The following is a 144,179-nucleotide window of genomic DNA, read 5'->3' on the forward strand; positions in this document are numbered from 1 at the left end:
ATTATTAACATTTTCATCAAAATAGACATTTTTTGAAGCAACTTGGTTCTAGGCATGATGTAGACTGTGTGTATGATATTTAAGTTAATTTGGACCGGAAAATGTGATAGATAAACCAGAAATTGGTTTGAATGACTTCTTTGCATTTTTTGGTAATTTTTCAAGTTATCACTAATCAATTTGGCTCATACTTGAAATGTAGCATGTAATAAGTATGTACAAGTGATAGGTGACGTGAGAGTATCATTTTCAAGCCAAAATAATACAAAAGTAAATAATCGCAATTATTTACAGCAGTCAACTTTTTCTTACAAAACTTGAAAATTTTGACCTAATCATATTCTATACACCTAAAACAAGTCCTAAATTGAATTTGGTAAAGTTTTGTGTTGCCGGCATCACTTCGTGCTTTATCGACTATTGAATTCACTGGTTTTTGTGATTACATGGTCTGTAGTGTTGATTAGTCACTTTTGGGGCTATGGACGTGTCCGCTACATAGTCTTGAAGCAACTCATCCAATTTTGGCATATTTGGAGTCAGTTTGACCTTGTATGTCAAATTTGACGCTTTGTAGCTCTCGAGCTATTTTCTGCTTTCCAAGGGCTTGTCTTGATTGAATTTATAAAACCAACCATATACATTGTATATATACCCCGTATACAAGCTGTCTATGGAGTTAGAATCCAATTCTAGCATCTGCCAAAAACCTAGCTTTTCTATATGGGATCCCCCTCGACCCCTGTCGAATGGTCAACTGTTGATATAGAAGTACTCTATCATATAGGGGCATGCTACAGTTCGTTGTCTGATTTGGTTGAGCTGACAGGCCGCTATGGTCACTTTTTGGTCGTAGGTCTTCGTGCACTACTCGGATTCTAGGTTTTTTTCCCAAGGGTTTAAACTAGCTACCGGCCATACAAAATGGATCATTGATAAGTATAGAACTTACCCCTCATGTCTCGTGTAATACGGTGCTGAAAACAAGCAACTGTGGACTCCAAAAAATGCGCGCAAAGAAGGTCGAAAGGCACTCTCTCCAAAGGCGACAATTAGAAATGAGGTGATTTTAGCCTACCTTGGGTATCTATACTCGGACTTCCCGAACCATTTTTCCCAAAATTTCCCTGTTAGTCCTACTAGGCCGTGAAATCTATGTTAGACTCAAAAATTTCTTCAATCGGATTCCTATAGCTCATTCTGCAAGAATTTTGCAAAAAGTAGGTCTGGTCGCATAATTTAGGCTTCCCGCTTCCATCTGCCGATTTGATTGAAATTTTTTGTACCTATATGCCTTGTCTTTTTGATTTTCAGTGTGTCTTCAATTTTTCCATCTCAGCTCCTTTGCTCTTTATTATTAATTTCTGACGTGTTTACTGAAAAAATCAAAGAAAATACAAAATATACTAAAAAAGCAAAGTAAAAATCTAATAATTAAGAAAATCCATTGAAAAACACAGTTTTAATGTCTTTTGTTGGATTTTTCTATTTTTAAGTCCCAATATCATGAAAAATATTGAAAAATAACCAAAAAGGACTATCTTTTATGATTTTTTTGATAATATATACACTATTTACACTCATCGAGAAGATATTATCAATTAAATTTTCCCTGTTGATGATTTATAAGGGCATTATTAGGTAATTTTGCAAAAAATTACATGTTAACATCAAACTTTTTCCTCCCTCTTCAAACATTGCCCTTAATTACTTAGTGCTCTTCCAGCCCTCCTAGATGGCGCTCTCCGGGACGACTGTGTGCATGGGGTGAACAATCATGTCTATGCATAGCCTTGGTTCGCTCTACCATGCTTTGAAGCTCGATGCAATTAAAACCATTATGCTATGCAAGAGTTGGGTCTTGAGTAATTAACTCAAGGGTGTCTGACGTCGAGGTTTTCTGATGCTTTCTTCCAAAGAGCAAATCTTGTAGCTTGTGTGCTCTTTGCTTGATTGTTCCCTCAGGATGCTTTGGCATTTTGATTTCCTGAGCGATTGTTATCAATAATGACTGTTGTCAAACTTTTACCCACCATTGATATTTTGGTTTGCTTTGAGCAGAATGGTGCAATGGAGTCTTTTGAGACTTAACTCTCCATTGCTTGGTCGGTTTTACAGATTGCAAAGAAGTTAAATGCTCCTTCTTCTGTCAAATCCATTTCGTGTTAGGCTCTTTGTTCGAAGATTCTTTTCTTTGTGTTTGGAATCTTGGAATCGTCTTTGGCATTGTTGGTGATGCTTTGGGAACCCAAATTTGAATCGGTTTATCCTTAAGCTGTGCTTTCGGTACCCAAATTTTCTTGACTCCTTGCATGCTACTTGTAGCATTTGTTTGTTGATAGGATGGAGAAGATTGTTTGCTTTGTGGTTTGCTCCGTTGGTAACCTCATTTCCATTCCTCCTTGCTTGGTGCAATTGGAAGAATGAGTTGTCCACCTTTAGGTGATAGCTTGAGCTGATTGGTATCCCAATCTGGTATTGCCTTGTAAGTCCGCATCCATGGGATTCCAAGAATCATTGTCTCATTCATGTGTTCATCTGGTAAGCATACAAACTGATGAGGACATGAACATCCATGTACTATCACATTCAAGTTGACCACTCTCAATGTTGGTATTGGGTTCTTGTTGCATCCCTTGATAATCGATATTCCTACAGTCAATGACCGACTTGTTGCTTTCTTGTATGTGGAATAACTGATCACATTTACTGGAGCTTCTGTATCGACCAATGCATTCATGCTATGATTGTTGAGCTGTACTTTGATGCGAAGGTCCATTCCATCTAACCATTCATCATTTGTTGACACGGCATCTTTCTGCAATTCCCATTGTCAATTATCTATTTCCAGAGTGTTGATGGGAATAGGTATTTGGTGATTCTTGGGAGAAGCTTTCTTTTGAGTACCCAAAGCCGAGCTTCTTCTTTTGAGTACCCAAAGCCGAGCTTCTTCTTAGGCTTCATCAATAACCTGCTGTCGTTTTATCTTTCTTTGTTTAGCTGCATGCATCCTTTCTAGCAGCTCATTGGTTAGTGGCAAAAAGTACTTTTTTAAACAACATCCACTAATCCAATTAGCCATTGGTTCACCATCTACGGTGGACAACTTAACAGCTCCACTTGGAGATACATCTTCAATGAAAAACAGTCCGTTTTCCTTTTTCCTAAACTTGAAAATTTGTTGCTTAAGGGAATAGACTAAAACTAAGTCCCCTTTTTTGAAGATTTTTGTAATTAGATGGGAATCAAAAAATTGTTTTTGTTTCCACTTTTGTGCATACATGTGAGCTACAGCAGTTAGCCTTTGCTCATCTAACTTTTCCAAATCTTCTAGTCTATCTGGCAATTCATGTCCAGTCCACTCAAGATCTTTAGCTACCTTGAGTGTCGGCAATAGAAATTCTATTGGCAATATGGCATCAAGACCATAAACATGTTAAAGGTTGTAGCATTTAAAGTTGTTTTGAATGAAACTCGATAAGCCCATAGAGCAGCATGGAGATTCATTTCCCAGTCTGTTCTTCTCGAACTAACCACTTTAGTCAACACAGAGCTAAGAATTTTATTTGTATGCTCAGCGTGCGCATTTGCTTGTGGGTGATAGGGAGCTGATTTATTATGAATGACCATAAATTCATTAAGCAGATAATCAATTATCTCATTGAGGAAATGAGTTCCCCTATTACTGACAATTCTATTGGCATCATATCTTGTGAACACATACTCATACAAGAATGCGGCAATGGTTCTAGCATCATTCTTTTGAGTTGCTTTACCCTCGGTCAACTTGGTTAGATAGTCCGTAGCTACAATGATGTATTGAGCTTGAGTTCTATAAGCAGGTGGCTGTATTGGCCCAACAAAATCTATACCCCATTTTGCAAAAGCTCTAGCCCCCATCATTGGTCTTAAGGGCATGCTATCCACACAGGTTGGCAGTTTTGCTCGTTGACACACATCACACCTTCGAACATATTCTTTGGCATCCGCAAAAAGTGTTGGTCACCATATGCCAGCCATTAAAATTGCTCTTGCGGTGGTCTCACTAGAAAAGTGACCTCCAGCTAATCCAACATGTGCTTGTTTTATTATAGGAATGTATTTGTTTTCATTTGCACAGAGATACAAGTGTTGATCCTTACCTCTCCCATACAATTGGTTTCCAATAAAAGCATAATCTCATGCTTCAGTTTCAATTTCTCTTTGGCAGCGTTTACTCATATCCTCAGGAAATTTTCGGCTCGATAAGTAAGTGACTAAATAGTTACTCCACCTGGGAATGGGTGACATTTGGAACAATGTTACATGAGGTATGGGTGTTTGTTTTTGACATTAAGGACAATCTTTCACAAAAGAATGAATATCTCTTCTCATAGCTGGCCAAAATACTCGAAGTCTCAAGATCCGTTGCATAGTTTTGTCTTCTGCAAAGTAAAGCCCTACGTAATATGTGCTTGACTTAGATATTGGGTTTTCTCTTCATGATTAATGCATAAGATAAATATTTCATCTCAATTTCGTTTGTATAACCTTCCATCTAGTAAGTAATACATAGCCGATTGCTCAATTAATCCAGTTGTAATAGGAAGTGGTATTTGTGAATCTACTTGAGCTATGGTCATCAATGATACCATGTTTCCGACCATCGAGGTATCATTTCTATGGAGAACAGATATGCATCTGGTAGATCATCATCTACACCCTTAGGTGGTTCTCCTGAAACTATTCTTGACAAATGATCTGCTCTTTGATGAGTAGTGTCCTTTTTTACAACCACAGTGAAATCGAATTCTAGAAGAATGATGAACCATCTCACTATTCTTCCTGTATTGCATGGCTTATTGACCAAGTACAATAAGGCTTGGTGGTCCACAAAGAACACAAATTTGTTTGCTAATAGGTAATGTCTATACTTTTTTATGGCATAGATCATTCCTAGTCCTTCCCTTTCGGTGGTGTTATAATTCTTTTCTGCCATGTTCAATTGTCGGCTAGCATAAGAAATAGGAAAATCTATTTTTCCACCTCTTGGTTGAGCTAGTATACATCCAATGGAAAAATTGGAAGCATCTACATGTATGTGGAATATCTTATTCCAATCTGGTGCTTTTAATATTGGAGCTGAGATGAGAGATTGCTTAAGCTTCATAAAGGATTGTTCACACTCATCAGTCCATTCAAAGTGTATGATCAAACTATACATGGGTTTTGCAATTACAACGTACATGTAAATGAATCGTTTGTAATATCACAATGTCCGATGAAGGCTTGAACCCCCTTGACTGTTGTCGGTCTAAGCAAATCGGCAATAGCATGAATTATATCCATATCAGTAGCTATGCCATTTTTAGACACTATATGTCCAAGATTTTTTTCTTGTCTACCCATGAATGTGCACTTTTCAGGATTTAGGCAAATCTTATAAAGTCTACATTTTTCGAACACTTTTTTAAGGTGTTCAAAATGATCAACCCAGATTGATGAATATACGCATAGATCATCCATATATACCTTCAAGAAAGTCCTCAGATATTCTTTAAAAGCATGGCTCATCAATCTTTGAAAGGTGGCAGGAGCATTAGTTAACCCAAAAGGCATAACCCGATAGGCAAAAATACCCCATTCTATTGCAAAGGTAGTTTTATGCTGGTCCTTGGGGTCAACCAAAAGTTGATTGTATCCCGAAAATCCATCTAAAAGGCTGTAAGCTTCTTTACCTGCAACTCATTCTAAAACATGCTCAGTGATTGGAAGAGGAAAGTTGTCTCTAATGGTAGTTGCATTCACTTTCTTAAGGTTGACACACACCTGTAGTTTTCCATTTTTCTTAGGTACTACCACAATTGGAGAAACCCAATGTGTGTGTTCAATTTCATCAATGAATTCGGCTTTCTTTGGTTTTTCAATCTCTTCTTTGATCTTCCTGGCAAATGTCTCGTTATACGTGTATGTTCTTTGTCTACTTGGTTTAGCATCATCTCTCATGGGTATAGTTGACAGATTTCTGGATCAACACCCTTGAGATCCTTATATGACCAAGCCAGATATCTCGGTATTCTCTCAGTAAGCTTAACAAAAGCTCTTCTTCTTCTTCAGTCAAGTCATTTGCAATGTATGCAGGTCTAGGATTTTCTCTTGGTTCCGCCAAATCTATCTTTTTTGCATTTTCAGGTCCTTCATACGACTCGACTTGTTTTCGTAGTTCCCTGACAGGTTGTTCAACTATGATTTTTCGGTCCTGGAGAGTATATTTCTTGTAATGGGATAGAACGCTCATTACATCTTTACCATCCTCTTATGTGGTTTCTACTTTTCGTGTAAATTTCTTGTAATGGGATGGAACGCTCATTACATCTTTACCATCCGCTTCTGTGGTTTCTATTTCTGTCGTATATATCTCCTTTAGAGATTTTTTCAACTCTATCTTCTTTTTCCGTTCAACTCGTGTCATGATCGAGTTCTTATCCTATTTTTTTGGTTTTGCTTGAGTTTCCTTTCTCGTTTTCTCAGTGTTTTCGTCATTTCAGGTCTTTCGTTTAAAGGATATCTACCATTGATTTTGTCCTTGACACAATCATGTACATCTATCTGCATCAAGAACTATGTTTTACTAGAGACTGATGGCATAAGTCTAGCTTTCACATTTCTGGTGTCTCTTTTTTGTCTATACCATTTCTATCTTCTCGATTTCTGGTTTGGAAATTCAAAAAACTTTTCCTCCCCTCCTTTCATGAGTAGCTTAGCTCTCACATGTTCTTTTTTCGACCCCGAATCATCTGAGGTAGCTGAATGTTCTTGTAACTCATCTGCTGCATCATAGTAGAGGTTTGAAAAGACTTGTTGAGCTTTTCATCAAGTCCTTGGATTTCATAATTTCGTCTTCAATGTGAAGGGTTGAGATCATTTGGATAAGAATTATGTCATAACCATCCTCATTGCAAAATGAGTGGGCATAGACGTATTTACACATACATCCATTGTCACTAAGATTTGAGTCCACTCAAATGGCTCAAAAAAATGCTCTGGAAAGGGTTCAGGTATATAGGCTTCACCTGTGCAATCCATTTCTAAGATGCATTCTTCACGTTTTAATCTCCCATGAGGCCCACACATCCAAATAGAAGTGTCTTTGTTCAACCAAGATGGAAGCTTAGTTTCAGCCAAAGAGATTGAATCAAATTCTTAGATGGGTGTTTTCATGACATCTCTATAAGTGTGATCTTTTAGATTAACCCTTGTTATTGATCCCACTTGCTTCAAGTACAGATCATTATTTCCCCAATCCTGGATGAGTTGTACTTGTCACATATAAGGTCTTCCCCATATGATTTCGTAATTGAGTTTCTTTTCAAAGTCTACTATGGCAAAAGTGTGTTGATATTCAATCCCACACGAATTAGCTATCACTTTTTCAAGCAGTCCTAAAGGTCTTTCGATATGTCCATCAACCAATTGCAATTTCATTCAAGTTTGTCTAATGACTGGTTGTCCCCAAGATTCCCATACTGCTTTCGTGGCTATGGCTATTGCCATGGTTTCTATGTCATTATATTTCACTTGAAGGGTGGTGTTTCCTTCTTCCCCTTTGTAGTATTCTCCGACTTTGTTCATTGGAACAGATCTAATCTCTTTGTTATCCATTTCATGTTTTAAATTTTTCAATGTTTTTACGATTAGCCCTGTTATTCCCACCTTCTCTAGAGTTTTCTGTAGATCATTCCATAAATATGGCATGATTTTTAGCAATTCTCCTAAAGTAAGAGTGCATTGGATGGGTGTATACCTCGTGTATACATAATTGAATAGAGGTTGTCTACTTCAAGGGTCTATTCATCTCTTTTTACTTGAGTGGTTTTACACACTATGGATTCATCTTCGTTATCTCCCAAGTAAAAGGGTAATGTTTTCAAGGTCAATGGTTTAGACATTCCTGAAGCTTTAGATCCGCAATCCCCATACAAGGATTGTACATCCATATGTCCATATCAGAAGGTAGGTTGTCGAACCAAACTTCCTCTATAGGAGCTGACTTCAGAGTTAAGCTTCCATCATTAATCTCTCTAACCTTTTCCCATAAGTGTCTTGGCCAGTCTTCTTCTACGAATGGAATTCCGTCCAAGGCATCTTCGCTGTCCGTCACTATAAGTTCTCGCTCTTTTGTTTCCAGGTGGGCTTCTACCACCACTTCGGATTTTTTCTTATTGGTTTCTACCACGAGCTCCTCAGGTTTTGCCATACTTTCGAGCTCGAGTTTTTGTTTTTCCAGCATCTCTTTCGTAATTCTTACCAAATTTTGATAAGCTTCAAGCTTAGTTGCTTCCATGTCTGGAGAATGATAGTTTTTCCATTTGTTTTCCATGTTTCCGTCTGCTTTAAGTTCTGCTTGGTAAGCTTCCAAGGTTGCATTAATAGGCTCAAAAATTTTGTCAACCAAAATTGATCCTCCAGATTTCACGGTGGTTTCTTTGATTTCACTTCCAATTTCTTTCAGATTTTCTTGGAATAGCTTCTTTGCTTTCTCCTTGATTTCATTCTGTTGTTTCTGTTTTCTCATCTCATACCTTTTGTTTCTGCATCTTTTGGTCTTTTGAGAGGAAAGTTTTGTATTCTCCGAGTCATCAATAGAGTTATGTTTCTTTTTCTTAGCCTGGGCTCTGGTGATTACCGTGATTGGAACAATCGATTCACTCTCAGATGATCTACTAGGTATCACTTGAACTACGTTCACTATTATTTTACCCTTGTTTAAAGGATTTTTAGGACAATCCTCTGGGAAGTGTCCTCCCTTTTTGCAACATTGTATGCAATAAGCTTCAACAGGCTTGACGTTTTTGTCAGGTTCTGGGCATTCATTTTTCCAATGATCATCTGCATCACAGTTATGACAGTTTCCAGTTCTTGGCTTAATCATGGGTCTTACCATTGGAGGCCTAACACCTTGATTGGCCACATAACAGATTGGTGCAAGCTCTGGTGGAGCATAATGTCACAGGTTCTTCCATTGGTGGTGGATGTGAATTATACCAATCTCCTTCTACCATTATTGTAGATGGACTAGGCTTAGCATAGGATATAACAGGCACTAATGCTTGTTCATCTATGACTCCCTCTGGATGCATGTACTTTACAGGCACTACATTATGTCCATGATATGGAGGTTGTTGATCCAACACAGGGTGAGGTCTTTCCATACCCATCGGTGGCCTTTGAGCTTGGGCCATATTAGGATGATATCTGTACATGGGTTGTCCTTGTAGCCTCATAGGCGCGTATTGAATATTCCCCTCATACTTTGGTCGATAATAGTACTCATTGGTCTCATGGTTGGTCCATTTACCCTCGATTGCACACCATTTATGCGGCCTAATTGGTTGTCTCTGTTGAGGCATTCCTTGTCATGGTCCCCTCATAGGTGATTTTTGCATGTTATTCATCATGTCATTTATCCTTTTGAGCATGTCTTCTATGGCTGAAAGCGGTGCTGCAGTAGCCGTTCCTACTTGTGCTATTTTGGTGGATGTTGTTTTCTCGCTTTGGTTATCCTTAGGGACATCTTCTTCATTGAAAATATCACAATTATCTCCTAATTCAATAGGATCTGACACACACTCTTCTAGGGTTGTATGCTTCTTGCAGTACAGTATAGCATGAAGTTCTTTGTTTAGCAGTCCCTCTAGAAACAATGATACTAGTCGTTCTTCTGCCGGTATCTCTAGCTCTGGTCGTCTTGCAATGTATTGCTGCATTCGAGTTGCACAATCCCTAACAGACTCTTCTTGTTTCTGTTTAAAGTTGTAGATTTGAGCTACTGTGTTGTGTTTGATTCCCATTTTGGAACAAGTAGCTACAAATCCTTGAGCTAAAGTATTCAAGTCTACAATTGACCTTGGTGGAATGTTTTGGAACCATGTCAATGCTTTTCCTTCTAATGTCATTCCAAACCCCTCGAATTGAGTATGGAAATCAAATATGCCTTCTGCTCTTAGCACTTACTTAAAGCTTGCTAAATGGTCATATGGATCCCCTGATCCACTGTATTTTCTGACCCATTTTTAAAAGTCAGCTAGTCTGACACGTCTATTTGGTTCAACTCCCGGTCGTCTATTTGGTCATGTTCCGAGTTCTTCAAACCAGTGTGTTGGAAATAGTGACTCATGTAGCCCTAAACTGGCCTTAGTGTCACCCGATTTTCTTCATGATAAGGTGGTTTCTGGTTTCTTAACATTACTCTCAAAAGATCTCTCACGGTGTTCATCTCTTGAAATAGTTTCTGGTCCTTGGCCTAATATCCAATCCCTTATAGAGTACCCTTGGTATTTGGTTTGTTCCACCTCCTCAGGAGTCATCATAGCAAAGTTATTATTATAACAATCCCCAAACAGGTAGGTTGGTAGATCTGTTGATCCCTTGTCCTTGATTTTGAAGATATAGATAATCTTCATGGGTATTAGTTGTCTTGATTCGGCATGCAAAGTCCATAGAAGATCTTTGACGTTTCTATCCTCCCAACAATAGACTCTGATCCTAGGATTATCCGTACTAAGATGTTTCAAAGGCTTCAAATCAAATTGATCGTATCCCTCGAATTCTAAAGTTGGTGGTCCTTCTTTTGCTTCCATATCTGAAATTATGGTATTCACTTCTAACCCCCATTTGTCTATCACGTTAGGATTTTCAACTTGTAAAGACTGAGTTCCGTTTCTATCCATGTACATTTTTCCTTGTTTGTTTGCCATGATCTCCTCTTCAAACTCAATACCATGGTCATCGATGCGAATAGCATACTCTTCGTTAGGATCCAGGTAAACCTGAGCTCCATAGCGATTAGTCTTATAAAAGGAGAGTATATGCTTATAGCTTTCGGTTTCTGAGTGAGTCGAATAGGAAGACATTTCAGATGTTGAATCCGAAAAAGTATCTGAGATTTCTTCACGGATAGTGTGCAAGGGATTGCCTTGATTCACACTTTCTTCGGTGGATACTCTATTGGAGGTTTCTCCAAATATGCCTTGGTTTCCCAATACACGACCAGACCTAAGGTTCGTAAAGACTTATGAAGCTTTAGATAGAGTACTTATCATCGGATTGACTTGTTGTCAATTTCTTCTACCTGACTTAATTGCAACTTTCGTCAAGCTGTCAATTCCTTGTCTCCAACCTGATTCTTGTCTCAATTTTGATTAAATTAACTATTCTTTCACAAAGACTGCACACTTCTTGCTAACTATTGTGACTAGTTTATGTGTATAAACTAAAGTCGAGCTAAGTGAGTCAACAGTTGAGACTTTCAGATATCACTTGTGCAAAAAGCCAAAGGACTAATCTACAATATGGAAAGTGAGTGAACATATACCAATTTGGATCCAATTGAACCCAAAATGTCCCGGTGGCCTTGTATTATGTTGGTCTAACACTGTGTAAAAACTGGTGTCTCTGTGTAGCAGTAGTAAATAATCACGATTATTTACTTTTGTTAGTTTTTTACACTTTTTGGTTTGTTTTGCCAATTATATAACTTGTTAAGGTCTCTGGACAAGTTTCACTAAGTTTGGACAAAATTGGTTCAAGATTATCAATTGTTTCGTGTCCGTAAACTCAATTTTCAAGAATCTGGCTTGAGTCTCACTTTTGTGATCCAAATTTCACCAAAATCGGTTTGTGTGGTCTACTTGATATGCTTGACCTTGTGGTATACTCAAATATGCAAGATGATCAATTTTGGAGCAGCTGTAAATAATCATGATTATTTACTTTAGCTATTTTTTTGTAATTTTTTGTCCCATTCTTAACACAAATCTGTTAAGTATCTCTACTTAAAGTCCCTAGCCAAGTTTCATCAAATTTGGTTCAAATGGTCATCAGTTTTGTGTCTGCAAACTAACTTTGCAAATTTGACCACAATCTTCAATCCAATGATCCAAATCTTACCAAATTTGGTTTGTGTGCATATTATGACATGGTTAAGCTAGTGGTATGCTGACTTGGCCAAAAAAGTTGAAAAATGGGATAGATATAGATAATCGCGATTATTTACAATTGATAAATTTTTGCATCTTTTTGGTCAAGTGAGCATGTACACATGTCTATCACATCAATATAAGCCTATGAATCAAGTTTCACTAAGTTTGAGCAAAATTTTCCCAAATTACACTCAAGTTCTCGAAAGTCAGCACAGACTTTAGTTTTTACCCAGTTTTTGGTCAATTTGGTGATCCAAATCTTAAGTGCCTTTACAAAAGTTGTTTGTTCACATGCATAGAGTCTCTGGTATCAACCTTTGGTCAGTTTTGAGCTGAAATCGTAATTATTTACTTTAGGCCTAAAATGAACACTTTTTTGCACTTTTTCAATGGATAGTCTTTTCATGAGCTATTTTAAGCCTATGAATCAAATCAAAACTTAATTTGGCCCAAAATGTCAAAAAACAGTAAATAATTTGAGTTTTTGCAAACTCTTGAAATTTTTACCTCAATGTGTCCTTGAACTTACTCACTGGTCAATACAACTTTTAAAGCATACTCTCTAGTCGCTTTGAGTGGTTGGCAGTCTTTTCATGCTATTTCTCCTCGTAACCTGAAATTTTGCAACTTCACATAACAACTCACAATTGATTTTTCGGAGAGAGCAATATTCTGAAACCCACTTCGAATTCTACTTACCCTACTCCTAGGTTCTACTGCAATGGGGTTATGGAAAGTATCCACAAACACTCGTTTTCTTTTTTTTTATGGTTTTCTAAGCCTTGATCTTAAGACTTATCCCGTCCGTCAATCATTCTCAAAATCCTACTCTTATTCTTAAATCCTACAATCCTAAAGGCACTCAGCAAGCACGACTACTTCCAAGCTATCTCTACACAGCAAAAGACAACGATCTTAAGCTATGCGGTTCTAAAACGGAAGTTTTTACTCTAGGAGATGCTAGAAAAAGCTAAAGGATAACTTCACAAGACGCTCATATTTTTTCCTAGTTTAGGTCTCTTCAATCCCCGACAACGGCGCCAAATGTGGGACGGGTGTCTAACCTCACTCCTATCTTATTGCAGTTGTAGCGAGAACCACAATTAAATTGTCAATCCATGGGACGAAACTGACTCGATTGGTGCATAGAGGCTACAAGAGGTTGTCAATCTCTTGGGCAAAAAAAAAACAAATCGCATCTAACTCAGGCTACACTCAAGTGACTGAAATCACTAAAAGTCAATCTCTCATCGACAAACAAATCACATCCGTTACAGCATCAAATGACATCCAAACGTAACTAAACTTTTAGGACATGTTTATAATACCTAAGCACACATGCTTATGGTCTCAAATCCCACTTTAGGTCAAGTGAAAAAATCGCGATTATTAATAGCAGAATTTTTTACCTATCCGTTTTCGATACAGAATGCATCTAAGTGCTTAACAATGATGTCCCAATACCCCGCCTATGCTTAGTTTTTTATTTTGAAGTGTAAATTCCTACTTATGATGAAATTAGGCCGCAGGTTGATGAAGCCAACAACTACGAATTACTGTGAAATGCTTAAGTCAATGCGTAGAGCTCTTACCTGCGGTTGCAATGTAACAACCGGAGAGAGAGTAGAAAGCGTAAGAAGGAAAGAAGTGAGCGTCGTTAGCTCACACTGTGTATTTCATTATCCAAAACTTGAAATTAATTTACAAAAATTGGTTTTTATACCTTAGCTAAGGTTTTTGGTGGTCAAAACTAATAATGTGGGAGCTCTAACTAAAGATAGGTAAAGATACGTTGATACAATTTGGAAGCTTGTAGCCCCAGCTCATCAATTACAAAGTCTATCCAAAAAATAGGAGTTACAATATTCCCGATTCATCAAAATAATAATTGCTTTTACAATGAGAGCTCCGAAAATGGTATCCGAGTTAGCTTACTGCTAACACAGCCCCAAATCTTTCATCTTGAAAGTAGCATTCAAACCAGCCTTAAATTCAACAATATGTGTCTCATTGGACCAATAATCAACAAATCATTTACATATAGAACAACGATGAGAAATACATCACCCTAACGCTTTACATAAAAAGTTGCTTTCTATTGGACTATTTTACGAAAGCCTCATTTAACCAAATGAGTGTTAGCTTTCTCACATCAAGCATGTTTCAACCCATACAAAGCTTTCATACATTTACACACTTTATCTTCTTGTCCAATTATAACAAAACTGCGAGGCTGCGTTACATAAACTTCCTCAAATATATCACCATTCAAGGAAGCAAAAACAATGTCTGATTGATGTACATCCCATCCAAAATGAGCTGTCAATGCACATAGACCTCATCAAACCATATCTAGACCAAACCCTATAGGAGAAAAAGTTGCCACAATATGGCTCCAATTCAACCCAAGCTTTTGTTCGTTTAAGTTGTACGTGGGCGGGAAGGATCAAGCGAGTGAACCCAACTTAGCTTAGCATTTATAGTATCTTAAATAGTCAAAAATCACCCTAAAGTTGAACATGTAGCCCATACATCAGCCCCCTACTTCATGTCTAAATCATACATTCTTTTCATCGTAGGGGAGTGAAGCCACCCAGATAAGAACCAGAGTTCTTGCACTTTTTATGTTAACGTAGTCAAACCCTGGACATAAGGTATTCTAGTCAAAGCCATGAATCCACAAACCAAGCCTTGAACTAAAGTTACCAGAGGAGAACGCAAATATTTTTAAGTATGTTTAGTGTGTAAATGATGCCTACCATAACAATTTCTCACCTTAACATTGAATTTTCAGCCTCAAAAGGTTTTCTAAACCATGTGACAATAAAACATCCAATAGCCCTGGAATGCAAATAATGAACCTGAGATGTAGATGTCGAGTAATGTTCCACGACGGCCATTTTGTCTTTCCCTTTTGCCATGGTGAAGCCTTATCAGAAGTTGCCTCATCTCTCAAAAACAAGAAACTCTCAGTCTCTCACATGCGGTCATCTAGCATACTATAGAGGGCACAAAATTGAGTGAGCTAGGCTCACCTTATAAATTAAACATGGCATGGAGCCATGGAGGTAATTATAACATCCTTTGCCTCCTTTTCCAAATCGGTGCATAACTGCCCGCAAAGCCAGTGGCATTGCCCAAGTGGAGGGTGGCGTTAAATACAGCTTGCTAAGAATCCCTTCTGAGCATACCCTTTTGGGCCTACTACCTCAATATAAAATCATGTTCATTAGTGTCAACCTTAGTGCAAGGAAATCTTTAGATAATAATGTTTTATAAATGGTATGAAGCATATCTTTTTGTTTAAACCCATTAGTACAAAATTTATTAATAAGGATATTGTGTTCCTCCTATGCCACAAATAGATCAGGAGAGGATTATAAGATAAGGCGTACCACACCTAAACATGTATTTAATGTGTTTTTAATGGTTTGTTACTCTTGCGTTTAACAAACTTTGCCGCAGTTATCATGTTTCCAGAAGTAGCAGATAGTTGCTTTACCCTCATATGGTGTAATTAATCGAATATCTAAAGTGAGATAATTAGTTGTGGTTGTTATTAGAGTTCCATCAATTTTGACTTGCTCTAGAAAGGTGGGTGTTAATGTAATTAGTGTAATCTGTCAAAATCATAAGGGAAATGATATCTACAAGCCAACATTAGAAGGTGAGTGAGGATAAGGGACACCCTTCTATCCCAGAAATTGGTAGGCACAACTTGTCCATAATTTCACATCCTAGTAAAAAAAACACCTGTAGATATCTAGTTATATTCCACCTTTTGCACAAAGAAGTATAAGATTCAGTTATCCAGAGTGAAATCAATTTCTAAAACCACACTTATCCTGCAACAACTCAACTATAAGGATACGATGCCAATAAAGTGCTCCATACCACAGATCACCAAGGCATTTTTCTTCGCTAGCAAAGAACTCGGACCCATTATGGATATAGGAGATAAACAGATCCCTCTAGAATTTGTTTCAACGCATTTACCTAAAACAGTAATTAGAGAAACATCCCTAGCAACACACACAACCTAATCAGTTTGGAGCATCAATTTAGACCATCAAGTAATTAGTATAGGGTTATCCACCATCATCCCAAGTAAGAATCATCTTGGAGATGATTTGTACAAGCCAATATATTAAAGAATGTAAGGAGAAAGGCAACCCCTCTACTCCATAATTTGATGTCCATAACCAACTGCAAAATTTCACTTCTTTGTTGTTCCTATCAGAGATCAAATGAAAGCCAAGGGAAAAGCATTTCATTGGAGAAGACTATTGGAGCAGTTCTTTAAGAGGAAAGGCCAATTTCTTAGATATATTTCACCATATGCGAGAAGTATAAGGTCCACCTAACCATCAAAGAGTGAAATTAGTTTCAAAAAACCATTCTTATCGTGCAATAATCCAGTCAGAATGGCCATACCCAAATAGATGTACAAAACCATGCCAAGTTCCACTAGGATTTACTATTTCAAAATATTGACATAAGAGAGTCAATAGAGTGACATCCCCAACAACAAACAGGTTATATGTTACCTTGCCATCAAAATCATCTAGGAGATGATATCCATAAGCCAAAATCAAAAGGTGAGTGAGGAGAAGGGGAACACCTCAGTCAAGGAAATAGTTGTGGGCACAACCTATCCCAGAATTTCACATTTTGGTAGGAAAACCATCTTAAATATATAGTTACATTCCATCCTTTGCTCAAGTATAAGATCAATCAATCCAGCTAAGAGCGAAATCACTTTCTAACAACTTATCCGGAATGGGTATATATTGCAACTGGGAGAGAGAGAGAGAGAGAGAGAGAGAGAGAGAGAGAGGAAGAAGAAGAGAGTTTTAACGTCGTAGGAAACTATCCCACGAGAGAGAGAGAGAGAGAGAGAGAGAGAGAGGAACAAGAAGAGAGTTTAACGTCGTAGGTGTCAGGTAAAGGCGGTGTGCCTCACCGTGCTTTGCCCGTGTCCGGCTGCCCACATTTATCTCCTTATTCTTTATACATACAAAGAATAAGGAGCTCTCACTCACATTCTCACATGGTACTCATACAGTGAGATTTGGGAGCTCCACCCACATCCTGTGTCGTTCTCTCTCTCTCCGCACACGCACCGCATCCGCGCACTCACAATTGGTATCAGAGCTATGGTGACCGCGGAGAGCACAACGGCTTTGAGAGCTTCGAGATGATAGCTCGCTCGCTCTCGGCGGTGGAAAGATTAAGAAAGCTTGGAAGCTTTGTGAGAATGCAATGGGAGCTTGTGAGCTCAGTTGAGAGTGATGTATGCTCTTGTGGAAGCTCAGAAAGGAGTGTGGAAGATTGTGTGTAAGTGAAGGTGCTGCCCTAAAAACTGTGTGCACAGCAGCACTGTTTTCAGATTCGTTTTTCTCCTTGTAAAATGCAGATCTGAGAATTCTGTCACTGTAGCCCATCCGTTTCGACGTGGTCTACAACTTTGCAGAAGAAATGTTTTGCAAATTCCTCACCGTTTTGCTAATATTCAGCTCAGACTGAGTGTATACAGAAATTCCAGATTTTCTGTTGTCGTATTGTGTGCGAGTTTGATGCACTTTTGGAAGCACGGGCTTGAAGTTGAGTGCATAAATTCTGAGCTGAAGATGCAATTGCAGCTTGTGTTAAGCTTGTGGTTTGAGGATTTTTTGGTAGACTTGGGCAACGAAGTACGGAGGCGTTTACACACCACCAAAGCGGTCTCTTGAGAGACATAGTTTTTTGGAGCACACAGGTGGAGCTTCTTTCAGTGATTTTTCACAGGATACTTTGGCAGTGATTTTGTGCTTGGATTCATGGTCTTTGTGAATGGATTTGCATATGGTTATGGTGCCTAGTTGATGCCCATTATATATGCATTTTGACGAGCACTTTCAAGTGCCGGTGAGCTCTCTTGAGAGCATTGTTTTCGCATTGATCAAGTTTCCAGATTGCAACTCTTTTGGCGCTTGCTTATACGCGGTCACTCCGTTGATGTACGTTGAGTGCGGATTGCCATTGTATGTGAAAATGTGGAGCCATTTTGTCATTTCTACTCATTGGCATTGAGTAGTGTTATGTTTATGGTAGAGATTGTACTTGAGTTTTTGCTCAATTTTCAGGGGAAACTCTGCCGGATTTTTCCCAGATCTTCGCCATAGTTTGTGATTGAGTGTTTGCTCTCACTTTGACAAGTTTTGTCAGTTTGGACACAGTTTTTTGTTTTTGTATCCACTCTCGCAAGAGTGAGGAGTTGTGTATCCTTGTTTTCTTGAGACAGTGGTTTGCTCTCGGGTGGGAGAGTTTTGTGATCTCGAGCATTGTTTGCCATAGTTTTGGCATGGAGACGCTTCAGGTTAGAGGCGGTTCTCGTTCACGATCGCGATTGACATGTTGGCACTGCGGCCATGAGGGGCATATTGGCACCGTTGCTTCAGGCGTATGAGGCAGCGAAAGAGGCAGATGCATGGTGCTACTATGAGGACACATACTAGAGAGTATGCATGTGACGGGCATGTCACTTTTGAGTCTAGCTTGCCTTCAGACTACTTTGTGTCTTGGGATAGCACATTGTCTATGCGTTTTCTACTAGACGAGCATGCAGTTTTTTACGTGACGCCACGTCGTGATTTGTTTTTCTCTTTCTCTAGTGGGAGACTTGGTTTTGTGTAGTTTGTTGATGGTTCAACATATGACATAGAGGGTACTGGAGATGTATGCATGTCTTTACCTAGTGGTGCATTGCTTACGCTACGAGATGTACATTATGTACCAGGACTCAGTCAGAGTCTCATTTCAGTGCGTCAGTTACAGAGTAGTGGACATCGTGTACTGCTTGGAGAGCGGTCATTTCAGCTGCATAGGGGATCATTGGTGATAGCCAGAGGTGCTAGGAGTGGTCTGGTATACCCTTTGCATATTTCTGACACACGAGGCGGTGTAGTCTCTGTGTATTTGCAGCCATGTTTAGAGTGAGAGACGAGGCGTGTCTCTTTTGCAGATGTGCTGCATGGAGAGCAGGTTGTGCATTTGTCTTGTGATGATGTTCACGCAGACAGCGGTATCTCTGAGGATGCACAGCTTTGTCAGTCATCAGTTGTGACATCGATTGAGCCAGAGATCGATGCATTGTTCTATGATGCATCTGATACATTTGAGGACGACGGTGTCCTTCAGACAACTATGTATGATTGCAGTGGTACTGATTTTTCGGTTTTGCAGTCATTCTCAACGGACATGCCTTTGCCAAAGGATGTTGGCATTGAGGTTGCTGACAGGGATAGGTTGCCACACATAGTGCATGTTTCGTCGGCTTTCGGGTCTCTCATGTCTGACCTTTTGGTTTTGAGACCTGATCTTGCTTATGCGGTTGGTGCATTTGCAGTGGGAGTTGTCTGTCGTGCGATGATTGACACTGGCAATGTGCATTGTGGAGCCATGCAAGTCGTCACTCGATACCTGCATCAGGAGTGTCATTGTAGCTCTAGTCCTAGTGGTATGCATGTTGCATCTACACTAGATCGGTTACAGAGTGAGCCAGTGGGCATAGGTTGAGAGTCGTCTTCTCTCACCTCTTGTATATACTAGTTGTAGGCTAGTCTTCTCGCCACTTATCGGCACACAGCCTTTAGTGGGAGAATGTTAGGTAAAGGCGGTGTGCCTCACCGTGCTTTGCCTGTGTCCGTCGACCAGTGTCCGGCTGCCCACATTATCTCCTTATTCTTTATACATACAAAGAATAAGGAGCTCTCACTCACATTCTCACATGGTACTCATACAGTGATATTTGGGAGCTCCACCCACATCCTGTGTCGTTCTCTCTCTCTCCTTCTCTCTCCTTCTCACTCTCCGCACACGCACCGCATCCGCGCACTCACAGTAGGAAACTATCCGGAGAGAGAGAGAGAGAGAGAGAGAGAGAGAGAGAGAGAGAGAGAGAGAGAGAGAGAGAGAGAGAGAGAGAGTGAGAGTAAACTTTAGTTTGAAGCTCCTCTTTTATACATTATTTTGTCACCTTTGATCTATGGTAGCATCCTTCCTCAACGCTTAGCCTTATGCAACATATTTCTTGTTAATGAGAAGGGAAAGGTCATTCTCGGAACTTTTATTGTAATTTGGGTGACCACATGACTATTCACTGGGGTTCAAATTATAGGTCATAGATGGGCTTTCCTGACCAATAAGGACAGGTTCAAACTGCACCTGCGCCCAAGCAGTCTCGCACCTTTTCCACCACCGTTTAAAGCTGAGTTGCGCCCGAGCTTAGTGAGCGGAGTGGGGGAGAAACTGGTACAGAGGTCGCGCCCAAATAAACTCCCGCGGGAGAGAAAGTCGTGGAGAGAATGTAGCAGATTACGAGCAATTCATTGGAGGAAATGCATCTGCAAATAAGGAGAGCCCATTCTTTCCAAGAAGATAGCTTAATACCTACCTTTTCAAAGGTAGCAGCACCATAGCAGGGCTTCTACATTCAAGGAAGGCTTCCAGTTTTTACCATAAATAGGCTTCTTCTTCTTCCCAGTTCCCCCCACTACTCTCTGGCGAGACTCGGCTCTTAGTTCAAATCAAAAACAAGTCCGCTTAAAGTAACTAGTCTTGCTTGGTGGACCTTTGTTGAACATAATCTGATAGATTTTAGAGCACTGCTAGTTACTTGGTTAGTTGGTTGTGATTGTTCTCGCTTCAAGTTTTATTGTGGAAAACGAACATATGAGTAGAACCAATTGATAGGCACCAATAATATCTCAGCTTGGGACTTGATGAGCTTTGGGAAGAAGCAAGTTGTGTCCCATAGCGCTCTCTATACAAAAAAGGGCTACTAAAAAGGGTAATTGAATCAAGCAAAAGGGTTACAACTTAACCTACAACCTACTTTGGTAGTTTTTTGCAGATATCATTCAGCCTAATAATATCGAACATTTAGTCTCTAAACCATGGATCCCTCTTTGAGACACCCATCTTATTTTCAATCAAGCGTAGTCAATTTTTCTTTCTTTTTCATGGAACATGAGAGAGAGAGAGAGAGAGAGAGAGAGAGAGAGAGAGAGAGAGAGAGAGAGAGAGAGTTAACATGTGGCTAAACTAAACTTAAGGAAGCTTTGGCAAACTCAAAAAATACAAAAAGCATCAACACACTATTAAAATTAAACTATAATACCGACCTAATAATCGTGTACGGCTGTCATCCAGTTGTGCTAGCCAGAGGACCATGTTTGAGTGAAGCTACATAAAAGCAATGTGAATAGTTAAACATTTCGTCTTGCAGTCAGGCACAAAGTGAAAATGCTAATTATATAGTGCACATCATGCAGAAGTGCCATACAAAAGTATGGTGGAGAGTTGGCACTGTGGTCTCTCCAGAAATTATAAGAAACAGAAGCCGTGCCCTGCCCCGTAGCGTTTATGTGTTGCGCCAAGCAAACGCATAGGCTTAGAAAATTGGATGCAAGTAACGGACCTTGCAGTGTTATTGAGTTGGAGTCGTGGTTGTGGAGTGAACACGTCCATTGTTGTGAATATATGTCCTGTTTGTCACACACAAAACACACGTTGATACAAATACAAAAGATCCAAGGGATAGATTAAACTTAAAGAGAGGCACGGATAACTTTATGTTCTACGTTATAGACGGTGTAGGGTTGTACTGGTGTAAGTCGTGGTTGAACTGCTGTATTGTGACCCCCCTCTTAGTCCTCACCGCCCGTGCAGATAGAGCTGGCGTACAGACTGGGCACAGTACCCATATAGCTTGAGGTGTTACCGTAGCCAACACTGCAGTCTTGCTTTTAGGAGGAAGAAGTTAAGAACAATGTGTAGCTTCGTTGTTGCCACAGCCATGGTTGGCATATCCTTCAATCAATGTGCTGCAGTAGAAGATGACATTTCGGATGCTCCTCACGCATGTGAAGGTCTTCCACAAGGCCACAATATGCCTTCAAGGTGCAAGCATAGGTGATTGCATTTAGAGAAAGGCCTTGCCTAATGTATTACCTCACTTCAGCTTTCCTCAGAACCACCCTAGCTTGTGTTGCAGTTCACCCCCTACAACTGCTCGCTTTTTCCTTCCAAATCTCGACAGGCGCTCGTCAGCCTGTGGTTTCATGACTCACTCTCCTACGGCTTCATGACCCACTCTTGGTTCCCTTTCTATATCATGCGGCCTTGCTTTTAAATGCTACTTGCGCTATCTCTGTCTAAACCTACCTTCCCTGCTACGCTACGTTATTTTCCTTGCTCGTCATTTTTTTCCTCCATTAACAACTCGTCTTTAAAAATCCGCGCTCCCCCACAACTGCAAAATCCCGCCAGTGCTGCTCCCTCCCTCAAAATCGGCTTGCACGATCCTATCAATCATCTTTACTCAGAATCTCAATAGCCGCCAACTTGCTCAAGTTCTTTGTAACAACGCTGCTCGTTGTTTGTTTTCCTCCCTATGCAGCTCGCTGTCCTCTTGCCGTTGTTTTTTTCTCTCTGTAAGAACTGCCAGATTTTTTTTTCAATTGTTGTGCACGAAAATGCAGGTGACGACTTTTTTGCAATTTGCTCGCCTCTTGCAGTTGCCGCTCGTTGGTCCTCTGCTAGATTCACCAACAATGTCTCTTTTCTGTAGCTGCTCGTTGACTTCCTCTTCTTTGGAGACAGCTCTCCCATCCCATCAAAAAAACAAATAGCCGTCCCTTTCTGTAGCTGCTTGCTCACTTTTAGCTGCAACTCGATCTCCGGGTATAAAGCTGCTCTAATTAGCCAATCACGTTGTTGTTTATGCGCCACTTGGTCGCTTGTGGGCTCAAAGAGTCCAAAAAGGACCTTTGGCTCACCAAGTAAATATCTATTACCAAATGAACGTCAAATGAGGTTGAGCTTCGTGGCTAAAGGCTGTGTCTGCTTTTTGCGTGGGGTTTCATGCTCGAGCTCTCCCCGTGATCCACGCTGAAAAGGTGATCAACATGCTGTGTGTCCGGGGTCTGAGGCTGCCTATCTCATGGTAATCGAACTATCTTTTGTTCCTCCAACCACCATCCGCCATGGAGGACGTGCATGCAGAGCTGAACTGCTTCGCCCGGCAGTCTGGACACTGAATATCTCTGAAAAGGTGATCAACATGCTGTGTTCCGGTCTGAGGCTGCCTATCTCATGGTAATCGGAACTATCTTTTGTTCCTCCAACCACCATCCGCCATGGAGGACGTCATGCAGAGCTGAACTGCTTCGCCCGCAGTCTGGACACTGAATATCTCTGATTCCTCTACTTTAGTTTCTTGTAGTTTGACTTCAGGCTTTTTAGTAATATAAAAGGTGTACCTACTACCAAGCTCTCTTTTGTGTCTTTTGTGTGTGTGTGTGTGTGTGTAGCTGTTAAATAATAAAACATAATTGAATTTTTACATTCAAAAGACAGTTGGCAATGGAACAAAGAATAAATACGTACAAAAAAAACTCAGTATTAGAATCATTTAAGTACAATGTTTGTAGGAAGAGATCTCCTTTCAGTATGCAGAAAGTAAAAGAACTTCTCAAGTCATCAGTGAGTGTTTCATCCAAACTAGGGTAGCTTGCCAAAGTAAAAAAATCTTCCAAGATAAGATAGAGTCCTTACCTGCATCCATTCAAACAAGACAACAATCCAGTTAGCCCTGGATGTGTTTTACAGGTATCAATGGACCATACCAATTGTTATCTATGTCTATCTTACAAAACTTTTTTACCTTTAACAAGCTAGGTCCACAGTAAAACCTTTTTTTAATAAGTTAATTATCACTTCTACTCTAAGTGACAGATTTCTTCTTCTAATCTAGGTGGTATATTCCCCTAAGAAAACAAACTTCATGAGTTATTTATCTGTCATATTAGTGATGTTCTATCAGTAAACAAGTAAAGATATTTCCTTCTAAGTATAGAACCGATGTTGTTTTAATGTTACAAATGGAGTCCAATGCAATCTATTCTTATAAGTTACAAACTTATAGCTAGCCAAGCGGTAGAGGCCTAGCTTGTCCAAAAAAAACAAGGACAAACTGTGAATACGAATGCTGTAAAGCATTGTTGCAAACAATCCAAAACATAACGATCAGGTCCTTCATAGAATGTAACAGATCATATTCCTTCCCATATAAGCAACATAAACTAGTACATGGGTCCGAAAACAGTGGTACAACAGTTTAACACTCCCTCCATACGGAAGGTTTTTCCAAGTAACAAAAGCGGTAGACAACATGCCATCCATTAGTACCAGCCCGACTGAATCAGTAGTAGGAATCCATCCTTATCCGAGGTACAACCTTTTCAGACCTCTTGCTCCATTTCTTTCCATATAAATGTTAAGCCAATACTGCCATATACTTACCTTCAAAAAAGTGAACAGAGAACCATTTCATCAACCATTAGCAACCCCAAAACGGTGGGTTAAACCCAGCTTTATTGCCAAGTGTAAAAGATATCCCTTTACTCAGAATGTGAGTACGCACAGTATTACAAAGTACCCAGCGCCTCAGATGCTATAAAGGCCAAAACTAACCCCATTTTATTAAAAAAAAATAGTTATGCCGAGACTAGGTAATGTCTGTAAACGGTAATACCTCGCAGCGGCTTTGAAAAATCCCAAGTTACATGATCATATACTAGTTTTACAGCCATGCGGCGCACAGTTTCCTTTCAAAAAGCAGTAGGAAAAAAAACCCTTTCTTTCAATGAAATCAAGCAGTAGATGCCAATCATTTTTAACCCACAATTTCTATATTGAGTATAATGATACAACAGATTAAAACACCAGATGTACACAATGTGAAATCCGACAGTCCTCGACATCTATAAAAGCCCATTATGAACGTATGCAGAATACGGCCAAGGTAAAACATTCTTCACTATGCTAAAACATATACTGTTAACTTCACAATGTTAGAAGAAAGCTTGCAGTACAAAATTCCAATATAACCAGTAGCAAAGCAAGCTCGGGTAGAAAAAAACCTGAGACACCGGAGTGGTGAGCTCCATAGCTTTCTTTTGTGAAGCAGGCAGTAAGACCTCTCAAAAAAACACAACAGAACTACACTGGCTAAGTGAGGGGCAGAGATGCGCCCTCACCTTTTTAAATAGCAGAAGGAGGATGGTCTGCACGTCCTCTGAGTTGGAATAATGAGTGATGCGGGCCACACTACCTTGTGAGTGTGTGGGTGCACAAAATGGCACGCAGATACCCATGAATGGGGAGATCCAAAGCCAGGGAGGAGAGGTCGCCTTCACGGCGTAATGAGGAAAGAAACCATTGATCACGCTCGGCTCTCCAGGGGGTTTTTGAATATCATATTTTATTTAAGGGCTAGGCCCCATGGTCTTAACAGGTAATGGCACATTTTGAGTATTTATCACTAAAGTGACCCACTAAGATCCGAACTAGATCCGAGGGGGGGGGGGGGGGGGGGGGGGGGGTGGAGGTGGTTTGTTTTATATAACCATAAGAGTATAACAGAGTGTGTGTTTGTTTTATATAACCATAAGAGTATAACAGTGTGTGTGTGTGTGTGTGTGTGTGTGTGTGTGTGTATGTGATCCTTTCTTCAAGTTTTTGGACTTCTTCAAAGCAAGAACTTGCGGATGCCATGGTTTTGCATTATCGCCAGGTGTTGCATGCTCCTTCTCAGGCATCTTCGGTTGCTTGTCATGCGCGTCAATTGATGCTTTCCTTTGTTGCTCCGATCATATCCCCGCAAGATGCATGTGGCCTTGAGGACCCCTTCACTGCTTTAGAATTGCATAGTGCGTTGCTTGCTTTGGGTTGTTGGCGCCCTCCTGGCTGGGATGAGCTTACTGTGAAATTTTTCCTCTTCTTCTGGGAGGCTCTTGAGCATCCACTGCTTTTCATGATAAATGCGGCGTGGGAGAAACAGGATTTGCCTCTATCTTGGAAAGAAGGTTTACTTAAACTGTTGCTTAAGCAAGCGCTCTACGAGCGATTTTCTCATTTGATGCCGGTGGTTTATAAGATACTGGTTGAGATGCTGGTGCACCGCATTAAAGACCATCTTTTTGCAGGACTCCATCAAGCTCAATATGGTTTCATTCCACGTCGCCAGATTATGAATAATCTGGCTAATGTTATGATTGGCATGGAGTATGCTAAGTACACTCAACAGGATGTGCTGGTTATGCAAGTTGACATTGAAAAGACCTTTGACACTGTGCAGTGGGATTTCATTGCCACCACGATGAGATGCCTAGGGTTTGGTCCTAAATTCACCAATGTGGTTTACTTTCTGTATACATGTAGCACGTCTTCAGGGATCTTGGAAGGTGAATTAACTGAATCTTGGCCTCTTGGTTGTTTGGTTAGGCAGGGTTGTCCCCTTAGTGCTCTGTTGTATGCTATTGCTACTCACCCACTGTTGACTTATTTTGATCACTTGACCTCTACTGAGTGTCTTCATGGTCTGCGGTTACCTTCGGGCCATACACTCGTTGGTCAGGCTTACGCTGGTGATTCATTGTTTATGCCCCGTAATCAACAGGCGGATGTCAAAGTGGTTATGGAAGCCTTGGAACTTTTTGGCAATGCAGCTGGGCTTAGAGTCAACTTTTGTAAATCAAAGCTTTTGCCTCTATTCGTGTGATTGGCATAGTTTGTTATGGCCAGGGGAGATTGTGTCATCAAATGTGATCACTAGGCATTTGGGTTATCCTATTGGATGGAATGTTACTCACTCTCATAAAGTCAATTGGGTCATGCAACGTTTGAATATCAAATTGCATTACTGGAAGTTATCTACTTGGCTCTTGCATGTTCGTTTGCGAATTGTTCATAGTATTTTGTTGGCATATGTTCAGTTCTTTTTGCCAGTGATGCATTGGCCTTGCCATTGTCTTGATTCTCTTATGTTGGACATTATGTCCCATTCATGGCGGACTCATGCTCTGAAAAAAGGCTTACGCTTGATGTCGATGGAGAGGCTTTGCACTCCAAAACGTCTTGGTGGATTTAATATCTTGGATTTGCGCCGGCATGTTCTTGCGAGGAAAGCTATGTTGTTGCCTACTCTTGTGCAACGAATTCAGCTTTGGACTCTGATGTTTGCATTCCTCGGTCAGCATGTTGTTACTTCTGCTTTTGCCATTGGCAACCCTCTATCTGGGAGGTGGTTTTTGGCAAGATGGAAGGGTACATTCTTGGATGTCCTCTTGCTTCCACTTTAGTATCTGCCTGGAAAGAGGTTACGATGCATTTATCGTGGAATCCTCAATAGAAAGGTGATTCGATTCGTTTGGAAAGTCTCCATTGGAGCCAAGCATTCTCTCTTACTTTGATCGACCGCTCATCTCGTCAGGCTTACTTTCTCTCTGGACGTGGCATTCGTGTGGTTGAGGATGTGGTAGATGAGGTAGGATACACTTTTGAGTTTCCCTTTGTTGCTCGTTGTTTTGGATTGGGCATGCATTACCATCAATTTTGGAGAGAGCTTCAAAGTATGCTGCTCGACTTTTGCCTGTTTCATCTTTGGCTGATGGTGACCGTATGTTTCATTGGGCCCTTCGGGAAACGCCTTTCGAGATATTTCTGCAGGTCGAATTTACGCTCTACTTCTACCTCAACCATGGCTTGATGGTCATTGTAATGCCCTTTGGCACATGCACAAATCTGACCTCTGGTGGAGGAGGCGCCTATCTACCCTGGAAAAGCCACTTGCCTTTGAAAGAACACCTGTTCCTTTGGCGTTCTTTGCTTGGAGTGCCTCTAGTCAAGCACTTTTCTTCGGGCGCGTCATATTTGTCCTTCTTCTTGCGTTCGTTGCTCGACTGCAGAAGAGGACATTTCTCACTCGCTATGGGATTGCTACGTTACTAGAGACTTCCTTCGTCGTGTGTTGGCCTGTATGCAACTCCGTTTTCCTGGGGTTGTCTTTCACAAAAGGTTCAAGGCATTCGGCATTTTTTCATCGTCACTGCAACATTTTGCGATCTTCTTTATGTGGGTCAGATGCTGGGCTTACTGGACTTTGTGGAGTCAACGTAATGCTTACATGTTCCATCGTACTCATGCAGATCCATTTCCTCGCTTCAAGCTTTCTCTTAGGCAATCGTTACGGTTTGCTTTGGAAGTTGGTGATATCACCTCAGACATGCATCAACTTTCCTATGAATGTTTTTAGCTACTCTATACAGCTGAGTAGTTATGTGCTCTTCCCCTTGTATATGACTCTTTCAGTGGGTTTTCCTCGCTTTGAGGTTTCCCACTAGTAAATTAATCAAATCGATTTACAAAAAAAAGTGTGTGTGTGTGTGTGTGTGTGTGTGTGTGTGTGTGTGTGAGAGAGAGAGAGAGAGAGAGAGAGAGAGATGAAATGATATATTAACGCCTGCAGAAGGCCGAAGTGACCTATGAGACCAAAAAGTTACAAGTGGTGAACCTAGTACAATGTCTGGAACAATGGGGACAAAAATATTACGCCTTCAAAAGGCCAAAATGACCTATGAGACCTGTGTGTGTGTGTGAGTGAGAGAGAGAGAGAGAGAGAGAGAGCGCACAATGACAACATACACACACATGAAAAAAAGCATGTGAGGATGAACCTTACTGTGGCAAAAACACATCTTAGCGTTTGCTTAACAACAATTGGTGCAACGAAACTCACTTCCTAACAATGTAAATCGGTGTCTTCAAATGCAACCCCATAAAATTTGTACTTTCCTTGCTCTGCTTGCGGAAGTGAAATGCAACCTGGAGCACGCTGCAACAAATGCACAAGTGGCGCTGCTAATGCAACGTTGCACACACTCTCCCCAGAAAAGTGACTATCCTGATCCAATGTTGTCCTTCTCCTCTCTCTTTACAGAATTCATGAACTCTTTGCAGTAGTTTTCCACTTTCTTTTGCAGCAACACTTCCTTAACTCGAGCTCGTGCTTGTCGATAGAACTCATCAAGCCGAACTAGCTCATTGTAGCTAGAATCGGCCACCTTCTTATCCCAGTCTCTCAAAGCGTCCCATGTGTCGCTGCCATCACCAGGTTCAAAAGGTCCATACACAGCTGCATGGAGCGCCGCATAATGTTTCTTTGTAACTGACAGCTCTGTTGTAAGAGCACAAATCTCCTTTTGAGCTAAGGCAAGCATTTGATCCACAGGTGCCATCTCATAACTTTCCGGGGAAGTTACGTTTAAAGGACTATCGAAGCCACGAAGTCCAACATCTCCGTCAACGGCATCTGTATTTGCAGTATTGCAGGGTGGCCAGACAACTTGGGAAGGAGTCAACCTATCAGTGCTCTGGCCAGTGCCCAAAACACCACTTTCTCCACGACCCCATGCCCATAGAATACAATTATTACTATGCAGAGCAGCAAAAACTGTGTGAGCTGCTCCACATGCCAATCCCATGCCATATGAGGCAGCAAAAGCATCATTCCCCACTACCTTTACCGGGAGCAAGTAGTCCCCTCCACCCAATCCTGGAGGTCCTAAGCCTGGACACAACCCTAAGCCATTCTCCATTCCCCAAATCCATACTCCACCTGCCTCACACACAGCACCCATATGAAACAACCCACAAGAGATTGCCACAATTCGAGTATTGTTTGGTAAACCTTCAACAATTTGTGGTAAAGGTAGATTCTCTGTATCACCATGCCCTAGCTGACCGTTCTCGCCCATCCCACAGGTCCAACACATGCTCATTCTTTTCAAGGGGGCATCTTCTTCTATTGTCTCATTGTGTGTGACAACAGCACTGTGATAAGCTCCACAAGAAACCTCACTCAAACTTCCAGCATTTGGCTCAGCAAGTACTTGCACAAGCTGAGGAAGTACTCTGTTTTCTCGGTCGCCTAAACCAAGCTGTCCATATCTGTTGTTGCCCCATGCATAGCAAAAATGTTTTCCTGCTGAACGATTCTCAACTAGAGCAAGAACATGTTCATTACCACAAGCGACCTTTGATACAATCAATCCTTGCAGACCTGCTACAGGTTGAGGCACAGAGAAATCAGAAAGTGAGAATGAGAGCTCACTGCCTTCATTTGTGAGAGATGGACAGTGGCCCCACATCCAGAGAGCCCCATCTCGATCAACAGCACAAGACATCATACCACCTGCCTCCACGAAACTCACCTGTGATTCAACTTTCCCATCAGAGATACCTTATGCAAGATATTAAGCTGAAAGGTCTGTCCTGTTGAAACCATACAAACCACAAAATAGCAACAATATCAAATCATCCTTTCACTGTCAAATAAAGGTATCATATTATAGGTATGGGGTCTTCTTCAAACCTGGGCTTTGCTGTAACCTGTTGATGCAGATTTGGGGATAGGAGATACAACTTGTTACTACACTCTACCGAAATGTATATGTAAAATTAGCTATATAAGCACTCACCTTGGAGACCTTGGACATCTCAATACTCTTCTTTGTAGCAGCATGTTCATCTTCTGTTTCAGGAGGAATAAAGGGATCGCCGGACAGCTCCAAGCTACTAATGGGATGTGGCACTGTTTCATTGCAGCCCTCACGACCCAACTGGCCATCCATATTTTTCTTAAGGAATGGCAAAAGGCCAATTACTAAAGAAATAACATGATTAACTATGAACAGAATTTGGACTGACATCACACACGGCCCAATATAGAACCAGCGTATGCTGGATACAATTATTATATCCCCAAGACCAGACTGCTCCATCATCTGTGAATAGAAAACCAAAAAGAAAATGAAAACACCACAAAAACAAATTTCATGTAGCAGTGTTAGCCTTCAGAAGTTATAAGAACCAAAAGATGCTTTGTCCCAAATGGCTTGCACAAACGGTGCTGCAATACTTGCTTTTAGGGTTGACTGTTGTGTTTGCCATGTCGCACATAGAAAACTTCAAACTGGAAGAAAGCCTCGTTTGACACTTAACAGAGTATTCAAGCAAGCAAACCTACTGAATATGTTTAATGTACTGCACGTTCTGTGAGCTTCTTGAGAACTCTGCAGACGACAACTACACATCCTCAAAGTGTAAACGGAGGATGCAAGATAGTTGGTCGTTGGCAGTTGCAAGGAGCCCAATGTTTCATGCTCACACAAAGCACAACACGGTGCATGATCGTTGTGTAAGGGACACACTCAGCAGGAAAGATCAACTCACACAGGACAACCTTGCTCATCACAAGGCTTTGCCTCATGAGAAGTCCAAGCCTTTTGCAAATCTTTCAGCTTCCTCCCCTTTGTGGATTGATAATGAACCAAAGTTCATGTGCCAGCTCTTGTTCACCGCTTCACTCCCAAGGGCGATGTGGGCTAGTGATGGGTGAACGCACTTAGGACCGCCAGGGCACTGGGAGGTTTTGTTTTCCCCGTGCATACAGTCAAGTGGCAGCGGAAAGATGAATCACATCGTGAACAGGGCAGCATCCAGTGATGAAAACTCCCTCACTGGACTCAAAACAACTTCACATCTGGACAGCCCTCTACAGCAGAAGCTCTCCTGTCTTCGCATTGGGTCCCATCCTGCAAACAACAAACAACCTGAGAGAGAGAAATGAAATGATATGTTATATTAACGTCTTCAAAAGGCCAAAATGACCTATGAGACCAATCTGTTACAAAACGGTAAATCTAATACCATGTCTGGGTACAAAAGAACTAGAACAAAGATACTACTACTAGAATCCATCCTCATCTGCACTTTGGATGTCGAGAGAGTATGGCTCGAATCCTCTGCTGTAGTCATCGTCGATGCTGTGTAGCCCCTCTCCTCAATCGTGGCCATCTGGATCTTCGTAGCTCTAGTGCTCGATCGATGAGAGTGCCGGTAGTGGTCGAATGAGTGTGAGCCAAGCTCTGCAGTGATGGCTGCTCCTCTGGCTGTCCCATATCTAGTGAAAAGAAATCTGTAATTTGTCTCTGGGACTCTCTCTCTCTCTATCTCTCCCCAGTAAAGTGTCTCTATATCTATGTAACTCAAGTAGATACAGCCCAAGACATCTTAGATCCTCATAACTCATGACCCTAGAGAAAGGACCGAAACCCTCTCTGAATAAGGAGTGGAAACGGCCCCGTATCTCATAGTACACTGTGCAATGACATGTGTAATGTAGCTCTGTCTCTGGCTCTAGCTGGCATAAGCGGCATATCCTGGTGTCTGCTAATATCCCTCTGAATCTACCAGTCTCAATCTCTAGCTGATGTGAGGATGTGCGTATCTGACCAATGGCACACCGCAAACCATGAGACATATGTGTGTCCATGTAGCTGGGTCGAATCACAAACCCATCTCCTGTGAGGTGGAGAAGATGCTCTCTATAGAAAGCCGTCTTCGTGCCCAACTCTTGTGGCGGCTCTATCCATGTCCTCCTAGTATCCAGCTGGATCAGGCCTTGACGAATGAGTCTAGTAATCTCCACCCGTGTAAGAGACATCGAGGGTGCTCGAATGATAGTGTGGGGTACAAAGGCCTTGGCTCTGATCAATCAAGAGATCATAGATACCAAGGGCCTCTCCATACGTCTCCAACCATCCTGGCCTACAGAAGGTCCCCATATCTGCACCCCATACAACATAGCTGAGGCTACTAAAGTATCAAAGAGCCATAACTTTGTCCGAGGTTCCTAGAACTGAACCTGCGAACACATCCTCTCCAAGCCTCCCAAGGCCGCAAAAGCTCTAGTCAGTCTAGTCTCTGCTGCTCTCCCCAAAGAAAACCTCGGCCCAATGAAGACAACCACAAGGTAAGTGTATGCATCTGTTTACTCTACAATCTCCTGACCATATGTGAAAGTCGGTGCTGATCTCCTGATCCACTGTGGTGTGGTGTTAAACACCATAACTTTGGTTTTACCAAGGTTTACAGACAATCCACTATCCTCTGCAAAACTCTGCAATGCATCCAACTATCGCTCCATACCCTCTGGTGAGTCAGAGATCAACACAATATCTCAGCATATAACAAGAATGGGATCCACGTCCCTGCCAGCTGGGCACCTCTATCACCCTCTCTGTCAATGTAATCAGACACCTCATCAACATACATACCAAATAGAGTAGGAGACAATGGGCAACCCTCTTTCACCCCAGTTGGTGGAGTGAACTAAATCAAATATCCCCTCCGGAGTGTGTACATGTCCCATCCCTAATCTGTATAGAGCCATAATCGCCCAAATCAACACTATGGGCACCCCCATCTCTTGCAGTCTACGCATCAATTGAGCTCTCGGTACCATGTCAAATACTTTGCGGAAATCCACAAAGCTACAATAAATCCATCTCCCATGTGACCTACCCTCCTCAATGATGGCTCTGAGTGTCAGAATATGATCAAGAGTGGAGAAACCCCTCTTCAAACCGGCTTGGCCCTTTGCTCGTACACCCTCACCCTCTGCCCAATTACTCAATTGCTGCTCAAGAATGGATGCATACAACCGTGCCAATGTGTGCCGAACCATAATAGTGCGGTAATTCCAAAGCTCTGTAGGATCACTTGCTTTGAAGATAGGCACAATAGTAGACAACCTCCAAGTCTCAGGTAACCCCTCACACATGGCACAATTGAACAACATTGCAAGAACCTTTACCAGCATATCTCTAGCATGTATAAAGTGCTCTGCTACTAGACCATCATGATCATATGCCCTGCTGGTCCTCATCCTGTTCAATGGCTCTCTTTACCATCTCAATGGTAAAGAAGGTGCTGGTAGGTGGGCATGGCTCTGTAAAATCTGGAAGGGGGTCCTCTCCAGGAACCGTATATAATGATGAGGCATACTGGTCCCACACATCAAGAGAAGTAATCACTGGGGGAGGAGAGTGCTCATGAAAGAATCGCCATGTCTCTCCTGAGTCTCTACTCAAGAACAGCTGATACAAGTCTCGCTCCATCAGGGCTAAGTAAGCTCGTTCCTTCCGTCGCACAAGGCGCCGGGAAGCAATCCGAGAATGTCTGTGAGTGATGACTCCTAAAAGAAGATCCCTCTGAAGCTAGGCTCTCATCTCTCTGAACTCCTTATTATACTAACTATTCTGGGGCATGCTCCCAGAATGTCGCCTCCCACCCGGCTGAGTGTGTGGGTATGCCTCTGATGTTGCACCATGCAATGTCTCAGTCAGTAAAGTGGTACAGTCCTCCACTGAGAGGCCAAGACCAGCTATGCATACACGGCTATAGGCCTCCTCTGTATAAAGCGAGTCTAGGTCTCCTCTGTATAAACCGAGTCAGTCTCTGGTGTAAATGTCTAACGGGTATGTAACCTGCCTCTTGATGTCTGGGTTGTACTATACTGAAATGAAACAGACAATGTCAAAAGAGCATGATCCACTGCTACGCCCACTGGTCTAGCTCCCACTTTGAAATCTTGAATACAAGGAATAAAGCTCGGCTGTGCCATAACATAGTCCAGTGTACAACTGGTTGCTCCAGGAAATCGCTATAAGCCATTAAGTATGGCTAACCCATGTGTAGTCGTCATCTCCGTGAGGTATCTCCCATACTCCGTCTGCTCTCTGTCATGTGAGCATCTGTCAAGCCCCAACTCACAACCATCCAACTCTCTAAGCATCTCATCTGAAGTGTCATAGAAGACTGTCTCAGAGTTGCCCGTTCGAGCATTGAAGTGCCCTACGAGGATGATATCACCATCCCTAGAAAACTCCCATATATCATCATCTAGTATAGAGAAAGGCGATTGTCCTCTGGATGCAACATATACTGATGTACTAGGGTGGAAGTAACATATGGCAAAGAATAGAAATCGGCCTGTGTCAGCTCTCAGCCTCACCCACACGTATCTAGCATGATACCACCATCCCTAGAAAACTCCCATATATCATCATCTAGTATAGAGAAAGGCGATTGTCCTCTGGATGCAACATATACTGACGTACTAGGGTGGAAGTAACATATGGCAATGAATAGAAATCGGCTTGTGTCGGCTCTCAGCCTCACCTACATGTATCTAGCATGATCATCTCTCTGTACAATATGTAGTAGTGGCTGTCTTCTAGGGATGATATCACCATCCCTAGAAAACTCCCATATATCATCATCTAGTACAGAGAAAGGCAATTGTCCTCTAGATGCAACATATACTGACGTACTAGGGTGGAAGTAACATATGGCAATGAATAGAAATCGGCCTATGTCAGCTCTCAGCCTCACCCACATGTATCTAGAATGATCATCTCTCTGTACAATATGTAGTAGTGGCTGTAACTCCTCCCTAAATAGCACTGCTACTCCTCCTGAACCTCTACTTCCATGCTCAAATCTCACGACTGTCCTTTGGGCTATCTCCCATCTGTATCCTACCACATGTGGCATAAGCTATCCAGGGGCCTGATGAGTCTCTGAGAAGAAAACAATGTCCCTGTCTCTGAAACTGTCCTCAAAGGCACCAACGTCCAACCTCATAGATCCATTACAATTCCAAGTAGCCATCTTCAGTGTGGTCCCATAGGTCTCACACCGTCATGTAGTGCGCCGCTCTACAATCACCACCCGACCATCTCTGTAAAAGGCCATCTTTCCCTTCTCCCTTGCCGCCATAATCTCTGGCATTACCTCTCTCATATGCGCAAGCTGTGAGAGAGTGAGATCATCACCGAGGAAAATACCTGTCTTCTTGAGAGTAGGCCTCTTTCTCAAGAATTCCTTCTTCTCTTCCAAGGAGGGAAAGCGTACTACGAGAGCTCTCCCTTTTGAAGATTCGCCCACGCCATCACTCTTCTTGCCCACTCTCCATGCCATGACTTCTTCTCCGCACCTTCCTTGATAACCCGTATTTCTTCTCTCATGGTATTCGATTCTTCCATCATGGATGGCTGAATTTCGCCTTCTTCAACCCGCCCACTTTTTGCTTGTAGATTTCAGATGATGGAATCTTGGATGACCACTTTCTCCTCGAGCGAAGCGATCCTCCTATACATGCCATCTCTTTCTTCGCTCCATCTTTGAAGAATAGTATTCCTCTCCTTCCTCCACTCTTCCACTCCGTTTCTCTATTCTCTCAATTCCTTCTCTATTGCCGACATCCTCTTCCGTGTCCGCATGGAAGAGGTTGTGGGCGGCCGGCGAGGGATACGTCTTCCTATACGTGGGGGAAGCCGTTGGCACTTCGCCGATGCTTTCAGAGAGAGAGAGAGAGAGAGAGAGAGAGAGAGAGAGAGAGAGAGAGAGAGAGAGTCTAAAACAGCAAAAAAATACAAGAAACCCTAAAAAACAACAAGAAACGCTTGTGAAACCTTAAAAACCAGCAAAATACAGATTTGAAACCCTAAAATACAGCAAAAAATAGTGGTGACACCCTAAAAGAACAGCAAGAAATGGTGACAAAATCCTATAAAACAGCAAAAAACAGTGACGAAACCCTAAAAAATAGTAAAAAAACAATTTGGAAACCCTTAAAACAACAAAAAAACAATGATGAAGCCCTAAAAACAGTCAAAAAGCAATTTCGGAACCCTAAAAACAACAAAGAAGAAGTAACGAAACCCGAGAGAGAGAGAGAGAGAGAGACTTTTATTAACATCTTCTATAGACTGAAGTTAGTCCAAGGGACAAAATCATGTGCATGTGTGTACCAGGTATCCAAAAAAAAGGAAAGAAGTGTTAAAAATAAACGTGCTACAAAATAAAAAAGACTAAAATAGAGTGTGAGAGGTGACGTATCCATGTGTATAGGTGACAAGGGGATGGAGCTCTAACTCTAATGTGTGTGAACCATATGCTCAAGAAGTACAACTATGATATGCAAAAGACTAGCTAGTGCCATCCGATTCCAAGCTGGGGGTGCAGGATGTCATGCACGGTCGGTAGGGATTGAAGAGTCCCCACTCCCTGTAGAATACAAGTATGGTCTGAAGAAAGCCCGCTCCATCTCCCCCTGTTTGATCTGTTTATGCTCCACTCTGACCCCTCTTGAGTTTTCTTTTTTTCTTTTTTCTTTTTTTTTTCCTTTTTTTTTTGGGAAGGTGGGGGGCCGGGGGGGTATATGTGATGGAGTCGCTCTCTGAAAGAAATTTGCAAAATGTCACTGTCCTCCTCCACTAGAGAGAGAGAGAGAGAGAGAGAGAGAGAGAGAGAGAGAGAGAGAAACGAAATAAAATGAAATGCTATATTAACGAGAGAGTGAAATGAAATAAAATGAAATGCTATATTAACTTCTTCAGAAGGCCAAAATGACACAATTACAACATGGTGGAATCTAGTACAATGTCTGGGTACAAAAGATAAAAAGTGGGGTGCTGAAAAAAATATCAAAAATCCCTACCTACTAGATGGGAGGGGGGGGGGGGGCACTCATACAATATCTGATACAAAGGCTGAGACAAAAGAGATACGAGGGCAGATACAACAGTGAGCATGATATACAATCCTCGTCAGGAGCACAGGAAGTCCATCATCGGTTGTTGGTGGATCTCATCAATCTCCTCCATGGCCAATAGTCTGACCGGGCGTCGTGCATATTGGGCCAGGGTGACCCGAATCCGCTGATCTAGTCTCCGCCGATGCTGTGTAGTCCTCCTTAGCCGTGGACGCCTGATCTCCCGAGCGCAGTGATTTTTCTTCTCATTGCACCACTCCTCTGAAGACTTGAAGTGTAGGTCGACCCTCTTGGATCACTATCATCCTGCATGTGAAATCCAACTCAAAAGTGGAGCGCTAGGCTCGTGAGAGTGGACCAAGCTTCAGCACCCCAAGTGTATTGTCGGGTTGTGGAGAGGGTTGGCATCAGCTGGAGAACTCGAAACCAAACCTGTCGTGCCATGGGGTAGTCCCACGAACAATGACACTGACTCTCCAAAGGATGGCCACAGACTGCACATGCTGCTGAGAAGCCATTGTGTACCAACCTACTCCCAACGGTTGTAGCCTTGTGCGCTACAAGCCATTGAAACATAGTAACTCTCCTCGGCTCCCTGTTGTCCCACAACCGCTGTCACGGGGACGTGACAACTGTTAACTATGTCACGAGGACGTGGCAACTGCTAACTTTAGTTGTTGGTTTCTTTCCAAGGGGTTTTGTTTTATTTTTGAGACCCTCTTCTTGAAGTAGCAAACGGTCGGACATTGCATGGCCAATGTGAACGGTAGTTTCACCCGCAGATGGGTAGTGGTCGGCACTGGAGTTTGTATGGTAAGAGGATGTCTAGGCTCAGAGCAAGATCATATAGGTCCCCCCGTCGCACTTAGCAAGTTGGTGGATACTAGGAAGTGAACTCAATAAAGGCCTGAAGTCAAGGTGTGACTACCAACAGAAAGTATCCGATAGTTGGGCCACATTGCACTTTTGGATGCGGTCCCAATGAGGATAGATGGTCAGATGACCAATGGGAGCCCAACGGAATCATTTCCTAAAATTTAGGGAACTGCTATTTTGGGCCGTGAAATGTGTTCGCGTCATTACCTCCGGTATGACTAGGGGAACACTTTACAATTCTGCCGCGAAGTCAACTAGGCAACCAGTCGGGAGATTTTTAAGCGGCGAACCCGAAACGGTAAAATGATTGTAAATGCGCCAAGTGGCAGAGCTATGGAGTGCTTCCTTTCCCCCTTATGTACAGTGCGGTGCCAGGAGTGATGCCCTGCACGCTACGCACTGCTCTCTCTCCCCCCTACGAGCAGTACGTTATGCCCCACTAGTGGGCTTTTCATTTGACCAATGTACAGTTATGTGGGTTCATGCGCGATTGCCGAGGCAAGAGCCTCTTGCACAGGTACTGACTTAGCTAGCGGCTAATCCCCCACAGGTACAGGTGAATTCGGAGAGGTTTCATGTCAAAAATCTCGTCCGATTCAAAGGGCAAGTTGCCTTACAGGTGCGGGAGCTCGAGGTCTTGCTACAGATGCGACCGGCACGCGAAACCGAGCTCAAAACAGGGAATTACAGCCTGCTGTGTATTTTTGCACGTTTAGGGTTTCGGCCGTAAACGGACCCTAATACCCCCAGGAGGTTCGGGAACGCGAGGGGACCGCTATACAGGTGAACTGGCGCATTTTCGGGGCAGAAAACAGAGAATTCAGCATGCTGCAGATTCTCGCCAGGTTTTGCAAAGTGTCCGTATGCGTCGGGAAAGTCACCTATTGCGTGGGGATACTGACTGTGAAGCATCCTAGTACAGTTATGCTGCCGAAATCGGGCCAGAACAGGTGTTTCTTAGCCTAGATTGTGCGGGGCAGCTTGTAGGAGATCACAGGTCTTATTCCCTCTGTTAAAGAATAAAGAAATACCGAAAGGGGCGCCAATTTTGGGGCCTACAGGTTGTCGGCGTCTGCTCGGAGCATTCTAGCTTCCGAGCCGTGTGTGTACTTAGGTGTTAATCCCCGTTACAGGTTACCTTTGCAAAGTGCTCTGTGTGTGTTTAAAGTAAAGAATTTCGGGTGAAAGCCAACACCTACCACCCCACGGGCCGGTTTCATGGTTCCATTGCCGGGATATCAATCACTTTTTCCTCAAAGAGTGAGCCTCGGTGTACCTCCTGTCAATGTGAATGTCCCTCCAGTAGTACAGGGCTTTATGACTGGGCAACTTGAGGATGATGCGTTCAAGACTCAGTTAGTTGCCGCGGTGAATGTCTATTAGCGCCGAGAAGTCAGCCGTACATGCCAGGAACAGTGTTCGGAGGTATGCAAGGCATCATGCCAAACCCCATGTATGGTAGTATCGGCATGCAGCAAGGTTTTCACTGCAACCAGGGCTAGTTTGGGGTGCCACAGGGTCATTTTGGCATGGCTGGTTTTTCTGGACAGCAGCCAGATATCGCACCTCAGACGCAAAATTTGAATGGCCAAGATGTGCCGATCATGCCTACTACAATGCCCATGTTGCATACCATCCCTTATGACAACTTGGGGGCACTAGAGAAGCCGAAGGCTTACAAAGAAGGTGGTGCAGCTGTAAAGTTCAGTACCTTCAGTGGTTTCGAGGATAAGACAAAGGCTCTTACCTTCCTCTAGCAGTTTGATACAGCTTATGCGGGAGGGAATTTTACAGAGGCCTCGAAGGTCAGGAAAGCTGCCACTTTCTTGAAGGACAATGCGCTTACATGGTGGACGACATTGTTAATGCAAGGACAGGCACCCGCCACTTGGGTTTACTTCAAGCAAATGTTTGCATCTACTTGGCTATCAAATGAATTTGAAGCCGACGTCATGACAGATTGGCACCAGCTTACTTCAGCTTCGTGCAAGAGCTTGCTGGAGTACAATAGGAGGTTTTGTAAAGCATTACTCTCAGTGACCTCCTACAGATATGTGCCATTGACAGAGCCGATAGAGAAGTACTGTTGTGGGTTGCCTAAAGGGCTTCGTGATTACTGTACAAAGAACAAAGTGGCTACCCTCACTCAGCTTATGGAAGTTGCGAACACTGGTCTTGCCTTGTTGAAAGGAGAGGACAGTGGATTTCCGAGCAACGACAAAGGAGGGCAGCAAAAGAAAAATTCAGCGAAGAAGCCCTTTGTGAAAGCGGCTCCTGATGCGTCACAGGGGTCAGAAAAGGCCACCAAAGACGAGGATTCAACCGGGACTTCTGGAGCGCACGCAAAGAAACAGAAAAGGAAGCCTTTTGTGCGCAAGTCGCTCGAGGAAAAGAAGGTCCTAATGGCTGAGAACAAATGCTTTATATGCGAGCAGCCTGGTCACTTTTCTATCAATTGTCCACAAAGGAAAAGACCAGCTGACTCAGAGGATAAAGAAGACCAGAAAGGCAAGAAGCGTAAACCCACGGCAGGTTTAGTGCCAGACATGGTGGGTGACAGGCCTAGCACAGATGCCAGTGAGTTATGCAGAGCATGAGGTAAAGTTAGGGATCAGACGGCACTCATCTTCTTTGATACAGGTGCCAAAGCCAACTTTATCTCACCAGAGTTAGCTATGAAGCTGGGCATCAGAGCTGAAGAGATGGGGTACACAACAGAGGCAGGGTTGGCATGTCCTGGCCAGTCAGAGTGTGTTACTCCCATCATTGGAAAGCTGCGTCTGCATATTCAGTCATATGTGGACATAGAAGAGTTCTATATCATGCCGCTAGAAGGTTCTGACGCCTTGTTGGGGATCCCGTGGATATTCCAGTGCATCGAGTCTCGGATGCCTACAACAAAAAGATCATTGTACAGCATAGGAGCAAAACTCACATCTTGGATGTAAAGCTTAAAGGAGAGTCAGTCCCTATTGTATCTGCTTCTGCTACCACTTCTGTAATAAAGAATCATCTTTCTGTGTACTTGATTTTTCCACGTGATATCTCAGATAGTAATTAGTCAAATTTATTTGTGTTAGATAAAGAAAGGTCGGCATTTTTGCAAAAGTTTAGTGACTGTTTTTCTGATTCATTACCGTCGCAATTGCTGCCAGAGAGACCTGAGGACCATCGGATAGATTTGGTGCCAAGGTGTAGCCCACCAAAATAGACCTCAGTGCTCCTAGTGCAGAAGAAGGATGGCTCATGGCGCATGTGTATTGATTACCGTGCGTTGAATAAGAATACCATCAAGAATAGGTTCTCTATTCCTAGAATTGATGATATTCTCGATCGTTTAGAGGGTGCTGCAATTTTTAGCAGGATAGACCTTAAGAGTGGGTACCATCAGATTCGTATAAGGCCAGAGGATGTGCACAAGACTGTGTTTAGAACGACATTTGGTCTTTATGAGTTTCTAGTGATGCCGTTTGGGCTAACAAATGCTCCTGCCACGTTCAACAGAATGATGGACCGGATTTTCCGCTCGCATCAACAGTTTGTTGGGACGTTCTTTGATGACATGATAGTGTATTAGAAGAATGAAGAGGAGCATAGGCATCACTTGACCATTGTGTTCAAAGAGCTGCGCAGTCACAGGTTACTTGTCAATCCTAAGAAAAGTGAATTCTTCCTCGAAGAGATCCACTTTCTGGGCCAAATAGTCTCAAAGGATGGTGTTAGAATGGATCCCGCAAAGGTCGAAGCTATCAAGACATGGCCAGACTTGAAGACTGTGCACGATGTCAGAAGCTTCTTGGGATTGTGTTCCTACTATAGAAGGTTTATCAGAAATTTTCCAGAGATAGCATCGCCTCTTCACGCTTTGCAAAAGCAAGAGGTCACTTTCAGATGGACTCAAAAAGAGATTTCAGCTTTTAGTCTCTTAAAGAAAAAGTTGACTTCAGATCCAGTTATTGTTTTGCCAGATCTCAGGAAGTCATTTGTGGTCCATTGTGATGCGTGTGGCAGTAGCATCGGAGCAGTGCTAATGCAAGATGGACGGGTAGTAGCTTATGAAAGCCGAATTTTGCAAGGGCCAGAGAGGACTATGCAAGTCTATGAAAAAGAGCTCTTGGCCGTGATTCATGCGCTTTCTAGCTGGAAGCACTACCTCTTAGGTGCTGATTTTGTTGTCCAAACAGATCATCAGACCTTGCGATACTTCTTGACACAGTCAAAGTTATCCGAAAAGCATATGCGATGGGCAAACATTCTTTCCATGTTCCACTTCCAGATTATGCATGTGGAAGGCAAGAAGAATGTTGTGGCTGATGCGTTATCAAGAAAGCCACAAATTTCAGCTGTCTCAATTCCTTATCATCATGAGTTAGATGACATGAAGGAACAGTATACTGCTGATGAAGATTTTGCAAAGGATCTTTGAACAGTTACAAGAGGGGCAACATCACGAGCACTACCTCTTCAGAGATGGTTTTATGATGATGCATGGCAGACTTTGTGTCACTAGGCCACTGCGACATAAGGTCATGGAAGAGATCCATGTCCCACCGTATGCAGGGCATCGTGGCATTGATGGAGCAGTTAAAGCGGTAGAGACATTCTTCTATTGGCCTACCTTGAGGAGAGATGTGGATGCCTTTGTGCGAGCATGCATAGTTTGCCAAAAGGTCAAGGTTGACAGGCAAAAGACACCAGGGTTTTTACAACCACTGCCGATTCCGGATAAGCCATGGGAAAGCATTGCTATGAACTTTATCTTTGATCTTCCAAGAACGCCAACAGGGAATGATGGTATATGGACCATTATCTGCAGGTTCAGCAAGCAGGCCCATTTTATCCCTGTCAAGAAGAAGATAAAATCTGACTAGATGGCACGCTTGTTCATGTACAATGTGTTTAAGTACCATGGTATGCCACAATCGATTATCAGTGATCGTGATCCTCGCATGACCAGTTTGTTCTGGAGAGGATTGTTTGAGAACATGGGCACTACGCTCAAGTTCTCGTCTTCGTTTCATCCACAAACTGATGGACAGTCAGAAGAGGTTAATTCTATTGTTTTAGATCTACTGAAATGCTATGTGTCAGATAATAAGGGCAAGTGGGAACAGTATTTGCCTATGCTTGAGTATGCGTACAATAATACGGTGCATTAGTCTACTGGCAAAGCACCTTTTGAGATTGTTGAAGGCGGCAAAAAGGTTCCTCCCATTATGCATACAAAGGACAAGATCTTTGAGGCAAATTGATATGTTGAGAACATGGATGAGATGTATAAGAAAATTAAAGTTGCCTTGGAGAAGACTCGAGCAAAGCAGAAAAAGGCTGCTGATCGTCACCATCGTGAATTGCTGTTATCACCTGGTGATTGGGTTCTGTTAAGATTCGAAAAGGCAAGGTTAAAGAAGATGAAGGGCAAGGAACGGCTGTTTCAGCATGCGTTACTATGGGCCTTTTCAAGTGCTTGACAAGATCAGCGATGTGGCTTACACGCTGAAATTGCCTGATGCATGGAAGATTCAAAATGCGTTTCACGGGAGTCTTCTAAGACCCTTCATGGGTGATGTGCCAGAAGATATGCTAGATGAGGATCAGCCAGAAGTTGAGGAACTTGATGAGATCGTGGTACCTGAGCAAGTTTTGGCACATAAGGACAGAAAAGTTGAAGGACAAGTTGCAAGACGCTATTTGGTGAAGTTCAAGAACTATCCGCCTATGGATGCAAAGTGGATGGAAGAGCATGAACTGTCAGAGTCACCAAATGTATTGCAGCTTTACCTTGAAGCCTTTGGGTTACAGCCTACTTATGCCCCAACCCAACGTGTGCAAAGGAGGGGTAATGATAGAGCTAGTACACCAAATGTACATATGAATTCAGTGTAATAGATGGAAATGACAAAAGTATGAAGGCCTCATTAATTCATTTGTATCTATGTGTTATGACCTTTCTTGTGGATACATGCGATGATAAAAGAGTGTTGATAGCACAAGATCATCAGTGGCGTGTATTTATGGTATGCAATCGAGGACGTTTGGGATTTCAAGAGGGGGGTATGTCACGGGGACGTGGCAACTGTTAACTATGTCACGAGGACGTGGCAACTGCTAACTTTAGTTGTTGGTTTCATTCCAAGGGGTTTTGTTTTATTTTTGAGACCCTCTTCTTGAAGTAGCAAACAGTCGGACATTGCATGGCCAATGTGAACGGTAGTTTCACTCGCAGATGGGTAGTGGTCGGCACTGGAATTCGTATGGTAAGAGGACATCTAGGCTCAGAGCAAGATCATATAGGTCCCCCCGTCGCACTTAGCAAGTTGGTGGATACTAGGAAGTGAACTCAATAAAGACCTAAAGTCAAGGTGTGACTACCAACAGAAAGTATCCAATAGTTGGGCCACATTGCACTTTTGGATACGGTCCCAATGAGGATAGATGGTCAGATGACAGTGGGAGCCCAACGGAATCATTTCCTAAAATTTAGGGAACTGCTATTTTGGGCCGTGAAATGTGTTCGTGTCATTACCTCCGGTATGACTAGGGGAACACTTTACAACTCTGCCGCGAAGTCAACTGGGCAACCAATCGGGAGATTTTTGAGTGGCGAACCCGAAACGGGAAAATGCTTGTAAATGCACCAAGTGGCAAATTCTTATGCACTTGCCTCTTCCAGAAAAATGGGCGCAGAAATTTAAGCTGGGAGGAGCTCCATTATGCATTTTGCCCACAGGTTAAGAGCTATGGAGTGCTTCCTTTCCCCCTTTATGTACAGTGCGGTGCCAGGAGTGATGCCCTGCACGCTACGCACTGCTCTCTCTCTCCCCTACGAGCAGTATGTTATGCCCCACTACTGGGCTTTTCATTTGACCAATGTACAGTTATGTGGGTTCATGCGCGATTGCCGAGGCAAGAGCCTCTTGCACAGGTACTGACTTAGCTAGCGGCTAATCCCCCACAGGTACAGGTGAATTAGGAGAGGTTTCATGTCAAAAATCTCGTCCGATTCAAAGGGCAAGTTGCCCTACAGGTGCGGGAGCTCGAGGTCTTGCTACAGATGCGACCGGCACGCGAAACCGAGCTCAAAACAGGGAATTACAGCCTGCTGTGTATTTTTGCACGTTTAGGGTTTCGGCCGTAAACGGACCCTAATACCCCTAGGAGGTTCGGGAACGCGAGGGGACCGCTGTACAGGTGAACTGGCGCATTTTCGGGGCAGAAAACAGAGAATTCAGCATGCTGCAGATTCTTGCCAGGTTTTGCGAAGTGTCCGTATGCGTCGGGAAAGTCACCTATTGCGTGGGGATACTGACTGTGAAGCATCCTAGTACAGTTATGCTGCCGAAATCGGGCCAGAACAGGTGTTTCTTAGCCTAGATTGTGCGGGGCAGCTTGTAGGAGATCACAGGTCTTATTCCCTCTGTTAAAGAATAAAGAAATACCGAAAGGGGCGCCAATTTTGGGGCCTACAGGTTGTCGGCGTCTGCTCGGAGCATTCTAGCTTCCGAGCCGTGTGTGTACTTAGGTGTTAATCCCCGTTACAGGTTACCTTTGCAAAGTGCTCTGTGTGTGTTTAAAGTAAAGAATTTCGGGTGAAAGCCAACGCCTACTACCGCCCCACGGGCCGGTTTCAACCGCTCCCAAAAATGTGACAAGAAGTCGGCTGTGAGACCCTCCTCCTGCCAGTGAAGTGTTGCAGCTGGGTGAGCCTCTCTCTATGCTGTCAGTATGTGTCGCCCCAAGCGAGCTATGTACTGGAAAAAAGGAGGGTGATCGGTTGAAGAGAAAGGATCCCGCCAGAACCACTCTCCCCGGTTCCATTGCACTCGTACCAGAGGGCAGCTCTCCAAACCCCAAAGCCACCAGTGTCTTGACTCAAGATTTGTTAGGTCACAATCGATGACACAGGTCCTCCCACAGACGCCCACTACTCTAATCCTCTGAAAACAACACTCTGCAACCTGTGGTGCCTCTAATGAGACTCTGTGAAGCCAACCCTCTCCATGAATCTCGAAAAACATATAGGGCATTGTCTCCAAGAAAGCCCTAACGGCAATGAGGATCTCCAGGCGCATGAAGGCCCCTATTCATCTAGGAGCTGCTGCCTCAAGGGGGGTATGCCACTCAGCTAGTATAACCTCTGTGATATCCTGACACATCCTCTACACCCCCCTCATGCCTCGTAGCTAGATGCTCTGAACCTCCTCCGGAAGGTCTAAAAACTGTAGCGAGTCACCAAAAGTGCGGGTTGGATCCTCTACCATGGGACCCCAAGAGACATAGGCTTTTACCAACCAAATGACATGTGTGTACTAACCATGGGGTTCCAAATAAGAGGCACTCTGTAGCTGCTCCCAAGACCTAAGCAAAGTCGCAGCAAAGCGGTTCTCTCAACTCCTGCTCAGGCCGACTCGGCGAATCTCTATAAAAATCCATCCGATCGACAGGCTCCAAGGGCCGCCCGTATGAGGGACTCGAGTACGAATCTGATGTAGCAACAACTCCTTCCATGACTCCTCCCCTAGAAGAAGTCCTCTGACCACAAGCTTCCCAAGAAGGGCTCTACTCTGTCGTGTTGGGTCGATGGTCCCTAGCCCTCCATGAGAACATGGTAAAGTGATGAACTACCATGACACTTTGGCCCAAGCTGACTTGGTGTCGTGCCTTGACCACAAAAAAAATCATGATCAACCTCTCCAGTTGGCTGATACAGGAGCTTGAAAAGATCCAACAAGACGTGATATACCACATAGTAGCCAAAAGCACCTGGTTGGCCACTACCACTCTACCAGCCAAAGATAGCCATCCAGAACTCCAATGAAGCAGCTTCCTCCTAATGGATAGGAGGAGTGGACTCATGGAGCAATCTGCTGCTCTGGAGACAAATCCAAGCCAATCTGGCAGCCTAGATAACATACAGAAGTCCCTTGGGGAATCCGCTTGAAGCCCTCTCCCAGCGACCAGTCAGACGTAGGACACTGCCAAACCAGAAAGCCACAGTCTTTCTCCAGTTGATTAGTGCCCCTAATGCACAATAAAACACCTCAAGAGTCTGCTCACACCTGTGCAGATTGGCCTCATGGCCCTCCAAGTACATGCCTAAGTCGTAGCAAACTCAGTGTCAAGCAACTCGTCTTCCCTAATAGGGAGCTCTAAACCACACAAACCAACCTCCTGTGAAGTCAGAAATCTACTTATCGCCTCAACATAGAAGAGAAAAAGAAGAAGGTAAAAGGGCAACCCTGTCTAACAGAATGAGCGAGCATGAAACATTCCCCTCTTACCCTTGCCAAGAGCACCTGGTTGTGCGCACATCTGTAAAGAGTTGACACTCCTCTCATCCAAGCATCTAAAAAGCCCATCCTGCGTAGAGTGCCCTCCAAGAAATCCCATTCAACTCTATTGTAAGCCTTCTCAAAATCAAAGAGTATCGCACGATCCTCTCCTCAGAGACGTGCGAGGTCCGACGCCTCCCAAAAGGTAAAGATGTTGTCAAGGATACTGCACTCCTTGACAAAACCCGTCTGAGTCTCATATATAATGCTCTCAAGTAGCAGCTGAATTCTCAAACTCAGAGCCTTTGCTAAGATTTTGTAGGCTGAGTTGAGAATAGTGATGGGTCGCCTTGTCCAAGGAGCCTCCCTCCTTGGGAATAAGGTAAATCGGACCCTCACTCAAGCTGTCAGGCATCTCACCAGTGTGCAAGATGTGCGGTACTACATAGATCTGAACCAAGCATCTCTGAGTACTCCAAGAAAATGCTAGGAGCCAAACTATCCTCCCTTGGGCAGCTACCTCAGGGAAGTGCCTTGAGGGCCTCATGGAGCTCCTCTAGCTTGAGAGGCATCTCTAGTCTCTGCGCATCTCCTCAGTAACTAGGCAAGGCATCTATGCCCAAACCTGCTCTCTGCATGCACCCTAGCACTCTGACTGTGGCTCAAATGAAAGCAACTCACGGTAAAAGTCAGTAGCAATTGAACGCATATCCTCAGGCTCTGAAGCAACTGACCCATCAAGTCTCCTCAACTGGCTAACACTGGTGCGCGCATGGCAAGGCCCCACAGTCTGAAAGAACTCATTAGTAACTGTCGCCCACCTGGGTCCAATGAGATGCTTGTCGATGAAAGGCAAACTCATGGCGCCGCTCTTGAATGGTGGTCAGCTCCGATCGAGCCTGCTGCATCTACTCCTCTAACCAAGGACTGTCAGGGTGGCACTTTGTCACAAATCAGCCCTAAAAGTGAGGAGCATAACACAAATCAACCCTAAAAAGTAAGCCAAGGGATTGGACAAATGAAAAGCCAAAGATCGGACAAATGCTCACTGTGAAGCTTATATCCTCAAGATTTGGAATCAACTCGAATTGAAGAAGAGAGATTCACTTATCCAATACAATCGAAGATATTGGGAGGCATACTATTCAGTGGCATGTTTTAGACAAGTTCCGCTTGCAAAACAAATTGAAAAGTATTGTTGTGGATTTCTTGCAGAGCTTAATCATTACTGCTTGAAGCATAAAAGTCGAAGCATTCGAGAGAGGCGAAACGCAACAGATGGTTTTGTTATTCTAAAAGACAGGATGACTTTCTCTAATGAAGAAAGTTCTAGGAAGTTTAACAAGAACTTCTCTAAGGGGAACTACAAACGGAAATTTAACCAAACTAACTTGACTTTCAAAGTACAGAGAAAGCAATGGAGCATAGAGAAAAGGTGCTTTAAATGTGGTGCTCAAGGACATATGGCAGCAAATTGCCCTGACAAAACTGATAACAAAACAGTTTGCAGAGGTTGCTTCCCCTTTGCATATCTTGACACAAAAAAAGAGTCCCTTTCTCGTGGGGACCCACAGAGGTGACTGCTTTTTAGACATTGAAAGAGAAATTGACTACGGGACCAGTTTTGACTTTGTCGGACTTGCAGAAGTCATTTGAAGTATATTGTGATGCTTGTGGTCGTTGTCTGGGTGCAGTCTTAATGCAAGAAGGCCATGTCATTGCCTACAAGAGCCGATTGTTCTCAAGGTCAGAATTGACGGCACAGATTTATGAGAAAGAGCTTTTGGCGGTTATCCATGCTCTTACTAAGTGGTGGCACTACCTACTCGGAGCGGATTTTATTGTCTTTACACACCATCAGAGTTTACGCTACTTCTTGTCACAGAAGCAGCTATCAGAAAAGCAGATGCGGTGGGCGAACATCTTGTCACAATTTCATTTCTAGATTGTCCATGTTCAGGGACATAAGAATTTGGTGGCAGATGCTTTGTCTCGGAAGCCGTTGGTTCTAGCTATTTCCGCGATTCACCACAGGAGCTTTAAGGATATGGTCGATCAGTATGCCACAGATACGGATTTTGCAGACGTTTTCACACGGATATGGGATGGGGAGACAGTAGCGGGATATTCCATTCGGCATGGCTACTTGAGGAAGACCATGTTGTGCGTTACACAACCATTGAGGGAAAAGGTTATAACGGAATGCCATTGTCCGCCTTTTACGGGTCACCGCGGCATTGCTACCACCATGAAAGGGGTAGAGAGATACTTCTTTTGGCCGAGACTCAAGAAGGATGTGGACGAGTTTGTGCGCAGGTGCTTGGTATGCCAGAAGGTCAAGTTTGACAGGCATAAAGCACAGGGATTGTTACAGCGTTTGCCAATACCAACCCGCCCCTGGGAAAGTACTGCAATGGATTTCATTTTTGATCTCCCGAGAACACAGAGTAGTCACGATGGTATTTGGACTATTATTCACAGATTTAGCAAGCAGACTCATTTCATTCCAGTGAAGAATACAGTCAAGCCGGATCACTTAGCGAGACTGCTTGTGGCCCAGATCTTTAGATTACATGGCATGTCCGAGACGATTGTCTCCGACAGGGACCCAGATTCACGAGTTTGTTTTGGAAGGCAATTTGGGAGAACATTGGCACGCGGTCGCAATTCTTGTCATCTTTCCACCCGCAGACTGACGGGCAATCTGAGATTGCTAATTCAGTGGCACTCGATTTATTGAAGTCTTACATCTCGGACTAAAAGACTCAATGGGAAAGTACTTACCGTTGGTGTAATTTACCTACAACAACATGATACTCTTCGACGGGGAAGGCGCCATTTGAGATTATTGAAGGTGCTACGAAGGTTCCACCCTTCCTAAGCACAAAAAATAAGAATTTTGAAGCCAATGAGTATACGCGCAACTTAGACACGGCTTTTGCCAAGGTCCACGAGGCTTTGCAGAAATCTCAAGAAAGACAGAAAAAGGCAGCAGATCGCCATCGTCGCGATTTGAAATTGAAGGAGGATGATTGGGTGCTCTTACGTTTTGAGAAGGTACGCCTGAGAAAGAAGAAGGGAAAGGAGAGGCTTTTTCCAAAGCTTAGTATGCGATACTACGGACCTTTCCAAATCTCCGAAAAGATCAATGATGTCTCCTCCGACTGAAACTGCCTGACACTTGGAGGATTCACAATGCATTTCATGTGAGTCTTTTAAAACCTTTTAAAGGTGATGTGCCTGTAGATAGGGAGCCCGATGAGCAACCCGAAGAGGAGGAAAATGAGATCCTTATTTCTAAACAGATTTTGGCACATAAGGACAGAAAGACTAAGGGTAAAGTACGAAGGCGGTTCTTGGTTAAATTCAAGTGGATGGAGGAGGAGGACCTAGCAGATACTCCTCAGATTGTGAACCTTTACCTTGAAGCTTTTGGTTTAGCATAGTCTACTCCACAAATGGAACCCCGAATTCAACTTGGCCGGAGTTCTGATGCAGTGGGTTGCACAAGAGGGGAGTTACTCCACTCCTTTGTCAACAGATGATTTTTAGAATACTAGAGTCACTGATGTCTCTTTGAGCTTCAGGGATACTGAGAGCTGACAGTATTCTGCTGTATCACTTTATGAAATGGAATTCCGGAATATGAAGCTGATTTGTTCTTAACTTGTTTTTAAGTGCAGGAACTGATAGACGAAATGACTGCAACATTTTAGTTTAAATGACCTTGAATAGACATGGTTGCAATAGGGGTTAAGTCAATCAGGCATCGATGAGGTCCTGAGTGGATCTAGATGCGATTGCTAACTGCATTGCCGATAAATCATAGTCTAAGATCCGAATGAATGTTGAATGTGATTTGTCATGTGACGTCCTGTGATGTCAAGTGATGTCCTGTGAAGTCATGTGATGTGACTGTCGATTGGTACATGTGCTAGATGTCTGTTCCTAGTGCGTCGGTACTAACAGTCAAGTGTCTGCTAAGATAGTTTATGGCTTCTGTCTGTTTTGCAGGCGTAATTGAGGGCGATTACAATGCTTTCAAGAGGGGGGTATGTCACAAACGGTGACGTAGCTGCGCATCACACACTCTCTGTCCGCCCGAGGAAATTGCTGACATGCTGAAATGCTGACGTGGCTGGCTATACGGACGCCCACATTTTGCGGAAGCTGGGAATAAAGCGAGCGGCAGTTTTTGGACAGCTTTTGGACATTGCTTTTTCCTACGCAAATGATGGGGGAGAGAGAGAGAGAGAGAGAGAGAGAGAGAGAGAGAGAGAGAGAGAGAGAGAGAGAGAGAGAGAGAGAGAGAGAGAGAGAGAGAGAGAGAGAGAGAGAGAAGCTTTTACTTTATTTTGGGGCTCAAGAGAGCTTGAGAGAGAGAACTCCTTTTTGCTTTATTTTAAAAGCTTTTGGGACAGCTTTTGAAGCTTTTGGGGGCTCTCCTTTTAGCATCCCTTTGTAATCTTTAAATATGCAAGCAAGGCATCATAACTCAGAGCATCTGAACGCAGAGTCTGAGTGTGAGCACCTGCCCGCACTCTTGTACTTTGAACACAAATTAATACAAAAAGAAATACCGAAAGGGACGCCAGTCTTTGGGGCCAATATCTCTAGGCACAGAACTCCCCCGGGCCAGTGTCGAATCAATTGTGAACTGTGAACTGTTTAAAGTGATTATTTGTGGTGTCGTGGTAGATTCTTGACTTGGAGTGTCCAAGTCGGTTACAGTAGCTCGAGCGTTGGTCAAACCAAAAGGAAAGACCAAAAATTCATAGTGACCATAACGCGTATGGAAACCCGTTTTAGGAACAGCTTCCAGTTTGATTCGTATCTGATGATAGCTTGATCGCAGGTCTATCTTCGTAAAATACAATGCTCCATAAGTCAATCTATCAGACCATCCATACGCGGGAGCGGATACTTATTCTTGACAGTGAGCTTATTCAACCCCTTGTAATCCACGCAAAAGAGCATCCTCTTCGGTTTTACTAAACCGATATGGTTGCTTCGAAAAAGGCTGACTGCCAACCACCAACTCAATGGCATGATCTACTCCTCTTGAAGGCGGCAAGCCAGGAGATAGATCATCAAGGAAAACATCCTTGAAATCAGTCATAAATTCTTGGATAAGGTTGGATTCGCCGGAATCCCAAAAAGAACATGAGCATTTTTACAAAATTCACTTACTGAAGTGTACCCAATACGAATGAATCAAACCATGTTGATGGTATACACTGATAAAAGCCACCATCAAAGGACTCTGTATCCTTAAAACATTTCCAGAGCAGTAACGATTGGTATTGCAAAACCATTATTTATAGATTTTTTAGTACAAAGCGAAACGATAACCCATTTCACAAAACAAGACAATGATATACATAGTATATATACAACGTATCTTGTTTATCATAAAACCATGAAATTCCTAAAATATCATCTTCTCTATCCAGACGCATGATGTGGAAATCCAGGTTCTCTTTGTAATGAGCTAGCTCGAGCGTATCCTCGCCACGAGCCATCTTTATGCGATACTCTGGTCACTGTCTCGCCTTTACAGACGCAGTTTCTCCACCAATTTTGCATCCACAAAATTGTGTGAGCTTCCATTATCAAGGAGTATGGACACATCGTTACCATTCATCTCCCCGAGAAAACGGAAAAAATCATGCCTATCAAACACTTTGGTGCTAAAAATACAATTAGAGCATGAACTATGTGCTAAGTGATTGGTTTCAACTTGAATAACATCAGAGTTACCTGAGATCTCGTGAATCTGAACCGAAGAGCGTCACTGCGGTTTCTTTGACTTCTTCTACTCTTTAACTTGGTGGCCCGTCTTGCCACATCCGAAGCAAGCTCTCTTTTTCACTACATCAACAATGACCGCATTTCTTGCTTTCTTTTTCTCTTGAGAAGGTCTCGACGACGATTTGGACCTTTGTTGGAATCGAAGTCGCTTCATTGAAGTGCCTCACCGGATTGGTGATGTGACCTTCTTTTCTTCTCATAATTTGCCCCATTTATCAAATGGAACATCCTGGCCTTTGCCACACCATCCTCGACGTCAGTCGGGGCTTTATCTTTGATCAAGGTCCAACAATAGTCATCATGCAAACTTTAACATGGACAAGCAACATATGCCAACAAAAAAGAACAGACTAAACAACTTTAAGAACTTCAAATAACAATTGAAATGAAAGAGATGCATGATACATGAGACGGGGAGTGGTGGAACTCCGAGAGGGCAATGGCCCCATATGCTGACGCCCCTTTTAGTACTTCTTCATATTGCTTGAACTCAATACAGCGCACGTACTCCATTCTCTGCACCTCCACGCGGAGCGTGCCAAAGAATGAGCCCTTGGCTCATACTTAAAGGCCCTTGGCGTCTCAAAAGCAGTTTACATGAAAAGCTATATGCTCAAAAGCATCTGGTCTAAAGAGTCCCAAAAGCTGTCAGCGCGTTTCGCGGAAATCTGAACTGCCACATCAGCAGCCCGTCAACACGAATTATGGACGTCCGTAAAGTGCCACGCCAACATGCCAACGAGAATTGCGGGGCGTCCGTGCAACTGCCATGTCATCATATTTTTACGCTAGTCTTTTTGTGGGTTTTGCTTCTAGTTCCTTGGGCCCCCATCAGACGAGGTCCCATAAGTTAGTCAGAACTTCTCTTTAAAAATAGGCCACTCGACAAAACTAAGTCGGTGAAAACTTCTTCTACTACTTCTTCTTCTTCTTCTGCTTTTAGGGTTTAGGTCCCTCAGGGATCTACAGCTTGGCTCCGTTCTTCAGTGGCTTGACATGTCAGCGGTTTGTGACATCCCCCCTTCTTGAAAAAAGAAATCGTCCACGATTACAGCATATCTGCAAAACAACTGAAGTTAGCTCAAAAATTTCCGTTCCTTCTGCAAGGTTTCTCTGTGTGTTAAAGTTTAAAGTAAAGTTTCGGGTGAAAGCCAAAGTCTACCGCTGTACGCGCCAGTTTCAGCAATGATTCCCCCTTGGGATAAAACAAGCCAAGATGCAAAGTGCCACTCAAGCAATGAAAAATCCTCTTGACAGTATGCCAATTCTTAGACTGGCTATGCATAAATTTGTTGACCTGTGAGACTGCAAACTGAATATCTCGCCTCGTGTTGCAGACATAAATAAGGCAGCCAACAATAGTTTGCTAAAGAGTGACATCGGCAAGATCACCAACATCATGAAGACTCAATTTCAAACCCGTTTCCATGGGAGTGGCAATAGGTTAGCAATCCTCAAGTCCAAACTTACATAGCAATGTCTCCATGTAACTTGTTTGACACAAGGCAATACCACCATCACACTGCATAAACTGAATGTCCAAGTAATAATGCAGCAGCCCCAAATCTTTCATCTTGAAAGTAGCATTCAAATCAACCTTAAATTCAGCAATATGTCTCTCATTTGGTCCAGTGATCAACAAATCATCCACATAGAGAACCACAACGAGAAGTACATCACCCTAATGCTTTACATACAATGTGCTTTTTGTTGGACTGTCACAAAAGCCTCGTTTGACCAAATGAGTGTCAGCCTTCTCATACCAAGCACGAGGAGATTGCTTCAACCCATACAAAACTTTCTTACATTTGGACACTTTATCTTTCAACCATTTAATGACAAAACCGGGAGGTTGCATTACATAAACTTCCTCAAATATGTCACCAGAAAGCAGTAACAATGTCTGACTGATGTACATCCCAACCAAAATGAGCTGCCAATGCACATAGAAAACACACACAGTAGTTATACGACAAGTGGGAGCAAAAGTCTCTTCATAATCTATGCCTTTTTGCTGTGCATAACCCTTTGCAACAAGTCAAGCCTTATAGCGATCAATCTCACCATCCGGCTTGGGTTTCAACTTGTAGACCCACTTCGTACCAATGGCCTTTTTACCAGGAGACAAATCACATAAAGTCCATGTGTCATTTTCTATAAGTGCATCATATTCTGATTGCATGGCAATCATCCAATTTTCTGAATTCTGTGCTTCATCAAAAGACAAAGGTTCCTCAACATCACATAAACTAGACACAGCCGAAGCATAACAATCCGATGCATACGATGCATGACGAGAACCTGAACGAGTACAACTAGACAAAGGTGCATCCAATTTACTGTCACGCAAAGTATGCACCAGCCATTTAGGCATACCTCTAGCCTGCTCATTCTCAGCCCTTTCCTCATCAAGTAGATCATGTACATCTGCATCAGTAATAGGCTGATTTGTATTTTTAGAAACCTCCATAGGTTGTACATTTGCCTCATTGGAATTTACATTTGAACTTCCACCACTGAAAAGAGGCAACATAGCATCATAATTGTGAGCTTACATTACTGTCTCTAGTACATGACAGCAAGGGCTAAACAGAATCTTCCACAAACACAACATCCCGTGAAACGAAGATACGCTTTATTTGCGGATGATACAACCTGTAACCTTTGCTTTCAGCACTATAACCAACAAAAATACATTTAACAGCCTTATCATCCAATTTTTTGCGTTGTGTTTGTGGCATCAAAGCATATACCAAACAATCAAAAACACGCATGTGCTCAATAGAAGGCTTTCTATCATGCCATGCTTCATATGGAGTCATAGACTGCAAGCTTTTGTAGGACACCTCTTAAGTACATAAGTGGCACACATAATAAGCTCAAGTCAAAACGAATGTGATAAAGCTTGACTTTTGACCATACCTCTTGCCATTTCCGTAAGAGACCTGTTTTTCTCAGTAACACCATTTTGTTGAGGTGTATACAGAACTGTACATTGGTGTTCTATTCCATGATTAGCCAGAAATGCATTAAATTCATGAGACATATACTACCCCCCTCGATCGGAACGGAGGGTGCCCATAGTACATTTCGAGACATTTTCAGCCATAGCCAAAAATTGCTTGAAGCACAAAAACACTTCGGACTTCGCCTTAAGCAGATACACCCATGCATGTCTGGAGTAATCATCAATGATAGTCATGAAGTAAAGGTAATTGCCCAAGGATGGAATTTGCATGGGCCCACAAACATCACTATGCACAAGCTGCAACCTGCACGTGGCCCTAATTGAACCATCCTTTGGAAACTTCGAACGCTGCATCTTACCCAAAATACAGCCTTCACAAACATGTTTGACAAGTGCTTCAAGAGGCGGCAAAGACGTATATCAGATTTCTGCAAACGCAGCAAACTGGTAAAATTCAGATACCTAAAACGTGCATGCCAAAGTCTTGCATCTAAAATAGCCTTAGAATGCACAACTGCATTTGCAAAATTCTGCCCACACTTGTCGTACAAAGTGTGCTTATACAGCCCACGGCATAAAATGAAACCGGCCCATAGGGCGGTGGACGTTAGCTTTCACCCGATTCTTCAACACTTGACTTTACGACACAAAGCAATGACTTAAAAGGAACCTGCAATTCGGACTGAATTACACTTCAAGACAAATAGCACGGCCAGGAAGCTAGAATGCTTCCAAGTAGACAGCGACACCTGTAGGCCCCAAAAATTGGCACCCCTTTCGGTATTTCTTTATTCTTTAACAGAGGGAATAAAATCTGTGGTTCCCTACAAGCTGCCCCGCACAATCTGGGCTGAATATCATCTGTTCTGGCCCGATTTTTGGCAGCATAACTATACTAGGACCCTTCACAGTCAGTATCCCCGCGCAGTAGATGACTTTCCCGACACATACGGACACTTTGCAAAACCTGGCAAGAATCTGCAGCACGCTGAATTCTCTGTTTTCTGCTCCGAAAATGCACCAGATCACCTCTACAGCGGTCCCCTTGCGTCCCCGAACCTCCTGGGGATATTAGGGACCGTTTAGGGCCGAAACCCTAAACCTGCAAAAATACACAGCAGGCTGTAATTCCCTGTTTCGGGCTCCGTTTCACGTGCCGGTCGCATCCGTAGCAAGTCCTCGAGCTCCCGCACCTGTAGGGCTACTTGCCCTTTGAATCGGACAAGATTTGCACATGAAACCTCTCCGAATTCACTTGTACCTGCGGGGGATTAGCCGCTAGTTAATCCAGTACCTGTGCAAGAGGCTCTTGCCTCGACAGTCGCGCATGAACCCACATAACTGTACATTGGTCAAATGAAAAGCCGAGTAGAGGGGCACCGCACTGTACATAAGAGGGAAAGGAAGCACTCCATAGCTCTTGCAACTTGTTGCAATCCGCCTACAGCTGAAAATGGCGCCCCCTTCCTCTTGTAAACTCGCCTCAAAGTGGCAGAAGTGCTCACAGAGTGACATCTCGCCCAGTTTCCGACTTTGGCCAACTTGGCTAAAAATATCTCAACTGGCGCGTCAGTTGACTTGGCAGCAGGCAATAAAATGTTCCCCTTGTCATTCTAGAGCTAATGACGCGAACACATTTCACGGCCCAAAATAGCAGTTCCCTAAATTTTAGGAGATGCTTCCACGGCACTCACATTGGTCATCTGACCATCAATCACCACTGGAACCACATCAAAAAGTGCAATGTCGGCCAGCTATCAAGTGATTTACACTTGTAGCCCCACAGTGGCTAACCTTAGTCCATTTGCCCAACTTAAGTGCTCACTGGCCATCCGGCCTAGACTCTCACTGTCCGCCTCACACCATGCAACTCGAGCATTGGCATTTCCAGAGGGGTGCTTTAAAACAAGTCAAATAAAATTCCCCCAAAAAGACATCAACAAGTAAAGTTGCCACAGACTCGTGACATAAAATGCCAGATGCAACAATTTTATCACCAAAACTGAGATCATGTATTGTACATCTGTCATCCACAAATTTGACTACAAGACCAAGTCTATCAAGTGTAGATACAGACAAAACATTCTTCTTGATCCGAGGTACATACAATGCATCAACAAGTGTGAAAGAATTGCCATTTGTAGTAGTAAGCACAATCTTTCCAACTCCCTGAACCGTATAAGAGGCATTGTTGGCACAAGTGACTGAATTCCCATGAGGGATAAACTTGAGAGAGGTTAACAATCCACGATGTGAGGTAAGATGCTTTGTAGCACCATTGTCGAAATACCACACATGTGAATCTACAGCAACTGACATGCATACATCATGAACTGAAGGATCATAACTGCACTCTGCACTAAAAGCCTATTTCGCATCAACATCAGCATCACTGTCTCCTTTCACAGAAGACTCACCAATAGCTGCATTTGTAGTGGAACCAGCCTCTTTCTTCTTAGCCTCTTTGGTCTTCAACTTAGGACACTGCTTGATCAAGTGATCATTGCTTTACAATAATGGCAACGCATCTTCTTTTTTCCCTTTTCATCAGAATTCCCAGACGAATTGCTACCAGCAGAAGCATTAGGAACATGTGATTTACCACTCGTAGAAGAACCATGAGAAGTGGCTACATTGCCGGTACCACCTTTTCTTTGGGCAGCAATAAAAGTCTGTTCAATTGCACGCTGTCTAATCCTGTTTTTTCAGAAAAGTGACTCTTGCAACAACAATGTGCATAATGCATCAAACTTGACAACTTCTAGATTTCCTTGGGTCAAAAGTCTCCAAGTACTAGCAAAAGTCTGGTAAGAATTTGGCAAAGCATCAAGAACATTCTACAAAAGGGAACTGTCAGAAATGACTTCGCCTGCAGAAATAAATTGCTCATGATATCCTTGACACCAGTAAGGAAAGTGTCCATATCATCTTCCTCATGCATAATCTTCGACTCCAGCTCTTTGCACAGCAATGCAATTTTTGCCTCATTGCGATTTGCATAAAGACCAGCCAGAATATCCCAAACCTGTTTTGCAAATTTCGTTGAACGAACGTAAGGAGTAATACTGCGCTTCAAAGACAACGCAATCAATGAATGAGCTTGTGCATCTTTTACATCCCAACGAGCTTGCTCAGCCGTAGGCAAAACAACTCAGGCGGCAGCAATCCTGCCACCAAAACGTGCAACATCCTCAACATCACCTACATCCTCAGAACCAAGAAGTACATCAATGCCCTACACAATATTCCAAACACTCTTTGACACAAGGACATGTTTCATAATATAAGCCGACATAGGGTAATTGTCCCCCATCCTATCTATCCTCAACAACAAACATCTTAAACACATCTGTGTTGTTATCAGCCATGGCAAATGTTGCACCTGATGTGAAAACTGCTCGAAAAGAGGAGACATGGAGCGGGAACAACACACGCTCTATAGCACAAACCATAGAAGACTGTAAGGGACCTGTTATGCAGAAAATGACAATGAAAAAAATTCTGCACAAAAGCATGAAATTACCTGCACAATACTGCCTGTAGTGGAAACAGAGGCTGAAATGAGCCCGAATCAAAAATCTGAGCTCATAGAAATCGGAGAAAGTGAGCAGGTGTGTGTTGGAGCTGGTGGCGACTAAGCCCAGGAGGATGTAACCTGCACTGATACTAATTGTTGGAGTTAGGGTTGCAGAAAAACACAGCTCGGAGAAGACGAAGGAAGCTCAAGGTACACAACAAAGAGTGTATTACTTAGTGTGCAATGGAAAGATGGATAGCCCTAGAGTAATGGGCGTATATACAATGCACGGGGGAAAATAGTGAGAGAAAAAAATGCCTCGACGGTCCTAAGTGTGTTCATACACATCACTACCCATGTATACGGTAACATGTTTGACTCTCGTTTTAATACTGGTTTCAATGATTGGTGATTTTACTCCCGGGTGGAGTAGTGAGAAATGTTGTTTTGGTATTGTCTGAACCTCAGAACGACGTAGACGGGATGTCTGGGGAGCATTTCGTTCCAAGCGATGCAGGCTGCGGTCTAGGGAGCGTTTGGTTGTACCAGTCCTCTGAACTCATGGCCCGGACCTTTTCAGGTTATTTGCGGGGGAGTGACGAGGTAGTCGTTGAGTAGCTTCATACCGCAGACCGTCTGTCTCAGGGGAGTGCTCAGCGGCGCTGTTCGTTGTTTCTTGTAAGAGTTCCGATCTGGAATGAGACTCCTTATTGGATGAGATACTTCTGGGAAACCAACGACACACGATATCAAGAGTTTCGATCTAGAATGAGACTCCTTTTTGGATGAGATTCTTTTGAGAAGCCAACAACCAAGGAAATTAAGAGCTCCGATTTGGAATGAGAAAACCGATTGTCCCTCGGAATGTCCCTCGGAAATTTTTTGAGCTAACTTGAGTTGTTTGTAGATATGATGTGATCGTGGACGATTACTTTCTTTCAAGAAGGGGGGATGTCACAAATTGCTAACGTGTCAAGCCACTGAAGAACGGAGACAACCTGCAGATCCTGGCCGAGGGGCCTGAACCCTAAGAAGCAGAAGCGACAACAGAAGAAGAAACGGAAGAAGTTCCCACCAACTTATGAGGACCCGTCCGATGGGACTCAAGTGACATAAAGGCATTAAAATAAAGCAAGCCCACACACACTCAAGCGGAGAAGATGACGTGGCAGTTGTACGGATTCCCAAAATTCACGTTGACATGGTGATGTGGCAGTTGTATTGATTTCCGCAATTCGCTTTGACATGATGATGTGGCATTGTACGGATTTCCGCAAAACGCACTGGCAGCTTTTGGACGCTAGTGCTTTTGGGGCCATATGATTTTGAGTTTGGAGCTTTCCTTGTAAACTGCTTTTCAAGGCCAAGGGCCTTTAAATATGTGTAGAGGGCTCATTCTGTGATACTCTTCTAGGTGAAGGTGCAAAGTGTGAGTACCGACATTGTACCGAGTTCAAGTAATATAAATAAATACCGAAAGGGGCGCCAAGGTTTGGGGCCAGTGCTCTCTTGGGGTGAAACTCCGCCATTCCCCGTCTCGTGTCGTGTATCTCTTTCTGTTCAGTTGTTATTTGAAGTGCTTGAAGTTGTTAAGTCTGTTCTTTCTTTTCTATTGGCACGTGGTGCCCTCCCCTTGACATTTCAAGCCACCGTTTTTCTCAAAAGCAGTGCTATGCAGTGGTGGAAGTCTATAGCTACCAAGCCGCACACTCCAAGGACTTGGCAAGCTTTCAAGAAAATTTTTGCCCGAAGTTATCTCCCCTCTGACATCTTCCTTCAAAGTACAGCTTCTTGCAGAGTGGGGTATCCTGAACGCTTGCCACAAAAACCCCAGCAGATTAACTTGAAATTTTTTGACATCTCTTAGTAGAGGTCTCTTCTCGAACCGATAACCTTGGAGGATTAATGTGATTGCTATATCTTGGGACTATCTTCATTGCTACAAGAACATTGTCTACCTAAAAGCTTATGGACCATGTTGCGGTCGGTTACAACCTTATAAAAGAAAGCTAACCCTAATTTTTGTGCAGGTTCGAGGATGGAAAGCCAGTCGTCTTTTTGAGCTCGACTGATATCGAGAATTCTTTTTGAGTTTTATTTAACAGTTTTTTGAATTTTGTTTGAGAACTTGTTTGGTGATTCTGTTTGAAATTTGTTTGAAATGAATAATATCTGTTTAAAACCTGTCTTGGTGCCGATTTTAATTATTTAGACTCGGGTTTTAATACTAGTTTCAATGATTGGTGATTTACTCCCAGGTGGAGTATTGTTATTTGAGAATGCTTGCACATACAAATGGCCCTGACCCTTGTGGTTATTTACGTGGGGAGTATCAAGAAGTCTGAGTAGTGGTTACTCTCAACACCTCTAAACGATGCAGGTTGGGGCGTTTGGTTTTAGAAGGCTTCTATATCTCTTGGCTCGGACAATTAAACTTGCAAATTATGAAGAAGGAATTTTTGACATGTGTCAAACTCGCAGGCAACAAGCAATGCATGCAGGCGAGGAGTGCAATAGGCACAGAGTTGAGTAGTGATGACGAGCTGTGTGTAGGACCATAGCCTGCCAAATGGGATCGCCAGCAGCTGTCTAAGGGAAGTGATGACGAGTCTCGCACGCAGTGAGGGCTTGCGTATTCGAGAGCATCGCAATGTCTCCAATCAACTAGCAGGTAATCAACTAGCTTGAGAACAATGCTCGATGCTCAGATAGAGAGCGGCCAGGAGTAGAGAACCTTTTACTTCAAGGAAAATCACAAATGGTCGAGGCAAGCCTTGCAGCCTTGGGCTTCGCGACTTGCGAGTTGTGCCCTCTTCAAGTTCTTAATGAGATTTGTCGACGGTTGTGCAAGCGGTGTGGCTAATAGCACCAAGAACAATAACACTTGTGGGAGATGATGTGTGGAGCTGATTAGGCAGCACGATCTGCAAGACTCGAGAGCCCTAGGTGGATGTCGCCAGTAGGTGAAGACGACAGCAGCTAGTATGCAATGAACCGAGGCACTGATTGTGGAGGCCAATGGACAACAGCCAGTTCTTGAGGTTTGTTGGCAGCATGTATTGGTGAGGGCCAGCAGATTTGGTAGCGCAGCACCACTTGGGGACGACGGTGCTAGAGCCTTGATCCGAGGCGATCAAGATAATGCAGGTGCTAACTGAGCCTTCAGATTTGTGAGCAGGTGTGCACACAATGGTGTCCGAGCACTGAGCAGGTGAGACTGGGGAAGTAATTGGAGGACGCTGCCGGCGAAGTGGCTTGAGGATGATGCCGGCCCTTTGAAGGGTAGCCACATGAGTTGGGGTCGATGGTTAGCTCTATTGCAAGGATAATGCTTGAAGATACACACACACACACACACAAGAAAAAAGACTTTATTAAATAAAAAGACAAAACCAAGACACTTTGCTGTAAATCTCACTTTTCTATGCCACTTATCATGCGTACAATGAGATACCTAAAAAAGAAGACAAGAAAGATATTTACAACAAAAAAAAAAAAAAATGTTTTTATTAATCAAAAGAAAGCTAATAATAGATAAGTAAACCTTACATTGCGCTCTGATACCACTTGTAAGGCTTGGTTATGGCGGGTAGTAATTAGTTGCATTCATATTTAAGTTAATGCGCTAATTAAAAATAACGTAAACAATTCAAGTGCAAGATAATACAAAATTAGTAGATTGATAAGATCATTATTTGTACAATGCTTCTCTATTTATAGATGGAGTAATACATGCAAGCAGTGGTGGTGGTGGAAGATGCTAACGCATCCACATAGGTAGCTAGGTGTAATGTGCATAAGGAGCTTTAGGACAAGTGTCTGCTCCATGTGGCATACTAGGTGGGCAATTTCCACTAAAATGTGAGAGTAGCACCATAAGGGGTTGTTCACATAGGCATAGGATGGAAGTAGGTTTAAAGGTGCTACTCACACACGATTTAGTGGAAAACGTGCCACATAGAGCAGACACTTGTCCTAAAGCTCCTCATGCACATTAAACATAGCTACCTATGTGGATGCATTAGCATTAGCCACCTCCACTACTTACATACATTACTCCATCTATAAATAAAGAAGCATTGTACAAATAATTATCCCATCTATCAACCTACTTATTTTGTGTTATTTTGTACTTTGCTTGCTTACGTCATTTTAATTAGCTTGTTTAATTTAATGTATTAATTATGAATGCTACCAATCATTATCTGCCATAGTTACTAGCCTTACAAGCTATCCTGAGAGAGGGCAACACACATAGACAGAGACAAAAATACAACAAATCTTCACGAATGAGATAGTTGTTGGGCCCTTGGGAAGCAAAAGCCTGCAACCATCGCTTACCAACTCAATATCTGCATACTGTTTCTTCATGCTGTCGAAAGAGACACCCTGAATAGAAACTTTGCATCTTGACTCGAGAGCCAGGCTCTGTCCTTTGCGACTTAACGCATCTGCAACAGGGTTAGCTTTACCAGGCACATACTTAATCGTACCACCAAATTGCTCAAAAAATTGTGACCATTGTGCTTGACGATCACTCCAATGTGCACCAAACATAGACTGGAGCCACTTGAGGGCTTGATGATCTGTGCAAGCAGTGAACTCTCTACCATACAGAAGATGCTTCCAATGCTTGAGAGAGTAAATAACAGACAGAAGTTCTTTGATATAAACTGAATAATCCTTTTCAACACTATTTAACTTCCAAGTGAGAAATGCAATTGGACGGCCATGCTGCTGAAGCACAGCACCTATGGCAACATTGCTCGCATCCGTACATACCTCAAAGGGGTAGTCCCAAGAGGCAAGGATGAGACACAGCGGTTCTGTCACCGCAACCTTGAGAGCCGAAAAAGCCTCAACGACTGCTTCGGGTAAAACCACGCGTTGTCGGCGAGTTTTCACCCCTTTCAAAACATCTGTCATGGATGCAGCAATGCGTGCAAAATTCTCTATGTGCGAACTATATGCTTGACATAAACCAAGAAAAGAACGCACATCATATGCAGTTTTGGGCAAATCTCAATTACGAACCTGTTGTACCTTTACAGGATCTAGCTTGACACCTTCTGCAAAAATGATATAACCCAGATAAGTAACTTCAATGAGAAAAAACTCAGACTTCTTAGCTGTAATGTACAGCTGACACTTATCAAAACAGGCTAAAACTTTTTCAACATCCTTTTCATGTCGTTCCCACGATGCAGAGAAAATAAGAATATCATCAAGAAAGATAAACACACACACGTCAATCATATCGCCACAACGGCCTACCATGAGACGGTTGAATGTACCTACAACACCTGTCGATCCAAAAGGCATAACCACATACTCTCATTGCCCTCGCTCTGTGTGAAAGACGGTCTTGTAGATATTGCCTTTGAATGCCCTTACCTGATGATATCCACTTTTGAGATCAACCTTGCTGAAAACCTTTGCCCCATTGAGCCTATCGAGGATATACTCAATGCGAGGCATCAGAAACTTGTTCTTGATGGTCATCTTGTTCAAAGCCCTATAATCAACACACAAACGAGACAAACGATCCTTCTTGCGGACAAATAAAATAGGAGCAGCAAAAGAACTTTCACTAGGGCGTATGAATCCTCTGGCCACCAACTCCGTGAGTTGCCGCTCTAACTCTTCTTCTTGGGTCTTGTTCAAACAATAGAGAGCCTTACTGACTGGCTGTGCCCCCTCCGTAAGTTCGATGCGATGGTCCTCCGGCCGCTCGGGAGGGAGACAAGGTGGAAGATCATCCTGCAAAAAGAGGTGCTCATGCTTGGTAAACGAACCTGAATACCTGTCTGGAGCCTTGAGGCTCTAAGTGACTGGAGAGGCATAAATAAATGCCGCTTGTGCTCCTCGTCGTAATTCACGCTTTGCCTGCACATGAGAAATGAGAGGTAAAGAATGAAGACCCTCCTCACCACGAATGATCATGGGAGAGCCACTTTTGGCATTTAGAGTGAGCGTATTGTCTACCAATCAATGAGAGGGTTATGTTCACGAAACCATCGAATGTCCAAAATCATATCCCATCCTGAGAGAGGAGACACAATAAATTTTCTACCGAAAGAAGATTGTTGAACATTGAATAACACATCAAGGCACTCTTGTGTAATGAGAGAATCCATACCGGGAGCGAAGCCCGACACCTCGAGAGGAGTTATCTGGCTAACCTCCAAGCAGGCTCTTTCTGCAAGAGAGTCACCAATCACATCATGAATACTGTCAGAATCAAACAATATGACAAAAACACCGACCCTTCACATGACCATAACATTTAAAGAGAGACTCATCAATGTGTGTGACAGAGACATGTGGAGAATCAGATTGATTCACTAAAGTGCTTGTGGTATTTGTGGGTGCTTTGAGTTATGTATCCTCCTATAATTCCTTGTGCAACTTTTTCATCTGGGGTTAGCTTAGGTTTAGTAAGTGTTTTAGCTTTACCCTGAGATTCATTTTGAGAGTTCTTTTCCGAAGGATTAGAGAAAGATGGGCTAGAAGAGTTAGCATTCTTACCGTTCTGTGGGTTCTGAGAAGTCTGAGAGGTATTGTGAGAAGACTTGTTCAAAAGACTTTCCTTTGTTGTGCTTCATCTCTTGCGTGAGAGTAATCGCTACCGCCTTGTTGAGATCTATGGGGTCAAGGACATTGAACTTGATATACTCGTCCAACCCGAAAATAAAGGCTCTTTACACTTCGCATCCGATTTGCGTAATTGGATACCGAGCTGCAAAACACGGTTAGAAAAAACATGACTGGCATACCGTTTTGCTTGAGATTGCACCAATCTTCTTTCAACCGCGCTAAGTACTGAGGTGGCATAAACCGCGCCTTGAGCTTGTCTTGAAAGTCGGCACAACTGAAAGAGAGGGACACGCCTTCCTCAGCTTTCTCTAGGTGCGCGGCCAACTGTGCCTCTTGCAAGTTGCCACGCTTGATACCAATTAATGGCATCACCGGTAAGATTCATGGCTACCGTCAAAACTTTACTATTCCATGTTTTCTTAGTTGTCGCAAAGTAAGCATTAAATTGATGCAACCAAGAATGAATAACATTAGCATCCATCTTACTGTTCACTGTAGGACCAACTCTTACATGCCTTGGTCTCTTTGCACCTCACATTCTAATTCCATAGCCGCTCGCTTTTCTTCGGCCACTATACGTAGAGCTTCACGCGCTTGCTCACGCTCCAAGGCTGCTTTTCTTTCTTCACGGTCGTGATCCAAGGCAGCACGTTGAGCCTCTTATTGTAGCATCATGTCCATCATCGTCTTGACCAAAGCCTCCATAGGATTTGGTGCAATCCGTGGTGTAGATGGGGATGGGGGAGGATTGGGGAACAATCCTTCTGGTGTAAAAACTTCTTCCCCAACTCCACTCTCATCACCTTCATGCAAAGTATCCATTCCGCTTCGGGTGATGACCATACACTGAGATCTGGGGTACTTGGATTCTTGATGGACTAGGGTTCTTGAGGTTTCTTGTAGATTGGCCGGCCGCGTGCACGGTCCGCTCTCAATGAGTGAAGAGAAACAAGGGGAGGCTGGACAAGCCCTTCTTTCTTGGGTTACCTGCCACTCTTCAAAAACACGATTAGGAATCGACACGCCCAAGTGGACTTGGGTTACGTGCGACCGCAACAAGCAAAAAAATTTATGTGGTTCTTTCCTTGAGTGATACAGAACACTGCCAAAAAGCTCTGAAACTAATGTAAGGTTCAACGGAAGTGAATATTGTTGTTGCTCAAGATGAGTGCTCCGAACTGAGCTCAAGGGTTCCTTTTACTTACGGAAGAGAGAGCCTTACCTTCCTTTTAGAGAGAGAGTGCAATGATCACAAACAAAAGTGAATGAAAGTGTTGAGACTGAGAGAGAGAGAGAGAGAGAGAGAGAGAGAGAGAGAATACGAAACAGAAGGTTCTCAAACCCTTCTCCAAGGGCCCTCCTCTCTATAGCGAGAGAGGTCTATGCTATAGATTGCACAAATTTGGTACAATGGTCTGGATGCGATGGATTGCCGACAATGATGACGACGATGAGGACGGGCTGAAAACTGAAAACACTAGGGCTGAAATGCTGAAATCTGGAACCTCTGATCTGCTGTTGAATACTGACACTATGTCGGCGAGGACGACGATGCGCTGAAAACACAGATGCTGAAACCTGAAAACAGTGGGCTGAAACTGAAAACGCTGGCTGATCCGACAGTACGGCAAGGATCTGCTGCTGGTAGGTGAGATCTAATCTGGCTGAATCTGGCGGTGGAAAATTGCAAATGCTAGGTGGATCTGCTGGAGAAAACGTTGGGGCTGATCTGCAACAAAAAACCATAGCAAGTCTTGCTGACTGAAACCGCTAGGGCTCTCTTCCGGTCTTGCTGAGAAGATGCACTGCAAGATCCTGGAACTCCTCCTACTCTTCTGCTCGAAATTGAGCGTCCCACCTCTCCTTGTATAGGAATCTCAAGCTGGGTCGAGCAAGCTCCCCTAAAGCCCCATGACCCTGGAAAATGGTGCCATAAAATAAATAAAATGTCAAATTACTTGTAAAATGTTCTAGCCCCAAACTGACCAGAATTGGACATGCTACTTGGACAATGCATATGCTAGGTGGTATTGGTTGTACAATCAGAGGATATGCAACTACTCTAAGTGCCTGGACATGCACAACCTGCGCACACCCTCACAAAGGTGCCAAAACACTTCCTAGGCTAACCTGAACCCTAGACCTGAGATAGCTTGTCCACATGCATATAGGGTTAGATGTGTGACATATTTAAAGACCCTTGGCCTTGAAAAGCAATTTACAAGAAAAGCTGCAAACTCAAAATCATCTGGCCCCAAAAGCACTAGCGCCAAAAACCTGCAAGCGCATTTTGCGGAAATCCGGCCACGTCATCATCTCAGCACGAATTACAAAACTCTGTATAATTGCCACATCATCATGTCGGACCAAATTCCGAGAATCCGTACAGCTGCCACGTCATCTTCTCCGTGCGTGTGTGTGTGGGCTTGCTGTATTTTGATGCCTTTATGTCACTTGGGCCCCATCGGATGGGTTCCCATAAGTTGGTGGGAACTTCTGCCACTTCTTCTTCTTCTACTGCTTCTGCTTCAAAGGGTTTAGGCCCCTAGGCCGGGACCCTGTAGGTTGGCTCTGTTCTTCAGTGGCTTGACACGTCAGCAATTTGTGACACGAAAAATCTTTGATACTTGTCTTGCAAGTGACCTTTATGGCTTATGCCCCGTAAGATAGAGCGATGCAAACGGGAACGCGCCCGATGAGCGATGGAGTAAGGGTGGGAGTGGCTGATATGTTCGGGGTCGGGACACGAAGATTTTTTGATATAGTTCCCTCTGAAACTTGGAAGCGCCATCTTACTCTATCTGCTCTTTGGTAGGACCACACGCCTGAAGCTTTGATATCACTGTAACGGGGATGGGCACCACATGCCAACAGAAAGACCAGATTGAACAACTTTAAGCACTTCAAATAACAATTGAACTGAAAGAGATACACGATCATGAGACGGGGAGTGGCGGAATTTCATCCAAAGAGAGCACTAGCCCCAAAGCACTCGCCTGAAGCTTTGATACCACTGTAACGGGGATGGGCACCACGTGCCAACGGAAAGAACAAATTGAACAACTTTAAGCACTTCAAATAACAACTAAACTGAAAGAGATGCACGATACATGAGACGGAGAGTGGCGAAGTTCCACCCAAAGAGAGCACTGGCCCCAAAGGTTAGCGCCCCTTTCAGTAATTCTTTATATTGCTTGAACTAAGTCAACGCCCATACTCCATCCTCTGCACCTCCATGTGGGAGCATGCCAGAGAATGAGCCCTTGGCTTATATTTTAAGGCCCTTGGCCTCTCAAAAGCAGTTTACATGAAAAGCTATAAACTCAAAAGCATATAGTCCAAACGCATTGAGCCCCAAAAGTTGTCAACGCGTTTCACGAAAATCTGTACTGCCACGTCAGCATGCCAATGAAATTTATGGGGCATCCGTACAGCTGCCACGTCATCATATTTTTACATTGGTCCTTTTGTGGGGTCTGATTCTAGTTCCTTGGGCCCCAATGGACGGGGTCCCATAAGTTGGTAGGACCTTCTGTTTAAAAATAGGCCACTCGGCAAGACTTGTAAGTTGGTGAAAACTTCTTCTTCTGCTGCTTCTAGGGTTTAGGCACCTCGGCCGAGATCTGCAGGTTGGCTCCGTTTTTTAGTGGCTTGACACATCAACAATTTGTGAAACAAACCAAGTAGGTACATGTGCACAGCATGCACGGAATCCACCTTGCAGAAGGTGAGTGCTTCTTTGAAAGTTGTTGTATATTTATCAAAAGGTCGAGTTCTAATCGAAAGACTCTACAATTTTGCGTAAGTGTTATGTCCCGCTTATTACAGGAGAGGGGATCTGGCTAAGACACGATCGGGATGGGTGTCCGGTGTCCGTGCGAACGTGGAGGTCAAGGCCTCATTTGTAGTTATCGACCCTCACTGGCAGGGTGCCAGTGGTTAGCCCATGAGGCTAGGAGTGCATGAGGTCATCTCGAGGAGGTGAGGCCGGGTGGTATGGGACGCTCGGTCTTACAAGTGCACGACTATGTCCTCAAACGCTAGCCCAGCATGGGGGTGTTGCCGGATGGTGGCTATGGTCGCGCGGTTTGTCCGACGCGTGTCTATAGGCGGTCCCTGTAGCCGAGAGATCCTCTCCGAGAGTCCGTTTCAAGGTATCAGAACCGGCTTGGCTGCACGACGGACCACCTGCATACCTAAGGATTGGTTCGAGTCGGATAACCTCAATTTCGCGCAGTTTTTAATGACTAATTACTGAAATTGTCTATTTTACTTCTCGTGAGCTTGTGTGTAGATGATACGTCACTGATTTTTACTTATTTTTTGACAAAAATCAGATTTTTACTTATATATTTATTTAATTTTACTAAAAATTGGGAGCTTTCTGATTAATTTTGCTGATTTTCGATGAAAATCAGAAAATTACTTATTAATTTGCTGATTTACAATTAAATTTCAGCACACAATACTTTTTGGTCTCTTTGTGTTCATGTGTGAAGCACAAAGAGAGAGAGAGAGAGAGAGAGAGAGAGAGAGAGAGAGAGAGAGAGTTATCTCTCTCAAAGCGTTGTGAATCTGCAAAAAGAGTCACTCTCTCAAAGCGTTGAGAATTTGCAAAGGAGAGAGAACACTCGCTTTGCTGGCCTCCAACGTGGAGGATTATTTGGCATAAGTTGGCTCCAACGTGGGCAAAAACATCATGTGCCTGGCAAGAGTCCACAAGCTAAAATTCTTCTCTCTACGCCTCCACGCGTCAATTGCAAGTTGACACTGCCTTCGCAAAAATCAACCTAAGTGATTTGCTTTTTTTAATGTGCTATGGTCTCTTGAAAAATCAATAAATTCCGAATCAAACTTATATGCCGTCTTTTAAATGGAAAGAATAGTGGAGGTTTTTCGCGGTGGAAGAATGTGGAATTATCTCGTTCTCTCTCTCGAGTTCTTTTGTGGCAGCGAGTCGGCACTGTAATTAACCGACTTCGAGGTCTCTTATATTGCGCTCAAGGCCCCTCTCACCGTCTCAATTGAACAGACGTATAGTACTAAAGGCTCTCTCTTTCTCTCCGTCTCCCTTTCTCTCTATGTAGAAGAACCCCGCTCTCTCTCTCTCTCTCTCTCTCTCTCTCTCTCTCTCTCTCTCTCTCTCTCTCTCTCTCTCTCTCTCTCTCTCTCTCTCTCTCTCTCTCTCTCTCTCTCTCTCTCTGTGTTCGCCTGCAAAAGAGGACGCCCAAGGGCTCTCTCTCTCTCTCTCTCTCTCTCTCTCTCTCTCTCTCTCTCTCTCTCTCTCTCTCTCTCTCTCTCTCTCTCTCTCTCTCTCTCTCTCTCTCTCTCTCTCTCTCTCTCTCTCTCTCTCTCTCTCTCTCTCTCTCTCTCTCTCTCTCTCTCTCTCTCTCTCTCTCTCTCTCTCTCTCTCTCTCTCTCTCTCTCTCTCTCTCTCTCTCTCTGTGTGTGTGTGTGTGTGTGTGTGTCACAAGACGGGCACCACGTGCCAATAGAAAAGAACAGACTGAACAAACTTTTAGTACTTCAATAACAACTGAACTGAAAGAGAGAGAGAGAGAGAGAGAGAGTACACGCGACACGGAGTGGCGGAATTCCACCCCAGAGAGTATTGGCCCCAAACCTTGGCGCCCCTTTCGGTATTTCTTTATATTGCATCAACACAGTACAAGCCGGTACTCCAGACTCTGCACCTTGTCTAGGAAGCATGCCAGAGAATGAGCCCTAACCTCATATTTAAAGGCCCTTGGCCTGAAAAGCAGTTACAGTAAAAAGCCTTTAAAACTCAAAAGCTTCTGGTCCAAAAGCAAAGCCAAAAAGTTGCCAACACAATTTATGGAAATCCGTAAAACCTGCCACGTCATCAACCAGCGCAAAACGCGAAAATCCGTACAGTCTGCCACGTCATCATGTCAGCGCAATTTTCAAAAATCTGCCACGTCATCAATTTTTGCGTGTGTGCGGGTCCTGCTTTATTTTAATCCCTTTATGTCGTTGGGGTCCCATCGGACGGGGTCCCCATAAGTTGGTAAGACTTCTTCTTCTGCTACTTGTTCTTCTTAAGGAGTTAGCTTCTCCTTTATGCTCTTTTGATCCAGGAGTTAGCTTCTCCTTTCGGCTGTTTTGATCAAAGAGTTAGCTTCTCCTTTCTACTCTTTTGATCAAGGAGTTAGCTTCTCCTTTCGTCCAGATCGGAACTCTTGATATTCCGGAGTAGTAAAATTAGCCATCACACCCAGACCGTATTGATCTTCCACAAGTGTCTTGATGCACTAAATTTACATACCCATAAAATCTCATCCAAGTAGGAATATTCAGTAGTTGGCACATCACAATGCAACACAACTGCTCACAAATGCATGTTACGAGACATAGAAACATAGAGCCACTGATGAACACTCCTCCCGCATAACCTAACAAGGTCCGGGCTCGGAGATATTCAACGACTCCCTCATCACTCCTCCCGCATAACCTAAAAAGGTCGGGGCCAAGAGATATAGAGGCTTTTTACAACCAACGCCCCCCAGACTGTCACCAGTGTGTGACTACTATCTATCCTTTTTGTTGATTTCTTTCTTATTATCTATTTACTTTCACTTTTTGGAAACACCCCTCGGGAAATCTAACTGCCCTGCATTGCATAGCTAGTGTGGAACTGTCCAAAGGGAGTCCAGGCCTAAGGGCAAGAGAGCACTAAGGTTGGACAAGGACTATGGTTAGCCAAGTGGGGTCATTGACTAGCCAAAGTGGAATCCTTTGCTACAGAGGCTACATTTCAGTTTTGGATGTGGCCGCAGTGTACAAAGAGGGTCGGATGACCTAGAAAGATACAATGGCAGCATCTCCTAAAATTTAGGGAACTGCTATTTTGGGACCTGAAAATGTGTTGGCGTCATTACCTCCGGAATGACAAAGGGAACATTTTCTTACTCTGCCGTGAAGTCAACTGGGCAACCGGTTGGGATATTTTTAGGCGGCAACCCCGAAACGGGAAAATGCTTATAAATGTGCCAAGTGGCACATTCTGGTGCAGTTTCTAATGCAAGAGAGAGTTGGCGCTGAATTTGAAGGGAAGAAGGGCTCATTTGCTGATTTTGTCACAGGTTAAGAGCTATGGAGTGCTTGCTTTCCCTCTTATGCACAGTGCGGTGCCAGGAGTGATGCCCTGCACGCTACGCACTGCCCTCTCTCTCCCCTTTGGCAGTATGTTATGCCCCTCTAGTGGGCTCTTCATTTGACCAATGTACAGTTGTGTGGGTTCATGCGCGATTGCCGAGGCAAGAGCCTCTTGCACAGGTACTGGATTAGCTAGCGGCTAATCCCCCCGCAGGTACAGGTGAATTCGGAGAGGTTTCACGCCAGAAATCTCGTCCGATTCAAAGGGCAAGTAGCCCTACAGGTGCGGGAGCTCGAGGACTTGCTAGGGATGCGACCGGCACGCGGAACGGAGCCCGAAACAGTGAATTACAGCCTGCTGTGTATTTTTGCAGGTTTAGGGTTTTGGCCCTAAACGGACCCTAATACCCCCAGGAGGTTCGGGGACGCAAGGGGACCGCTGTACAGGTGATCTGGCGCATTTTCAGGGCTGAAAACAGAGAATTCAGCGTGCTGCAGATTCTCGCCAGGTTTTGCAAAGTGCCCGTATGCGTCGGGAAAGTCGGTCAATGCGTGGGAATACTGACCGTGAAGGGTTCTAGTACAGTTATGCTGCCGAAATCGGGCTGGAACAGTGGAAATTCAGCCGAGTTTGTGCGGGGCAGCTTGTAGGAACCACAGCGTTTATTCCCTCTTTTGAATAATAAAGAAATACCGAAAGGGGCGCCTAAGTTAGGGGCCAATCTGGTGTCCGTCTACTCATACAGGTGCAATCTAGCAGCCTGTATCCCTCTCCCCTTTGTTGTGTCTTGAAAGTACAGGTAAAATAGACGACTAATAATGGGTGAAAGCTAAATCAAGGTTTAAAGTAAAGTCTACCGCCCTTTTTGGATTGAACAGGCCGGTTACATGGTTCCATCGACGGGACTAAATCACTTTTTCCCATAGAAGTGAGCCTTGGTCAGTTTTGGGCTTGAAGACACAGGGGATCATAGACCAGACACAGGGAATTGCAATTATGGCTGACAGACCAGATGATGTGACTGAAGAGGTTTCCTCTTCACAGGGTCAACAGACACATGAAGTGGGTGAGTCGTCAAGACCACCACAGACAGATGACGATATATTCAGGACCCAGTTGGTTACTGCTGTGGCTATGTTCACACAAGTAATGCAGAATCCGAGGTTTTTAGCCTTTCTGCAACCTCCTGTTCCGTCTCAGCAAGTTGGGTCACTGGATCATATTCAAAAGCCTGTTAAGGCTCGAGCACAGGTGATTCATACCGCACAGTCAATGGAAACACCTGTACACTTGACGGAGAACATGCAGTCTCCACAACGTATACCTAAGGTGCAAGAACAGGTGGCTGAGATGCCAGTTTTTCAAGCTGTACCAGTTCAACCCGCCACCTTTCAGCAGCCTATAGCTGGTTCTAATGGGCAGGGAAGCAACTTACAGGCTATGCAACAGGTCTTCCCACCACCTTCAGTACACCCTGGCTATTTTGGAGGTGGATCCGTATTCCAGAGCATGGCTGGTCATGCACCTGGAAATCAGTTTTACACGCCAGGAACAGTGTTTGGGGGTGCTCAAACGATGATGCCTAACCCCATGTACAGTGTCATGGGTATGCAACCAGGGTTTCAGAGCACACAGGGACAATTTGGGATGCCACAAGCAAATTTTGGTATGGCTGGAATTACAAATCAGCAGCCAAATATGGCATTTCCAGGTCAAGTTAATAGCGGCCAAGGAACACAGATGAACCCTAATAGTGTTCCCATGTTTCAGTCACTTCCATATGACAATTTAACGCCGCTGGAGAGGCCAACTCCATACAAAGAAGGTGGCAAAGGAGTGTCATTCACGACCTTTACAGGGTTTGATGACAGGAAGAAGGCTCTTTCATTCCTCCAGCAGTTTGACAAGGCCTATGCAGGGGGAAACTTTACAGAGGCTTCAAAGGTCCGCAAGGCAGCCACTTTCTTGACAGGGAATGCGGGACAATGGTGGACAACTTTATTGCTTCAAGGGCAAGCTCCGTCCACATGGATTTACTTCAAGCAGATTTTTGCAGCAGCATGGTTATCTGATGACTTTGAAGCAGATGTCATGACAGAATGGCATCAGCTTAATGCTGCCACTTGCAGAAATCTAGATGATTACAATCGGAAGTTTTGGAAAGCTCTACTTCCAGTAACTTCCTATAGGTTTGTGCCATTGACAGAACAGATTGAAAAATACTGTTGTGGCCTACCTAAAGGATTGAGAAAGTACTGCACGAAGACAAAAGTCACTACTTTGACGCAGCTCATCGAGGTAGCAAACACTGGCAATGGTTTGCTCAAGGGAGAAGATTGTGAATTTAACACTGGCGTCAAGGCAGGATCAGGCAAGAAAAATTCAGCCAAGAAGCACGTTCCCAATGAGGCTCCTAAAGGGACTCAGGAGTCAGCCAACGCAGGGAAAGACAAAGCTACGGCTGAATCAGAAAAAGGACCAGCAAAGAAATGGAAAAGACGTTTTCCTCGCAAGTCAGAAGAGCAAAAGAAGGTCCTGAGGACAGAGAACAAATGCTTTATATGTGAGCAGCCTGGCCACATTGCTTACAACTGTCCTACAAAGAAAAGGCCAGCTGATTCTGAAGACAAGGAAGACAAGAAAGGAAAGAAGCCCATGGCTGGTCTAGTGCCAGATATGGTGGGCGACAAGCCAAATTCAGATGCAAGTGAGCTTTGCAGAGCATGGGGAAAGGTTAGGGATCAAACAGTGCTTATCTTCTTTGATCCAGGTGCCAAAGCCAACTTTATTTCCCCAGAATTGGCTTCAAAGTTGGGAATCAGACCTGAAGAGATGGGGTATACAGCAGAGGCAGGTTTGGCATGTCCTGGCCATACAGAGGCTGTGACACCCATCATTGGAAAGTTGCGTCTACATATCCAGTCCTATGTAGATGCTGAAGAATTTTACATCATGCCACTGGATGGATGTGATGTGTTGTTAGGTATTCCTTGGTTATTTCGTGTACAGGGAATCATGGATGCCTACAACAAAAAGATCACTGTACAGAGCAGGGGAAAGACTCACATTCTGGATGTAAAGCTTAAAGGGGAGTCTATTCCTATTGTATCAGCTTCTGCTATTACTTCTGTAATGAAAAAGCATCTTTCTGCGTACTTGGTTTTTGCACGTGAAGTGTCAGATTGTGATGAATCAAATTTATCTGTGCTAGATAAAGAAAGGTCAATGTTTTTACAACAGTATAGTGACTGTTTTTCCGATTCATTACCGTCTCAATTACCGCCAGAGAGACCCGAGGACCATGCGATAGATTTGGTGCCAGGCTGTAGCCCACCAAATAAGCCTCCGTACAGGGTTAGTGCGGCTCAGCAGAAAGAGATAATGGGCCAAGTACAGGAGCTGTTAGAAAAGGGGCTGATTCAGCCCAGTTCATCTCCATTCTGTTCTCCAGTGTTGTTGGTGCAGAAAAAGGATGGCTCATGGCGTATGTGCATCGACTACCGTGCACTAAACAAGAATACCATCAAGAATAGGTTTCCTATACCTAGAATTGATGATATTATGGACAAATTAGAAGGAGCAGCTATGTTTAGCAGGATAGATCTAAAGAGTGGGTATCATCAGATCCGCATTAGATCAGAGGATGTGCACAAGACTGCTTTTAGAACAACGTTTGGCCTTTACGAATTTTTAGTGATGCCCTTTGGTCTCACAAATACTCCTGCTACGTTTAATAGGATGATGGACAGAATTTTCCGTCCACACCAGCAGTTTGTTGGTACGTTCTTTGATGACATGATAGTCTATTCAAAGAATGAAGAGGAGCATAGGCATCACTTGGCCATTGTGTTCAAAGAGCTACGCAGTCATAGGTTGCTCATCAATGCAAAGAAAAGTGAGTTTTTTCTGGAAGAGATTCACTTTCTGGGACACATTGTCTCAAAGGACGGTGTCAGAATGGATCCTGCAAAAGTCGAAGCGATCAAGTCATGGCCAAATTTGAAGACGGTGCATGATGTCCGAAGCTTTTTGAGACTATGCTCCTATTACAGAAGGTTTATCCGAAATTTCGCTGAGATTGCTTCACCTTTACATGCTCTTCAAAAGAAGGCAGTCACCTTTAGATGGACACAGAAAGAGATTTCAGCTTTTAATCTCTTAAAGGAAAAGATGACTTCAGATCCAGTCATTGTGTTGCCAGATCTTAGGAAGTCATTTGTGGTCCAGTGCGACGCCTGCGGTAGTAGCATTGGTGCTGTGCTAATGCAAGATGGCAGGGTAGTAGCCTATGAGAGCAGAATTTTGCAAGGGCCAGAGATGACCATGCAGGTCTATGAGAAAGAGTTACTGGCTGTGATTCATGCGCTCTTAAGTTGGAAACACTACCTGCTAGGTGCAGACTTTGTTGTCCAAACGGACCATCAGACCTTGCGATACTTCTTGACACAGACAAAGTTATCTGAGAAGCATATGCGATGGGCAAATATCTTGTCCATGTTCCATTTTCAGATTGTGCATGTGGAAGGCAAGAAGAACGTTGTGGCTGATGCCTTGTCAAGGAAGCCACAAATTTCAGCTGTGTCGATTCCTTATCATCATGAACTTGATGATATGAGAGAACAGTATGCAAATGATGAAGATTTTGCAAGGGTCTTCGAGCAACTAATGGATGGACAACGTCATGAACACTATCTTCTTAAAGACGGGTTCATGATGATGCATGGCAGATTGTGTGTCACATAGCCATTGCGACGCAAAGTTATGGAAGAGAGTCATGTCCCACAGAGGGGGGTATGTCACCAGTGTGTGACTACTATCTATCCTTTTTGTTGATTTCTTTCTTATTATCTATTTACTTTCACTTTTTGGAAACACCCCTCGGGAAATCTAACTGCCCTGCATTGCATAGCTAGTGTGGAACTGTCCAAAGGGAGTCCAGGCCTAAGGGCAAGAGAGCACTAAGGTTGGACAAGGACTATGGTTAGCCAAGTGGGGTCATTGACTAGCCAAAGTGGAATCCTTTGCTACAGAGGCTACATTTCAGTTTTGGATGTGGCCGCAGTGTACAAAGAGGGTCGGATGACCTAGAAAGATACAATGGCAGCATCTCCTAAAATTTAGGGAACTGCTATTTTGGGACCTGAAAATGTGTTGGCGTCATTACCTCCGGAATGACAAAGGGAACATTTTCTTACTCTGCCGTGAAGTCAACTGGGCAACCGGTTGGGATATTTTTAGGCGGCAACCCCGAAACGGGAAAATGCTTATAAATGTGCCAAGTGGCACATTCTGGTGCAGTTTCTAATGCAAGAGAGAGTTGGCGCTGAATTTGAAGGGAAGAAGGGCTCATTTGCTGATTTTGTCACAGGTTAAGAGCTATGGAGTGCTTGCTTTCCCTCTTATGCACAGTGCGGTGCCAGGAGTGATGCCCTGCACGCTACGCACTGCCCTCTCTCTCCCCTTTGGCAGTATGTTATGCCCCTCTAGTGGGCTCTTCATTTGACCAATGTACAGTTGTGTGGGTTCATGCGCGATTGCCGAGGCAAGAGCCTCTTGCACAGGTACTGGATTAGCTAGCGGCTAATCCCCCCGCAGGTACAGGTGAATTCGGAGAGGTTTCACGCCAGAAATCTCGTCCGATTCAAAGGGCAAGTAGCCCTACAGGTGCGGGAGCTCGAGGACTTGCTAGGGATGCGACCGGCACGCGGAACGGAGCCCGAAACAGTGAATTACAGCCTGCTGTGTATTTTTGCAGGTTTAGGGTTTTGGCCCTAAACGGACCCTAATACCCCCAGGAGGTTCGGGGACGCAAGGGGACCGCTGTACAGGTGATCTGGCGCATTTTCAGGGCTGAAAACAGAGAATTCAGCGTGCTGCAGATTCTCGCCAGGTTTTGCAAAGTGCCCGTATGCGTCGGGAAAGTCGGTCAATGCGTGGGAATACTGACCGTGAAGGGTTCTAGTACAGTTATGCTGCCGAAATCGGGCTGGAACAGTGGAAATTCAGCCGAGTTTGTGCGGGGCAGCTTGTAGGAACCACAGCGTTTATTCCCTCTTTTGAATAATAAAGAAATACCGAAAGGGGCGCCTAAGTTAGGGGCCAATCTAGTGTCCGTCTACTCATACAGGTGCAATCTAGCAGCCTGTATCCCTCTCCCCTTTGTTGTGTCTTGAAAGTACAGGTAAAATAGACGACTAATAATGGGTGAAAGCTAAATCAAGGTTTAAAGTAAAGTCTACCGCCCTTTTTGGATTGAACAGGCCGGTTACACAGACCGCACCCTGCGTCGTTTGGAGGTGTTGAGAGTAACCACTGCTCAGACTTCTTAATACTCCTCCCGCATAACCATCCAGGTCCGGGCCGGGAGTCACAACAACAATATTTTACAAGCATACAACCAAATGCTCCCCAAGCATTGGCCTGCGCCGTTTGGAATTTTTCAAACATACAACGAAACGCTCCCCAGGCATCAACCTGCGTCGTTCTGAGGTTCAAACAATACCAAAACAGTATTTCTCACTTCTCCACCCGGGAGTAAAATCACCAATCATTGAAACCACCATCAAACTAGAGTCAAACAATTAAAATCGGCACCAAAACAGGTTCAAAACAGATACCGTCCATTTCAAACAGATTCCAAACAGGATCATCAAACAAGTTCAAACAGAACTTAAACTTAAAAAGCAATCTCGGCATCAGTCGAGCTCGAAAAGTCGACTAACTTTCCATCCTAAAACCTACATCAAAAATTAGAGTTAGGTTCCTTCCATAAGGTCGTAGAGAACCACACCATGGTCCATCAGCTCTTGGACAGACAGTGTTCGTCTAGCGGCGATGGTAGTCCCAAGACATAGCAATCGCACCTAGCCTCCAAGGTTATCAATTCAAGAAGAAACATCTACAGAGAGATGTCAAGAAATTTCAAGATATAATCTGCTAGGGTTTCCATGGCAAGCATTTCAAGATACCCCACTTTGCCAGAAGTTACACTCCGAAGGAAGATGTCAAAAACTTTATAACTATCGGGCAAAAAATTTCTTGAAAGCTTGCCAAGTCCTTGGAAGTGTGCGGCTTGGTAGCTATAGACATCAACATCTGCATGGCACTGCTTCTGAGAAAAACAGTGACTCGAAACAAGTCTAGATCCTTCTCTTGTAAGTGATCTTTATGGCTTATGCCCTATAAGACATGAGCAGTGAAGACGGGAGCGCGCTCGATGCGCGATGAAGTAAGGGTAGGAGTGGCTAATAAGTCCAGGTTGGAGGGCAAAGATCCCTCAAATAAAATTCCAATAGCTCTGTCTGTTCTTTTGTAGGACCAGTATGCTTTCAGAAAAGCCCACGCTTGATGTTCTCATACCACTGTCACAAGACGGGCACCACGTGCCAATAGAAAAGAACAGACTGAACAAACTTTTCACACTTCAATAACAACTGAACTGAGAGAGAGAGAGAGAGAGAGAGAGAACACGCAACACGGAGTGGCGGAATTTCACCCCAGAGAGTATTGGCCCCAAACCTTGGCGCCCCTTTCGGTATTTCTTTATATTGCATCAACACAGTATAAGCTAGTACTCCAGACTCTGCACCTTCTCCAGGAAGCATGCCAGATAATGAGCCCTAACCTCATATTTAAAGGCCCTTGGCTTGAAAAGCAGTTACAGTAAAAAGCCTTCGAAACTCAAAAGCTTCTGGTCCAAAAGCAAAGCCAAAAAGCTGCCAGCACAATTTATGAAAATCCGTACAACCTGCAACGTCATCAGCCAATGCAAAACGCGCAAATCCGTACAACCTGCCACGTCATCATGTCAGCGTAATTTTCAGAAATCTGCCACGTCATCAATTTTTGTGTGTGTGCGGGTCCTGCTTTATTTTAATCCCTTTATGTCACTGGGGCCCCATCGGACGGGGTCCCCATAAGTTGGTAGGACTTCTTCTTTTTCTGCTACTTGTTCTTCTTAGGGTTTAGGCCCCTCAGCCGGCATATGTAAGTTGGCCCCATTCTTTAGGCTTTGACACGTCAGCAATTTGTGACTCTCTCTCTCTCTCTCTCTCTCTCTCTCTCTCTCTCTCTCTCTCTCTCACACACACACACAAGAAGAGGGAAGTGGTATAACCTTTCTATCACCCAAGTGTGGTAGATTGGTTATGCCATTTCCCACTTGAATAACAGGTCTTGAGTTCAACTCTCCTCGTCGGATAGATCTTTAAGGTCTCTTGGGATAGTTTCCTACTTCTTCTTCTTCTTCTTCCTCTCTCTCTCTCTCTCTCTCTCTATCTCTATCTCTATACATACATACATAAAATATATATATATATATATATATGTGCAGTCCTGCGATGAGCATGTGGGAGGTGGCGGAAGGGAAGGACACATAGGTGGGGTGGCTTGCAGGCACGAGAGACAAGGGCGCAGGAAGGGCTAGGCTACGCTGGGCACACAGGGCCATGGGTATGCCGGCGTGTGTTGGGGGAAGAAGGGTAAGTTGACGTGGACTAGGGCAGAGGAATCTACCGGGGTAATCACGAAAGATAGGGGATTTTGATTGATTATGCCTGTATGTAGAGTAAAGTGAGTTTATATGGCCAGGACTTTTTTGAATTAGGTATGAAACCTGACTTTATTAAAAGTCACTTACAAAGACTTGCATAAACTTACTGAAACTCTTTTTTTTTTAGCTCCCCGCTTCTCTCAAAGCTTCCACCACCTACCCACCTCCAACACTCACGCCGAGCTTCCCAAAGTTCGACTTTTCACGACCAAAAAGTGAAGCAAAGGCCCGTTTTTACGTGAAATTTCCAGTTCTTCGCCGGATTTTGCCATGGATTCCTCCAACTCAGATGCACAACATGAAGAAGCACCAAGTAACATTCAAATTCCATTCACGATACACACATAGATCACGGGTACTTTCCAAAGCCTCGTCCGACATATATCCGCTCTGGAAAACGCAAATGTTCAGACGAACATTCCCTTGTCTGAACATTCGCTTGTCCTCTCTCGAAGGGGCCGTACAAGGGTTTAATGCCCGTCTTGCTGCTCTCGAAAATACATCTCAGTCGACGACTGTGCATAGTTCCAGGAACAATACCCATCTCCAGCAATTGCAAGAGATTGTTGCTTTTAAGTGCTCACAAGGTGGTCTTGCTGCTGGGATTCCATACAAAACCACCAATTTCTCTGGGGAGCATGATGAACGGAGGATTCACACGATTCCTTTCTATTTGCGCATGCGCGACATGATAGAGAAGCCTACGACATGGGCTGACTTCTCTGTGAAATTCAAGAAGGATTTCGCAAAGATGGATTCTAAGGAAGATGAGTTAGATGCTCAACTTGACAAGACTAACATAGATACAAATTTGGTAGATTTAACGACAGTAAATCCAAATTAAATATTGTGCCAATCAGCTTCTCAAGTATTTAAAAGGTCGTTTTTAAGCGAAACACACCCGAGATCAACCACTAATTGAAGTTTACGAGAGATGGTGAAAACCCTAACCTCAAGTCCGCAATCAACGTCAAAGCTTATACGAAAACGGAAAAAAGCTTTTCACCAAAGAAGAATTCGAGAAAATAGTGGAGCACAAAGTCAGTAAGTTGAACAAGCGCCAAAAGCGTTCTTGCCAAGGAGAAAATTTTAAGCCTTTCTTGATTGTTTGGGTTGAAAATCCACTTTCACATAGCTTGCGGAGTATGGATCTCAACAGAAAAATGGTCCATACGTTCACTTTGATGACAACTCTAGTCCTAATTCCAGCTCCAATTCTAGTGAAGAAGACCAGAAGAGATCAAGAAAAACTATCAAAAAAGCAAATCTCGAAAACAATCAAGCTATTCAGAGGAGGAAATTCTATTACTTCTACCAGTTCAAATGGCAGATCCTCGCATAATTTTGACGACTTTGGGAAGTTAGAAAAATCACTTGATCCAAAAGACAAAGTAACACAATTTGGAACCTCAAAAGGGTAAGAAGGAATTTAAAAATGGTGGCCAGAACATCAAGTTTGATACTTTCTCAGGGCACAATGATACTCATTGAGCTTTATCCTTATTCATCACTTTACTGCTTGACAGTGCCTTTTCGGGAGGCATTGGGATACTTTGAAAAAGCTTCCAAGGTTCACAAAGCAACATCCCACCTCAAAGGGAATGCACAAGTGTGGTGGTCAATGCTTTTACTACACGAAAAGCACCCCGTAACTGGGTCTAAGTTCAAAAGATTATTTTCATCTATTTGGTTGACAGCCCAGTAAGAAGCTAGTGTCTCGATGCCATGGAACCACCTGACAATGAAAGAGGAAGATACTTTGTCTACTTATCGCTAGTGATTTTGAAATACTTTCCTACTTGTAGCTTCTTGGAAGATGTCTCTCAAGGAACATAGGGAGAGACACTATTGCGGTCTACCCAAAGCAAGGTGGAAAGATACGCAGTAATCCGTACGTAGTACTGAATGGTATTAGGTATGTAAAATTTGTACGTTTCTAAAAAAATCCTACAATCTACAATATTTTAGAAAATTTGTGGTAGGTTCATAAGTATCATTGTACAAATGTTAAAAACCGAATCCAAGATTGCCATAAATATAAAGTTTGAGTCTTTTGTAAGATTATACGAAATTGTAGACCACTTGAGACATCCAAGATTAAAGAATTGGAATTAAACAACCACTACGAGGTTCAACTGACCCTAAACTATTACATATAGCAACAAAAAACTCCAAAACCTTCAGATTACACAATGGATGTCATACAAGACTCCATATCATTATTTTGAAACTATGGAAAACATCAACACTAGAATCCATATGACACGAGACATAAATCTTAGTCTCATAAAAATACCAAATTCCATAAAAACATGATACATCCAATGATCACAAATAACAATCATACAAGATCACAAATTACAAAACGATCCTTGATGTGAAGTTATTACTCAAGAGTCAAATGAGCCAGATGTCTTATGTCTATTCTATACATACAAGTTTATTAGATCTGCACTATAAATTGGTCATTTACTAAGCTTCCAAGAGTAATTAGTGATCAAATATGTGCAATGATATGGTAATATATTCTTTCAACGTACATTTGTGCGCACATACGTAAGGATCCACGTACCGTATGTTCTGTATGTCAATGATCCATACATTGTACATATCCTACCTTGACCCAAAGAAATTCAACACTATTGCTTAAAACAGAAGTCTCCTAGCATTCAACACCTTATGGATCATGCTTTGGACAGTTAATGTTCTCATGTTCCTTGACTTGCACTACGGACAAGCTAGTGTCCAAATCTTGTACATGAGAATTTTTGATGCATCACATGGTGGGTAACGTGAGCATCAAGTAGGGAATATTTCAGAGTCTCAGTAAGTTTAAAACTGAGTTAGAGTTACCTATGCCAAAGTCAACCGCGGCGGAGAAGACACGTACACGCAAGAACTATGTGTGCGTGTGTGTGTGTACGCGAGAGAGAGAGAGAGAGAGAGAGAGAGAGTTTGAGAGTTTCTTATATACATAGGCTAAAATAGCACATGAGACTTCATAGACCACAACATCCATTTCAAGTAGACATATCTATTTAGTCATTCACACTAAAAGATACATCTGTCTAATGTGCACGCCAGATCTTAGTTTCTCAAGGGTCTTGCTAGAGAAAAGGGAAAAGTGTGTGTGTGTGTGTGTGTGTGTGTGTGTGTGTGTGTGTGAGAGAGAGAGAGAGAGAGAGAGAGAGAGAGAGAGAGAGAGAGTTGCATCATTGCCAATTGTCCGAATGGCGCGCGGGGAAGCCTTAAAGCAACTCAGAAATACGCCACCACGCCATACAACCACATCAGTTGCATCATTGCCAATTGTCTAAATGGCACGTGGAGAAGTCTTAAAGAAACTCAAAGATGCGCCACCGCACCATACAACCACATCCTGAAAGTTACTTATATAGGCTAGAGTAGCACATGAGACTTCATCAAAAATTCAAGAACCATCCATTTCAATTATCTATTTAGTCATTCACACTAAAAGATACGTCTTTCTTTTGTGCAGGCCAGATCTTAGTTTCTCTGGGTCCTGCTAGAGAAAAGGAAAAAGTGACAGCACGTCCTTCCTTTAGCAAAGCCACATAGAGAGCACCCTTACCTGCATCCACAGTAAGAAAACAATCAGTGGATTATTTTGCAAACAGCATTACAAATAATTGGGGTGACTCTAGTTGTCATCCATGTCACCCTAACCTATACTAAAAGAGGAGAATGTTGTAAAAGGTGGAAGAATCTAACAAGGAAAAGTCTATTAATTCTCTGAGACAGGTTAATCTCGCCAGGTTTCCTTGATACATTCATCCCAGCTAAACCATGCATCTAACATGGTACCCTTGTACTAATAGTTAACATGCATGCCCATTTCCTGAGTTTAGTCACTACTCCATACCTTAAAGAAAAAGTTAAGCATAAACTAATTGTTCTGGTACCTCAAATGGTCTAGTCGCTTTGTTCAACGCCATGGCAAAGTGGTTTGAAACTTCAAACTTCCAAGTTCAGTACTGGTATACTCGCTCAGAAGAGGAGGAGGAGGTGTAAAGCTAATGATTTACTCTTACTTGATATCTTAATCAGCAAGGCTCTAACATAAAGGAAGCCCTTGCTATGCTCACATATTAAGCAATTGTTGTTAAGAAATACTGAAATGGAAACTAAAAGAGCTCAAAATAATGAGCTCACTTTTAAGTCTTGCTTCTCTTGCTCAGAGTATCTTACTCTGTTCTGCATCAAAGGTGCCCTAGATCAAGCCTGCACACCATGCTACTAGGGTGGACTGCTTTTAAAGCCTCACAAATTTCGAGGCGCTTATCATCGATTTCAACTATAGTAAAGATGTTATAACTACGCCATCGGGCCTATCTTAACTACCTAGGATTCTATGCAAAAGGATTCTACCTTCAAGTCGGCCCATGGTATAGGCCCTTGGGTTTATTACATCCCAAGTCCCCAAGTCAAAAGACATTAAGGCCTAGTTCATTCCATGTTTAGGGTATAGCCTTAGCCTAACCTAGTTAAGTTTCCTTTGTGATCTAGTTAGGCTATGAGTTAATTAGATCTCATCCAGATAGTTTCAACCAAGTAGTGGTAGTTAGCATACTAACTTAATCAAATATTCAAGTTAGCTTAACTAGCAAAACTAACTTAACTAACAATTAGTTCTAAGTTCAATTTTAGGGCCATGTGCCCATAGTGTATTTCTTCAAGAAAAACCAAATTCAAGCATTTATAAGCATGGAGTGTCTTAGTGAACGTGTAGAGAGAGATAGTGAGAGAGAGAGAGAGAAGTATAGTTGCATAATTGCCAATTGTCCGAATGGCGCGTGGGGAAGTCTTAAAGAAACTTAGAAATACGCCATCGCGCCATATAGCCATATCCTGAAAATTTATGGAAATTATGAGAGAGAGAGAGAAGAATAGTTGCATCATTGCCAATTGTCCGAATGGCGCGCAGGGAAGTCTCAAAGACACTCAAAAATACGCCACCGTGCCATATAGCCACATCCTGAAAGTTATGAGAGAGAGAGAGAGAGAGAGAGAGAGAGAGAGAGAGAGAGATGGAGAGGATAGAAGTTATGAAAGTTTCCCTTGTGAAGGTGTCACAAACGGGAGCGCGTAGCACTATAAAACATATTCGGATAAATAGAATTTCACTTAATACTCAAGCCAGATGATATACAGAGGAATAGATACATAGAGAGAGAGAGAGAAGATAGACACAGTACTGGGACCAGAAGATGGGTTGTCCCCCCCCCACGTCCCATGTAATAGTATCTTTATTACTGAGGAGAAGTCTATACAAGCACTTGAACCGAACGTATTACCACGTTCGTGCTAGAATAAGACTTGATGGTTCCCGGAAGCCTCGGCTTCCTATTCCTAGGGCAAAACCATATTCCAAGGAACTTCCATTCCTTGTTTCAAATCCTTGAGAACCAAGGTTCTCGCCTCTGGATCTCACCTTCCACACTCAAGGCATGACATCCCTGCAACTCTTTTCCGACTATGTTGCCAAAGTCCTCTTCCCCCAATAGAACTTTGCTTTCCCGAACACGAAGTCCTTCCTTGGGAATCTCAATTTCCGAATCCCAACTCGAGGGTCTACCACTCTGAAATCGGTGGATCTACGTCCCAAACTCGGGTACGAAACCCTTGGGCTGATCTGGCTCTAGTTCCTCAGAGCACTTTTCTCCTGCAGAGGCTCAAGCCTCCCTCTGCTCCTACTCCCTCACTAAGAGGAAGTACACCTGCAAACAAATACTTAGCGATTATAACATGAAAATCATTACTTTCAAAGTCTCGACGTTCAAAACGCAACTCGATTCTCGAAACACAATTCCCCGGAAGAGATCTCTACAAAGAAAATCCTCTCTTCCAATCCTACACACAAAAGAGGTGTGTTCTTGGGTTGCTTCTCATAAATCAGCCCGATCTACGACGTTTCTTGGCTGAAAACAGAGAAAAACAGTAGCTTGTCGCGATGAAAACACGCTCCGTAGGCACTTCTTTGCGAGGGAACTCGCACACTTGGTCCTGGCGACATCTGGTACACTTGGGGCAGCCATGGGCATCACCGGCAACATCTTCTTTGCGGCTGAAATCTGCACCAGCATCTTCTCCTTGCGAAAACTGGTCTTCCCTCTGGGAGAGGGCGTGTGATGCTTTTATAGCTCCCTGGCCACGGCAAAAATAGCTGAGCGCTGGATGCCCGCGTAGAGATCGCGGCATGGGGTTTTTTTTTTTTTTTTTGGTCTTCTGCCAGAAAGAGAGAAATCGCTGGTTGGTTTATGCTCCTTTATTTTCCAGGTGGCTGCCCACTTATTAAGTGGGCGGCTGGCATATTCTAAAAATGGTATGAATCTGCCCAAAAACTCAATAAAACCTTGTAAGTTAAGAACAATGCTTACACAACACTTACCAGGCGTCCCTGGATGCAACCACATGCATGAATGCAATGCAGACATAGAATTCCTCACGGGAAAGCATCTGCTTTCCCAAAAAGCAACCTGCTTTCTCAGAAAGCAACTGTATTTCCTCAAAATTTCCTTTGAACCCATCTTCATTCAAGTGCTTGCTTTTCCTTGTGCTGTAACATACTTGGACACTCTACGTCAAGATTCTACCACAACACAACAGAGATTCACTTCAAAATAGTCACAGTTTACGATTGATTCGACGCAGCCCGACGGAGTTCCGTGCCTAGAGATATTGGCCCAAGACTGGCGCCCCTTTCGGTATTTCTTTTTGTATTAATCTGCAACTCAAAAGTACCAAGGAGTGGGAGGGGTCTCACTCTCATACGGTCTCACTCTCATACTCTGCGTTTAGATGCTCTGAAGAGTGGGAGCCCTGCCCATTTATTTATAAGTTTACAAGGGATGCTAAAAGCAGAGCCCCCAAAAGCTTCCATCTTTTTAAAAATAAAGTAATTGTCTCATAAGCTTCATAAAAAATAAAGCAAAGCTTCAAAAAGCTTCTCCCAAACATTGCGTAGGATTTTTCCTGCTTTTCCTCCCGCAAATCAGCCACGTCAACATTCCCTACAGCCCGCCGCTTTTTTCCGACGCGATTTGCGGAACTGTCGTAGGGTCCTACCACGTCAGCAATACAGCGTGAAATCCGCGAGACTGCCACGTCAGCAGTTTACGGGAGTGTGTGTGTATGTGTGTGTGTGTGTGTGTGTGTGTGTGTGTGTGTGTGTGTGTGTGTGTGTGTGTGTGAAGGTTTGTGCCACGTCACCTAGTTTGTGACATACCCCCCTCTTGAAAGTATTGTAATCGCCCTTGATTACGCCTGCAAAACAGACAGAGACCATAAATTGTTTTAGCAGATACTGACTGTTAGTACCGACGCACTAGAAACACACATCTAGCACATGTACCAATCAACAGTCACATCACACGATATCACACAACATTACACGACATCAGATGAAAAATCACATTCAAGATTCATTCGGATCTCAGACCAGGATTAATCACCAACGTATTTAGCAATCGCATCTAGATCCACTGAGGACCTCATAGATGCCCAATTAACTACTCCTTATTGCAATCACGTCTATCAAGATCTTCGAGACCGAAATGCTGCTGTCATTTCGTCTATCAGTTCCTGCACTTAGACAAGTCAAAACAAATCAGTATCATATTATCGGGAATTCCAGTTCATAAAGTCATACAGCAGAATACTGTCAACCGCAGTATCCCTGAAACTCAAAAGAGACATCAGTAACTTTAGTATCAAAAATCGGGGCAATTTCTTGACAAAGGAGTGGAGTAACTCCCCTCTTGTGCATACCCACTGCACCAAATTCGGCCCAGTTGAGTTCGGGGTTCAATTTAGAATAGACTATGCTAAACCAAATACTTCAAGGTAAAGGTTCACAATCTGAGGAGTATCTGACAGGTCCTCCTGCTCCATCCACTTTGCATCCAATGCGGGATAGTTCTTGAATTTAACCAAGAACCGCCTTATCATTTTACCTTTTACCTTTCTATCTTTATGTGCCAAAATCTGTTCTGGAACGAGTATCTCCTCGTTTTCCTCCACTTCCGGTTGCTCATTTGGCTCCCCATCATCGGGCACATCGCCTTTAAAAGGCTTCAGGAGACTCACATGAAAAGCATTGTGAATCCTCCAAGTATCAGGCAGCTTCACTCGAAAGGAGACATCATTTATCTTTTTGGAAATCTGAAAAGGTCCATAGTATCTCATGCTAAGCTTTGGAAAAAGCTGCTCCTTTCCCTTTTTCTTTATCAGGCGTGCCTTCTCAAAACGTAAGAGCACCCAATCGTTCTCCTTTAATTTCAAGTCGCGATGATGTTGATCTGCTGTCTTTTTGTGTGTTTCTTGAGATTTCTGCAAAGCCTCCCGTGACCTTGGCAAAAGACGTGTCTAAGTCCCGTGTGTACTCGTCGGCTTCAAAAATCTTTTTTTTCGTGCTTAGGAAGGGTGGAACCTTCGTAACACCTTCAATAATCTCAAATGGCGCCTTCCCCGTCAAAGAGTGAATCGTGTTATTGTAGGTAAATTCCACCAAAGGCAAATACTTTTCTGGAATTGAGTCTTCTGATCCGAGATGTAAGACTTCAATAAATCCAGTACGACTGAATTTGCAATTTCCGATTGCCCATCTGTCTGCGGGTGGAAAGATGATGAGATCTGCAACCGCGTGCCAATGTTCTCCCAAATAGCCTTCCAAAACAAACTCGTAAATCTGGGGTCTCTGTCGAAGACAATCGTCTCAGGCATGCCATGTAATCTGAAGATCTCGGCCACAAACAGTCTCGCTAAGTGATCCGGCTTGACTCTTTTCTTCACTAAAATGAAATGAGCTTGCTTGCTAAATCTGTCAATAACAGTCCACATACCATCGTGACCACTCTGTGTTCTCGAGAGATCAAAAATGAAATGCATTGCAACACTTTCCCAGGGGCGGGTGGGTATGGATAAAGGTTGTAACAATCCCTGTGCTTTATGCCTGTCAAACTTGACCTGTGGCATACCAAGCAACTGCGTACAAAATCGTCCACATCTTTCTTGAATCTCGGCCAAAAGAAGTATCTCTCCACACCTTTCAAGGTGGTAGCAATGCCGTGGTGACCCGTAAAAGATGGACAGTGGCATTCTGATAGAACCTTTTCTCTTAACGGTTGTGTAACGCACAACATGGTTTTCTTCATCAAGTAGCCATCCCGAATAGAATATCCCACTACTACCTCCCCGTTCCGTATTCAAGTGAAAATATCTGCAAAATCTGTATCTGTGGCATACTGAACAACCATATCCTCGAAGCTCCTGTTATGTATCGCGGAAATATACAGAAACAACGACTTCCGAGACAAAGCATCTGCCACCAAATTCTTTTGTCCCTGCACATGGACAATCTAGAAGTGGAACTGTGACAAACTTGGACACTCCAAGTCAAGATTCTACCGCAACACAGCAGAGATTCACTTCAAAACAGTTCACAGTTTACAATTGATTCGACACAGCCCGGCGGAGTTCCGTGCCTAGAGATATTGGCCCCAAAGACTGGCGCCCCTTTCAGTATTTCTTTTTGTATTAATCTGCAACAGACTCTGCGTCCAGATGCTCTGAAGAGTGGGAGCATTGCCCACTTGTTTATAAGTTTACAAGGGATGCTAAAAGCAAAGCCCCCAAAAGCTGCCATCTTATTAAACATAAAGCAATTGTCTCATAAGCTTCATAAAAAATAAAGGAAAGCTTCAAAAAGCTTCTCCCAAACATTGCGTAGCATTTTCTCTGGTTTTCCTCACGCAAATCAGCCACGTCAGCATTCCGTACAATCTACCACTTTTTTCAGGCGTGATTTGTGGAACTGCCATACGGTCCTGCCACATCAACAATATAGCGTGAAATCCGGGAGACTGCCACGTCAGCAGTTTACGTGTGTGTGTGTGTGTGTGTGTGTGTGTGTGCCGAGGTCTGTGCCACATCACCTAGTTTGTGACATGTGCACGATTCTAACATAGTTCGGGATTTCCTCCCAACTATAAATATTCCCTTTTTCGATGCACCCGTCACCCACCTTGTGACGCATCAGGAATACCCATCACCTAGTCTTTTCCTACCGAACTTACGGTACGATCTCCTTCGCGATGCTCTATGTCACCCATCCCATGACGCATCAGAGATGTCCATTCCCGAATGGTCAAATACTTCTTCTCGATGCTCCTTGTCACCCTTCCGATGTGACGCATCAGAAGTACCCGTTCCTTCAGATATTCCCTTTTACAGTGCTCCGGTCATTACTCTGAATGACGCACTAGGAACATTCTGTGCTTGGATGTCTCTAGTGAGAAAAACCCTCTCACTCAAAATCCGAATAATTCATTTACAATTATTTTCCTTGGTAATCCAAGCGAGAAAACCCTCTCACTTATAAATCCAATAACTCATTTAGAATTTAAATAAACTATTTGTCTCTCAATCCCTCTCACTTATAAACAGTTGTCCTCAATTGTAGAGATCCAATTGAACTGACGGGAAGAAACCGAAACGATTCCAAATCTTGCTCAATGGTGAGTTGAGCTAGTCCTTTCTCAAAAGAGAACTTAAAAATTAAATTAAACATTCAATAATTCAATACTTACCTTACTGGTTCATGTCGTTCCTCTAGTACCTCAAGGATATCCTTCACCAATCATCAAACTTACGAGCCATGTAAGAACTCGTCATTCGCGGCTTTCAAACAAATCGGAAGTTTCCTCATCCGAGAATCTGTTAACTCAATTCCACCTTCTCAATCCCAAGAAGAATAATCCTCCTAGAAATCAATCTAGGTATCTGTCCTTACGCGTAATCCTGCGCTATTAGTCCGGAGGGTATTAAACCTCTTGTGTCCTCCCACATTGGGAATATCCAAATCATAGAGCATTAATCTCGATGTCTTTCTTTCACAAACAGAGCCTGCAATCACATTAAAGAAGGTTTCCAAATCGTCGCTCAACGTAGGCAGATGGTTCCGATCCGAAGATTCCTTGTGCATGGAGGCACTTCTTTCCAATCTTTTCCTCATGCGAGTTATTACTACCAACATTGTTTTCCCGACACCCATTAGCGTCTCTTCCTTCCAAAATCATAAAAAATGATTCACCTTCCAAGCATCAATGACAACTTGCAAAATCTTAGGCAGATAGGATTTTAGCCATACCATCCTATGAACATAAGTTCAAACTCGGCCCACTTAAGGGCGAACCTGCTTTAGATCTCAAGGATGTTCTCCCGTATGTGGTTAAGGTAATTCTTACCATTTTGAAACGGTTGGTGAATTATACTTTTACGAGCATAATAGTTCAAATTTATTCCAACAGCGTGTAAATGCTACTGACCTGCTCGGGAGAAACATATACTGCAACCAAAAGTTGCTACTGTAATGGTAAAAGCACATAGCGTACTCAATGATCAACGACCATCAGGAAAACCTCTTCTCCGTAAAGAGACTCAAATTCCTTCTACCGAACACGTTACACATCTCAAATAGATATTCTCGTGTCAAATATCCTTGCGTGCAAAAAGGCACTCAAGAGAGTATAACAAACTCCCTTCCAGTTCCTTGGCATAGATCTGCATCTTCGTGTGTTATCCATGTATCCAAAGGTGTACATAATTCTTAAGCTTGGAGTTTCGGTGAACCTCGGAAATTACCTTCCCTTCATAAGATCCTTAGAGCCAAGACGCTCAACCTGACGATCTTTATCTTAGAGTAAAACCCACTCATCAATAAACTAGGATTTCAATCCTTGGATTCCTCGAGCACAGGCTGTAGCCGTTGCTTGTTCCTTCCCTCATAAAGAGAGTGTTCATTCACTAGTACAAAAAGCACTACCATAGCTTCCATTAATTGGTTTAGGCTTCAAACTTAGCGAAAGCTTTTACTCTGCTTGAAATCTCAGAATGGTTCCTTCCTTTCTGCCGTCCTACTCGCAATAGCAGGTAATTTGTTGGAGGACTACTGAATACCATATCAATTATTGACCTTTTGGATAGTTAGCAAACCAGTTCATCTCATAGAACAATGTTCCAACTTTATCTACTCTCATAAATACTCGAGAGTGATTGTCCTGATTAGACACATGCATATCTCGTGCATAAAAGCAACATACAGTTTTCGAATCCCTCAAAGATTTAACCTTGATCAAAGACCTACCCTCTCACTTAAAGTTTGAGAGTCTTCTGTTCAAAATCTCAAGAATCAGTTTGAATTCCCTTACTCCAAACTTTATTCAAATGGCCACATATCCGTCGAGGAGGGATAACAAAAATTTGATGTTTCTATGTTCAATGATTCTCGTCCCCCTGCGGGGATTAAATTCTATGTACACTGAGGTGTACACTTTCAGCTTTTATTGCTGACTCCCCCATCTGCCGCAAAGTATCTTGCAGATGCGTCTACAAAATCCGGGCAAAAGTCCTTCGTTAAATTTCATCATCTTTCCTTCCTCGTAGAGTGTCAAGAGTGAAGCTACCTTGGCAAGAGTAAACCACTACTTGCTTTGACTCGCTCGTGTTCCTATTGGGCAAACCGAACCCAATCTTCTTGGATGCCTTCCTCAAGCGTAGAGGGAAAAAGATCTGTATACCACCAAGTACTTACAATCCCCCAATTTGCAAAGGCAACTTCGAACTGTCAAGGGACATCTTCCCTTCCGTCAAAAGTATCAAACTTGACCGAAGTTCCTCAAGCGTAGAGGGAAAAAGATCTGTCAAAAAAATTAAAAATTCAGCCTCGACTTGAATCCAAGTCTTGTTGTAAGTTCTTTGCACAGCTTTGGTATACCACCAAGTACTTACAATCCCCCAATTTGCAAAGGCAACTTCGAACTGTCAAGGGACATCTTCCCTTCCGTCAAAAGTATCAAACTTGACCGAAGTGTTCTGAGGTCTAAAGACCTTCATATCCTTCCCGAAAAGATGGGTTTTCTTGGCTATGGTTCTGTATTGATGTTCGTGGATATGTCCTGAAGGATCTTGAGCATTCTGCTCCTCGGATTCTCTAGGTTCTTGAGCATCATGCTCTTGTCGCCTTCTCAGAGAATCCCAAGTCTTGTAGACTTCTTGCAGAGAGAAAAATCTTGCCAACTCTGCGAGCTTTTCCTGCAGGGCTTAGGGTTCCGCCTGCTTACTTCTCTCTTTGCTTGTCATGGCTTCTTCCCGTATCTTCCTAGAGTCCTCCTTTACAGAGAAGGAGAGGAGACCATGCTCCGATACCACTGTCACAAACGGGAGCAACGTGGCAATATAAAATATATTTGGATAAATAGAATTTATCACTTAATACTGAAGCCAGATGATATATATAGAGAGAGAGTGAAGATCGACAAGTATGGGACCGAAGATGGGCTGCTCCCCCCCCCCCCCCCCCCCCCCGGTAATAGTATCTTTATTACTAAGGAGAAGTCTATACAAGCACGAACGTATTACCACATTCATTCTAGAATACGACTTGATGGTTCCCGGAAGCCTCGGCTTCCTATTCCTCGGGCAAAACCCTATTCCAAGGAACTTCCATTCCTTGTTCCAAATCCTTGAGAACCAAGGTTCTCGCCTCTAATCTCACCTTCTAGACTTAGGGTATGGCATCCCTGCAACTCTTTTCCGACTCGTTCCAGATTCCTTTTTCCGCAGAACAACTCTGCGTTCTTGGACACGAAGTCCTTTCTTGGGAATCTCAATTTCTGAATCCCAACTCGAAAGTCTACCACTCTCGGATCCGTGGATCTATGTCCCAAACTCGGGTACGAAACCCTTGGGCTGATCTAGCTCTAGTTCATCAGAGCGCTTTTCTCCTGTAGAGGCTCATGCCTTCCTCTGCTCCTACTCCCTCACTAACAGGAAGTACACTTGCAAACAAATACTTAAAGATCATAACATGAAAATCATTCTCGAAAAGCAATCCCCCGGAAGAGATCTCTACAAAGAAAATCCTCTCTTCCAATCCTACACACAAAAGAGGTGGGTTCTCGGGTTGCTTCTCGTAAATCAGCCCCGTCTACGACTACGAAATTTCTAGGCTGAAAACAGAGATAAACAGAAGATAGAAACACGCTCCGTAGGCACTTCTTCATGAGGGAACTCGCGCACTGGGTCCTGGCGACATCTGATACACTTGGGGCAGCCATGGGCATCATCGGTAACGTCTTCTTTGCGGCTAAAATCTGCAACAGCATCTTCTCCTTGCGAAAACTAGTCTTCCCTCTGGGAGAGGGCGTGTGATGCTTCTATAGCTCCCTGGCCACGGCAAAGATAGCTGAGCGTTGGATGCCCACGAAGAGATCTTGGCCGTGTTTTTTTTTTTTTTTTTTTGGGGTCTTATGTCAAAAAGAGAGAGAGAAATCGCTCGCAGGTTTATGCTACTTTATTTTCCAGGTAGCTGCCCACTTATTAACCGGCATATTTTAAAAATGGTTTGAATATGCCCAAAAACTCAATAAAACCTTATAAGTTAAAAAAAATGCTTACACAGCACATCCCTGGATGCAACCATATGCACGAATGCAATGCAGATATAGAATTCCTCGCGGGAAAGCATCTGCTTTTCCGAAAAGCAACCTGCTTTCTCAAAAAGCAATTGTATTTCCTCAAAGTTTCCTCTAAACCCATCTTCATCAAGTGCTTCCTTTTCCTTGTGCACAATTCTAACACAATTCGGAAATTTCCTCCTGACTATGGATATTTCCTTTCCAATGCACCCGTCACCCACCTTGTGATGCATCACCTAGTCTTTTCCTACCGAACTTACGGTACAATCTCCTCGCAATGCTCTATGTCAGCCATCTCGTGACGCATCAGAGATGTCCGTTCCCGGATGGTCGAATACTTCTTCTCGATGCTCCTTTCACCCATCCAATGTGACGCGTCAAAAGTACCCGTTCCTGGTGGCCTTACAGATATTCCCTTTCACAGTGCTCCCGTCATTACCCTGAATGACGCACTAGGAACATTCTGTACTCAGATGTCTCTAGTGAGAAAAACCCTCTCACTCAATTCCAATAATTCATTTAAAAATATTTTTTTCTGTCTTCCAAGCGAAAAAACCCTCACTTATAAATCCGATAAATCACTTAGAATTATTTTTATGTTAGATAAAGCCAATTTAGCAACAAAAGGTATGGGGGGGGGGAGGGGGGGGGGGAGGGAGAGAGAGGGAGAGAGAGAGAGAGAGAGAGTTTGTCAGCAACTCGGTAACTCTGAAGGCAACATGACACAAGATGCCCAGAAAGTGGAAAAAGCTGCAGTGTTATGGTGAGCCTACTCTATGCTAGGAAAAACCTCTAAAAATACCCAACACAGAAAATCCACAAAGATATAAAACCGACAAAATGCCTAGTGCAAACCCTATATGTGCCTAGAACCATTGTGCATCTTGATCACTTATATCGATGTCGCATTTTTTTCACAACATGTTCACTACTCTCTATCTACACTTTGCAATATCTTCAAAGATATCACGTGTTTCTCTACTCACAACTTTAATTCCATTAATTTCCTTTAGCGATTGCAAATTTATCGCATTAATAGAAGACTCACATAAAATGCATTGTGGATCTTCCAATGGTATGGTCACTTCAGTCTTCCGCAAGATCAGGAAAGGTCCATAGTATCCCATACCAAACTCTTAACATAGGGTGACATTGCTTTAGTAGCTCGTCGTGGTGGACCTACTACTCAACACAAATAATCCGACATTGTTACTTGTACCTATTGTGGGAGACATGTACATACAGCAGCTAAATGTTATTAGAGACCGGGTGATAGTCACAAAGATGTAGATGGAGATGTTCACCTGGGACAGAAACAACTTCCGCCCCTACTGCTACCAATAACTCCAAGGAGATATGTTGCTGACATTGCCCTCTAGCCACTTCATTTGCCCCTTCGTAGTACTCCTATGTCAGGTCCTTTGGACTTGGAGTCATAGTAACAGGGGACGCACTTTTTTGGGCTTCCCGTCCCAACTTGCCGTCCCGCCTTCTTTTTACACTAAAAATCCATTTGAGCCCCGTTCCCCGTCCTAGAATGTGTCCCTTGTGACTATGCTTGGAGTGTTGCCGATTACTTCTCGACCTCAAGGGCCTTTCTTCTTTGGTTACAATGTTTTGCTTTAGAGAGGGTACCACTTCTCTCTCTCACTGCCTCAGCGCTCTTTCAGCATTAGCTTATGCGCTATGATACGCTTATCTTTAACACTTCCATTCCATCCTCTTCTTCGACTTGTTCCGTCTTTTGGATATTCTTTTTAGCTTCTATGTTGGGCTTGATCAACACAACCTCCACTTTGGTCATCTTCACTTGGCGCCATAGTCACAGGGGACGCCCATTTTTGGGTTTCCCGTCCCCACTTGCTGTCCCCCCTCCCCCCCCCCCCCCCCCCCCCCCCTCTTTTTTACACTAAAAACCCCTCTGAGCCCCATCCCCATTCCCCCAACCCCACTCCTTGGGACGCGTGCCATGTGACTATGTTTGGCACTTCGTCTTTTGGATATTCTTTTTAGCTTCTATGTTGGGCTTGATCAATGCAACCTCCACTTTGGTCATCTTCACTTGGCGCCATAGTCACAGGGGACGCCCATTTTTGGGCTTCCCGTCCCCACTTGCTGTCCCCCCCTCTTTTTTACACTAAAAACCCCTTTGAGCCCCGTCCCCATTCCCTCATCCCCACTCCTTGGGACGCGTCCCATGTGACTATGTTGGGCGCTCGACAATTCGTCATGTCTTGACTTGGCACTCATTTTGGTTCTCCATATTTGTAAGGAATCCAGCATTTTCCTCTATAGCTTCTAAAATATTTATTGTTGAGGATGGGTGTTAGAGCTTTACGTTCACCTCCCAAATGCTTTCACTCCTGCTTACGACCCTCTCATGAGCTCATCGGTCCTTGGTTGTGGGTTGGCCACCCTTCCAAAGTTGAAATGTGCACACTACAAATATAACTTGTTGGTTGGGCACCAAAAACTACTTTGTATGAGGATGCAAAATCATGTGAGCGATAAGAGGCACAAAGTGCCCCATTGTGGATGAATAGCATGTTGGCAACAAAGGCGACAGTCAAGGGCTTGTCCTGATATGAAAGATTGTAGCCATGAATAAGAAGCGAACCTTCTTGAGATATACAAAGACACTCAAAGGGAAAAATAACATACTTGGGTGAAAATTTTACTTTCACGCAGGTGGCATACAGAAAGAAAAACATGCCACATTCTTGAGGCAAGGAAAAAGGGCAAGTTTGTTGTAGACCGTAATGGTAGGATGATCATTGAAGATCATCGCCTCACGAGAAAGTACATGGCCAAGGGTCTATCTCAGAAAATGCATTACCACATGCTTCACACAATCGTTAAACATCCCTAGATGCAACCTCACTTTATGATGCATGCACAATAACATTCAATTATATAAATATCTACATATGGTTTAAAAATCCCATCTTCATTCATGGCTTGCAATAGCATGCATTCCACTACCGACTCCATTATACTGTGACAGTGTTCTGCCCTTTACAAGCAATATTCCCTTCGGAATGCTCTAGTCAGGCATACTAAGGTGCGCTATTTTATCTCTTGCAGAATAACTTTGCACAACTATCATTATCCATCTGATTATACAACCAAATATTTCAAATATTCCATTACAAATGCTCTAGCGATTCATCTGAAGATCAAGGAGCACTGAGATGTTAAATACGACATATAAAATATACCGAAAAACATCATATGGTACTAGGCCAAACAATGAGGTGTAATACCTAAGAACACCTTGTATGGTAGACTTCTTAACCTTGAAGCATCAAATATTTGTGACAAGAGGCACCTATCTTCCAACTCATACACTGTGCTTGATGTCCATGCATTTCAGACATGATTAACCTTAAGTATCTCAAAGATCCAACTTGCTGCAACTGGAGGGTTGTATTTGTTGGATACTTCTGAGCATGCATACATTGGTAGAAACTAGAAAAAACATGTTATTCACATCAGAACCTTGACACGAGCATAGAAGAGAAGAACTTGCCTGTCAAGGCCAAGCTATGGTAGGCACCAGCTGCAACAGAGAGAATGCTGCGGCATGGCGACTCATCGGCGAAGGGGAATTCGACCTCTACAGGTACGGATTGATCCTTAGTGCTACCGTTGCCAAGGCGCCCAAAGAAACCCTTGCCCCATGCAAATACTTTGCCATCGGCTGCAACAGCAAACCAAAACTCGTAATAAGGACTGAGATAAGCTGGCTTTCGGGAATCTGGAGGCCTACCTGTAAGAGCTAGCGTGTGGCTTTCACCTGCTACAACCTTCACACGACTACCCAATGTACCCATAGTACCAATTACGTCTCTAAGGCGCCAGGAACGCAGCCGAGGTGGAAAGAAGGAGCTGCAGTGTCCAGACACCTCAGCATAGGGCGGCCCTCGTTCCTAATTGACACCTCCTCTTGGGAGGTGGGATGAATGGCTCAGGATCACCGGTTGATTATGACCGTTGGATTGCCTATGGAATGCAAAAGATTCTCGGTAGAGACTTGAACCCACAACACTCCACCCCTCATAACTAACTCTCACCACTAGATTATCGTGCATTCGTTAAAAGGTGTGTGTGTGGTAAGAATAGAGATCACGCCATCGCGGACAAGTTTACACCTAGTTCACACCAAATTTGGTGTGGTGTGCAGACCCTCCCCAGTTCACACCGTGTTCACATTGAGTTCTCACTCTTAGTTCACACCTAGTTCAAATGGCGATCAGACGGCCCGGATTGCACCCGCATCGTGACGCCTATTGTGGGACATTGATCCCACCTCCCTAGGGAGGTGTCAATTAGTGATGAGGTCAGGCGGCCTCACACCCCCAGAAGAAGAGAAGGTTCAAGCACTTTGCAATGTTTACCTTGATTGTGTAGGGTAAAGGAGCCATATTAACAACCTTGACAAGGACGCCGAGCAATTTTCTTGGGTGTTGCACGGATAACAAGTTTGTCTAGCACAAAAGGTAGGCCATGCGAAGGGCAACTTGCAACAAAAGCCTTAGATAAAATGGCACCTCTGACAACAAGCACAACAGGAGTAAAGAATTTCCTTGTAAAACAATTTGGGTACTAGTAGATGCACAACACAGGGGTATTCAAGTCCAAAGGCGCTAGTGGGGGTCGAGCGCGTGTTGCGACTAAAAGGACTTTGGGTTTACTCCGTGTACACATGCCGCCTCCCGAGTTTCAAGGCTCCAAAATTGGTGTTGTACCACCTTACTTTATTCAGCTCGTTCCGTCTCAGAAAAGGGTAAGAGTTAAAGACCAACCCACAATGACCTTAATCTTCGGGGATCCACAACAATGCCCTTACCAAAAATGGTATGACCAAGGTACTCAAGAAAAACTTGCTTTTCTTTTTGGTGATGCATGAAACCGGCCCATAGGGCAGTAGACTTTGGCTTTCACCCGAAACTTTACTTTAACTTTACGACACAAAGGAACTTCACGAATAAGCATGTGATTGGAATTCAACACTTCAAGACAAACCACGGCCTGGCAGCTAGAGCGCTACCAAGCAGACAACGACACCTTGTTGGCCCCAAAGACTGGTGGCGAAGACCTTGCCAGCAATATTGCCAAGCTGAAAACTAGAGACCCATGTGTATGAGAAAGCATTCAACCTGGATGATGGCCCCCCACGAAGAGTACGATAGGGACAAGGCATGGGGTGATAGAGGTGAGAAAGGCAAAGCCTGGTCTACTGAGCCATTGATAGCGTCACGAATTGTGTCGAGGGCCCTTCTTGCAGTTGCAAAGCAAGGCAAAGAAGCGGAAGAGAAGATCTATAACATGCTTCAATCTGCCATAAATTGATCGATTCATGCATGCTTTTGTCTCATTGTTTTTCGTGTTTGGGTTACCAAGCTTTAATGTATGGTGTATACTACTCCTAATGCAGTAGGAAAGATAATCATTTGCAAGGGTAACATTGAACAGGTAGGTCCATTTTGAGTTAGGGGTTGTTGAAAAAGATGTCGTGCTTGGCAATGCCTTAGTTGACATGTTTGCTAAATGTGGTGCAATTCAGAGAGCACACAAAGTGCTCGAGAGAGACTCTTTTCACTTTTCATCTCGTCAAAAATGTTCAAGGCTTCCTTGCCATGCCAATGTTGGGCAGGATACACTAAAGTCAGCAAATCATTTGGTTTAGACATTGATGGGTTGCATGTGTGCCAAACTCTCCTACACATTATGGAGTCGAGACACTAGCGTCAATTTGGGTGCTTCCTGGTCCAAATACATACAAGGCATTCATGGAGCATACAAGAATACTTTGAGAGTGTGGGAAACAAGTTATAACTCAAGGAAAGTCTCGAGAGTACACCGTAGTAGGCACAAATTTGAGGGCTAGCATTGGGGCTGCAGAATAGAGACTAAGCTGAGGCCACAGGGGGGGATATTTTTTGGCAAGCATTTTTTGGCAAGCACTTTTTTCGAATCCGACGGGCAGATTCCAAAAAGATTCTTTCCTCTCTTCTCAACTTTATTCACTCTCCTGATCCTCTCTCTCTCTCTCTCTCTCTCTCTCTCTCTCTCTCTCTCTCTCTCTCATTTTTTCCTTGGTAAACACACCTCGACCCCACATCGTCGTCACCGTTGCCTTTGCTCCTTTTTTCTCTCCCTTGACTCTCTCTCTCTCTCTCTCTCTCTCTCTCTCTCTCTCTCTCTCTCTTCCATTCTCTTTTATTTTTTCCTTGGTAAACACACCTCGATCCCACATCGTCATCACCATCGCTTTTGCTCATTTTTTCTCTACCTTGACCTCTCTCTCTATCTCTCTCTCTCTCTCTCTCTCTCTCTCTCTCTCTCTCTCTCTCTCTCACACACACACACACACACACACAAAGAGAGGTATACACCTAGATCAATTTACATCAAGATTATTGCTAACAAAAAGAGAGATTAAAAGTTGTATAACCCAAGATAATCCAAAACATATTTGCCAAAGGTCCAATTCCTACCTAATCTACATCAACTTCGCCAGCTACAATACATGGCGAAAAATTTGTCACAAAATTGTACAATCTTGGGCTTCACTCTAAGTTTGGATATGTACCTTCACAGCTAAGAGCATTGTAGACATGTACTTTGCTTAGCACGGGTTGATGTATAAACATGTTTTCATTTTGGCTCAATCCAAGAACTCTCAAGAAAATGAAGTACAAGTGCTTGCAAGCCAAATAAGATTTTTTATTGGCCTCCCTATTGGTAAAATCAGGGCATGTGCAATAGGGCTCATCCTTGATGTGCATCTCGTACACCCCCACATGTCCATCTATTGTGTGATGATAAACCTTGAAGACTTCATGTGCTTTGTCTAAAATGCATTTCTCTTCAATCACCTTAGCCTTTAAACAAAGAGCGAGACCAATTTTCTTAGCTGTCTCCTCTGAAATGGAAGTCCAAAATTTGACTCTTATGCCATTTCTTAGTATTGAACCACTGCTACTTGCTTTTGTTGAAGCAAAAGAGGAATCACCTCCACCCCTAGGAGGAGTTCGCATGGTTGTTGCACTCGCTCGGTCTCTTCCAATTGTCTCCATTCTAAATCCTCCTTCAAGTAGTACCTCAACTTCTTAATATGTGAGATTTGTTCATAAATCAACCGGCCAAGTTGTTGGAGGAGGAGTTGGCCTTGGTTCTATATTATGATCCACCACATAGCAATGAATAACATGTATGGGACAAAACCAAAACCATTGTCTTAGTAGCCCATTTGGATGTTTTCTATACCCCTCAAAGGATGGTGCATGAGTTACTTTATTACATGCCACAATATTTTGTCCACATCTTTTTCCATTGTTGGGGGTGCCACTGCATGTCACACGACTACCGATAGCGGTTCTTCTGATTGCCCACATAGCTTCATTGACCTTTTGTTCCAAAATACAAAACTGTCTTCTCTTTGGATTTCTCACTCCCATCTACTACCCCTGAATCTTCCATGAAAATGATCTTCCTTTGGCCTTCCGTATGTTGTGCGGTCTCGTGTTTTTGCATTGTACTTTAACCTATGTGTTGATTCATCCTCAACATCAATCACAATCGATGGCCCTCGCTTTTGCCGAACGGTTTCTTTGTCTCTTTCAAGCGGGGTACGAGCCTTCTACACGGGTGTCTAGATGTAGGCTCATTTACTACTCTTATCACTTGTGATGGACTAAAGAAAACTCTTTCCTTGAGCCTTTCTAGTAAACGACCCTTTCCAATATATTTACCTTGAGAGTAAGAAACTGCCTTCGCGCTTTGTAGTATTGCATTTTCCATATCTGAAGTACACCCGTCATACAATAAGTTTTTTTTGTGAACCCTTCGCCTGCAAGCCAGCTACCATGCTTGCTCTCGGCCAAGTTGGTTCTTGGAGTGTTTCCCCCATCAACAGTTCTCTCTAATGCTGACGTGATGCTCTCCCAATGTGCAATATGCACCGCCCACCAACTCAACCAAGAGTTCATTGCAAGGATGTTTTTATCCACGCAATTTCCATTTCACCACCATTGTCGAAGTAAACGAGACTCCGTTGTAGCTGCCTCTTTAGAGGGGGCTAGACACCACTTTTCTCACATATCTTTGTGAGTTTGTTGAGATGAAGGGACATTGTACTTTGTGGTGTACAAGCCCTTTCGAAAGAAGGGAAGACTATAGTGCATGACATGATAGTCGAGTAGAAATCTCTTACAGGAGATTGAAAAGATGAGAGTGAAAGTGTTTAGTTGGGTTTAGATATTTAAGAGCATTTTATATTGATCTTAATAGTTATTAATAATATCATAATTTTTGAAATCCATATTCAAATTATTACTTTCTAAATTGCATTGCCCTCTCCTGTTCTCTCTCTCTCTCTCTCTCTCTCTCTCTCTCTCTCTCTCTCTCTCTCTCTCTCTCTCTCTCTCCGTGTGAGCGAAGCCCCACACCCCCCCTCTCCCCCCTGTGTGAATCATACATACCAAAATCTCTCTCTCTCTCTCTCTCTCTCTCTCTCTCTCTCTCTCTCTCTCTCTCTCTCTCTCTCTCTTGAATCGCCCCCATCCTCGAGACGGAAGGGTGCGGGGGGGGGGACAGGGACGGCGATTACAGAGTCCACTTGGACTACGGGTCGCCCGCACTCCACGTGGACTGCCACGTAGACTCTGCAATGGCCCTCCCCCCCCCCCCCCCCAAGCCATGCAGGTCACCTGCGCCCCTTGCCCCCCTCGCGTCCCTCCCCGCGCCCCCACCTAACCCCTTGCCGCCCCTCCCCCCCCCCCCCACGCGCCCCCTTCTACCCTATGCTCGCTCCCCTCTCCCCTTGCGAGAGCACTCCCCCCCCCCCCCTTTTCAGATGCATATAAAAGCTTACTCTGGGACTCTTTATTTTTCCTGATAATTCTACTCTTCCTTAAGAGTTAGTGATCTCTATCTTTTAGAAAAGCAATTTTTTTAAATATTCCTTCATACCTTTCCAAACCTTCAACTCCCACTCTCTTTTATTTCATTTCTCTTAACACTAAATTGGAAGCTAACCACTCTCTTTTATTTCATTTCTCTTAACACTAGATTGGAAGCTAACAGTGAACTTTTAGAAAAGCAAATTATTATTCTTTTTCATTCCTTCATACATTTCCAAACCTTCTACTCCCACTCTCTTTTATTTCATTTCTCTTAAAACTTCTTCCCACACCTTCAAACTTCTCATAGTACTTTCACCTTTCATCAATTCTTTGAAAATTATAAACACCCTAATTAACAAACAAGATGCCAATTTTAACAAGAAAACAGTCCAAAGACATGGACTGCCAAGAAGAGATGGCGATTCAAATCACCCAAGAAGAAAATCCTATGCACACCACTCAAGAAAGCGGTTCCGTGGTTGGAGCGTCCGTTTTGACGACAATACAAATGCCTCCTTTAACGAGTGCAAAGACAGTGACCATCCTTGTGAAAAACACAGGTAATGATTCTCTTACTGATTTCTTTAAATCGTGGTTGATAGCCACATCTCATCAGGTTGGGTTGATACACATGTTGTGCCATATAATCACTTGTTGCCTCGCATCCCCCTTTGCCGTCTTTTGGCCATCGTGGCCATTAGAAAGAATGACGATTGTGTGGCTGAACTAACGACCTCTATAGCTTAAAGAGGTTACCAGCCCACGATGGCTCGCTTCATTGTGTTCAAAGCTTTTCTCAAACAAGATCCTATACCACTCAATAGACATGGCACTTACGGGAGAGAGTTAGTGATGTCGGCCACATTTTGATGACCAAAATAGAGACATTCTCGAGCTTTCTCACATGGAGGTGAAAATGTTCATTGTTTGGAATGGCAACCACCGGCTCCATGCGTAAAAAGATTGGGCAGTGCAGGAGCAGTTGGATGAATTCTCTACATCAAAGGTTGAGTGCACGATTGTGAAGTGCGACCTTGCGAAAATGGCGGAATTTCTCTTGGTGCTCGGCATGATCAACAAGTAAGTTTCTTGACACTTCTATTGGTGCACTTGATATTATCAATTGTTAATGTAAATTTTTATTTAAAACTAGGGTGACCTGAGTTCATGTGCCTCACACCACTGCGCATACATATTTATGATGCAAAAATTAGTGCTTACAGATCCACAGTCTTTATTGGACAAATTCAATGAAGAAGATAGGGCAAAAGCTTATAGGGCACTTCGTGGGATGACAATGAACCGTTCAAAATGGTTTAGACTACCTATGTCTTTGCTAGCGCAACTGCAGTGGAAGAAAATTATAAATTTATAATACAGATGCATTAGGTAAGGACATAGGGGGTTTTTTTTACATGAGTTTGATTTGATGATTTATATTGCAGGAAGAGTTAGATGCAATGTATCGACAGAAAACACAAAATTTATCAGTGAAGGGGAGTAGAGAGTACTACATGCACGAACATGATCACAAGGCAAGCTATGATTTGGTTGTGAAAGAGACCAAGAGTTTTTTTGTGCGAAAGGGACTAGAGATAGCAATCATAGCCAATCCCAAAAATGGAATAGATTTTTTCCAAAAATGCATCTCTTTTGTGGGCTGGGGAGAGAATGGTTGCAAAATGATCCCCTTCAAAGTCTCCAAGGTTGTACGGGTGCGAATTAGTCCTTCGAAGTAAGTACTATTTGCTTTTGAAAGCACTATTTGTTCTCCTTAATTTATTAAGAATGTTAATCCAATGATACATTGCAAAAAATATCGCTTGATCAATATATTGGCCAAGGGTGATGTGTCATTAGTGGAAGCATCTATTCTGACGCAAGAGAACCCCTTGTCGCAATGGTTGAGAATGCACATATATTGGTGGCAGCTTGAAAGGTGAGTGTACTAATAGTAGAGTTTGGGATCTTATCTAATATTGCCACTTTACTAATACTTAACGTGTAGGGGTGTATTGAGTGTGGCCAAAAAGATGGCCGAGAACTCCACATTAACGAAGCTACATGCACGCACTGCACGTGATTGTGGCATGTCTCTTAGCGATCCACTGCTGGCTTTTTGAAAAAGCATTTTGGCAAGGCTTTTGTGCGATGGAAGCAAACCATACGAGCTACTCACAACGCCAAGGAGCAGCCACATTTTGCTTGTATTGTCGAACGCATGCTATACATGTATTGAACTATACAATATTAAAATTGTGTGTTATGAATAATGGAGTTATTCCTCTTGTTTTTTTGTAGATGGTGGTTGAGCACCCTTAAAATAGGCCTTCACAGTCTATACCCGGAGGATCCCAATGATGCATGGGTGGAGTCTAAGAGAGAGGAGAATGGTCTCTATCTTGATGATTGGATAAAGAAGCTCCATGGTAAGGAAACGTGGAGAGATTGTCCATTGTTTTTGGACTATGCGGATGGCAAACTTCCGAAAGACGAAGCTGAAGCATACAATGGTAAGTAATGTTTTTTTGTTCAACTAATGTGTTTAATTTGCTATAGTGTCCTCATTTTTTTGTGGACCCACAACATTGCACAAGAAGGTTAAGGATAAGGGCAAAAGCGGAAGTGTCACCATCAATCAGCCTCCCACCGATGCCATTTCCTCTTCCACGACCAAGAGACTTTGAAGCCCAAAAACTGCTCAGGACATACCTAAACAAGGCAAGAAGAGAAGACAACCTGTCATCAGTTATTTTTCAGAGTTCTCGGAGGAGTTTCAGACTGAAAGGAGCGAGTACAAAGGTGGCGGGTTAGATTATAAGCAAGGTGATTCTGAACGTCACTTGGAGTCACGGAGATCTAGTCCTTCCAGCCTCGAGGTCCCAAGGTCCCGAGTGAACCATATCCATTGGTACTAGACAAAGCAAGGGAAGCCACCCAATTTCTATTTGGCCACCCGAACCATTTGAATCCTTTCCACTAGGTAAGAAATGCCACCACAAACAAATGCTTGTTTTGCCAATAACAAAATTTTGATACCTAACATTTCATTAAATTTTGCATTTGACACAGTTTCGGCTCACTCTAACGCACAAATGACATAAATTTTATTTTTTGGGGTAGTCCTAGTACATCTCGTAGTACTTATTGATGTATGCCATCTACGAAAGCATTAGGAAGAGGATGGGATCTCTTTATTTGCCATGAGATTATGGAGGTGATTAAAATTTGGACGAATAGATACATGCCATGTGTGCAAGAATGGTGGGTGTGTAAGAGAGGTGTAAGAGTGGTCAAAGGATGCACTTTCCCCCCCCCAAAAAGGGGGAGGACAAATTTATGGGTTTCGGCCTTCCATAACTCCTACATATGATCTCCAATTTGAGCGGAGACTATAGATCTAGAATCTTCACGCCGAGCTCTTTCCATAAATATGCTACATGATATACTCTTGCCAACTAGATTTCAAATTTCATTTTGGGGGGAGAATTTGAATTCAAATAAACTAGCCGTTTTACCTGTTTGAATTCAAAAGTTATCCTTTGATTGCTTTCTTAATACTAAAGGTTTGACTTCCTTAAATTGTCAAATAAAGAGGCCCTCCTAGACTCCATTCTCTTCCTAATGGCTATCATAAAACCAAAGATTTCTTCTGAGTGAGTTTATGACACTTTGGCTTCCACTTTGAATTTGGTAAGCACTCTCTCAATCTTCTTTTGCATGGTTTTTATGTATTGCAGAAGCCTTCGAACAATCCAATGTTTGATTGGATCTCTCTCACACTCTGGAAAAATGAAGCCTGATCAGCGGCTTGGAGGGGTGCGAGTGTGACTTGTGTGGGTTTACCTTCCCACACATTGCAAACTTGATTCCGGAATTGGTGGCATACCCCGATGGAAGGCATTCTCTATTGATCTCGTTGCTAGTGTGTTCACCTTGGTTGTAGAGTTTTTATTATCTGATGGTGTAATAGTCATAGCGTGTTGGGCAGACCACTTGGCACTCATCACTGAGGAGGCCCGCCTGCACAAATGTCGCCATCTTCGCACTATCTTTCTTTGTATGGTGTCACGCATATACGCTGTGATAGATGACTTCACAGATCCAATAAAGTCTCAACCATTTCTCCACAAATTTCATGGTTGGTAGATATTGGTGTGTTTTTTGTTTGAAACAGTACTCATATTGCAAGTCGTGACCTTATTGCTAGTCACATTCACACGTAAAATTGAACGCCTTCCAGTGATTCCACTATATGATCATCAAGTAGGAGATGTGATAGCTGACAACGATGGGTTCAAGTTTGATTCCGATAGGATTTGAGAGCCACTACAGGACTTGCCATGGATGCTAGATGCCCTTGGAGCACCATTTCAGCCTGGACTGGAGAAGAGTGAGTTCTTTGCTCGGTAAGTCTAGGAGGGCACCTTTGTGCTCGGTTCTTACAGTCCGCTAATGTGCCATTGAAATGTCTGCTACTGTTTGTGCTTGTGTAAACAGGTGGTTATTGGGTACCTTCACAAAGGTTGGGGATGCAGTACTTTTAGATAGTCTAGCAGGTTGTGGTGTCTTGGCAATGGAGTGCGAGGGTCTACAATGATATTGCATCAGCATTGACCAAGATAAGAAATTGTTTTTGGCAAGTATTCAACCGCACCAACGGCTTTCTACTGGTCTAGGATGGACTTATCATGTGGGTGAGGTATCTCATAGAGCAGAGTCACATCCACCTCATCTCCTTTACGATGTCGCCAAGAGTCTGTTGTGCCATCTCCTCCTCCTCTGAGTAGACCTCTAGCCATAGTTCCTGATTGGCCAACAAGCTATGGTCAACCGCTCTATCGGCCACTATTTCCCATAGTACCCGTGGGACCCCCACCTGCACACGCCCCAGTAGTGCAACTCCCATAGGATTTGCGGCCACCAGAAACCTAATTCTTGACTTGTATTGATTACTCCATATGGTCAAGCTATGGTCAACCGCTCTATCGGCCACTATTTCCCATAGTACCCATGGGACCCCCACCTGCACACGCCCCAGTAGTGCAACTCCCATAGGATTTGCGGCCACCAGAAACCTAATTCTTGACTTGTATTGATTACTCCATATTAACTTATTTCTATGTAATGGCACACCTGACCTTATTGGTCGGTCATACTATGTTTTAATTTTCGCTCAATTTGATATGTGTTTGCTCTATGTTGATTTTTATTTTTGTAACTATGTTTAATTTTTGAAGGCAAGTCAATCGATGGTGGTTAATCTTTCAGTATTTTTTTTGTCTTCGTATTATTTTTTAAGTGAAAATATTGCAAAGGACATGGTGTGAATGACCCTTGAAGTAAAGACGCTTCGGATTTTTTTTTTAAAAAAGCCAAAAGGACACAATGTTTCATTCATTCATTCATGCGTGAGTCTCTCCACCGAGTATCTATTTTTAGAAGTTATTTCTTAAGTTTTCTCTCATTCACATATTTACCATGCCTAGGGCCAATCGCGGACAACACGACGTGGTCAACACCCTCTCGTGTTGACCCCATCAATAATGTGCATGCCACTTATATTCTCAATAGTGTATATGTTATGAATACAGTATGCACAGCACAGAGTGCACACAACTACACGGACTCTCTCCGTGTAGTCTACGAGGCCACAAGCTCTATATTCAATGCCATGCAAAACCTAGATTTCAATGAATAAAAAACCGAAGGGGATACGATAAAGTTGTGGAACTAGCCAACAATGTAAGTATGATTTTGGGGGGAACATGGTTTTTGCACCCCACAAGAGTGTGCATCCCCTTCGAACGACACGTGGAGGCTCGAAAGGGTGGATGGCATACATTGCCAGGCATGGAATAACCAATGGAGGCAACAAAAACAACAACAACGACGACGACGACGACAACAACTAGATCTCACACTTTCCTTGCTAATGTTGGAGAAATAAGGCCTGGACACTATATTAGCATATTGTACTATTTTTTTCTCCATGCCTACCTTATTGTAGTTGTTCTTTTAAGTTGTGTACTCTAAATCCTTTTAATAATAGTCTGTGGTGTTTTTATTGCAGTCTTTAAATGTTGTTCAGAATCGAATTTCATTATTATGGAGTGTAAAACGTTGAGATTGATTTGTTGCATGTGTATGAGTGCTCACAAGTGTGACAAAATAGAAGGACACTTGTCACGTTGGTGGTTTATCTTATTGCCCAATATATATCACAACATTTGAGAAGACAAGTCGCATGTATGAGTGAGAGGATAATGATAGAGAGAGAATTATAAATTATAAATATTTGATCGAGAGAGAGAGAGAGGAAGATGCTAATGGAGAAGAAGAAGCTTGGGTGGTATAGTGATAGAATCATTTACCACATTTTTTTTATACACATACAACCATCATCAAAGCACACACATATATGAGAGAGAGAGAGAGAGAGAGAGAGAGAGAGAGAGAGAGAGAGAGAGAGAGACCTAAGAGAGAGAACAAAGTTAAGAAGGGAGAAAGAATCTTCTTGGAATCTTCTCACCGGATTTCAAAAAATCGCTCGTTGCATTACGTTCAGCCACGAGCAATAAAGATTGCAAGGGCTGGTTTGGTCACTAGAGCACAACCAGCGTGGGCCTAATGAAAGGAAGGGTTGTTGCATGGTTCCTATCGAGGATGTTGTCTCTTGGAGTTGATTGCAAGATATACCTAGCACGGCTATGGCAAGTAAGCTCTGGAGTGTTTTCACCAGATGCGAAGCAAAAAAGGGCATTGCTTCAAATGCAATCCCCTATGCATGGAACTTGTAGGCTTGTGGAATTTTGTATATGTTTTCACCATATGCAAAGCGAAAAGGACGTTTCTACAGGTGCAATCACCTAAGTAGTGCAATGCATTACCTTGTGCAAGAGTATTCACAATGAGGTTGCTAAAATAAAGGGTGTTGGAGAAACATGTTGTGCTCTGAGTTGCTTTGGTTGATATGTATACCAAATGTGGCACTCCCACAAAACGTTTTGGTGCAGGTTCTTGCTTGGAATGTGGTTTCTTGGAGTGCATTGATTGCAACATATGCCCATCATGGTCGTGACAAGGAAGGTCTGGATTGTGTTCACAAGATGCAAAACAAAAAGGGTCCCTCTTGATGCAATGCTTATGCATGAACTTTAAATGTGTGTGGCATTGTACAATCCATTGTCGTGTGTGATAGTATTCATGATGAGGTTGCCAGTCAAGGGCCAGTGGAGAAACATGTTGTGCTTGGATATACTTTGATCAATATGTATGCTAAATGTGGTGCCCTCACAAAAGCTTGGGTAGATGAGCTCCCTGCCCGAGATGTTGTCTCTTGAAGTGTGTTGATTGTAGGATATGCCCAGTATGGTTGTGGCAAGGAAGCTCTCACTAGATGCAAACCAAAAAGGGCCCCTCTGCAAATGGTCTCACCTACACATGCACCTTGTAGGCATGTATCTATTTGTATCATATAATAATTGAACACGATATCTCTCCATATACAATCACATATGCAGTGCAAGACATCACCTTGGGAAAGTCTATTCATGATGAGGTCACTAATCAAGGGCTCCATTGTATACACATTCAGTTATTCATTGCCATTGATTGGTTCAAAGACTCTCTCTCTCTCTCTCTCTCTCTCTCTCTCTCTCTCTCTCTCTCTCTCTCTCTCTCTCTCTCTCTCTCTCTCTCTCTCTCTCTCTCTCTCTCTCCCCCCCTCTTGGTCTCTACGCTTCCGCATCGTCGACTTTGACATGGTATCATAGCTTCTTGGTGGATCTTAGTGCTTGAAGCCCTTGGCGTGGAGGACCAACTCTTGGAGAAGAGATCCCAGAGGAGAAGAGAACTGTCGACCCCTGTGCCGGCAATTCTCGCCCACCCTCTGCCCATAGAGTTCTAAAACGTTGGGCGTTACTGCCCCTGCTAGCGCCGTTCTCCCCCCCTCAAGCTTGGTGTGTGTTTTGACTACGAGCGTTTCAAAATGTTGTAAACAGCGAGGGTGTCGACAGCCCACGAAACATCCCAAGACGGTGTTTTGAAATGCCCCCCGCAACAAAGAGTCCTCCCCCTTGTGTTGCCAAGCATTTTGAAATAGTGTTCGATAGGTGATCTCCTCCCCGACTCCAATGTTTTGAAATGTTGTTGCAAATGTAATGCCAGCCCACAGTGCGTCCCCCCCCCCCCCCTTCCCTTTTTGCTAGCCTTTTGAAACGTGTTTCCAGCGGGTAGGGGTGCTTCTCCTTGGGTAGTGGTTGCGCTTGCTGGCGACCGACCCTACGGGCGAGGCAAGGTGACAACAAAGGTGAAGAGCGGAGAGGTTTGGCACTGCCTCAATGGTTTGTACAAGGGAGTAAAGAAGAGGCTTGGGAGACGAAGACAAGGAGCTTGGAGATCAAGAGAGGGTGCGGAGTAGTTTGGCATAAGCCATGGAGTGGAAAAAAAATGGCTTGGAAAAGGCAGAGTGGCTTAAGAGCACCAGAGGAATGGCTTGGGGATTTTGTGCAGCTTGGAGAAATTTTGCAGCCCTTGGAGTGCGAGAAGAAGTAGAGTTTTCTAGATCTCGCAACTTCAGAATGGCCTCCCCTTGCTCGAGCACCCCTGTCGACGTCAACCAAAACCAACCAAAAGCTATGGATAATAGATCGTTAACCATCCATTTAGCAGCTTATGCATCGGCACAGTTGTGAAGAAACCCGACAAATTGTTTGGCTCGAGTTTTTGAAGTCAAAAGAAAATGGAGGAGTTCGTTAGAGGACAGCGGCAAAGGGCAGTCAGACAAGGATGGCAATACTAGTACTCAGTTAGCTACCTCGATACGCACGAGGTACGATCATAGTTGTCATGAATGTGACTCGACACTTTGTTTGGCTTGAGAGTTTGAAGCCAAAGGCAAAAGCAAGAACTCACAGATAGACAATGACAAAGGCAAGCTGGGTAGAGATTACGGTAATAAAGATTTGACAGAGGAGATCGGCATGGCACACGTGGTGGTAGCCAGAGTGGCCTCAACGTCATATTTCTTATCAAATGATAGGTGTCACCACTAGCTTCAGCCAGAGAGAGGCTTGTGAGTGGCAGAGAGGGGCAAGCAATGATCCCTATAATTAATTTGGACCCTTGTGTTGGAGTTCAAGTTATTGGTGTTTGGACCCGTAGGTCGGAGTTCAATGCACATGCATCTGGCAAGGAACCAATCAGACATCTAAAACACTATGGATGAGTGCACCAGTCTATTGTTGTTGTTCAGATTATGGAGAAGATGTCTTCCAATAGTTCATTATCTTGGAGTTTTATATTTTGGACGTGATGTGTTCATAGTTCACGAATGGGGATTATTGGACGTAGTATGGTCTACACTTCAAAGTTTCTACAAAGGCAACCGATGCTTAAGATGGCATTACTTTCAGGTACAAAGTTGAGGAGAGCAACACCGAGGAGTATCCAGTAGTCCAAGGCCTTCTATTGGGGTGTCCATGGTAGCTTCTTCATCGACTTGGTCTCACTATTGATGTCCACTATGAGCTGCAGAGAGGGGGTTAGAGTTTTGGTATCTCAAGTGAACTGCGCAATGTGATCCCATTATTTAGTTTGACTTTTAGGTATTTATTTTACTTATTTGTCAAAGTCTTGGGTAGGGAAATTTACTGAGATTGCTATATAAGTAACCCCTTGCCTCCATTGTATACACATTCAATTATTCATTGCCAAGGTTGATTGGTTCAAGAGTCTCTCTCTCTCTCTCTCTCTCTCTCTCTCTCTCTCTCTCTCTCTCTCTCTCTCTCTCTCTCGTGCTCACTCCCCTTGGTCTCTACGCTTTTGCATCGTCGACTTTGACAACTTGGACTGAACAATCACATGGTTGTTGGTTTGCACTAGGCAAAGGTGATCTTCAAGAGTGAGTAGGAAATCAAGGCTAGCTAAGAGGGCACGACTTGGCATCTAGAGCAAGGAGATTGTGGTTTTGAATAGCTATGTGGGTTGTGGGTGTCTCCTTTGCTCATCAATAAAAAAATCAAGGCATCCATCAATCAAAGGAGTAGAAGGTAAAGCATCACACTGCTACAAAGGGAAGTAGGAATCTCAACAGCCATTAGGAAATCAAATGAGAAGTGAGGGTGAGGGCGAGGCCCTTGTTTCACATGAATATGGATGCAACACGCCAAGTAGAAGACCAGGTTGCATCTTGAAGGCTTGTGCCTTTACGCAAGATGCTGACATGGTTGAGAAAATTCACGATAGCACTGCTAATCAACGGGCGTTGGAGAAAGATGTCATTGTTGGTGCTTTGGTCGATATGAATGCCAAATGTGGTGCGGCCATGAAAGAACAAGAAGTACTTCATGGGCTTCTTCTCTAAAATGTCATCACTTGATGTGTTGATTGAAATATATGCCCAACGTGACTTTCTCCAACCTATGCTTGCACCTCAAGATCTTGTGGCCTTAGGGGCTCTTGGAGAAAGATGTCGTGCTTGGCCATGTTTTGATCGATATGTATGCCAGATGGGGTGCCCCAAAAATTGCAAGTTTGTGTATGTGTGTGTATTAGCCTCTAGACGGACAATACGACAAAAGTTCTAGTTGGTTGACATTTTGGCGGAAGTCATAGAAGGGATGAGGATGGGTGAACACATACTAGTGGGAAGGTGACGGAACAATTAAGGAAGGTCTACGAGTCAATCCATCCAAGATTGTGCTTTGATGCATATGACCAATACCAAAGGTACACTTATATTTTGTATTTTGATTTCCTCTATGTGATCTTAAAAGTACTTAGATTACATCATGTTCACATTAAAGTGATTGATTTACATCATTTTTATTGAAAAGATTGTAGATGAAGGTGACAATGGTTGAAGAATTTTTGTTATTCCCAACAAAGGGACACATAGACAATACACCACGACATGGCAACGTGGATGATACATGTCTTTATAAAACATTGGTGATGAGTTTTTCCTTGTGTAATTGTAGTATTTTTACAATAAAAAAGTCCAACAATGGAGGATAAGCAAAAGTCTCCCTTCAACACTAGAGGGGATAGAAGTGGTGGGGTAAGCCCGACAATATTATTATAAATGTGGAGAATGGTGCCAACTCCACACTATACTTACGTATGGTTATTTTGTCAGAGAATGTAATACTTACTTTTATATTCAGCAGAATTTAACTATGAAAGGAGAGACTTTTCCTTTAAGAGAGAGAGAGATACCAAGGAGATCACAGATTGTGCCAGACTGATTTCTTTACACAAACATACATTAAAACACTTTAACCATGCACATAACTCAAAGAGAAAAACTAATTAAGATTGACAACCTGATGAGGACCGGATATACTTGGAGCCGGTCCCCCCTCCAAAAGGACTTGTATTATAATCCTCTCAAAAGAGAGCTTTGTTACAATACATGTTTGTTCTCTTGCAGAGCCTTATTTGAATCAAGAAGATGATGTCCTCAAGATTCCATGGTATAACCCTCCTTCCCAAACCCTAAACACCGCAGTGGGGAGAAAAGAAATGCGGGAAAAGAGGATGATGAAGGTGGAGATAAGTATTTTTCAAGCAAGAGGATAGATTCTTCGAATATGCTTGCTCATGGTTAAGCTCTTAGCATGGCATAGTATAATAAAATAGTAGGGATAGAGAAGAAAAAACTTTCATTGGCTTGGATTTGCATCCATAGGAAGGAGCTTGAGCATAGAGTCTGTCTCTAGAGCTCCCATGAGAGAGGGAGAGGGAGAGAGCTTGCTTTTCCAATCTTGGGCACTTGAGAGAGTGAGTGAGAGGCGCAGGAAGAGGCCAAAAATCCCCACGAGTCCCCCCTTTTATGCTTATGCAAGTGTGGATCAGACTTGAAGTAGAATGTTTCACTCTTGACCAATGAGGTGGGAACACCTCCTAGTGCAACTCAAGCATGCCCAACGCTTGTCCCCTCTTACCTGCGAAATCAGCCCCACTTCTCTTGGACTCTTCTTGGCAAGTGTGCACACCATACATACTCACACACACTTGTTAAGTTCACACAAAGCAAGTGTGTGCTACTTTAGACATGTGGCCTAGCTAAGCTCAGCAAACAAACACTAGAGTAAACTTACTAAATGAGGAAGGGCTAATTTAAGCTTAGTCTTTAGCTTTACCTTTTCATTTAATAAAAACCATAAACTTACTTTTTAATTAATTAGCTCAGGTGCAAGACCTTTGCACAAACCTTGGAGGCTTATGAAGCTGACTCGGGGCTACAACCCAACTGCTAATTTAGGGCTTGCTAAATTAAAATAAATTTTGGCAAAAATAAAACTCACCCTTTGGGATTCAAAACTTTTATCTCTTGTGCAAAACCTTAGCACAATGCTTTGGAGGTGCCGTCAAGTTGCTCCCAAAACTTGCTAAGTTTAGATATTTTGTGGAAAGTTAGAATTTCACCCTAAGGCTTCCCAAACTTCATACTTAGAGTTTAAAGAGTTATTCTAATGACTTGAGCTTAGCATAGTCACTTATTCTAATGAATTGAGCTTAGCATAGTCACTTATTCTACTGACTTGAGCTTAGCATACTCACTTCCTATTTTTAGACTCCTATAATTGCTCTCGGTCATCTCCTTTGTCTTGTACCTTTGATCAAAGCTGCCTCGGATATATTTATCCTTCCTTGACCGATACCTATGATTGAGATAATTAATTAGCAATTACCCTTGCTCATTTATGGACTTTCTCATTTTGGTCCCAAACCTTGACCGGTTGGTCCATTAGTACTTTATCGATTTCACTTGTTCTCTCTTTATTTTCCTTGAACTTAAGTGGCCAATTTAAGTTGGACGTTACTTTTAGAAGGTTAGAAATTAATTTTCATGACATTTTTCTTGTTTTTATGGGAACAAGAATCACAATGCAAGAAATGCATCTATCTCCATCTTTACTATATTGTGCAAATTTTCTCCTCCATACATCTTTTCATGCAAAATCTCATTTGTGAAGCGAGATCATAAGAGTTTTTGGCAAAATCCTCGAGGAGAGATTCGACGGAGCCATCATCACAAGCTATTCCATGCGGTAAAATCCACACCACTACCCCATTTTACTTCTTACTATATACATAATGAAGCAATCAAGGCAAACTAATTATCTCTAGACCCCACGGATTTGAAGCGTTTCAGCTAACCACAAGCTCGCTTCCTATTGGATGTCAAACTTGTAGCTTTACATAATATTCAAGAGCCATCAAGTGTAAATGACATGTGGATGCACAAACCATGCCCCAAGTTTGTGCCCATGCACAATCTGAATGCACCCTAATTTCGTAGATGGCGTTTGAGGTATGTGTCACATTGCAAAGTTTACCAATGTTTGCCTTCAAGTGGTGGTGTCCTTGTGTGCTTGATTAAAAGGTGTTCATCTTCTTTGAAAAGATGACCTAGGATATGATGCCACTTCACCTCGTATAAACACATGATCCAACATTTCCTTTTTGCCCACTGCAACCTCACAAGAGATTGTAACAATATAGCTGCTAGGGAGATTTCCTTTGATCAGAATTCGTTTGAGGTCTCAATCTGAGCTTGATGGACATGCATATAAGGTATACCACTCTAGAGCATGCACACACAATCTTTGAAAGTTTGCTAGCTTGAGACATAGTGTCATGTTTTGCAATTATCTTTGCATCGTTATGACATGAAATGCTTGGAGATTTTTGAGGATATGTTGTTGAATGGCATACGGCCTAATTAGATAGCAATTTTATATGTTCTCAAAGCTTTTGCAACTTTGAAGAGAATGGATCATGGGCAGCTTCGGCATAACCATCATTTTGTTCCTAGACTTGAAAATGACCAAATAAGTGATCCATATGTATGCCATTTGTAGAGAGAGAGAGAGAGAGAGAGAGAGAGTACTCCCACACATGGTTGATATAGAGACACACACAAAAAGAGAGAGACCTTCAACCTTCAATATTTTTCTTTGAGGTTGTTTCATAATTCATGCAATTTTCAATTTTCACAATCTGATATCACGTACAATCAGGTGTCACCTACTCGCATACTTTTAAAGAAAAAACTAATGCATTAGCGAGATACTTCCAGTTCATGTCAGCTATCCCCCCTTCCATGTTTGCACACCCTATGCTATGCATCTCGCCTGTTAACCGAGTCAATGTCAGTTAACAGAAGCTGTTAAAGACCGAAGACGTACGAATGCACATCGAAGATCAAAGTGAAGAAGCAGTAAAGATTGGAGTTACATATTTTCCATGGTCACGTATTGTAATTCCCGATTTATTTCAAGCCATTGTAATATTTCTAATGTGTTACGGGCTCAATGAAAGTTCCAAGCTGTAAAGGATAGGCCAGTTAATGTGCCTAAGTTGCAGATTCAGTAAGTGGGGAAGCCCTAAAGGCCTTGGGCGCCCGGACATTGCATATGTTTACCCTAGGTACATAAGACAGTGTGTAAAATAAATTAAAATTCTCAAGCTCATTTGTTGAGAGCACTCTTCGGTGAGAGCTCTTGAGGTGTGTGGCTATGGAGTCCTTGAGTTTCTCCTTGCTCATGAGATTTGATTAACACTAATCAATGATTCATTCTCTTTCACTGTGCCTCCCCATGCTTCTTATGATTGCCTATGATGCTTAGATTAGCTAGATCTTAACAAATTAGTGGTTAATCCCTCTCTAATCTTGTGTGATTGCCCTCTTTTGCTTGTGTTTGCATGTAGGTTTGATTGGAATGTGGTGCTCGATAGATCTCTGTGTGTGTGCTTGCGATTAGTGTGTTGCATGATAGGATTAGTGTTGTGTGCGTCTTGCAATCGTAGTGTATGTGATTGGGTTAATTGGAGGTGGAGAGAAGTGGATGTGGAGATTGCCCTTCATTGTGGTTTAGCTCCTCCATAGGCCGAGAAGCTCACCTCGTACAGTTAACCATTTGTGTTGCCACGATTAGCTCACTAACCGTGTGAGCGTTTCCATGCCGTAGCCGGGTAGCTCATCCCTCCGGATTGATAATTTTTTTGGTCATTGGAGCTATTGCAACGATGAACCCCCAACATCGCCACCCTACCACCATCGACACATTTGCGGCATTGCCTCTGTTCATAGGGGGGGGGAAGAGAGAGAGAGAGAGAGAGAGAGAGAGAGAGAGAGAGAGAGAGAGAGAGAGCCTTTGTGCTCTGCACTGCTTCCCCATACGGCTACCTCCACGCTCTGCTTCAAGACGTGGGATTCCCCACATGCCACCATCTCTTCGCAATTGCAAAAATAACACAAGGTGTGTGATCGCAAGTGCACACACACACACACACACACACACACACACACACACACACACACACAGAGAGAGAGAGAGAGAGAGAGAGAGAGAGAGAGAGAGAGAGAGAGAGAGAGAAAGAGAGACAACGATAAATTTTTTCGACTTTAAAATTCTCTTCTTCTTCTTCACGTTCCGCGTGAACCCACCTTCTCTCCTTCTCTCTCTAGTGTGTCCGCTCTCTCTTTTTCTTGCCTCTATCCGGGAGCGTGTAGTAGTCTTTCTCTAACTCTCTCTCCTCCCTCTAACCCATACACTCCCATTCTCTCTCTCTAACTCTCACTCACACACACTCACTCTCTCTCCCTCTCTCTCACTACCCTCTCACCCACTCTCTTCTTGCATGCAGCGTGACCCAAACCTTCCCCCCCCCCCTCTCTTTGTGTTTTCCTCTCTCCCTCTGTCTTGTAGCGAGCGCCAGATCCGGGCCCTGATCCTCGTTGCGCTTGACCCTGCCTGCAACGTTCTGCACGCCATCAAGTGCAGTCCACGCGCCTTCATTCGCACTGTAGAAGCAGCCCCGCCACGCGTGCAGCCGGTAGGTAAGGACAGGTAAGCCAGGTAATAAAATATTTTTTTATTTTGCATAATACAAACATAGAAAAGAATTAAAAATTTCATTAAAAAACCAATAAAAAATATTTTTTTTAAAAAAAAGGGGATGAGAAAATTCAATAAAAAACTTAAAAGGGATTAGAAAATTAATTTTTAAAAAAACTCATAGAAAAGAAAAAAATCAACCAATCAAAAAATCAAAAAAATAAATAGAAAAATCAAATAAAAAATCATAAAAAATCAAAATTCACATAAAATCATAAAATTGCAAAAAAACAATAAAAATTTTAAAAAAGAGTTTAAAAAATCAATTAAAAAAAAGAAAAACACCTAGAAAAATTCATAAAAAATATAAACTTCTTTAAAAATTTATAAAAGATATAAAAAATTCACATAAAATTTTAAAATTTTCACAAATAAATCCCATAAATTAATAGAAAACTCTAGAAGGTCACAAAAAATTCACAAAAAATAACAAACTCACAAAAAATTATTTTTTTTTAAAAAAGTGACATAGATAAATCCCTAAAACATATAAAAATTAGAAAAACTCGAAAAATTCATTAGAAAATCATAAATTGACAAAAAAATCCCAATAAATCATAGAATTCATAAAACCATCAAAAATTCCATAAAATTAAAAATTCACAAAAAATTTCCTAAAAGCCTAACTTTCTAAAAAAAATCATAAAAAGTCATAAAAAGACCAAAAAGTTAGAAAATTCAAAATTTCACAAATAAATAGAAAAAATAAAAAGAAAGTCCTTGAAAGTGCCAATAAACGACAGAAAGAGCCAGAACGAGCCCGAAAAAAGTCAGAAATAGCGAAAGCAAAATCGAAAAGTGTATCGCACAACTGAACACGGCAAAAAGAGCAGAAAACTGTGCCAAAGCGAACCAAATCAGCAGAAGAAAAGCGAGAAATCGACCAACTCACAATTGATTGAGCAGTAGTCAAATTTCCAAAAATATGCATGCTAGAAATTGACTAGTGCGAGTAATTGCACTGAAAATTCAGCTTCCAGTTGGACAGACAGGGGCACAAATCACATTGGATAGCAAACTAGGCTATTTAGGGTCCAAATCAATTCTGACACTGTCGAGCTAGAGTTAATCAACTCTTGTGAATCTGAAGAGCAGTTAACTGCAGAAGTGCTTTGCCACAAGCAGTTTTATCAAAATTGAGCATGAGAAATTCTGCTAATCAACACTAAAATATGCTAGGAGACAGTTTCTACAAACTAGTCAACATGGACTCCAACTCAAGCCGAGAGTTCAAGTACAGCAGAGAAAGCTAGTAGCAGTGGCAACCCATGCACAATTGTAATAGAGCAGATCTTACAGCTTTATGGCTACAATGGAGACAAAGTCTTATATGCAGATTCAGAAGGTCATATGTATCTTATGAGCAGTAAAAGCAATATAGGAACCAAGATCTTATTGATCAGAGTAAAGCCAAATTTAGAGAACTCCCACATGTTCACAGACTTTAGTGGAGCCAGGTATTGCAAGCTCAAAGATGAAGTACAGATAGAGGTGCAAAAAATCAACCCAAGTGTTTATCCAAAAACCTGCACATTCAGCAAAGCATCCAATTAGTGCATATGCAATCAAGGTCATTGTACATGAATTACCGTGGTCGAATCTACAGTCGAGAGCCATAATTACAGATCAGCCAATAGAAGCAAGTCTAAGTGGAGAACAAAGCCAAAGACGGTACAAAGGTCAAGATGGAGCAATCTATAGCTTGATGCTCAGTGTTTTAAAAGAAAATGCCGACAATTTGGCTAGCATAGAAGCTGAAAATTCTCAGCTAGAGCTTGACATGACATAACCTAATGAAATACCACCAGTCATGGCGTATTGCTCAGATTGTGGACGGAAAGGTGGAAATTTTTTTGAAGATTGTCCAAGAAATCCAGACAACTAGGATACATCAACTGCCAAGCAATGCACAGAGCAAATTCGAAATGCGAATCTTGATGTAAGTGCAACTAACCTGTCACTTTTAACGTAATCGGATGATTCTGCATTGCCGTTAAAAGCACTGCAAGTTCAAAATCAGCATAAAGATGCACAGGTACCTGAAAAGCTTAAAATTGATTCTTTGAACAACAAATTCTTGCATGAATTTAGTCAAGGTGTCGAGATATCACCGAAGGTTGAAAAAAGTGTTAAATTTGCAAATGATTCTGCATCCACTGCCACAAGTGTGCAATCATTCACGAGTCTAAGGGACACATCAAACAGAATGATGACAGCATTGTATGGCACCCATAATTCATATGCACACTATGTAGACCAAAAAGAGAAATTGTACAAAAAGAATCAACCAGTGTTTGAACGGCCCACATACCCGCTCATAGAAGTACGTCCAGTGATAGATCAGAAAGGATGGTTCATTTCAGAGGAAAGAGTCTATTATAGCCCATCCTCTCTAGAGCTAAAGGATATCACCCGAGTGAACCTAGAAATCTGTTCAGAGCCAAACTCTCCTCCATCGAAAATCAAGCTTCGATGTTGTGATGAAATGAGCATATACTTTGACCAAAACAGTCGTAGATATAGACGAGTGTCTAGCATCTATGATGCCTTGGGTCCTGAACCACAGAAGCTCATATCATAGGAGACCCATGGGATAGACAATATCAGGGCAAAGATAATGCTATCTACAGCTTGACTTGGGGAAAAATTTTTCATGTTTCATGGAGATACATAGGAAACTATGCAAAGAGTTTGCAGATGCCAAACATCAACAATGCTACCCAAAGTGTACCTTCACAATCCCAAAAGGTGAGACTCAACCAGAGCCAAACAATTTTGAACTCCTACAATGAAGCAGGCTATAGTGATCACCCTAGGAAGGGGGGAGCTACAAATCCATCAAGCTCAGCTTATGTACCAAGAAATGCTACACTAGTTAGAAGCCCTAGAGCTTCTAGCCAACAGACCCCTTCAAAGCAAAAACCATTGAAAGATCATATGGTTATTGGAAGTTTCCAATTGACCCAGATTCCATCAGAATCTGCAGACAAATGCTTCTATGAAGATTATCAAGGACAAAAGTTTCAGTTGATCTCCACAAGTCAGAGTCAAAAGCTGACAAGTGCAATAGTGTTCAAACAGTTACATGTGACCAAGATCACATATGCATATCAAGATGCACATGATAATGAATATCAGCAAGGCCATGACCTTGTACAAACCCCTATGGATGGCATAACTGAAGTCAAAGACTATCTGAAGATGATACAAAGCCTCAAGCAGCCAGAACAGGTGACAGAAAAGTCATTGGGAGCTAAAGTCCAAAAAGCTACACAAAGGTCACCACCAAAATCTCCTCCAAAGAGACAGATTCTGTCAGAAAGTACAATGGATCTTTTAAGGTCAAAGGTTACTCAGAGGCAGGAGGACAATGCTCAACAATTGCAAAAAGTGCAATATTAGAGCGAATGGACTTGACATCAACGGAAACAGGTGATCAAAGCAAAAATAATGCAGATAAAGCTCTACCAAAGGATATTGCTACAATAAAAGCACACAATACATAAAAAGATTCCAAGACGATCAAGTGCAACATTGCTGGTGAAAATGAAGAAAAGTTGTCAAGAGAAGTAAAGCTTGAATTTCAACTAGACAAGAACCTCATGTCCTTTCGCACTTGGAAAAGATGTGGCCAACCACAGCTGGAAGATGCTCCTGAATTTGTGAGCATATCAAGAAACAAATGAGCAGAGTGTCATGGAATCATCTCTACCACCATTAAAGTAAGTTCACAGATCATCATAGTTCAATTCCACGTGATCACAGCAAAAGGTATGCCAAACGACATCATAATGGGAATGCTAATGGCAGAGAAGATGATAGAGACACAAAATTCAATGAAGATGCAGTCTTCAAAGACAACAAAGAATGGAGATCAAGAGTGGTCACCCACCACGGACGACAGCAAAAGGTCCTCAAGCATAGTTAAAATGGAGATTGATATCAAAGCAGATCTCGTTGAATATGATTCATCTCCATCGGACAGAACTGCAAAAGAACTTGAAGCAAATCAGGAAATAGCAAGTACAAATCAAACAAAGCAAAAAGCAACCACAGAAGCTATTGAGCAAAGAATGCCATCAAAGCCAGAAGTAAAGAAGGACGAGGTTGCAAACAACCAAGAAGCAATAGGAAGTCCAAAACTCAATCACTCATTGCCAGTTGAATCAGATGATGTAAGTCAGATTGGAAAACAGAGTCTCAAGTCACCCTCCATAGAGACGCAATTAGACTCAAGATGAGACCATGGCAAAAGCAGGACAAAGATCTTCAATAGAACTAGCAATGAGAATAGCTATAGTTCTCAGCAATACAAAAGGAGCAAGTGTCAGATGTAATGCTCTACTGGATAAAGAACCAAATTGCAATATGGTTGTAGACCACATTTAGAGCATTCTAGAGATTACTCCACGCAAACATGATAGCAAAACAAGGCTAAGTATACATACAGGTCAAAAAGAAATGGTTGTTATCCTTAGCATCCAAAAACATGAAGAGCAAGTGAAGTTTTAGGTGAAGACTTTAAAGGAAATTTTTGCAGATGTCATCCTTGGAGATCAGTGGTTAGTAGACCAACACAAGGCCTACAAAGAAGATAAAATGCTAATACTCTCTTTTCCAAGAGGTAGCCAACAACATTTACAGGTATCGTTAACGCTAGATTCAGAGTTGTAAAAGTCACAAGAATCAAAGACAAATCTTGTAGACAAAGGTAAAGCTAAAGTGGACCCTCCACCGATTAGCAAAGAAGTTGTGACAGCATATGCCTCTACATCAAAGAACCCTCATGGAACAGCTTCTTCAAGCAAGTCGGGCTTTCATATTCAAGTCAATCGCTGACCCAACTGAAATCTTTAAGGGGACACCCAAAAAAGCAAAGATATATCAGCCAAAGTACTCAAGAAAGCAAAGTAAAGTCCAACAAGTGTTTGTTACGAGCAGTTCAATCAAAGTCAATGATCCAGTTTGGATTAAGGAGGAGGAGAAATCAACACAGAAAGACAAACACATAGGATGGATAGAATCACAATGGAGCTTAAAGGAACAGAAGTACTATGGAGGTAACAGACAGATATGGGCACCAAAATCGCAGGTTAGAGCATATGAAGTGAAGTCAGGACCCTCCCATGAAAGAAGGCCCACAAGGTATCAACCTCGACAATATCCTAGGATACCTAAGAAGCAGGTATACAACAAAACAACATTGAAAGATGCTAAAGTCAACCACAACTCTCAAGAGGATACAAAACAAAGACGGATCTCAAAGAATGTTCCTCTTGCACAAGGATTCTACACAAGTTATACAAAGATTTGGCTACCAGCCAACCATCAGCCAATTGCAACTACACCAGACCTGCAGGAAGATCTCAAGAACTCAACAAGATCTAGAACAAAGCAAAGTCAACAATGGAGATACAAAGGTCCTGAAGAGATATGGATTCCTAAGTCTTCCAATGCTCCTAGTCAAAAGTCAAATGTCAATGTTCAACGGAGGCCTACAACAACATCAAAGACTTCTTACAACAACAGGTCTAATTGGAGAATCAAACAGATAATGGAGTCTTCACAGTCAAAGAAGGACAACCCAACCAACATGAATGCATATTCAAAGATGATAAAACAAGTATGGCAAAACAAACCTTCAATGCCAACTTGGTCCTTCACTAATCCTCTTTTGGAGGATTCAAGCTTACTTTTACCTGAAGAAATGTTTGTAGTAAGCACAAGAATGTAAAAAGTCAAGTCGCCTGGGTGCAAAAAGCACTCTTTGGCATAGTCAAAGTTGGGCTACTGAGCCACAAAATGAGCAAAGCATTAGTCCCAAAGCTTCAAGTCATATTAAACTTTGTGCTAAGAGTCGTAGTCATTAGGCTTACGCTCAGGCTGGAAGAGTTGAGCATATCTAAAGTCATGTTGCTCCTGCTGGATGAGATGAGCATAAGGGTCGAAGTCTATTAACTTACAATTGGTGGAGTGTTGTAGAGTCCAACACTCACGCACAGTGCACAGTAAGATGAGAGCACATACCCTCATCAACGAAAACCATTCTTAAAGGGGTGCCAGCTTACAAAGCCATGTCATATGCTTTTCTAGCTACACCATCTTTTTGAAGAACCCCGCAAAATCTTTCTTGCACAACATATTGTTTCTCATGCATTTCTGTCTATGCATAAATAGGATGTCCCATCATTGAACATATGCATTAGACACTCTTTTTGCTTCCACCTATGCATATTGAGTGGACTACAACTGGCAACAAACCAATGTCATGCTAACCAACAAAGCCATGCAATGGGGTCACTACTGAGCGAATAGGAAGCTTGAGAATTTCCCAATGTTTCCCTATTGCTTGGTGTTGACCTTGGTGTTAAAACCGTTACAAGCACCAGCAAAAACCTTGGGGCATGACAATCGACAACAGAAAGACAAGTCATGAAGTAAGTCAATATCGAGCGAATAAGATGCTTGGGGACTTCCCAATGCTCCCTATCACTTGGTGTTGACCTTGTTGTTCAAGTCCTTACACCCGCTAGCAAAGACCTTGGGGCATGATAAGCGACAATGGAAAGACAAAATTCAATGGAGTCAATACCGGGCGAAGAAGAAGCTTGGGGACTGCCCAACGCTCCCTATCGCTTGGTGTTGACCTGGATGTTAAATTTGTTACAAGCGACCGCAAAACCTTGGGACATGATAACCGATAAAATAAAGACAAGTCATGCAATAAGTCACTACTGAGCGAATAGGAAGCTTGGGGACTGCCCAACACTCCCTATTGCTTGGTGTTGACGTTGCTCTTATAGTCATTACATACGGTAGTTGAGTCAATACGGGGCAAATAGGACGCTTGGGGACTGCCCAACATTCCATATCGCTTAGTACTGACCTTGGGGTTAAAATCATTACATGTGACGATGGAGTCAGCACCGAGCAAATAGCAAGCTTGGTGATTGCCCAACGCTCCCCATCGCTTGGTGCTGACCTTGGCAAATTGGCGTCGGCCCAGTACACTTCCACGTATATCACATTTTTTAATTCCATATCTATTCGTGAATAATCCCTTCAATACTTTATTAATATTTCCATGCTAATAAGTACTCCAATAATGCGCGTATCCCAAAGGTAGTTTTTTCCCACTGGGTTTTTTCCCTTTGGTCATCCAGGTATTAGACCCTAATTTAGAACCTCATCATTCTACTTCCCTTGTACATACTATTCATAAATAAACAATAGCCTCATCATTATGCTATTACAATGGACAAATGCAACATCATCTCTCACATCATACATATTTGGACCAATGAAGATGCTGCAAAAAATTGAACCTCATCAACAAATCCAATGACAAATGAAGACAATCAGCCCATCAACAACCAATCAAAAATTTTCCATAGCCTCCAGGACATTTTCAACAGTGCCCGAGGACGGGCACTAAAATCGAAAGGGGGGAAAGTTAACCGAGTCAACGTCAGTTAATAGAAGCTGCTAAACACAGAAGACATACGAATGCACATCGAAGATCAAAGTGAAGAAGCAGTAAAGATTGGAGTTACACATTTTCCACATTTTTCCAAAATGGTCACGTATTGTAAATTCCCGATTTATTTCAAGCCATTGTAATATTTTTAATGTGTTACGGGCTCAATGGGAGTTCCAAGCTGTAAAGAATAGGCCACTTATTGTGTTTAGGTTGAAAATTCAGTAAGTGGTGGAGTCCTAAAGGCCTTGGACGCCCGAACATTGTATATTTTTACCCTAGGTACATAAGGCAGTGTGTAAAAGAAATTAGGGTTCTCAAGCTCATTTGTTGAGAGCACTCTTTGGTGAGAGCTCTTGAGGTGTGTGGCTATGGAGTTCTTGAGCTTCTCCTTGATCATGAGACTCGATTAACACTAATCAATGATTCATTCTCTTTCACTATGCCTCTCTCATGCTTCTTATGATTGTCTATGATGCTTAGATTAGCTAGATCTTTACTAATCAGTGGTTGATCCCTCTCTAATCTTGTGTGATTGCCCTCTTTTGCTTGTGTGTGCATGTATGTTTGATTGGAGTGTGGTGCTCGATAGATCTATGTGTGTGTGCTTGCGATTAGTGTGTTGCATGATATGATTAGTGTTGTGTGCGTCTTGCAATCGTAGTGTGTGTGATTGGGTTGATTGGAGATGGAGAGAAGTGGATGTGGAGATTTCCCTTCATTGTGGTTTAGCTCCTCCATAGGCCGAGAAGCTCACCTCGTAGAGTTAACCATTTGTGTTGCCACGATTAGCTCAAGCTCACTAACCGTGTGAGTGTTTCCATGCCCTAGTCGGGTAGCTAATCCCTCTGGATTGATAATTCTGTTGGTCATTGGAGCTATTGGAACGCTGGAACCCCCAACATCGCCACCCTACCACTATCGACACATTTGTGGCATTGCCTCTGTCACAAGGGGGAAGGGGAAGGGGGGGGGGGGGGGGGGGAGAGAGAGAGAGAGAGAGAGAGAGAGAGAGAGAGAGAGAGAGAGAGAGAGAGAGTCTTTTCCATGATTCAGTGGTGATGTGAATATGTTTACTTGTCTTTGTAATGAGTACCTTCATCTCGTCCAACCAATCAAAAGCTGAGCATTTTTAACAAAATAAACCTCCCCTTTTTCTTTAGCTCATTGGAACTTTTTTTCAAAACATTGGAACCTATATATTTGCTTGTCTTTGTAATGAGTATCTTAAGCTCTTCAAACCAATCAAAAACTGAGCTTTTTTAACAAAATAAACCTCCCCTTTTTCATTAGCTCATTGGAAACTTTTTTCAAAATCTTGGAACCTACACATTGAAAATCAAACTTCCATCTCTCTTGCTTGGGCAAGGATGGGTAGAAGAGGCAACTTGGTACAATCTTGAGTATCTAAGATGTGAAGTGGACTGCCAACTCAAACAAAAATGTGTGATACCATGAAAGGTAGACAAGGATAGCATTAGCCCATGTCTTATGCAAATGCATGTGACAAAGTTGCATAAGAGGCATGGTTGACAACATGTCAAAAGAGAAAGTAGAAGGGTAGTTGGGGCCCCTTTTCTGGCAAAGGTGCTCTTGTCAAGGAAGGCTATCATATTGAAGCTCCATGAGTACAAAAGAAAAATGATGCAAGGGACATCCTCCTTATGATTTTACTATTAATACCCTCCTTTGCTCTTGTTGTGCACAAATGATGGAAGACAATGCATGCTTATGTCAAAAAATTAATTTGGGCGCGCCAAGTGTAATGAAGAGAGCATTTGAAAGAGTCTCTACATGGACATGAGTTTATACTTAATTAGTAAACATGATCCAAATGTTCAGTGAAGGTTTACAACTTGAACCCAATTAGGATATTTAGACCGGTTTGAAGGTCATCTCCAATGTCTCAAGCTTTGTATATAGCATGCTGGTTTTTTTAGGTTGTAGGCCTCAGAATCATACAGTTTTTTAATTACACAGACACTTAAGAGTTTGAGCTCCAAGAAATAAAAATTGATGAGCTTTCTTGTTTTTTTTCCTTTCATTAGTTATCGCAATACTTCAGGAGATATCCCATAAGCCTATGTTTCTATAATCTTGACAACAATTTGACCACTAAATGTAAATATTACTCGATGCTCAAGGATTTGTAGGACATTTCATACAAGAAATAATGGATTGTTACACTTTGAACATAATGTTAAGATGCATGGAGGATTTGTTCATATATTATTTTGCAACAGATTTATGGACTTTGTTAATCCTCATAAGTTTTTTCAAACACTTATATAAATGATTTTCACATTGACAAAGACCTATCTAAAATGAGGATTTGCTTTGGGTGGAAATATACCCGAAACTTGAACCATACCCTCTATAAACCGTCTATTGTTTTTTCCCAAGAAATTGATGAATCACAACCATGTGGGTGTTTGACACATAAAAGGTTTTCCAACTTTTTAGTTGAACTTGAACCTTTTGGAAAACATGTGATCACCACTAACCCTAGCATAGCTAGACATAAAACATTCCAAGAATTCATCAAGAAAGGGTTAAATCACATACCATTAGTACCTGTAAACCCTAAGGCAGTAATAAAAGAACTTGGCAATGTATGGAAAACCTTATGTATCCTTCTAGGTTGTGAGGTTAGTAAATCACACTACAATTATATCCAGGGATCGGTTAATGAATTGTTTTCCCAAAAATTTCCCTTCTACAGGCAAAACCAACTTCCCTGGTACAAAGACACCAACATGATGAATGAAATAAATTATCTTTTACAATATCTATTCATATACGGACTTGACAAATCTGCGCAAACTCCCGTTTTTATATGTAAAAAACTTATACAATTAGCGGCAAGGAGATGGCTGGAAAGCCCCGAGTTCCGTCTTCTTTCTTCGGCAGAGGAGGAAGTTTGCCAAGACATAGGATCATATACCCAAGAAATTGGGTTAGAGACACCAGCTATGTTCTCTCTCCCATATCTTATGGGAAAGTTTAAAATCCATAAAATGGATTTCAGATGGATCACTAATGTTCATAGTTGTGTATTTACTCCCGCCACGGCTATGATCACCAAAATACTCCAAAGTGTAAAACAAGGATTTGAAGAGTACACCGAAATCACACATAAAAAACTACAAATGATCTCTGGGATACAAACCAATGGGTATTGGATGATTAGTAATCAATACGATTTTTTGTTCAATCTACCAAAGCATATTACAAACATTTATTCCTTTGATATAACATCATGTTACGAAGCTATCCCTCACAAAGGTAAGCATGGACTACTAGATGTGCTAAGCCACATTATTAGACTTATCAAAGGTATGCAATGTCTTGGGTTTAAGAAGAATCGCAAGCAGATTGTCCTCACAAAAAAGAAAAAGGAAGTGGTCTCGACATTTGAATATTTACATAACATCAATGAGTTTGTCCTTGATAACTGCTTTACCAAATTAGGTAAACACATTTATCGCCAAGAAAAAGGTATACCAATGGGGTATAGCTGTTCACCATTATGGTGTAATTTGTATTTATCTTGGTATGAGATTGAATATATAAAGAAACTATCTCGGCTTACCAGATTTGACATGATGAACGCATTTTTATATATATGGCGATATATGGATGATTTGCTATTTGCTAATAATCCATTTGTTTCGTAGTGTCTAAATCACAAAAAACCCCTGTCCCAAGAGGACCCCTTTACAATTTACCCTTTGGACATCATTGGGATTCAAGCCACACACAAGACAAATCAAACCACATATTTAAACACATACATCCAGTTATGCGAATCAATGGAAGGTAAGTATATGACATACACCGCATGGAAAAAAGACAAATTACCATGCCCTAATGTTTTGTTTATTCATGCCGCCAGTAAAATCGACCAAAAAAGATGGCATATAATGTGTGCATATCACAGATGCTGCCTATATTATATAATGCATCCCATGAATCATATGCGGTAACTGATTTAAATAAATTGATCTCTATGTTCGTAGAGAATGGTTTCAAAAAAGAGAAAATAATTACATGTATTACTAGTTTCCTGGAGAGAAATCAGTTTCCAGGTATTAGGTTTACCATCAGTACATTAAAACAACGAATTGGTAGGGGATAGGTTCACTTGGTGGCCTATCCTCCACCAAGTGTACCTTTTCTAAGGGTTGGGGGGCACACACACACACACACACACACACACACACACACACACACACACACACACACACACACACTCTCTCTATGTAACATACACTGACATATCGCACACGGACAGCCCCATGATGTAAGTTCGACACATTATGCCCCATTTTTTGGATCGGCTCTATGATTAGTCCTGTTCAACCCAATACTGGCAATGAAAAATCTAAATACATGATTCTATGTACACACGATGTCAAAAAAGCACACAATCCATGAAACAAGGTAATGCATAAGGACATACGAACTCATAGCACACACATGGTGTCATAATAACATGATGTCAAGTGTACTAACAATTTTTGCATGACACAGACAACGTCTTTGGCGGAGGAGTAGTCAAAAGACATGGACATACAACATTAGCAGGCGGATGGAGTATTCAAGCAACAAACCCCCTCTATTTTTTTTGTATTCTGGCTTAGATAAGCCAGAACCTTTGTAAAATAGTTTCCAGATGCATGATAGCATCATTGAAGTTATCTGTAAATGTGTGTTAGCATCCCTCAACTTATCAAATTTCTGCTTCAAGTCACAATAATTTATGAATTCTTTATCTCAAAGTGGTTTTTTTCCCTCCCCTTGTTATTTACCCCCCCCCCCCCCCCCCCCCCCCCCCCTCCCCCTTTTTACAACAAATAGCTTATACGGATATAACCTTTTATAAGGTCAAAGGCGTAATTCTAAAATATCTAAGCAACTTGGAGCCTGGCTAAAAAAGGCAAACCGGCTTAATAGCGCCGTATGCATTCCTGGCAAGAAAACGTTGAAGCTGGAATGGCCATGGACTGCCTTTAAGGCACCGGGCTCAGCATTCCTATAAAGCCAAGGTAACGCAAGGCACACCTATCATTATCTACATGAATACACAATGCCTCATGCACAATTGCTTGGCCGAGCCTCACACGCACACGATTTCCATACGGTGGCGTCCTGATAAGGCACGGCACAAGTTTTGCGCTACACTTCTAAACCCAAAGGCGTTAGCCTCTTTCTTGTTGCGCCAGCCCAACGTCATCAACCACAAACAACAAACGCTGTTTTCTACACAGAGAAAGTGTGTCAGGCTAGGAGTATTGCAAGCTAAGGTAAAAATGCCCTTTTTGTACAAGTTTTTACACCTTAAACCTTACTGTGTAAAATCTCTTATGCCGTATTGATTTTCTAAAAGCATAAGACTACTTTTTGTGCACTCACCCTCCCCTAGCACGCTTTCATAAGGAAAAGTACTCGGAGGAATGCACAGGCATGATAAAAGAATGCTATCACACACCAAACTCTCTCGATAAAGGACAACGTTTTGTTTATTAACGAGCAATACGGGTAAACAATAGCAGGGAATGCATACATATACATGCTACTAGTAGCATGTTTTCAAAGTACAATTTTTAGCAAGAACACCGCATAAGCATGTGAATAGTACACATTAGGCACGTCCGTACTCCGGTCTTTTACATACTGGTGCATATGGAATTCATGCATCAACAAAGTTACACAACGGTTAAGCATAAAAATGAGTTCATAGTTTACATAAACTAAAATGTATGTATAGCCGACTAACTTGTTACATCTGGCCCAGTCCAAGGCAACGGTCTCAAGGAGAACAATACCTTGAGCATCCAAAGGCATAAAGGAGCACTCCAAGATGGCTACTACAAGCAACAACCAGGTGAACTGCTTTTGAAAACTTTGAGTATGTTTGTTTTTGAAACATAATAGGAATAAAAAGTTTTTTTCAAGTTATCTTAGAAGTACTATTGGACATAAAACAATAGCAATAATTAGCAGGAAGAGTTGGGGTAACCTCAGAATAGGACAATTGCATGGCAAAGTGTGAATAAAAAAAAATTTCTCTTCAAAATTTTCACAAAAAATGACCGAAAGATGTACTAATTTAAAAAACCATAAAAAGGCTGCCCCTAAGACAACATACAGGTACGGAAAATCCTAGAAGTAATGTCTGTAAGGTATGAATCAAGGATTTAGTGTATACAAACATTTCTAGAGACAGATGTCGGTCTTGTCTGGAATATGGTTTTTTTTTTAAATAGACGATTTTACAAACAGAATGCTGTCGAATTTTTAAAAAAAAATCAGGAGTACTTATTGATTATAACGCCTTCTTATATACCATAACGATAGACAAGCAGCTTTAGCAAAGCATAGCTTAATCTCTAAATAAAGCTCATTGATGACAAACAGGGATACCGGCAGACGACTAGGATGAGTCACTCATGATATATTCAAGCTACAAAGGATTCGGGACAAGCTCATGGCAGCACACAAAGGGGATAATCGAACTAGGCCTTTAGCAATTAGAGACCCCATTTCCAAACCTTGTAAACCTATACGAAATTTCACAGACCGTAATCGACCATACCTACATAGACGAGCAAAAGAAAATGTCAAATATACCTAGGAGTGGGGTTGGGCTTCAGGGTGTGACAGCGATAAACAAGCAATAAGGATTGCTTGATATACCTGTCACCCATATAGTGCAAATTAATTCTAATTTTTTGTCCTTGTGGTTGGTTGGCAGGTAAAGATCCCTGCTTTCATCTGATAGGAGTTCCGGCCTAAAGCTCCTATTGTTTTATGTACCGAAGGATCTTGTAGCAATTTTTATTTTCATAAAACAAAGTTATGTGGTGTCTTTGGAGTAACCATATGATAAGTTTTTTTTAAAAAAAATAAAGTACTTAAGTTCTCTCAATATATGGTTCTAAAGTGATGGGTTTTTCTCTCCAATAGAGCTAATGATCATCCTCGTTCCAAAACCGTTGGTCCAAAATTGTTGGCCGCATCATCTCCAACACCATTTTTTGGCAGAGACCATGAAACCGAAGCAGATCAAGCCTCTCTCTCTCTCTCTCTCTCTCTCTCTCTCTCTCTCACACACACACACACACACACACACACACACACACACACACACAATGTTAGTTTTGGGGAAAGGTTTGCCTTATCATAACCTAAAATGAATTCAAAATCTAGATTAGCCGGTTTTGGAACCATGGAAAAGAGAAGAAAATCTAGAATACAAGGGAATAGTTTCAAAATTCTACAAATTTGGAAAATTATATGAGAGGTTTGGGTTTGGGATGTTGAGGAGGAGGATACATGGCCATCTACAAAAAAAGACTCTCTCTCTCTCTCTCTCTCTCTCCCCCCCCCCCCCCCCCCCCCCCCCCCCCCCCCCCCCCCAACACACACACACACACACACACACACACACTAATGGAGATGCCAATACCTTAAAGAACTAGGACAAAACATAATAGAAGAACCTGTTCCTTTGCAGGTGAATGTACTAATGCCATCTTTGTATGTATAGTTGTATGCGCATGGGCAAGCTTGCTGGAAAAGTTGAGAGCAGGGTGTTGCCTTCTAGATATTGGGATTTCCATGGGAACCAGTGCAACAATATTTAGGAGATAAGAAGGGCTCACAAGCACCCTTACAACCAACTATAGCTGATTGTCTATGTTGATGATAGAAGCAATCTAAGATGCAAACTTTTGCAACTCCTTGGTGCAATTAGGGTTGAGATCTGCAATGCAACCGGTGTCTTTACACAAATAGTTGTCTGTAGAGGCCACTACATTTGCATACTGCAAGGAAAAGGAGGAGGTGCTACTCATATTGGGATTGTTTACAAAAGAGACTATGGAAATGGGAAGATATAGCCATCTACAAAGCACACATCATAAATGTCCTTTTTTGAAGGTGTCGGAGTGGTTTTGCAAGTGTAATCTCCACAAGAATGGCAGATGGTTGCCCTTGGTCCACTACATGCCCCCACAATCTGCTATTTTGCATGCTAATTTCAAAGGTATTGATGTTGAGCTTGAGAATGATCTCCCTGTGTGGACCTAGAACCTACTTGACCACCCGACTAGTGCATCTAGTGTCCTCATTTGCTCCACCCCAAGCTCAAATCCATCGTCCAATAGCAATGATAAACTGCCATTTGGTAGCAAGTTGGTCACACAATGTACTTGCAGTAGTTTCGGTTCATGTGAAGGTTACTCCATCCCTTGCAATGCACTAGTACCTTAATTTGAACACAAGCAAGAGCAAACAATGACTACAATGAGACAATGTGTGCGATAACTAGAGTGTAATTGCCAGAGTATACAACTAATTATTGACATAACTAAGCTAGTTGTGACTAAATGAAAGCATCCAAGCAACCAATTTTCCATTGAAATATGTGAGATCAACATTTTCACATGGGCATGCTTGACACATTCACGCATATGTACATAACTCACTTGATGGTGACAAGATGTATCTTAAACAGACCACAAAAAAGCAAGACCATGGCCTCAAATCCATAATTAATCTTCAAAGTTGAGCTTCTAATTGAATAATCAATTCCAAACGCAAAACCCATCAAAATGGGAACTCAAACAACACATGCTTATTGAAATCAAATACATTTGTAAAAAAATTGACCTCTCTGATAAAGCACGCCAACAAGTGTTGTGGTCATGATCTCAGAAATTAAAGGTAGAGCATCCAATCTCTTGGGGAAAGTGAGGTCAAATTGTACTCCCATCATTGTTGACAAGAGCTCTCTCTCTCTCTCTCTCTCTCTCTCTCTCTCTCTCTCTCTCTCTCTCTCTCGTGCACATGTGACACAACCACAACACACTCCTATTTTGTCCTACTAGTTGCCATCCGAAGTCCCCTAATCTCTACCACAATCTATATGAGTCTCCAAGATGATGCCTATTCCCACCATTGAACATAGCGGCTTTTTCAAACGTTGAATAACTCTTGTAAGAATTTGCAGAGGTGTTCTCTAAAAGGGGGGTCAAGCACAACACGGTGTCATAGATAAATGCTTTTGAGAAAAAGGCCAATTAAAAGGTGAAGAAAGCATTCCTTCAATTTAAATGATACTCAGTGAGAAATGTCCCGTGTAAGAGTTATTGCACGACAAAGGGTTGCCAGTTCTCATTATAGAGGGCTTAAAAAATGAAACTTAAAAAAAGATCTACATTTAAAAATATGTACCACCTTTGAGCAAGTCTCTAAAGAAGATTTATATCTAGTTTAAAATTGCAAGCCCTACGGAGAGGTGACGGAAGATGCAAAAATTGCGACTAGTAGTGCCTTTTCTACTATGAGTGAATCCACAATGAAGCGGAGTGTTCAAACTCCTACCCTTCCTAACTTGGTCAATTGGTCGAATAAGAGGTAAGAAGAATAAACCAAAGCTATAGAAAGTACCCAAATGTACGACAACAACAAATGAGAAGATGTGACACTTGTGGAGGGGATCATCCCACCCCATGGTGTAACACTCAGCCAAGACCGCAACGTATGCTAGGGCAACAAACACCTCTTTTGAACAATAGTAGAGTAGTAGTCAACCACACTATTAATTGAACCACATGAGAGCCAAGCATTGGTGATGACTTCTTTGTATTACCACAAGCCTAGGGATAACTACAAAATGATACCAAAGAGTAGGCCTTATGCTAGAGACACCTATCCTTCATGGTAGAGATTAGAATGTGCAAAACCATCGTATGTGCCACCACCCATGAGAAATCATTATTCCATGGTTGAGAGCTCAAGCATAAGAAGATGCTAAAGACAAACCTATTAAGGAGGAAAATAAATTGCATGTTCAAACAATATTCAAGAGCTAATCGATGAGGACTCAACGAAAGTCATGGAAATCCACAAGAGGAAAAATGAAAGCAAAAAGGCTAAAAGCAAAAACTACCTTGGAAATGGAATTGCATCAAGTAAAAGAGCATCTAAAAAATAGGGAACAAACGGAGAAAGAAAAGCATCTAAGGTGTCATCAAGAGGATCAATGTGAGTAAACAAATTCCTAGAGCCATTAGACACTATGTTGCAAGCATTTGAGGCTAGATTGAGGACCAACCAAGCTCTAGAGCAACGATGGGTGAGTTACCCTCCTCCTGAGGTAGAGAAGCACATGCTAGAGATGTGAAATAATTTGATAGAGACTGCACGAGCATTAATGGTTTGTACACTATCTAGCCCACCTCTCAAAGCAAAATAGTGAAGCTTTGAATTTGAAAAGATCATTTCTACAAAGATGTTAAGCGAACTCTTGTGGAGATACAAGCATGGCTACAGACTAAAGTACATCTTTGGATGTGTGGAGATTTTGAGTGTGAGAGTTTGGCGAGAGAAGATTGCATCTTAGAGAGACTAGTAAAAGACAAAGATTACATCCTAGAATTATTTCTCAAGACCTTATTTGAGCCGTTTGGATGGGACCAAATCTTGGCTATTCTAGATGTGTGTGTAAATAAAATAATGCCCACAAAGTTTTGTGATGAGGAAGGCAATGACATAGCCCCCTATTTTATGATAAAGGTGGTGAAGGAAGTTAATGAAAATTGTGATTATGAAAGAAAAAAAGGTGAGAAAAATAACTATGTCATGAATCATGCTGCAAAAGCACAAACAAAGAAGAAAAGTAACCACAAGAATATGTCATCATTGACATACCTAAAGAATCAACAATAGTTGTTTCAAATAAGACGACTACAACCAAAAGCAAATAAAGAACTAGTGTTTCCAAGTTCCACCTCAGACGTTCAATAAACTCGAGATCAAGAGAACAGCAAGGATAAGGCAAAAGATTGATTGTCTCGTACATTGATCAAATTCATCTTATGTGGAGAAATAGGACTCAAAATCACATGTTTAGATGTGATCTCATATTGAACATATGAGAAGAGAAGGCTACATCTCATTAAGGGTCCAAAAGAGAGATGGTCTACCAAAGAACAGTGAGCAGGTAATGGAGCTTAAAAGACCTTAGGGTTAGCTTCATTAAAAAGACCTCCAAAGGTTGGTGCTAGAAGTCCTTAGAACTAGGATCTTTAGGTACTTTAGACCTTAGGCAAGCTAGGCATGTGCTTGAGGTGCTTGTCGTGCTTCATGACTAAGATGCTTGTTGTGCTTGATGACCAAGGTGCTTGTGATGTGTCAGTCAAAGATAATCCCTACAAAGGAGGGGGCAAGCCCTAAAGGTAGGGGCATGAGAGGGAGAACACACACACACACACACACACATTCAAGGAAAGCCCAAGACTCAAGAGGCAATAAGGACATATGTCAAGCACCTACACCTACTGCCCTCATGTTGTGCCTAAAGCATATTGGATGGCCTTTAGGGAGGTCCAATGAGAATTTAGATGCATGTAATTAATTAATTAAGCTCTCTCTCTCAAAGGAGGAAAGAAGGGCAGTTGTCCAAATGCTACCCCTATTGCTTGAAATGTGATTGGCTAGCCTTGGCAAGGGCCAATAGGGATCAAAAGCTCGAGTAAAGAGAGAGAGGGATCGACCTAGGCAACAACTAAGAGACCTCCTTTTTGCACATTATACACACACACACTCATACATTCTCTCATTGTGTTGAGCAAGAACTCCATCTCCTCCAAGCTTGAGAAGTAGAGAGCCTACACAGACACCTCTTGGCTATGGAATGCAAATCCAACCAAGAGGCAAGCTTCAATGGCATGCTCATCTTCTCTACCATCCATATTACTATGCTAAGTTAAACTCCAAGAGTAATCTATGGTGAGGAAAGTAGTTCTTTCTCGTATGCTACTTCTTCTTCTTCTTCTTCTTCTTCCCTTCCCTCACTCCCTGCTAGCTCTCTCCACCTTTGAAGGTGTTTGAGGTCTTGGGATTGAGGCTGGGGACAAGTTAATGCTTTTACAAGTTAGTTATGGGCATAATATTGGTGCATGAATCTTACCATCTTCATGGCATCAACAAGGTCGCAAGGAACACAAATTATGTCTTATACCAAGTCTCTCTTCATGGGAAAATCTATAATACAAAAGCCTTTTGGAGGGGGGACCGGATCCAAGTAAATTGGGTCCTCAACTACTGCCAAATTTTTTTATTCTCTCTCTCTCTCTCTCTCTTGCAAGTATTTTTCATGCCAAGCTAACAAGGAATAATGTTCATTTTGCTACCTTTGATCAAGTACTCTCCTTATGCTCTTTAAGAATTCTCTCAAGGAAATTCTCACTATTGTGACTTCAATTCCGCTACATTCAATGTTATTTGCCATATTTTGTTACATCTAGCCTTGAACAATTACATCCAAGTTGCCATTAAAAATACATGGCATAAGAGTCAAAGTCAGGAAGCTAAGCCACTAAATGAACTAGGCATTAGTCCCAAAGCTTCAAGTAATATTATCATGGTCTAAGAGTCTTATCTATTTTAGGTAATGTTCAAGCTGGAAGAGTTGAGCATATTTATGTTGTGTCACTCATGCTGATATAAATGAGCATAAGAGTCCAAGTATTTGTATTTTAAGTCTAGTGAAGTGAAGGAAGAAGTCCAAAAGACCCTCACGTATTGAGCACAATGAGATATGAGTGGAGAAGCTTCTACATAAAAAACCCTTCTTAGAAAAGTGGAAGCTATTGCGACAACCTTTGATGTCACATGTACTAGATTTGTTCCTTGAAGCACCCATCAACTCCATTTTTCACATTGCATGCTTTTATTTGACAAATCCTCACATGAATAGATACTTTTAGTCCAACTGCTCAACTCCAATAAGAGCGTATATCAAAGGCACTTTTTTTCCATCTTGTTTTTCCCCTTTGGTCATTCACGCTTTAGACCCTAATCTAGAAACAATCATTAGTATCCTCTTGTATGTATTCCTTATACATTAGGTACTCGTAATAATATAAATTCTTAAAGAATCAGAGCCACAACTATAGGTATACTGAGTGTAAATCTCCATTAAACAATGGCAAGTCAAAGAATGGCATACAAAAACAACTAGCAAACAATGACAAATTCAACGAGAGAGCTATCAACAACAATCAAAAGGAGCTCATATAGTGCTTCAAGTTGGTGAAATATTACAGAGGACTCACATTGCAGTGGAACTTGAAGGCAAGATCCATCATAAACTCAATGACCCAAAAAGGCTTAGTTCTCAGAAAGGCATGCAACACCAACAACCATATTCACTGCCAAAAGTGGTAATGAAAAGGAGGATGCAGAACACAGTAGATATCAATCGCTCAAGGAAGGGGGGAGTGTCATCAACTACAAAGCAATCTGAAAGCTACAAACCAACCTTGAAGACAAACATGAAGACCAACCTCCCGGCCATATTACACACGATCATGTCAAGGGATGACACGAGCTAGGAAGGGAGGAGTGTTTGGTTATTTCAGCATACGGACGTCCACCTAGCCAGGACATCATATTTGTACTCTATTATTTTTTTGATCTAGTGTAGCTATACTGTGTGTAAATCTGGATTCCAAAGAAGTAGATATATTCTGTGAGCTGTAATTGTTTCATGATTTATGTAAACGCCCTAAGCTCGCCAGTGGCCATTTAAAAAGCCCTAGGTATAAAAGATAATAACATTAGTATGAAAGGGAGGATCTTTTGGAGAAAAGGAAGCTCTATGTATGTATGCTCAAGCAACCAAGCAACTTAGATTTGTAATCAAATTATCTCATGATTGGGTAATCCGATTTTGATTCCAAAAAGTACATTGTATTCCTCTTCTCTTGCTCTTTCAATCAAGTGTAAGCATTTCAAGTTCTAACTTTACGTCTGCGAGCCTAATCTTCAATTTGTAGTGCATAAACCATTGTTTTTTGACATTTTGACCATAGGAGAGTGTTGTCAAACCTTAGAATGACCTGTTTGGTTTTGTTGTAGTATTTGTGACTTGGTACATGATGGATTGCAATTTTCGTACCTTGTCAAATTGCAACCAGACTTTGTAGACCTGATATAACTTCCCTTAAAGTTTTGTGGCTATTCGAATCCGTTTAGTCATTGAATGGCGTGATGATTTAGAGCGATGAGAAAGAAAAAAGGAAGATTTTTTTATATGAGAATGGTGATTAGCTCGTTGAGTTGATGTATTTGCTTGTTAGATTCACTTCTTGAGGGCTAACAACCTCAAAGAGTCTCTTTGTTCAATCTGAGTCACTTCCCCGAGGATTGACATTATTATGTTAGTGTCAGATAGCTATGCTATAGACATCCATCGCGGTGACCTACTAACAATCACTTTAGTACATAGCATGGTGGCAAAAAATTTGGCAGCACAACCATAAGCAAAAAAAAAAATCCAAGAGCCACCAACTTTCACAACAGTAAATTATAATCAAAACCATAAGGGGTCTTCAACTCTTGATCATAAACCATATTCCTCACTAAATCGACTCCCACATGTGGAGTTTTGCTATACCCAACACAATCAAATTGAGCCAATACACATGGCCCTTAAAGAACATATTTTTATGCATGCAAAGAAGTCCAACTAGCTACTAAATATAATGTCAAATCACCATTTTGAAAGCATTTAATCATATGTAATTGATGTACCATGATTGTCCCCTTGTATATAGAGTTAGTTTGGACCTAGAAGGGTGGAAAGTAGTACACACACGCACAATGAGACATCCACATCTATCTTTGAAGTTCCATGCATCATACAAAATCGTCACTGCAACCCAATCATGATGCAAAAAAGTCCCACAACTTTGATCGACCTTATGCCATAGTTTCACATGTAAGTGTAAAACAACTTTTTTTAATTTTTAGATGCACATATGACATACAAAAGAGGATGGTTTGACCTCATACCAATGCATCAAGCTCAACTTTATAACATAGACTTCACCCCATACAGTTTGGTTTGGCTAACCATAAATCCATACATAAGTTTATGGACATCAAACACATGAAATCAACTCACTGAAAACAAACCATAAAATATATATGAAATGCACATCTAACCATGACTCTATATGGAATCGGGTCTTTGAACGAGCTCATTGGAGCGAGCTTTATTTTTTGGGCCATTCTGCCTACCTCCCCTTCCTCCTCTTGCCACCCATATACTTCCTCCTCTTCCATTGTTGCTTCTCCTCCACCTCCTTCTCTAGCCACCCTCCCTTTCTCCATCTCCTCCTCCAACCGCCCTCCCTTTCCCCATATCCTCCTCCATTCTTCCCCTTCCAACCTCTCTCTTTCTCTCTCACTCTATAACCCCCCCCCCCCCCCTCCTCTCTCTCTCTCTCTCTCTCTCCTCTCTCTCTCTCTCTCTCTCTCTCTCTCTCTACCCCACCATCTTTCCCTCTTAGTCTCCCTCCATCTCTCTCTCTTTCCCTCTCCCTCTTCGTGCCCCCCTCTCCCTCCTCCTCCTCCT

At 42.6% G+C, this 144,179-nt stretch overlaps 1 protein-coding gene and 1 pseudogene across 5 annotated transcripts; both read right to left on the reverse strand.

Moving 5' to 3' along the window:
* Positions 1-28,494: 28,494 nt before the first annotated feature.
* LOC147465639 (ultraviolet-B receptor UVR8-like) lies at positions 28,495-100,377 on the reverse strand. Of its 5 annotated transcripts, XM_086521113.1 has the most exons (8): positions 100,219-100,377; positions 99,979-100,149; positions 65,829-65,888; positions 31,324-31,438; positions 31,077-31,086; positions 30,593-30,628; positions 30,323-30,463; positions 28,495-30,055 (listed from the first exon to the last, which is right to left on the reverse strand). In XM_086521113.1, the coding sequence occupies exons 1-8, from the start codon at positions 100,280-100,282 to the stop codon at positions 28,742-28,744; spliced, it is 1,911 nt and encodes a 636-aa protein (XP_086377239.1). In that variant the 5' UTR covers positions 100,283-100,377; the 3' UTR covers positions 28,495-28,741. The 5 variants fall into 5 exon arrangements, with proteins under 5 accessions (XP_086377239.1, XP_086377215.1, XP_086377222.1 ...); XM_086521089.1 differs by lacking the exons at positions 30,593-30,628; positions 31,077-31,086; positions 31,324-31,438; positions 65,829-65,888 and adding an exon at positions 85,437-85,546 and having other exon boundaries at positions 100,246-100,377; XM_086521096.1 differs by lacking the exons at positions 31,077-31,086; positions 31,324-31,438; positions 65,829-65,888 and having other exon boundaries at positions 30,323-30,471.
* Positions 100,378-135,196: 34,819 nt separating this feature from the next.
* Positions 135,197-143,935, reverse strand: LOC147465640 (pathogenesis-related thaumatin-like protein 3.5; annotated as a pseudogene).
* Between the last annotated feature and the right edge of the window lie 244 nt (positions 143,936-144,179).

The sequence above is a fragment of the Adiantum capillus-veneris genome, chromosome 1, assembly GCF_014529385.1.
Source record: "Adiantum capillus-veneris isolate H3 chromosome 1, ASM1452938v2, whole genome shotgun sequence".
NCBI classification, from domain to species: Eukaryota; Viridiplantae; Streptophyta; class Polypodiopsida; order Polypodiales; family Pteridaceae; genus Adiantum; species Adiantum capillus-veneris.

Coding starts and splice junctions, on each gene's coding strand:
- LOC147465639 (XM_086521113.1), bottom strand. CDS start 100,282: ATGGGTACATTGGGTAGTCGTGTGAAGGTTGTAGCAGGTGAAAGCCAC. Junction 65,889..99,978: donor CCATAGCTTGGCCTTGACAG/GCAAGTTCTTCT, acceptor ACTCTCTTGCAG/AAAGAGCCTGCTTGGAGGTT. Junction 31,439..65,828: donor GGTGTCGGGCTTCGCTCCCG/GTATGGATTCTC, acceptor TGTTGTTTGCAG/GATGGGACCCAATGCGAAGA.